The 144179-nt window shown below is 27.7% G+C and overlaps 5 protein-coding genes across 7 annotated transcripts in view; 2 read left to right on the top strand and 3 right to left on the bottom strand.

Annotated features, from left to right (window-relative positions):
* LOC101238117 (Na(+)/H(+) exchanger beta) overlaps nucleotides 1–13178 on the bottom strand; it is a 101182-nt gene extending 88004 nt beyond the window's left edge. For 2 of the 3 annotated variants that reach the window (XM_065791823.1, XM_065791824.1), the window contains exons 1-2: nucleotides 13038–13145; nucleotides 343–538 (exon numbers count right to left, since the gene is read on the bottom strand). In XM_065791823.1, coding sequence (XP_065647895.1) covers nucleotides 343–538; nucleotides 13038–13058 — 217 coding nt within the window. In that variant the 5' untranslated portion in view covers nucleotides 13059–13145. Of the gene's footprint in view, nucleotides 1–342; nucleotides 539–13037 lie in introns of all 3 variants that reach the window. The other variant, XM_065791825.1, reaches the window with a different exon arrangement.
* Nucleotides 13179–38401: 25223 nt separating this feature from the next.
* Nucleotides 38402–39744, top strand: LOC136076595 (uncharacterized). Its single transcript, XM_065789898.1, has one exon. It carries the CDS (start codon nucleotides 38425–38427, stop codon nucleotides 39058–39060), a length of 636 nt encoding a protein of 211 aa, XP_065645970.1. The 5' UTR covers nucleotides 38402–38424; the 3' UTR covers nucleotides 39061–39744.
* Nucleotides 39745–41834: 2090 nt separating this feature from the next.
* Nucleotides 41835–42973, top strand: LOC136076264 (uncharacterized). Its single transcript, XM_065789738.1, has 2 exons — nucleotides 41835–42420; nucleotides 42505–42973. The coding sequence occupies exons 1-2, from the start codon at nucleotides 41835–41837 to the stop codon at nucleotides 42570–42572; spliced, it is 654 nt and encodes a 217-aa protein (XP_065645810.1). The 3' UTR covers nucleotides 42573–42973.
* A 9256-nt stretch (nucleotides 42974–52229) lies between these two features.
* LOC100200850 (uncharacterized) lies at nucleotides 52230–117863 on the bottom strand. The gene is made up of 10 exons (XM_065791821.1): nucleotides 117365–117863; nucleotides 100704–100901; nucleotides 88882–89076; nucleotides 82771–82935; nucleotides 78281–78531; nucleotides 77930–78190; nucleotides 72794–73268; nucleotides 68602–68936; nucleotides 64666–64818; nucleotides 52230–52700 (listed from the first exon to the last, which is right to left on the bottom strand). The coding sequence occupies exons 1-10, from the start codon at nucleotides 117618–117620 to the stop codon at nucleotides 52560–52562; spliced, it is 2430 nt and encodes an 809-aa protein (XP_065647893.1). The 5' UTR covers nucleotides 117621–117863; the 3' UTR covers nucleotides 52230–52559.
* Nucleotides 117864–127665: 9802 nt separating this feature from the next.
* LOC136076263 (uncharacterized) lies at nucleotides 127666–128646 on the bottom strand. The gene has a single exon (XM_065789737.1). The coding sequence runs from the start codon at nucleotides 128644–128646 to the stop codon at nucleotides 127666–127668; it is 981 nt and encodes a 326-aa protein (XP_065645809.1).
* Nucleotides 128647–144179: the final 15533 nt, after the last annotated feature.

The following is a 144179-nucleotide window of genomic DNA, read 5'->3' as shown; positions in this document are numbered from 1 at the left end:
TAATTGTGATACTAATTCAAACATTTTTTGACGAAAGAATTATGTAACAAATAAAAAAAGATATAAAAAAGAAAAAGCTTTTTATGAGTATCGCCTTTAACAATTTTCATGATCGCGCTCGCCGACGTTATCTCGAGCGCACAAAATCACGCCCGATGAAAACATATTCTAATTTTACGAGCGCGATATAACATGCTTGACAATTTTCTTCATCACAAGCCATGATGTATATACATGTATATTCATGTATATACATGTATAAATGTGTGTAATTTTTAAATCTTCTTTATAAATGTAATAACTGTTTTTTTGGTACAAATATAAGTAGGAATAAAAACTTACAAACTTTAGCAATGCTAGCTAACATTACCCAAATGCATATTGTTAACGGTTTTTTTAAATGGCAATATTCAAATTTGAAGATTACAATACCAGAAGATTGGGTACCATTGGTTACATTTTTCTCATTAGAACAATTACAACAAACCATTGGTAAAAATGCAAAAATTAACAAAACCCATCTTAGCATTATTAATGACTAATAAAATAAAAAGATTAATCAATGATTATATATATATATATATATATATATATATATATATATATATATATATATATATATATATATATATATATATATATATATATATATATATATATATATATATATATATATATATATATATATATATGTATATGTATATATATATACATACATATATACATATGCATATATATATACAAATATTTATATATATTATGTGCATATTATATATGCATAAAATATATATACAGTATATATTTATATCTGATATATATGCATATCATATATATATGAGTGTGTGTATATATATATATATATATATATATATATATATATATATATATTTATATATAAATATATATATATATAAATAAATAAATAAATATATATATATATATATATACATATATATATATATATATATATATATATATATATATATATATATATATATATATATATATATATATATATATATATATATATCAGTGGTGTACACTGGAATTTTAGATGTTTGAGTTTTGACAATTACAAGCATTGTGCTTGTAAGTGCATTGTGCTTGTTAAGTGGAGCTTGGGAACAAAAAAACCCTTATTTTGGGTCCACCCAGCCCTTAATGTGGGAGCAATGAGTTTATAAATATTTTCTTTACTATTTTTATCTAAATTTATATTCATCAACAATTTTCAAATTTCATGCAAAAATCTCTTATTTTTAAAAAATTATGATCATATAAAGTTTTATGTAATCCTAGATCCATTAAAATCTCAGTAGCTGTAATTTTCTTTTTTTAACCTTCATAAGTGGATTTTTCATTTATGTCCCTTGAATAATCAACAACCTCTTCTTCAAAATGATTCAATACCGCAAAAACGGAATGGAAACTAGATGACATCGTTCTAGTATGTTAAGTTTAACCAATTTTTAGCAGCTGAATATTAATTAATTATGTGCATGATTGTAACTCTCTGCTTTTTTGTGGGAAGCATAATACACAAACACAGTGGACCAGAGAGACCGCCAGGTTTTATGTCGTGTCAATTGAATCAAACCGTTTTTATTCAAGAGTATTTTTAGTTTATATGTAGAAAAAAGGGTTTTTGAAATTAAAATAAAGTGCTAAGGGCCAAAAATGGGCCAAAACAGGGTGTTAAGATAGTTTCCACCTACCCATTTTTTCAATTGATTATGATTGAAAATATTATACTGATTAGAAATCATATAAAAACATAGGTCTGAAAGTTACTAAAAAGTGGTCTTTTTTACATTAGAAGTTAAAAATATTTGAATTAAAATATAAAAAACCAACTTCTTTTTAAAAATTCCTTTTTGCGCCTTTAAAAATTTAACAGAAATGAAGTAACTATTTACGGTGTCTGAAAAAACTGGTTTTTATTATCATCAATTGCTAAAAAATGTTTGAATAATTATTATATAGAAGAAATTTAGAAGCTGATATTTTTTAAATGATGAAAATAACACTAAATTATAAAAATATAAAATAAATGATAATTTTTATTTATAAACAAATGTTAACTAAAAATAACAAATTAGGCAACATTAAAAGTATAATTCTTTCGCATAGCAAATAAAATCCAGGGTGCACGATTATATAAAGAAATTTATATAATCGCAAATATATATATATATATATATATATATATATATATATATATATATATATATATATATAAATATATATATATTTATATATATATATATATATATATAATAGATCTAATGGTTGTCAGAGAAATCTCTACCTACTAAAGGCTGGAAAACCTCATCAAGGTTTATGGGGAGAAAAGATTGCTAAAGTATGTAAATATTAAACAAATCTCTAAAACTGATATATATATATATAAATATATATATATATATATATATATATATATATATATATATATATATATATATATATATATATATATATATATATATATATATATATATATATTCATATATTTATATTTATATATATTTATATCATTAATTAATAGCTTTTAAATTTGATTCAAGATTGAATGGAGGATGATGACAAGAACAGCTTCATCTTCAATAATTCATACCAAAGAAGTTCCTAATATATTAAACTCAAATGTGTCTTCCAAATTATGTAGTAGATGTTTTTCAACTGTTGCACAAGGATATTTACACAACTGCTCTTCTTTATCTGCAGTAGAGAACCTGATCTTATTAGCATTAAGTCTAGGAAATTTGCAAGCAGAGCAATTTGCATCTGGTATAATAAAAGCAAAAATGAAGACTGACAAAATTGCAAATGGGGAACAATTTATTTTGTCTTCTGGCGGAAACCCATTGACGATTACAGTTGGATGTCCTGATAACAAAGCAAAGAGAAGGTGCATATATACTGTTGAGTACATATTTATCAATTGAGAAAATATTATTATTTTTTTCATTTATATATAGGTCAGTAAAACAAGTATCTCTTCAGATGATTAAGGAACTTCAAATAGTGTTAGAACTTTCCCTGAATAAAACAGGAGTATTGATATCTACTCTTTGAAAAGGAATGGGAAGTAAGTCAGCAGTAGAAAACAACATTTTTGGAAAAATGAGTGACCTAGAAGAGTCTTTATCTCATTTTTATCAAGTAGAAAAGGTAGCACTAATATATTTTTTAGTATTAAAAATTAATTATATCGTTTAAAATTTTTTTTTTACTTATTGTTATTTTTCAGGTCAACTTTCTGATGGTACTACTATAAAAGACCTTGTTTTTGTTCAAAACACATCTAGTTTTATTCTAGATTTAATAAATCAACGTAGTCTTGATCCCCAATCAGCTTTTGTTTGTATTTCTATGGATGGAGGAGGTGGTTTCATGAAGGTCATTGTAAATGTTTTTGATGTTAATGAAAATACTACTTCAAATTTATACTTAAGTAGTGGTGTACAACGCTGTCAAATCCTCTCCATAGTTGAAGATGTGCAAGAATCAAACTTCAATTTAAGAATAATTTTAGAGAAACTAAATTTACAAGATGTTAAGTTTTCAGCAGCTTTTGATTTGAAATGTGCTAATGCAGTTTTTGGAATTTCAAGCCATGCAGGAAAAAAAGCTTGTCTTTGGTGTGAAGGAGACTCAAGTGAAGTTTGTGGTAAACTGCGAACGCTTGGAAGCCTTGACTATTGGTATCAAAGATACACTGTAGAAAATAGTTCAAGGAAATCCAATATGAAACATTTTATGAATGTGATATATCCAAGAATTCTCTACCTCGATGAAGATCCAGAAACACTAATCCAACATTTAGTACCTCCACCTGAATTACATATCCTGATAGGAATAGTAACTACACTGGGATGTTTATTAATGGATCTTTGGCCAGGATTTGATAATTTTTTGAAAAATAATGGTGTACTACAGAAAGGATATCAAGGTAGAGGTTGGGATGGGAATAATTCAAACCAGATACTAAAGTATGTTGATGAGTTGGAAAAAGTTGTTTTGTATGAATATCCTGGTCTTGTGCCAATTGTTCAGTGTTTAAAAGATTTTAAGGTTGTAAAAGATTCTTGTTTCGGTAGAACACTTGAGCTTGAGTATCAGCAGGCCATTCTAAAATTTAAGAACTCCTTTTTATCTGCTCAAGAAATTGCTGACATACTTGGGAAAAAACTTTCAATTAGTTGGAAAGTACATATACTCTTATGTCATGTGCAACCTTTTGTTGAATACCACAATTGTGGCTTATCTAAGTTTGCTGAACAATGCGGAGAATCAATTCATTCAAACCAACATGGAACAGGTTCAAGCGAAAAGTTGCAAACAAAGAATATGGCGAAAGACTCCTCTCTTCTGTGATTGACTTTAATGGAAGAAGAGTTAGTTATGTTTAGTTGGTTTATGTTCCATATATCAGTAATATTTGTAAATATTAGTCGTTTTATTGTTTTAAATTTTATTCAATTTATCTAAATAAATTAAAGAAAAAAGATTGATAAATAAAAAATAAACTAAAAAAGTAAAAGAGTTTTATACTTTTTATTAGATCCTGGGGGCGCTGTATCTGACTAATGAAATATAATAATTTTTAAATAATTTTGCAAATATAAACTTCTAAACTAAATGCAGGGAGAAAAAAAAATTAAAATTGAAAAAAATCTTAAATGGGTTTGGGGCCCCTCAATCTTCCCTTTTGCCCCATTTGGGACCCTTAGCACTTGGTTTAGATTTTAAAAACAACTTTTTCTATTATTATAAAATAAATACTCTTAAATAAAAAAAGTTTTGTTTAATTGACACGACATAAAACCTGGCGGTCTCTCTGGTCCACTGTGCAAAGTAAAGCTTATCAAGAAATTATTTGAATTTAATAATATTTAAAATCTCACTAATAGTATCCTGTATTGATAATCCTAGTTTTGATTAGCACAATGTTAAACTATAAAAAATTGAAACTTTTCAGTGATTAATTTGAAAATGCCACTTTAGCACCCTAATATCACTGCTGCGCCATCACATGCTACAAAAACTAAATAATTCTTCAAATGTTTTTCCATCATCCAATAAGACTGAAGACATTCGAGTAAAGCATAAAACAATTTTTAAGCCGTAATGCTTTCAAGTTCCATTAAATCCAAAAATAAATTGATTGGTGAATTCATTCCACTGCCCTTTACACAGCACCAAATGTACACTACCAGTGTTGATTTTTAATTTGAAATGGTTGACTTAATGACCATTAATGAAATCTTACTCTTTGATTTTACAAAATCGTACCCTTTGATTTAATGAGATAATTTACCCTTCATTTAGTTACCTATGATTGACAATGTTAATGCATAGTTTGTAAAATTACAACCCATTACAAATCCATTAAATTCTTGAAGATCAATTATTTTATTTCAAAGTTATTAAAGGACTGCCCAGTGAGAAATGAGCTAGTGACTAGCTTTATAGCAGTTTTCAAGCAATTTTGTTTTACTTATTTTATTTTCCTAATGTCTTTAGCATCTTTAATAATTCGATTTTTAGTGTTAAGTCTATTATAATTATGAGAATAATTGAACTTTAAGCATTGCAATTTTGTAGCAATGTGGCACTAGCTACATATCATAGCTTTGTAGCTAGCTACAAAATATCTACAAATCTATAGCTGGTTGATAGCTACATATCAAAATTTATAGACAGCCATTTATTACAATATGACAGTAACTACAATAGCTAGTGGGTCTTTAGCTTATTAAGCTAGTAGATCTTGTAGCCAAATCGCTGCCTTTATTTTTACAAATATCAATAGCTTTTTGCTAACTTAAAAAAGCTCGCTGTCTTTATCGTTAGTATTATAGATAGCTATTCGCTAGCCGATTTGGGAACTTTATATGGAGTTCAAAATATGTTTGCTCAATATATATATATATATATATATATATATATATATATATATATATATATATATAAAATATAATTCAGAAAGATGATGTTACAAGACAGGAAAACCTGAAAACGAAAAATTATCATTACCAACCTTGAGCAAAAAAAGAAAAACAAAGTCTATTATTAAAAAAAGTTAAGTAACAAATCTGGTTTAAAGATACGTTTATTTTTGGATAAAAAAATGTTTTTATGTTGGATTTGTTTGTTAGCTTCTCCAATTGGTTCCAGAGTATTAGACCACAATAGAAAACGGAGAATCTCGTAAATTTTGATTTATGGAAAAATTCATTTAAAGATAGTTTGGATGAGTTTTTTATGCTTCTATAATAATTTTAATAACACAAGATATTATGGGATTAACATGCAGACAAAATATTGTTACCTCCTAAAAACCTATATTATTAAAAAAGCAGTCTGTTTGATTTAAAAGCAGTATTAAGTTTGTTGTTTCCTTGTGCCCTTAAAAAACTAAAATAATAATTTCTTTGTCTTAAATTCTTTGTAATAAATACTAGTAACCATTAAGCAACCACAAGCAAGCATAAGGTGAAACCATCTAAATTCAAGAGAGATGGGTACTAGTTCTTATTGTTAAAAATCCATAACTTACTGCAATACTTTATATAAAGAATTTGATACAACTGTAAAAAATCCCTAGTATGGCTTGTTTATGTGAATTAGTTAAAACTAGATAAACTGGATCAAAGTATTCAATACCAAATAAAGGAAAGTTTATAAATTTTGTTATAACTTGAAAAGGTTAGCTATGATTATAACTATGATTTTTCAGAATGTTATATACATTATAACTTTAATAAGTTACAAAATAATAAAGCTTACAAATCATTTACTTATAAAAGTATCAAAGCCAGTGCACAGTGGGTCAAGGTGTGCCAAAATTTAAAAAAATTTTTGTTTAACGTAGGATTAATGGTAATAGTTGTTTTCCATACTTATCAAGCTTTAAAAAAATGATATTTTTTAGTCACTAGCTTTTATATTAAATTTTATATGGCCTGTTGAAGTTTATTTTTTTTTTGCCAGATTTGTAAGTTTTAAATAAAAATTAATAAAATATATGTGTTGCTACACAGAAACTGTCAACTATTAATTGAATTTATTTTATTATTATTAAAATTATTTAATTAAAATTATTTGCGCTATAATTTTTTTATATATTGATAGATTGATACTCTTTGAAACAAAATAACTTCCCTGCAAATTTTTTGCTTGTAAGTAAGAAATTTTATTTAATTTTTAAGATGATGTGTTTTTACAGGTTTTTTTAGTGTAAATTTTTGCTTACTTTATTTAATTAAAAAACCTCCAATATCCTCCAGTCTGAAAATGCATTAAAATCTTTACTAAGTATATATATTATAATTTAAAGTTAGTTTTAGCTTCAACAAAGTACCACCTTGCCCACAAATAACTTTTAGATAGCAGATTATAACTAAAATTTTGCCCGCGACAAACAAATCACGAAATTTTTTAATTAGTTAATTTTTAATTAATCACTTCGCTTTTTAATTAAAAATAAAACACATCATCTTTAAACTTTTAGGCATAAATATACTGTCATTTAAATGATTTCTAATGAATGTATTTTAGAATTTATAGGTTAAAATGAAATACATTGATATATATACCTACATGCTAGAAAATAAATTAAAAATCTCTGACCATGGTGTTTTAAAGGATGTTATCAATGGTATGAATCTGGTAAACCCTAACCCTAAGCTGTAAACATTGCTAATTCATATAAGAAAGAGATGGCAGGACTTAAAAGGTAACCGTATTTGTTTCAAAAAAAAGTATAAAGAGTGGCTACAGACAGAGATTGATGTTTTTACTGATATTCCTGTGAAACAAGATACATATGGCAGGCCTTCAATTGAGAATTTTGATGACTGTTCACTTTGAACAAAGTACAGGCGTAACTCTCTACAACATGGGCATTCATCGAATGAACTACTTTTTGCAGCAAAAATTTCTCTTAAAAAAGAAAATAAACTTGATGAGGTACATGCAGTAAAGAGAATTTTTGACAATAGTAACAAAATATCTCAACAACTCTCTGGCAATGAGGCTCTAGCTTTACTTTTAGATACAAATATGACCAAAGATGGATATCAACTACATCGAAATGCTCCTTTGAGAAAAAACTGTGAACTTTATCCTTCATATCACATAATAAAGGCAGCAAAATTATCTTGCTATCCAACTGAAATAGAAATAGATGATTTTTTTGCTAAAAACTCAATGCAGAGATTTTAGCTAAAAATTATATTTGTATATTACGGATACCATCTAAAGATGGTATCCGTAATATACAAATAGAAGAGTCATTGTTTTTAACTTGCATAGTACCACTTGACTTGAGCTCATTTGCTGGTGGAAAAAAGACAACTTTGTGGCGAAACCTAAAACCATCATCAACTCTGTATTGTCGCCCTTTGCGTTTTCAGTTTGAAAAAGAGTCTAAAGATATTATAATCTCTGAAGAAGCTCAACTAAAAGAAGAAATAAGGAATTTAAATTGTACAAAAATTATATTAAACAATGGAAAAGTACTTCAAGTAAAGCATGTGATTGAAATAACAATGATTGATGGAAAAGTACACACAGCTTTATATGAGGCCACTAACTCAAGTCAGTGTTGCTCTATCTGTGGATGCTCACCAAAAGAGATGAACAACATTGATGCCAGCATAGTAAGATATTACCAGGCAAAAGGCTTGCAGTATGGTTTATCTACACTGCATTGCTTGATTCGATGTTTTAAATGTTTTCTGCATATTGGTTACAAGTTGCCTATCAAAAAGTGGCAAGCAAGAACAGCAGAAGACAAAGCACAAGTTGCTGAAACAAAGTCTCACATCCAACAAGCTTTTCTTCAACAGATGGGCCTTGTTGTTGATCAACCAAAGTCTGGAGGATCTGGTACATCTAATGATGGCAACACTTTTCGACAAGCATTTACTGATGCCATTTCTTTTGCAAATATAACAGGTGTCAATAAGGACCTAATTTTAAAATTGCACATTATTTTGTCAAGCATATCAAGTGGCTATGAAATAAATACTGAAAAGTTTACCATGATGTGTACAGAAACTGCAAAGTTGTTTGTGAAAACATGTGGTTGCCTTAAAGTTGTAAATTGTGTTTGAATGAGTTGATAAGACATGAAAGTATTTTTTTCATAAGATTGTGTACCTATTAAAAACAGTAAAATGAAATTTTTTAATGTTTATTCTGTGGATTGTGTTTGAATTGAGTTGATAAGATGTGAAATAATGCATTTTTTTTATTTTTATTTTTTGCTGTATTTATAATTATTAAGAAAAAAAATATTAATAAAATCACTTTTTTAGTCACAAATATGTTTAGAAGCTCTAAGTATGTTATATCAAAGTATGTTATATCAAATTTAATAATATTTAATAAAAAAATAATTTTGGCACAAAAATGGGCATTCTGACCCACTGTGCAGTGTCAAGAAGAACTTTCACTTTGGTCCCTACTTTTGGTTGTCAACTTTTAAATTAAAAAGTTAAAAAAAGTTAAAAGAAGAGTTAAAAGAGTTAAAGCTAAGTTAAAGTTAAGTTAAAGTTAAAGTTAAGTTAAAGTTAAAGTTAAAGAGTTAAAAGAAGTGCAAGTAATTTTAACTTAAAGCATTGAAGTTAATGACAGCTAATGTAATAAAACTTGTGACTTGTATACATTCTTTAACAAATCATTACAATTGTTTTAATGCCTCTGGATGGCTTTAATAGTAAAATATAATTTTCATCTCCACAAGAATTAAAAAAAACTCACTAAACTTAATAAATTTATAAGCCTCAGTAAGTTTTACTAAAGCTCATAGTTATAAGCCCTAATAAAGTTTAATGATCTATACCCAACATCATACCGTCAACGGGGGTGACTATGAACAGCGGGGTGACTATGAACATCAGTACCAAGTTAACTAAAAGGTGAAACAACACACACAATAGATCTAAATTGTGTGTTATTGTGATCCAGTTGCATTAAATATAATATTTGGAACCTAACTTTAGGCTGCGCAAAATATTTTCCTTTTTCGGCTTTTCTTTATCACATATCAACAGCATGAGTTACATTGTTCGGGTAGTTTGTTGACTTATCAAGCTATATCTTAAGAAGCGCTTATCAAAACACTATAAAAGTTGCTACACATCAAGTTCAGGTACATATTGTTCTAATGAATTCATAATTGAGGGTGTAGTTTGTCTGTAAATGATTATTTGCTCATTTAAAAATAGCATTTTTTTATCAAGAACTCGAGTTTTTTTTTTATTAATTTAAGGAATTATGCCTCGAAATTACAAAAGAAAGGAAAATAGCCAAGGTTACAAACAAATTACACTCAAAAAGACTTACAAGCAGCAGTAAATAAAGTGAAAAACCACGGGAAAACCATCAGGAAAGCAGCCAAAGCTTATAACATTCCGCTAGGAACTCTCCATAAAAACTTGGAAATCAAGTTCCAAAAAAGCATGGTGGACAAACCAGACTTGACAGTTCTACAGAAAATTTAATTGTTCAAACAATTACTTATATGACAGATTGCGCCTCTTGATTCTTTGGACATTCGACTTTTAGTTAAATGTTATTGTGATAAAAAGAAAATAACAGACTTTATATTTAAAAATAATATGCCTGGTGTAGATTGGGTTCAGTCTTTCATGAAAAGGCATTGTCTGACGAAAAGGGTTGCTGACAATGTAAAGCATAGTAGGGCTTTAGTCAATGAAGAAACCCTTAACCGTTATTTTAACAACTTATACCAAGAATTAAAGGATATACCTCCAGAAAACATATATAACTATGACGAGACCAATAACAGATAATCCAGGGTCCAAAGCTGTTATTGTTCGTCGTGGACATGGACACTGCGTTGAAAACAAACAGGAACATTCAAAGCAATCAATATAAAGCAAAAAATCTCTACCAGGGTTGGACTCATGGTGGACCACCTAGAACTGTATACGATATCACCACTAATGGGTGGTTTGAAGCCACGATTCAACATGACATCAAGTTTGTAACAATGCCACCTAATACAACCCATCTCTGCCAACCACTAGATGTTGCTGTATTTAAAGGGTTAAAGCAGTCATGGAGGACAGTACTTTCAAAGTGGAGAATAGAAAGTTGTATTAAAGGGGCTATTTCAAAAGAACACATGTATACTCTTTTAAACAAGTTAGTAAACACCTTGAAACCAGAAGCTTTAATTTCTGGGTTTTGAGCAATAGGAATCTACCCTATGAACAAAACAGAGGTGATAAAACGACTTCCAGGAAAAAATAAAGACTCTGGTGGTAAAGACACTGTAATGGTTCTGAACGAATCCGTTTTAGAGATTCTGAAAAACAATCTAGGCTTAGGTACAAATCCAGTTGTAATACAAAAAACACACAGCTCAAAGGTTGAACCAGGAAAAAGAGTTCTTTGTTTAGATGAGTCAATGCCATCAAGTTCAACAGAGCAAAACAACAAAGATAGTGATTGGTACTGTGCTCTCTGTAACAAAAAATGGGTGGAGTTAAGCGACGACGTATGGATTCAATGCGACAAATGCAGCAAACCTTATCACCTTCAGTGTTGTGGCCTTTTCTATGAAAAAGATCAATATTATAAGCTTGATATTGAAAAAATTGACTTTATATGCAGCTTGTGTGAGCCATGTAAGAACTTCGAGGATAATGATAGTTGATGGTCTGTTTTTTTTAAGGCAGCTTTGTAAATATTGTTGTAAATAGTAATGTGCTGAAAATACTAGATTTTAAACTTAGTATGTAATTTTTTTCAAATGAATTGATTTGAAATAAAAGACTCTGCAACATATTAAAATACACTTTCTGTTATCTGTTTGATCTTTAACAGTATCCCCCCCCCCTAGCCTTACAACATGTTAGTCTATCCAAAATCTAAGAAATAAAAACATTATGTTGTGTTCAAAGTAACTCTGAATCGGATGTTCATTCTCACCCCGTTTTAAAAATACAAATATGCTTGTACAAAATAAGAAAATTAAGGTATTTACTTTATAATGTTTATCAGGCCTAGAACCAATTTTGGAAGCTAGATAGTATAATGTTCTGTTAAAAAAAAAAATTAGCTGTTAGACTAACTGTATTGTTATATGATGCATAAATGTTTAAAAAGCCTTCATAGTCACCCCAGTTGCCGGTATCTTATGGATATGGTGTCAAACATGGATCTTAAGCATTCTTTGATGGAAATATGAGGTTAGCTACTGTGAAAACATAAATTTATTCTTTACTAAGTTCTAATGCAGGAATTGGTTGAAAATTGATGCCTTATTCACTTAGAACCCACAAGATCTGCAAAAACGTATCAATATATTGACCTGATAAACTTTTACATAAAGTTAACTGATGTCACTTAATAAACTTTTAAGCATAACAAATAAATTTTCCAGTATTTTAATAAAAACTAACATTTGTTAGCAATATAGCCTAACGAAAAAGAAAATTTAACAAGAGCATTTAATTCATTTTTTGATTGATTGTTTTATAGAAGTAAAAGTTCTAAGCCACAACTATTAATGCCTGTTGCAAAACTAAAATTATTGTGGTTAATGTTTGCTGAATAGATTATACTTTTTTAAATGTGAAGGTCAGTTTTATTCAGTAAACAACCTAAATGTACAATTATGAAGAAAAAAAAAAAAAAGAATAGTAATAAAACAAGATCAATTCTTATTACGACTCTTGCGATTATCAGTGAAAAAGGCAAGGTTTTGAAATGCTATAACAAAACCTCGCTTAAATAAAGAACTTAATTTTTTTTTATGTGTTAATTTTTATAAAAATTAGCACATTAATTTTTATTGAAAGTAGCACATTAAGAACGGAATTTAGAAAATAACATATATTAATATGCTAATTTTAATTTCTATCCAGAAAGTAAAAAATTTCAAAGCCTCGCTTTTTTCAGTGATGCATAGAAAATAATGGTTTAAAAAAAGATCTTATTTCAGTGACATTTCATTTATCGCGAAACTAAATTTTAAAAACACTAATAAAATTTACCTGTTTTCTGTTACTCGACATAGAGAGTAAAAAATTATTTTATCACATGAAAAATAAAAAATGATTTAAATATATATTATTTTCAGTATTTAAGTTAAAATATTATTAAATAGTAACATCACGTAATAATACCATACAAATATTATGTTTATGTACATAGATTATATATTATTACATTAAATTTGCCTTACTGATTCACGTTTTTGAATTTAGAAACAGCAAATTATAAAATTTGGACTCACTTAACAATGCTCAAACGAGTTGCTTGGGTACTGGCAAACCTTTATAAAACCGAGTAAAAACCATAGATATTTTTTATTTTTATTTTATATATCTATTTATATTTTAATTTATATAGCAATGGTAAAAATATAGTCATAAGAATATCTTTCTTATAATTATGGTAAAATTCTTGTTCATCTTATCTATCGGTATCGTAAACACAGATTTACGATATTGAAATCGATATCGTAAACACAGGTTTACCTGAATTGTGTTTCATAAATTTTAAACAATATGTTGCTTATTTAAAATTACTTATTTGTGTTTTTAGCGCAATCTTTTGGTTTAACTATAAATATTTTTGGTGTAGATTCGTGCTTTTCTATAAGTTAAACAATTTGCACGATTTAAATAATTTGAAAATCCATATTTTTATATATTGAAAACTAAGAGAAAATTTAAAATGAATTTCAAGCTGGAGAGTTAGTCGAACAAATCAGTTATGTACATTTTTCAATGACGGATCCAGGGGCGAGAGATGGGGGTATGCACCCCTTCCCCCACCAGAATCTGAAAGTCCTAAAATATCTCAGAAATGGGAGACCTTTTTTATTTTAGGAGATACAAAAAGGGATTTAGGAGATAAAAAAAAAAAAATACTTCAACACCCCTCTCCCCTATTAATTAATTCCTGGATCCATCACTGGCACTTTTGAAACTCAATTATTGAAGCTTCAATCAAAATACTACAAACTACTGCTACATAAAGTCATATTATATAACAAAAGTTAGATATCCACAACATTAAGTAGTATAATAAATAACAGATATACATATTAATAGAACAAAAACATAACAAATATTTAAATAGAACAAAGCCTTGTTAAGGAAATGTTATATAAACTCCTAATAAATGTTTGTATAACCTCTTTTTCTAATGAGGCTTTGTTCTATTCAAATATTTGTTATATTTTTGTTTTCCTCAAGATAAGAGTCTTATTTATATATTCTATGCCGTTTCGAATTGTATAACATTGATTGGTTTTATATTTTTTTATTAATTTTTATATTATTCTTGTTATCTATGTAGTTCCTGTTATTTTTGAAACCTCTGTCCAAATTTGTTGATTTATCTTGATGAACAATAATTGCCATAAATTTCTTTCCATCAACTTCTTAGCCACTCGAAAACACAGATGTGGAACTCTTTATTTGGTAACTTTGTTACTATTTTTTATTTTCTCATAAAAACTTTTCCATTACATGAACAAATGTATTCTGAGAACAGTTTAATAAAAAACAATTAATAATTTAAAAATTTTATGAGGTCAAAAAAAAAGTTACTTTATAGAAATAAGAAAAAAATACTTATCAGGATTACTTAAGTATAACTATCACTTATTAGAGAATATTCATATCGTTTTTAAATTAGATGACGTTAATAGTTATTATGTTATAAATTAGCTTGACTATCGTTGTTCGAGTAGTAACAAAGAACTTTTATTTAACTTTCTAATTAAGTTATAAATATGTCCCGCATAAGTGCTAATGGAGCCTCAAAGAGAAAGACAGACAACTCTTGACCACTGTGTTCGAAACAATCGAGGGAGCTTCTGGTATTAGCTGCTTCATATGGGTTACAAATAAAAAGCTTGGCTAATTTAAAGACTATTCCAGAAGTTTGGCACATTCTTAGCTACTATCATCATTTAGTTGACACACCCTGCACCACCATAAAAAGTTGTTATACAAATAATAGTGAAGGATTTGGAGCAGCTCTGTAACATGAAATTTAGCTTACCGTCAGTAACTAGAGCTGGCATCACCAAAAAACTAAATAAACTTGTGGTTAAATATAAAAAATGTTTAAAGAGAAAATTAACTATGGATTTTATTATGCCGTTTAATATTCTTGACAAAATAAGAAAAATGAAGAGCAAAGAACAGTTATTATATAATCATCAAATGGCTGATAGAAAGAGCTGTGTATTCACCAGTCAAAAAATTATTTAGCATCCTGCTAATAGGCAGTTGATAATAAAAAATCTGGATCTTGATTTTCTAGAGCAATTATATACAGAATCAAGCTCTCAAAATGATGATGACTCTGATGGTTTGAGCCTTTACTCGAACCACCCAAAAGGAAACTTAAATCAAAAGTAAGTAATAATACTTCTCAAAATAATTTTTTTTTTTTTTTTTGTAAATATATTTACTTTGTTTTTAATTAAAGGTAATGTCAGTTGCTGTGATGTTAGTTATTTCCATGATGATGTTCCCATTCCACATGCTATTTTTAGAGCTGGTGAAAGTTTTCAAGTCATAACTCTTTTTAAACTTAAGGCAGCTTTGTCAATTAAGACATCCTTTATTTTACATTTTGATGGGAAAGCTGTGGCACCATATGATTACGGCATTAAGAAAGAGGAACGTATGGTCATTGTCCTTCAGTCGGAGGGACCAATTTTCTGGTACCTTGGCCTTAAAATACTACATAATAGTGGAACTTCGAAAAGTCTAGCAGCTATGATAAAGGAAATGCTGTTAAAGTATAATGTTGTCGATAAAATATTCCTTATCATATGCGACACCTGCTCTGTCAATTTTGGTTCGTAAAGTTAATACTATTTTTTATTTACAAATATGTATGATGCAGTAAATAATTAAATTTTGTTTTAAGTAGAACTTATGATGGTTCTGGTGGAATAATAGACATTTTACGAACTGAGCTATTTAACAGACATGTTCCCTATTATGGGTGTAAGGCTTACATTTGAGACCTTGTTTTAAAAAAATGGTAATTTTCTATTTACCAACACCATCAAAATCACCTATTCTAACTGATTTAAGGTTTATAAAGAAACTAAAAGATAAGTACCCACTATTAAAAGAATTATATAATGTCGTGTATAAAACGCCTCATCTTCTTCTTACTGTTAAAATTTGGAGAGATAATTATAGACTATTAGCTTGGTTTGTTTTATTAAACTTTTTCTTTTTTAACATCAATGATATGTATGCATTATATTATATATATTATCTATGTATTTTTATCTTCTGGTTATGCATTCCTTCAGGCATTACTCTGACAGAAAAGAATATTTACTATACTATAGTAGAAATATTTACTATATATATAGTAAATATTTCTACTATAGTATAAACAGGCGTTACTATACAGATAACTAAACTCTAAACACTTAAATGTTAAATGTCAAATTGCTTAGCACTTTCGCTATTTATTTCATTTTAACGATTTTTGTTAAAGCAATCTTTTTGGGTGGTGTTTTCACGTTGATAGAATATATTAAGAAGTAGTGCTGTTTATTGAATAGATATGTACTAGCATATCAGGCTGGATTATGACCATGGTCGGGTTCATACTTGCTCAACAAGCAACATTGGTAAGGAAAGGAGGCGTGAACATCATAGCTATATGCTCTTCCGCGGTGGTCTGTGATTAAACCATACTTTCGGGAGCACCTTATTAACAAAAAAAAATCTTGGGTTCATTTTTTTGTCTTGGTTCTCAATCCATACAAGACGATATTTTCGAGACAAGATCTCAAAGGAAACCGAGAAAAAACTGAGATTTTTCAAAAAACTATAAAGATATAGAAATAGCGTGAAATTTTATGTTTTATGATTTTTTATTATTTGCTATGAAAGATAAATTTTCTACATTTATCAAACTAACTTTCTTAAAGACTTATTCAAAGTTGCAGTTGTTATTTTCTACCGCCTCTTACTACAACGGCTGCTTGAAATTAAAATTTTTTGCTCACATTGAATCAATGCTGGCTTAATTAATTGTAACGCATCTTTTAATTGACAACTTTTCTGATTTGAATCAAGTTGCAACGCAGCTGTTGAATTCTTCGGCTGTCTAATTATTAGGATCGTTGGATCGGATTTGTTTTCTCAAATTAGGTTTTCTTTGTTAAATCAACAAGCCCTAAAAAGTCATGTGTATAATTTTTATAAAAAAAAACATGAAGATGGAAAACACGTTGTTTGGAACCATTTCAAGATGGAGGGCTACTCAAAAGCTACAATTTATAGATATATGAACAGTTACGATCAAAATAAACCATTGGGTCGCAAAGCTGGAAGTGGAAGAAGGCATATTCTTAATATACAAAACAACCGCATCAAATTAAGGAAAATGTTTAACAATCGAAGAGGTGTGTCACTTTCAAAGGCTTCTAGAAGACTTGGTTGTAGCAAAAGCACCATCTTAAAATGCTTTAAAAAGCCTATCTTTGTTATAAAAAAAAAAAAAGACCAAGCAGAACTGCTGAACAGAGGCTTTGGGGTCGCCGAAAATGTAGTCGACTTTATTCAAAATATTGCAACCATGAATTTGTTATTGATGATGAGTCATACTTTACTTTGTTGAATAGCACACTGGCTGGTAATAATACATACTATTCAAATGATCAAAAATTGACACCAGACATTGTTAAGTATTATGATGTTGCAAAATTTGAAAAAAAATTCTTGTATGGATGGCAATCTCCCCTCGAGGGGTCACATCTATTTACATTGTTCCTTCTGGCCAAGCGGTAAACCAAGAAATCTATTTAAAAGAGAGTTTACAAAAGTGCTTGCAACCTTTTATTAATAAATATTATCGAGACACCAAGTATATATTTTTGCCCAATTTAGCAACATCTCACTATGCTTATTCGGTAACAAAATGGTTAAAAACCCAAAGATACCATTTGTTCAAAAAAAAGACAATCCAGCAAACTTACCAGAAGCTTGTGCTATAGAGGATTTTTGGGCAATGCTTAAGCGGGTTGTGTACAAGAATGGATGGTCTACAAATAATATATCAAACCTTAGGCGTCGGATTCGTTATTGTGCCAGTAGACTTGACCTAAATGCTGTACAAAAGCTGGTACAAGGTTCCAATACCAGACTTGATCAAATTTGAAGGTATGGAGTCTTGTGATAAATTTATTTTTATTTTCCTATTCTGCATATTTAATTCTAAGAACATAGTAAAAAAAATTTTTTATCGTGTTTATTTAAGTTTTTATTCAAGTTTAAAGCCTGTCTCAAATTTTATGGAACAGGTGTTACGTATTAATACGTTTAAAAGATACGTATTTAAAACATCTTTCCATACATAAAAAGTCCTACAATACTTATTAATACAGGGTTCGTAGCGAACTTGGAAAACATGGAAAATTGGTTTATTTTGGCAATAGTCAGGGAATTATTAACTTTTAATTAGATAGTCAGGGAATTTTGATAGAGAAAGTGACTTATTCTATAATTATGGTGTTTAGTCAGGGTAATTTTGATAATAGGGTATTTTGATAGAGTGACTTATTTTTAAATTATGATGTTTTTTCTCTTGCTGATACCATACAGTTAACTCAGGAATCGATCACTTTTATTGTAATTATTTTATAACATATCCAATATAGCCGATGGCTTTTTTAAATGCTATTCCGTGTTAGAAATAGTCAGGGAAAATTGACTAATTTTTAAAAAAAGTCAGGGAATTTTATATGAAAAATTGTCTACGAACCCTGTCACACGTTTAAAAGATGCGTATTTAAAACATCTTTCCAGCCGCTAAAAATACCGTAAATTATACAAAATGCGCACAAGTACGAATTAAAGATTTACAATTTTGTTTGGGCTGTTACATTTAAATAAGTAGAAAACACTTAACTTTGTAGATTACACTTTACATTAGGCATCGACCTAATTGATTTTTTCAATATGTAAAATAATCTATTATCAGGCCCGTACCATGAACATTTTTATAGCACTTAAAGAAACTTTAAGTGTTTTACGTTATATTTTTAGCAAGGAATCAGTGCTGTGGTCCGAGACCCTCCAAAACCTGTCATAAGGACCCCAAAATCTTTAAAATTTTTCCATTAAGTATAACTAAAAAAAAAAAGCTTCCTAAATTTACAAAAGGACCCCAAAGTTTGCGAATGGATCCCTAAATTCACTGGGCCTTCCCAATTTGGGGTGAGGGGAGCCTGGCCACAGCTCTGCAAACAATTTTTTTTTATTTTTTGCGTTTTATTTGTAACTTAATTAAACTGTTATGTGTTGAGTTTATTATAAAATAACATTAACCTAAATATCCCTCATGCTAAATAAAAACATAATTGTTTAGTTTTACAATATATACAGTATATATGTATATGTTGTACAATTAATAAATATCACGTTAAATACTTATAATCTTAATTTTAAAATTTAATAGAGTAAATATCTAATTTTTTTATTATTAATTATTTAGTGGTTTGTTTATTAAAAAGGTCAAGAAAACATGACATGACATTAATTTGAAGAACAGTTGACGTTAATTTAGAGGACAATTGATTTTAAATACTGACACTTTGTCAGTCTAAAGCCTGTCGAATTTTGTTTTACATTGCTATAAGTATGTACCAAATGAACTTCAAAATATTTCAATAAGTAAACATTATGAAGAGTATATATTTTTTAAATATATTTATTTAAAGCAATATAATTTGCAATAATTTGCAATAAAAATTCATCTGTAGATAAAATCAATATTTTTTTTATAGTTAGATGTGGTAACGTTAGCTGTTTTTTCTGATGCAAATCCAACGTTGATCAAATGTTTTTCGCGATGATATCAATAAAAGAGTTAGTACCGACGCAACTAAAAACAGTCTGCACAGGTACATCGGTCCAACGTATGCAAAACCATCACAAAGCTTTATTGTTTTTACGATCTAAACCCAACGTTCATCTAATGTAAATAACCCAGCGTTGATTCAATATATATGGATTAAATAATCCAATATATATAACCCAACATTAATTCCATGTATGTGGATGAACCTAATGTTGCGAGTGCAAAACTATAACAACTTACCAAACTTAAACAAAGTCGTTAGTAAATATTAAAATATCAAACCACAAGCAAAACAAATATGATTAATGTCTGTTAATTAAGTAATTGACACTGTGAATGAAACACGTTACAAAGCTTCTTCATTTTTTAAGACTTTTAGATTCTGGATGGTGTGATTCAATGGTGTGCATCTATCCCTCCACCAGAAGCTGAAAGTACAAAAAATCTTATATCCTCTTGTAGTTTCTGAGTAAGGTTTCTTAAGGTATATGCATTTTTTTTTTTTGAAATTTAGTTTATGTATATAGGGAAGACCGGGGCGCCAGTTGGTTCGGTTTTTACTCTATGAACTCTGTAGACCTAACAAGACATTTTTTTGAAAATATTAAAGTGTAGTCTTAAAGAATATGAATTAGGGTAACTTATAAAATTTGCATTCATTTACGAAAAAAATTCTTGGAGCCTTTCCAGGCCCTCAAAAAAAAAAAAAAATTTGCGCCAACTTACCCCACCACTGGGTAAGTTGGCGCAAACTATAAAAATGATTATTGATGCACTATTAAGAGCAAAATTACTAGAAATTTTTTTACTAATAATTTTCGCAACAATTTTATCCCAAAATTTAATATTACTTTTACCTGGTACCAAATATTAGTCCGTATAAAAGCCAAAACAGTAGCCCACTTTTTGTCTGTGAAAAAAAAAAACTAATAACAATTTTTTTTTAATTTTTCTGTAAAAATAAATTTTTTTCAATATTAGTAAAAATTTTAAAAAATAATAATAATTTTATAAAATATATATTTTTTCCATAGTAAATGCTATGAGCCAACTGACCCCGTGAAAATTTTCGCCAACTTACCCCCAAAGCTTTTTTTCAATAAACAGTCTATAGATCCTGAGAAACGGCAACTTTGAAAAAAAGGCTGGCTGTATATAGTAAACCAATTGTGACTGGAACTTTTACAACAATTTATTTTTCATACGACTAACTATTTTCTTTGTAAAGTATAAAGGAAGCGATGTTCTAAAAGTTACGCTTTTGTCCAAAAAACGCATAAATCTCTCATGCGCATACGCGAATCCTAACAATACTACTGTGAATGAAGAAATGGTCAATAAGGAAGTTTCTGTGTAATTTTTGTCACTTTCTGAAGAAAGATTCTGAAGATAAACGCAGTTCGTCAACTTACCACTGCGGCCAACTAGTCGCGGTCTCCCCTACATATATTTAATTATATTTAAAATATTACACTAAACCAACTTAAAATACAACGTTGTGTAAACTTTAAATTTTTGTTGTTGGCAAAGTCGCTTTTGTAACCAAAATGTTGTTTTGTAACCAAACTTTTCAATTTGTAACCAAACGTTTGCCACCGATGTTGTGCCAACGTTAGACGCAACATTGTTCTGACGTTTTACCAATGTATGTGTGCTAACTGGGTATTGTGTTCGACTTTTACAGTGACGGAACCAGAGGGTGGGGGAAAGGGGGTGATGAGGGCATGCATCTTGCTCCACCAGGATCCGAAAGTCCTAAAAAATCTTAGAAATGGAGGAGTTTTTTTATTTTTTTTTAGGAGACGCAAATATGATACAAAATACAAAAATATTTCAACATCCCCCGCCCCCTCTTCTTTCTTTCAGCAAAAATTAATGTTTATACAACAAAAATCAAATTTATTAAAATTTGATAATTTCTATAAATTTGATTTTTTATCTGCATAAGTGTAAGTATACGTCTTTTTTTAATTTATTTTGAAAGATGCATCAAACCATTCTAAACTGAATGTTTTTAATTAGTTTGAATAAATTGCTTTTAAACGCTCGCATATCTGTTGGTGACAATGTGGTGTGTTGATGCCATATCATTTAAAAGTGTTATTATTATCATCATTAACTTCATTCATACAATTAACTAGTTATTCATGTAAAAAATATTGTTTGACTAATTATTCATGTACAAAAAATGTTGTATGTAAACCACCATAAAGTTTACAGTTTTACGGAAAAATTCAATATAAGCATTAGTTAAAATACATTAAACTTAGGTTTTTAAACCATTTAAAATCCTTCAATGCAACCAGATTCAAAAACAATCTAGAAGTTTTCAAAGAACTCTGGAAACATAAAGATGCAGGAAACATGCCTTTAACCAAATGGAACATAATTAAAAGTTATGAATAATACTTATTACTTTTGATCATGAATCACTACTTAACAAAAAAAAATTGAATTGGTTTCTGCATGTAGACAGAGAGAAAAATTTCTGCTTTCACACTTTTATAACAGTGATTAGAAAATCTTGGGTCCTTTTAGAAAATCAAATTTGTATTTTTATAATTGGTTTTATTTTATATTTTTGAATAATATGGCTGAATGACTGTCAATTGGCACGAAACTCTAAGCTTCATTACTAAAAAAAATTATATTTGTCATTTAAATATTTAAATATGTTTAGTAAACTCCTGGTTATTTGAACCTCCTAGGGGAATAAGAATTTACTTTGAATAACCGAAATTTCGAATAACTGAAAACCCACTTTAAAGTGACTTATTTCAATCAATTTTTTTTTTCAATTTTTTTTTTAGGTACCTCAAGAGGTCATAATGTCCTTGTAACGGAGCACTAAGGAAAACCATTTAACTAAAATGTTCACGCCTCTTTCTTTACCGATGGCGGAAAAGATGCATGCATTAAACACCACTCGCATTAAATTCTGTAACCCTTGCTTATGAGGCAAGCACGCTAAATATTGCACTACACCTGCTAAATTTCAATTTTAAGAAAAATAAATAGTAAAATGGAAATATCATAAATAAATTTTCCTTCTGTAAATTGTTTACCAGTTTGATGAAAAGTTTTGTCAAAAGCTATTGATAAAATAAACAAAACTTGTCAGCGCTGTAAATATCCCTCAGTTCATACCATGCGAGAACTATGGGTAAATGCTCCACTTTCTGTCATTTCTGCTTCTATCTTACTTTCATTTCCTTGTGCACAAATTTTCCTCGCCAGAAATAATTCAAAAAACAACATCATGTCTACTTTTCCACCGATCTAGTCACTCTTCTAAACATGACGGAATTTAAGGCTTGACTTAAAATCCGTTATGTTGAGGTCTTTTGCTCTGACTTTACCAGACTCATATTTACTGATTATGTCTTCTTTATGCTCAATCCAGTAAATTAAAGTGTTTTGAGAAACACTAAACTTTTCGACTACATTCTTTTCAGTTTGGTTTTTTTCTAAATCTTTAAGAGCAATATATTTTTCTATGATTGTCGATACTGTTTACTTTTGCGTAGACGCCATGTTGATATTTTCACGACGCTACGTTTAAAGTCTGATTTTTTAAATATTTTTGATAAGGTTTTTTTACACGTATATGCATATATTTTGATCGCGTTCGATAAAGTTATCGCTCGAAATGTAATGCAATGGTATCTTAAGCAGAAGAAAAACTTTGAATAACTGACAGGGTGATTGTCAAGAGGAAAAAAATCACATTGAAAAATCAAAATTTCGAATAACTGCAGGTTCAAATAGGTAATTTGCATGAGTTTGGCAAAGAAAATTCACGGGGTATAAAAATTGCTTCAAATAAGAGGGAAATTCGAACAAGTGTCAGTTCAAACAACCTTGAGTTATCTGTATATGTATATGTATATGTATGTATATATATATATATATATATATATATATATATATATATATATATATATATATATATATATATATATATATATATATATATATATATATATATATATATATATATATATATATATATGTATATATATATGTATATATATGTATATATATATATGTATATATATATATATGTATATATATATGTATATATATATATATATATATATATATATATATATATATATATATATATATATATATATATATATATATATATATATATATATATATATATCTGTAAATGAAAGCAAAATAAAGATTTTTTTCCGTTTATTTTCTAATAACGTTTTTAATAATTGTATTTCGAAATAAATATTCATACACTATGAACAATTCATAATACTGAATAAATATGATTAGTATATTATGTGAAAAAATATTATTTTAGTCATTTGTGGACTTTTGTTTTCTAATGCCTAAAATAATATCGTGTTAAGAAATCGTGTTACCTCAGATTTTGCAGCAAATACAATATTGGACATATTTTAGCATAATATTTAACAGTCCAATACTGCATTTATTGTAAAATTTAAGTTAATCACGTATACCTTTATAAAAAAGGTCTGGCAAAGATTATATATATATATATATATATATATATATATATATATATATATATATATATATATATATATATATATATATATATATATATATATATATATATATATATATATATATATATATATACATATATATATATATATATATATATATATATATATGTATATGTATATATATATATATATATATATATATATATATATATATATATATATATATATATATATATATATATATATATATATATATATATATATATATATAGGGGCTATTCTAGACTATTTTTGACAGCGTTGAACTTATTTGGGCGCAGCCTAAATTTTATAATATATGTTACATATTTTACAAATATGGACAAGGCTTTTTAAAGAAGATTACAATGATCTCATCTTTAGAAGCGTTTTACAAGATAGAGAGTACATAAAATTATATAGAAACGTCTTTTTACAAAAATATATTATAAACATATATACATTTATATACATATATATATATATATATATATATATATATATATATATATATATATATATATATATATATATATATATATATATATATATATATATATATATATATATATATATATATATATATATATATATATATATATATACAGTATCAGACAAAACGAGTGCAACTAAATATTGCTAATTTAGTTTCTTTTTATAAAAGTGCTGCATTTTTTCAATTTAGAGAAATAACTATGTAACTGTTTAGAGACAATGTTCTTCAAGTTTTATTCATCACAAAGCTCATTATTTGTACACGAAAATTAATAAGTTAATCAAAAGTATTAAAAAAGTTGATTTCCTTCTGGACAAAACAAGTGCAACTCGACAAAATGTTGACCAAGCTGCATTTCGCTATCAATATTTCGTAGCGAATCCTTTGTTGTCGATCACAGCCTTGCATCTTCGAGGCATAGATTCGATCAGGTGATCAATGAAACTTTTTGGAATCGCTGCCCAGACCTTTTGGATTTATTGAAACAGTTGATCCTTATTACGAACACCGTCACGATTAATTCTGCGGTTGACGATCTCCCACAGGTTTTCGATAGGGTTGAGATCCGGAGATTGAGGCGGCCAATCCATCACCGATAGGTGGTTGTCTTGAAACCACTGCTTGACTACTTTTGCAGTGTGTTTCGGATCGTTGTCTTGCTGAATTTTATTGGCATATTCCATTCAGCATGAGGAAACATAAAATCTTTCAGGATATTTTTATACATGAAACGGTCCATTATTCCATCGTTTCGATGTATTGGACCTAGACCGTTAGCAGAAAAACACACTCAGACCATTACATTGCCTCCACCGTGCGTCACGGTCTTATGGCAGTAACGTAAATTGAGGCGTTTTCCGGCCGGTCGACGTACACGGCAAATGCCATCGCTCCCAATGATGTTGATCTTCGATTCATCACTGAACAGGACAGTTCGCCATTTCTGAACATTCCAGTCAATATGAGATGTAGCAAACAAGAGTCTTTTCATCTGGTTTTTTAGTGAAATCAGCGGTTTCTTTGCAGGGCGAGAAAACAATCCGGCTTCAACAGCACGTCGTCTGATTGTTCGGTCCGATACAGGCAGCTCGTACAAAAATAATTATGCTTTTGTACCTCGACTGATGATATCCAGGGATCCTTCTTGACGGATCTGACGATCATAGAATCCTCTCTAGAAGTGGTGGAACCGGTCTTCCACCTTTGTTATCTGCTGCCAACTTCCCCGTAAAACGATATTTGGAACATAGTCTTGATACGGTCCATTTTTTCACGCGATATTTATCGCAAATACTTTTTTGTGACATTCTACTTACGTTATCGTTAATAATTTTCTTTCTTAGTTCCAATCAAAGACTGTCGGGAGCCATTTTTGCACTAGAAGTCATAAAAACAATAAAAATAAATAATCACGCTTCTCAAGGCTTACCGTGTTACATTTACCTTGTGATGATACAATAATGCTCTGTGGAACACAACGTCTTGGTTGGATGTGGACTGTATTGATGTAATGAAACACTTGTTGTATTTCACTTCTTGTATTGATGTTCTTCGATAAAACACTTTGATAAAACTCACTTCGATAAACTGTCTTGATAATACTGACTGATTGACTTCCATATACTGACTGAATTACATGTCGATTTACATGTCTCTTATATAGTAAAATGAATCTGTGTGAACCTGTTCTGGAAGATTCTAGATGCTTCTTTACAATGTTTCTGGAAGCTTCTGGATGCGTCTGGATGCTTCTGAATGTTTCTGGATATTTCTGGATGCTACTAGATGCTTCCAGATGTTTCTTCTGGAAACTTCTGGAAGTTTCTGCATGCTTCTGGAAACTTCTGGATACTTCCTTTAATTATTAAAAAACTTCCGTGACGTTGACACGGACCAGACTTAAGAAAATGAAACAAAAGCAAAAAAGTTGGACTTATTTTGTCCGCTGCAAAATGGCACTTGTCAACGAAATTCTGCCTGTGTGCTGTCACCTGTCAGCTGATTGCTCATGTTATGGCATGCTATGACTACAGACTCCTGAACTGTTTGCTGCGGTAGTATAGTTCGTTTCGTTTTTAAGACATGTAAAATTAGGAACACTTTTTAGCATTTTTCGATGTTGGTTGCAAATGTTTTGTCCAATACTGTATATATATATATATATATATATATATATATATATATATATATATATATATATATATATATATATATATATATATATATATATATATATATGTATATATATATATATATATATATATATATATATATATATATATATATATATATATATATATATATATATATATATATATATATATATATATATATATATATATATATATATATATATATATATATATATATATATATATATATATATATATATACATATATATATATATATATATAATGTTAGTAGGCAACTCCACTGTTACTTACGGGACATTTTGATTTTTGTAGAGTCACATTTTTAGATACATATTTTTTGTTTTAACAGATATGATGTTTATATATTGATCAGATGTTTATATATAAATCATGTCAAAATCATTTATTTGTTTTCCTGTATATTGAAATTCTGTTCAATTAATATAAATTTAGGATTTATAGTTGATTATATGCTGTGTTACTTATGGGACGCAAATAAGCATTGCATTAAACCTGTTGTTTTCAGTTGAATATTTCTAGCCAAATATTTAACCTACATAAACTGGCTACTTAAGTTAAATTAAGTAGTTTATTATTCTGCATAAAATTATTCAAAAAGGTTGTTTTAGCTTGTTGTGGAATCGAAGGATAAAAGAAAATAAGTGAATGATTAATTTTTAACTTTTTATTAACTAAAACAATAAGAAATATTAATATAACAAATATAACGTTCAATTTCATCACATTCTCCCCGACAACTTTAAGTTTTAAGTAATCAATTGTTCAAAGATCTAACTGATTCGGAGCCATGCACTTTCAAGTTGATCGTCTTTTACAGTGAAATATCATTTTCAACCTTATTGGACATGGCAAGATAAGACTCACTGGATATTGTAGGAAGATCAAATGACACAGTCTCATCTGGTTTTTGCAACTGGTGTGCAGCCTCATCTGGTTCTTGTAACAGGTGTACAGTAGATTGTTCCGATGAGCTGAGATTTGCTTTTTCCAAGTTAACTGTAGGTAAGACTTAAGTTTGAAACTGGTGTGCAGTCTTATCTGGTTCTTGTAACAGGTGTGCAGTTGCACACCTGTTACAAGAACCAGTATTCGACAGTTGCTAATAACAGATTTCAAAACATTTACTGAGAATGATAGTTTGCAAGAAGCAATCATTCTGGTAACACCAGGGTAGCATAACGAATTGTGTTAAGACAAAATAGTAAACAAGCTCATTGCTGAAGAGTACATACAGCTAAAAGTATAAGGTGCAATATTGTAATCTTTTTCGGTAAACATGTCAAAGTTGTAACAAAAAAGCTGTAAACATGTTCGGTAAACATGTCAAAGTTGTAACAAAGACGCCTTTGATATATTTTATCATTTGCTTCTTTTGTTTCCACAAAAGAAGCAAACTTTTTTTTTTGAGGAGTTGTGACTGTTAGGAATAGCAGCAGATGTGGTGAGAATTTCTGTATTGTCATTAGAAACAGGTGCTGTAAGAGTAGGTTTTTGGTAAACTGAGGATAGATAACACAGGTCAACAAAAATAATTTTTTTTCTGGTGCCGAGCAAACAATTTGTTTTTTGTATAGCATTTCTCATTTTGATTTCAAATATGCAACTCTTTTTTTACCATCACGTCAAGTTGTAAAGATATTTAGGTTCAAATCTTAAGTATTTAGGGTAAAGTCCCTAATATTGTCGAAAAAAAAGTTATTCAAAAGTATGTCAACATGGGTCTCAAAAGAAGCGTATATTCATAGAGATTTTAAACAACCTTAATTAGATAAGATAGTATATATAAAAATTATATCTACATATATATATAATATATATATATATATACATACACATAATATATAATTATATATATATATATATGTATATATATATATTTATATATATTTATATATATTATATATATAATTATATGTATATATTATATATATAACTATATGTGTGTGTATATATATATATATATATATATATGTATATATATATATATATATATATATATATATATATATATATATATATATATATATATATATATATAATTATATATGTATTATATATATTAATTATATGTATATATCATATATAATTATATGTATATATATATATATATATATATATATATATATATATATATATATATATATATATATATATATATATATATATATATATAGTTTTAACTATATAAACTCTATAATCTCTAACATTATTAGGAAAAGAGAAAGGTTCACTGAAATTCTCGCAATATTATTATTTTTATTTATGCAACAATAAACAAACTTGTCAAAAATGAACAGTTACAAAATAATTTTATTCAACACAACACACATTAAAATAAACTACATTCGCAGTTTTGTAGAACATATTATAAGCTAAATAGTTCAAAACGCGTATAAAAAGGGGTTAATTTATTACGATGGGGGTTAGAAATATTGAACCCCCGGTTAATCCATTTCGCCATATTTAAAAATAATTTAACTACCGCGGTTAATTTATTTCGAAATAGATTAACCGGGGAGTTAAAATGTTTTAACCGTGAGTTAATTTTTTGGGGAGTTATTTCATTTCGCGTCACCCACATGGCTTTAATAAATTTTCAATAAAATATTTTTTCTGAAAAATACTAGGTGAAGAATAAAAGCTCATATACATCCTCATATATACATATACACATACACAAATACATATACAAACATACTTACACACATACATATATGTGACCCATCTGACCAAAACCAGTCACATGTATAAAATTTTAAGTTTTGAGTGTGATACATATTTAAAAAGGTATAATATTCTGCTTTAAAATGATGCAAAAATTATTGCTTTAGCTTGACCCTAGCCAAAGTTATGAGCAAAAATGTAACATCTATATTAAAATTTTAAAACTGAAAAAAACGCGTTTAAAGGTTTGATGTCATATAAAATAGAAAACTCCTTAGCAACCATGCATGGATTTTATTCTAATTTGGCACACATCTACTGTGATACATTTGCAACAAGTCCTGAAAAAGTTATTACTGTAGCTTGATTACTTTTTAAATTATAACACTTTTACTACATCGAGAAAATTAAACTATTATCAATTTTTTAATTTTTAGATTTTTAAATCTATTGACAATATTTAAAGCAAAAAAAATACCTAAATGTTGTTTATGAAAAATTTCATGTTTAAAAGCATAACAGAGTAAGAAGTGAAGAGTTAAAACAAACATTAAAAGTTTAAAACAAAAATGAAAAAAACAGTTAAAAGTCTAAACCACGCTCTCGTGCACCACGACCCCGACCTCGACCTCTAGGTCGCGTCTCTTTGACAGTTTTTTATGAATAGATAAATTAAATAAATATAATTTTTTTCATTCTCGTCCGTAAAGATCTCTGGAGTAACTTGAGCATGTTCAGGCCAGTTCAAAATCATTTTTTTTCATACCAACTTCATCCTTCTCATTATCAGAGTCAGAAATTTCGGATTCAAAGTCTGCCATGGCAACTTCATCATCAGAGCTGTTAAGTTCGTCATCTATTCGATCTGTCCAGAGATATTCTTCCCAAATTGAATTCAGCTTGTCTGTGTCAGACTTTGACGAATTTAGCATCTTAGCTATTGCTATACTATTGTTCGCCATTTTATTTTTTTATTAAAATAATTAAAATAAAACTGAAAGAATATTATTATTTATTTACTACTGGCTGTACTGCTACACGACCAACAATAACGAAACACGGTCGTTGCGCATGCGCTGAGCTATTTAATATCACTACTGAGCATGCGCGATGGCCAGATTATAAGTTGTTGTCCAATAGAATTGATCAAAACATAATGGAAACCACGTGATAGCAACGCTTGCCAAGTTTGTTTACACGTGGTGGCTTGTAAAAATTGTTCCGATAGGTCAAATTTCAAATGAGACAAAGAAACACGTGTACACTATTGAATAGCTAAAGAGGTCAGCTTTCTAACCATACCAAAATGTCAAGGTTATTATTGCGCTAGGCAGTCATGTTTATTACTGAAAGTGGACCAATTTAATGAGTAATCACAGAAATTTTAAGACAATAGCCTCACAAAAATCACTAAATTAACCATCAAAAAATTATTTTTTATTAAAAGTTAAGTTTGAATAGCAAAGAAAAGTTAATTATGTAAACAATTATGCAAAAAAATAAATAATGATAAAAATTGAATTTTTGAGATGTTTTGATGGTTTTCTCAATATAACATAACGCGACATCCGACTGGTTTTGGTCAGATGCGTCACATATAAACATACTTACATATGTATCAGAAGTTAAGGAGATGCAATTTCATTTGTCGTTTAAAAGAGGAAGTGCTTTTCAAATCTTTTATATTGTTATTTTTTAATTGATTCCATAATGACAGACCTTGGTTAATAATTGAGAATTTTGACACTTGCGATTTTACTCTTCTCAATTGATAGTTATGATTGCTATTTGACCGAAGATTGTATTTTTGTGAAAACGCCGATGTAAAAATATCAGATAATACTTTTGGCAGCAAGTTATTCTTATATTTATACATAAATATTAATATTTAAAGCGAATTAAGTTTTGATATATTTAACACATTCATGTATTTCACTACAGGGGAAGGGTTTTCTAATCTTTTTAAATAGTTAACTGCTTTACATGCGTTGTTTTGTAGGCTCTGTAATCTTATTAATTTAGTTTTGTGTGTGTTAGTCCAAACAATATTAGCGTAGGAGAGATGACAATGAACAAGACTGAAGTAAAGCATTTTGCGTGATTTATAATCAAGAAAGGCCCTAGATTTATACGATACACTTTTTTTTTGCTTCAATAAGACTAATTTGTTTTTTCCATGATAGGTTCTCATCAAATATTACTCCCAAAAACCTTGTATATTTTACTCGATTTATTTCATTTTCATTAATTGACAGTTTTGGCAACTTTACCGGAAGATTGGTTGATTGTCTTACTTTATGGAAAAGAGTAAAACTTGTTTTTTCACAATTTAATGATAACTTATTAGCTACAAACTATTGGTTAAAGCTTTCCAGTTCAGTGTTCATTGTTTCGAACAATATTTTTACATCAGAATTGTTGTAGAATAAATTTGTATCATCTGCATACATAATTGACGATATTATATGAGAGGCTTTATTCATATTATTAACATATATTACAAATAATTAACGTCCCAAGATCGATCCCTGTGGGACTCCGCAATCAATATCAAGAGCTCCTGACTCCTCCAGGACAACAAACTGTTTTCTATTGAAAAGATAATTTTTAATCCACTTATATGTTAGGCCTTTAATGCCGTAATGCTTTAACTTTTAAAGCAAAATGTGATCAATAGTATCGAATGCCTAAGAGAGATCGATAAATATTCCAAGTACTTGTTCCCCTTTATCAAAGCACATAGATATTTAATTGGAAAGTTCAATAATAGCGTGCTCAGTAGAGCAGTATCTCTGAAATCCAAATTGATTTTTGTATAAAAGCGTGTATAATGTCATGTAATCATAAATTCTATTAAAAATTACCCTTTCAAAAATTTTTGAAAAGACAGGGAGTAGTGATATAGGACGGTAGTTAGAAACAGAAGAACAATCACCATTTTTAAAAACTGGGTGAATTTTGGCTACCTTTAATTTATCAGGAAATATACTATTCTCAAATGAAAATGCTATTAAATAAAATAATGGTTTACTTATACTATCCATAACATAGATAGCTACATTACTAGTAATGTCGTCATATCCACATGACTTGTTACGCTTTAGTTCAAATAGTGCTTTGTTAAATTCGTGTTTATTTATTTTTTCATTAGATATACTAGTCGCGGGTTTCTCTCCCAAGTATTCATCAAACACTTTAGTCGACTGAACAATATTAGATGCAAGAGAGGTGCCTACATTAACAAAATATTTGTTAAATTCTTGACATATATTTTTTCACTTGTTATAGTTTTGTTGTTAATAATTACTTTTTTTGGTAAGCAAGAGAGTTTCTTTTTCTCTCTGTTGATTATTATGGTAATTATTATTTCACTGCAAGTGAATTATTATTTATATGGTGAATATTATTTCACTGCAAGATGTATCCCTGACATCTTGCTCTGAATCCGAAAAATTGTCCTCGACATCTATGGCTTCTTTCACAATTGCGACACCCGAAGAAATTGTAAGTATTCGGAATGAAAAAACTTAGCAACCTTGAAAACGATGCCTAAAAAGCAAAATAGCTATACTCACCAGTTCACCATATAAAACGGAACTGCAAAAGTGCATGGTTCTAAAAACTTAAAAAAAAAAAGCTCAAACAGTTGCCAAGACTGCACAAACAAAAAATGCTACAACTACAAAAATTGTAAGTACTTCGCAGGCTCGTAGCAACCGGGGGTCAGCAGGGGCATTTGCCCCCAATAAAAAAAATCAAAAAGTAATCTGAGCTGTGACAATTGTAAAAAAAAATGTACCATGATAAGTGTACCCCCAACGAGGTTTAATGAGGGTGTGGTTGTGCCTCACAATGGGGGTACATCTGTTTTTTTTACTAAGTGTAATTTATGTGTAATAAAATTTTAAAAACCACTTAATTTTTTTCTTAATTGCAGCAATTTAAAGCTTTATAATGTGGTTAATGAAATAAACTTTTAAAAAAATACGTTTCGTTTTTATTTTCATATAACATGTTTCCAATCATTACGGGGGTGGTTATGCCCCCTCTTCTCCTATTCTTCTCCTTCCTACTATTCAAACAAAATAAATTTGTTACTTTTTGTAAATGCAATGCATTCTCTTGATAACTACATTTTCTTTTTAAAAAAATCAATTATTGCAGATATAGCATTTTAAATTAACAAAGAAATTCTTTTCTTTTAAAAATACTAAGGGGAATCTTATTTTGTTAAAAATGATGAAAAACAATTTTCAAACTAATGAGTTTGTTAATGACAAAGAATCTGATTTAGATATAAATTACTCGAGTGAAGCAGGTGTTTTGGTAAACAATTGTTCTTACAGTGGTTTTCAAAAATATAAAGTCATTTAGATTTTTTAAAACATGGTTAAAAAATTTTCAAGCTTTTTAAGATTTTTTTTTTAATAATAATTTTGAATAACTGGCATAACTAAAATAAGTAAAAAAATAAAAATAAAAAATATCATTTTGGTATTAAAATCAATCAAAAAAGAGAATCAGGTCAAAAACTATAATAAAAGAAAATATGAAAAAGTATTTAGATTACCCTTTTTCATATTTTTACTCAATTCAGTATTTTGCATGACTATCACCTCCATTTACGCAGACTCCAATACGTTTTGGCATGTGTTTAATCTATGCCAAAATAATTAAAGTTATTTTAGAATTTCGCTTCAAATTTTATCCAGTGCAGGTTTCAATAGCGCAACGCTTCATACATTCTCTATAATTATTTTACAATTTCTCGTCATCCGTGACCGAATACTTTTAACGGAGTTCAAATTTTAGGATCTTCCCTTACCCTTTAATAAGTAAGCTTTAATCACAAGAATTGAGTTTTGACGGCCTTCGAACTCTTGGTGAATTTTTTACATCATCTGAAAGTTTATAGGTTTTCAGCGTTTTCGGACATGGCAAAGTAAAGTACCACATAATCCTGCTAATTCCCGTTGGCTTTTATGTTATTTTTAGATAGACTGACCATTAGCCATTGCTGGTTAGTAATTATAGGGGTTGCTGTTATTTACCATTAAATTTTTCAGAAAGGATAAATTGAACCATTAAGTGTTATACATCATTAAAAAGATAATCGAATAATTAACTCTGACGTTAAAATGTTTTTTTTTTAACTACTCATTGATTACAAATTCCGCGGTGCGTTATGAAAAGACCCTTAGGTCTTTATAGGGCACCAAAAACAAAACTAAAAAACGAGCAAAATAAAAAGTTAGGAGATAATTAAACAACCGTAAAATAAACCTAAGTGATCTAATATTTTTAAAAGCCTCTTTATTTTTATGTTATATTATAATAAACTAAAAGAATTTCTTTAGTGAGATCACTTAAATGTGATACATTTTAACTTACGAAGCTTAAAAAAGAAATTTCAGTTTTAGCAACAAAATTGAGGAAACATTATATACTTTTTACTTTTCATGTGCGTTTGTAGTATCTCTGGTGATTATAAATCTTGATCTTGATTTTCCTGATGAACCTACTGATGGTGAAATACAGTGTTGAAGTAATCAAAAATTAGATAAGTGTTTTTACTATATATATATATATATCTATATATATATATATATATATATATATATATATATATATATATATATATATATATATATATATATATATCTATATTTAAACAACTTTAAAAAGTATTCTACAGTAAAGTATTCTAAAGTGTATATATATATATATATATATAAATATATATATATATATATATGTATATATATATATATATGTATATATATATATATATATATATATATATATATATATATATATATATATATATATATATATATATATATATATATTTAAACAACTTTAAAAAGTATTCTACAGTAAAGTATTCTAAAGTATATATATATATATATTTTTTAGCTCGTTGGTCTGAAAAAATTTGTCCATTACTCGTTGAAATATTGGAACCGCGTTCGTACAACTAAAAGATAATCGTTTAAGCTCATAAAGTCTACCATTAGCTTTAAATGCATAAAATTTGCTGTGTTCAGGCCGTATCTTTATATAATGGTGGGCGGATTTGAGATCTATGTTACTAAAAATTTTATTCGCTGCTATTTCAAATAACATGTCGTCAACAAGTGGTAATGGATCTAATCTAGTAGCGTGTGTAAATTAATTTTGTTTGAATATTTAATTATTAAGCGATTTTAATGACCTGAAAATACCACAAAACGTTGAGCACGCTAAGGGCTACGGCTCACTTAAATTATATTTTGTTTGAGCATGCGGGAAATTTTTTCTGTTAAAAATGGAACGTTTTTGGTCCGCCGTGATTTTGTTGCAATAGGTTTAATTTTATCGATATCTACTCCAGATATTAAGGCATAAGTGTTAGATTTCATACTATTTGTAGCAAAGCGAAATTTAAGCGGTTTATTTCCTTCAAAGCTGATAGTTATAGAAGATTTTTGAGTCAGTAATTTCGACAATTACAGGTGCTACTAGTTTTTCAACTACAAAAAATTTTTTTTTTTTCGCCAGTCATTAGTAATGAACCTCGGAAAATTCCTTTAACTTTGATTGTGGAATGATCCGCCAGTGACACCTGTGAGGTGCACCAAGAGTTGTAGGGAAGTTTTCATTATATAAGAAGTTCAGAGGTTATGAATATTTTGTCTGAGCTGGTATCCAATAATGCCTAAGTTTTATTTTATGTTGGCGACAATCAATCCATCTGGTGAGTTAATTAAGGCTATAGCCGAAGAGAGTACTGTACACTCGTGCTCATCATCCACGCATTTTTTATTAACCACAGTAGTCTTAGTGTAATTTTTCTTCTCTGTTTTTGACAGATAGACGCTTGCCTAGTGACCCTTTTTTTTTGTCAATTTGTGCAGGTAGAGTTACGTAATAGGCATTTTGTTTTTCGGTGTAACTTACCACCACACCAAAAGCAAAAGGTTTTGGCAATTGTGTGATTTTTTGTAGCTACAAAACTCGGTAGTACAATTGTAGCACTCGTTGTTGCCGTTGTTAGATTGAGAGCATCTTTAGCGGCCAGTAAAATAGTAAGGGTTGTTTTGTAAAGTACATCTAGATTCTCTTCTGAAGACATACTAACAAATTTTTATGTTAGTTGGCAGTAAGGGACGGTGTTAGACACTTTCTAGCAAACAGCTTGAGGTTAGTCATGAAGTTTTAAACTGATTCTTCCTCGGTCATAAGACTTCAAGTTTATTTTCTTCTTTATATATATATATATATATATATATATATATATATATATATATATATATATATATATATATATATATATATATATATATATATATATATATATATATATATATATATATATATATATATATATATATATATATATATATATATATATATATATATATATATATATATATATATATATCCATCATTCCGCCCCCCCCCCCTCCCTCCTTACCAGAAACTAAAAGTCCTAAAATATCTTACGATGCACAGTGGGCCAGGTGGTGGACAAAACCTCAAAAATTAAAGTTTATTATTTCAAAAATCATATTATAAAACATAATCGCAATACTCTACTGACTAATTAAAACATTGGTTTGAGTTTAATAGTAGCGACTTTACGACATCAAAACGACAACTGCAACCGCAACGTCCAAACACAAAAAATTGCTAATGCGCATGTGTAAGCTTAGGGTAAGTCCCAATTCGCGTTTCAAAGTTCTAGGCCGGACGTTAAAATTAAAGTTTCAGCGTTGTGATGAAAACGTGAAATGATTATGAAAACGTTAACATTTTTTCGCAAACTAAGATTTTTTGTTTTTGTTTTTTGTGGTGAATTTTATATCGATATAAGCTGATATATCAGCTGTGTGTGTGCAATTCAATGGTAAAAGGTTCGGAGTATTAAGCGATGTTTGCGTGGTTATTGATTAAAGTTGTTTTTAATTGATAATAATTGTTAATATGCTTATATAAACATATTAATAATAATTATCAATTAAAAACAATTAAAATCAATAACCAATAATTATTGATTATCAATAATAACCAAATAAATATATGGCTATTATTAATTTAGTAACTGGTAATGTATATTAATATTATAATTTACATTTTTGAGGTTTATGTTTCTATATAAATTATTACTAGAAAATGTGCAAAGATGAGTTAAATTTAGTGAACTAGAAAAGACATTGTATTAGATTTTTATGTTTCTTGCAAGAGTATTTAGTGCTCAGTTTGAGTGTTCAGTTTTTATTAAACAGAGCAGTAATAAATAAATTAATGAAAAATACTTATCAAGCTAAACATAACACACAGTTTATCTTTGTTATGGAATCGTCATGTGGAACAATAACATCACCCTCAAGGTAATATTTTATTTATAAAAATAGTTATAAAATGTGGCTACATAAATCTGTTATCTCCAGGGTCATCTAAATTGATTTCCCCTAAAGACAAGATTTATATAAACTAATGAGTAATATAATTATAATATAATTAATATAATATAATTCTAATGATTTAAATTTGTATAAGTATGACTTTTTAATCATTTAAATCTGTTCTATCAAAAATTAATCAATCTATTAAATAAATCAATCTATTAAAATAATAATTAAATTTAAAAAAACACTTTTATATTCTAGTTCGATGGACTCAACTACACGATTGTTGTTAATGGAGGTTTTGACCTTCGAGCCATGGCAATTTAAACGTGGTTCAAAAGAAAGAGGCGATTCATGGGAAAAAATATCCAACTCTCTTAATGGATTACCTGAGCCTTATTTTAAAGTTACTGGAAGGTCAACTCGAGACCATGTAAACCTTTTAATTGAAAAGTTTAAAAAAAAAGATGCAGAAGAAAATAAAGCAAGTGGAATTACATGTGACTTAACAGACTATGATGTGGCTATTGCTAATGTCTATGAGAGATTTCAGCAATCTGAAAGTAATTTTAAAGATCTCTTAGTCCAAAATAATGCAAAGGTTGATGCAGATAATTTGCAAGCAATAGAAATGCGAAAGCGGTCATTAGAGACATGTAGTGAAAGTGAAAAGCGAAACGGACGACAAGAAACTAATAAAAAGTCCAGAAATAATGGCAATGAAACAATTTCTTATTTAAAAGAGAAAAGTGAAATGGAAATAAATATTAGAAAAGAGGAACTTGAAGTCAAAAGAATAGAAGTTGAAGCACAAGGAAAAACAATGCAACAGATGATGCAGCAACAAAATAACATGATGCAAGCTATGATGCAACAGCAAGCATCTTTTTTAGAAATTTTAAGCAAATTTTTACCTGAAAAAAAATAAAGCAATTTTATATTCTGTCTTATATTTCATTTAAAAAAGTATTTATTAAATTATAAAAGTTAAATAAAATATTCTGAAAGGGATGGTGCTTGACAATCAAAATATGTTGTTGTTGTTGAACCATATAGGCAAACGCGTGCATTATGCATTAACGCACATACCAAATACATTTTAGAAACTGGACTAAGTCCCACTTTAAGATTCTTTTTAAAGTCTAAAAATTTAAAATAGTTTACAATATCTCCAAATATCCACTCAACAGCAACACGAACTTTACTCATATTTTTGTTCCAAATAAGCTGTTCAGGGGATATGTTAGCTCCTTTAAATCCACATTGTAAATGAACTCTATGGGGGTATGCAGGGTCTCCGTAAACACACAAAGGCTCTCTATTGCTGTTAAAAGAATTTACTGCTAATTTATTTAGTAAATTCGAATCAGCGAGCATGCCACTATCATGTCTTTTCCCTTCCACAGGACCATATAAATTTGCAATTAAGCCATTGGGTGCAACTACTGATTGGAACTTTATTCCGTGACATCTTTTATGTCCATTATAAAAAATTCTTTGGTGCTTTCTAGGACGACTTATTTGTCTTAAAGTTCCATCTATAAACCCCCAGCAGTTTTTAAGAGGAGCCCCTTTAGCATGAATAGCAGCAGCATAAATTTCAAGATGCAGAGTGTCTAATCATCCCTGATTTACGTTGGTAAGTAAATGGCCCCATTGTGTAAACAATAAATTCATGATATGATTTGAAATCATACACAATTGCGGTACTGGTCTTGCAAATCGCGGAAACATATCTTGATACCTGCAGGGATACGCAAAACGTTTTAAAAAAATACAAAAGGCTTCGTCAGCTGAAATGGTGACACCATTGTAACACGTTATTTTTGCGGGAATATTAAGGATATTGATCAACTCGTATATATCTTTTGATAAAAATCGAAATTCGCTTTTGGTTTCATCCTCTGATATGTCGTCTAAATTAAATCTTGGATAACTATGATAAGGCAAAGTTAAGTTACCTGATTTGTTAACATCGTAAAGTAATAATAGCTCTTCGTCGTTTATTATCTTATTAGAATGAGAAATGAGTAACTGATTGCGAACCTGAGATAATTTTGACATGTTAATTTAAAAAAATAATTTAAACTTCGTTCTTTTATTGAAATTTACATCGAATAGGTTTCTTACTTAAAAATTATAAATATAACTGTACAAAAAATCATGCAGAAAAATATACAGAACTATACAAAGGCTTTTCGTACCGCAACGTTTTCATAGTAACTTTCGTAACGATATTTTACGAAAAACGGCTACGTGAACGACAACTTTAAAAAACATAGTTTCCCGGTTCTCGTTGCGGTTGGCGTTTTGATTTCGTAAAGTCGCTAGTATCTTTCAAAACCACAAAAATCAATTGCGGTTCCATGTATAATAATTTTATTTATTTTTTTAAAAAAGCGCGAGTTTTTTTTATTTTTGTGTATATCTTTACAGTAACTTTAAAAAAAATACGTGTATGCGCAATTAGTTTATTTATTTTAACTATTAAATTGTATAGCTTTATGAAAAAAATAAATAGAAAAAATCATTGTTTATAAAATATTTGTAAACTGGCTTTATTATAACAAGGTAAGTTTATAACATTTAATACTTTTTTTTCGTACAAAAAGTGTCAAATAAGTTAAGGAACCTACGAGAACCTATATCGAGTGCTTGAGCTAGTAAATGCTACATGTCTATAACCTATTAGAACTGTATACATCGCCCATTATTTCCCATTTTGAGTTTATTTGATACTTTAAAAATACTAGTTTCAAATCGTATTATTCGCTTGAAATCGAAATACTTATTTAAAACGTCATGTTTTTTATTCAACTAAACAATAACAGATGTTATTTTTATCCAATACAATTCAATGCACATTGTACTGTTTGAATAATACTTTTTTTGTTTTTTACTTTAGTTATAATATGAAAATTGGTGAGATTCACACACTTATAAGACAAAACAAACTACTTCCTAATGATAAATCATTTTTTTCATCAGTATTAACTCTCCTATCTTCAGTAGATATTACACTAAACGATTGTGAGTGTAAAAACTTTATAAAAGTATATCGTAAAAAGTGGATAGCTGCAAATAATGATGCAAATTACTTTGAAAAAAGCAATGAAAAATGGTTAGCTCAAGATTTTCAGTTTACGTACATTACGCTAAATTCTACAGTTAATGACGTTGGAAGACCTTGTTGCTCTTTTAAAAACTCATGCAACAAAACAAAAAAGAGAAAGCTTAACAATGTTATTAACAGTTTATCTGGCTCTGAATTACTTCATGCAACAAAATTAAAATTTAGAAATTAGTTTAAGTACGAGACTGCTAGAAAAATTGCCGAAATTTCAGATGAAAAACCAGTTAAAAATCTTATGAAGTACACACCGGATGAAGGTCTAGCATTGGTTGTTGATGGTGGTTTATCAAAGTTAACATACCAGCTTTTACGAAATGGCGCAGAAGAAAAAGGCTGCCACATTTATCCTTTATATAATGATATACGGTTTTCAAAATCTAAATGTTATCCCAAAAACGTTTATGCAGATGAGTATGCCGTAAACATACCGCTAAAAGACCTTCTTATGCACACTCTTGAAAGACTGTGTGACGTACAAGCTCCTGTGCTAATTACAATGTTAGAAGAACTAACTAACTAGCCATAATGAAAACATTAAACGAAATCTAAAAAATGAAGAGTGCTTATTTATGACTTGCATAGTATCATTAGAACTCAGCGGATTTTATAATAATAAAAACGTAGTAGTGTGGAGAAACGAAAAGCCGTCATCAACTGCATATTGTCGACCCGTTAGATTTTCTTTTCAAAAGGAAACTAAGAATGTTGTGGAAGAAGAAAAAAAAACTATTGATTCCGAAATTGAGAACTGCGATGTTATTAACATTACTTTTGCTGGGAAAAAATTAGCTGTAAAATGTTTTATTGAGCTGACCATGGTAGATGGTAAAATTCAAACAATTTTATCAACTATGACAAACTCGACACAGTGTTGTCCAGTTTGTGGTTTATCTCCAAAAAACATGAATAACTTGGAGAAAGTTATGAATTTAGACACCAATAATTTAGAGTTTAAATATGGTTTATCTAGTTTACACGCTTGGATAAACTTTTTTGAACTAATACTTCATGTTGGATATAAAAAGGAAACCGGAAAATGGCAGGCTAGAGCCGTAGCTGATAAATTAGCGGTAGAGCAAGTAAAGTGCCGAATTCAGACCGATTTTATGAACCAATTAGGATTGGTTGTGGATTTTCCGAAAAGTGGAGGTTCGGGTAAGTCAAATTTTGTATTATATAAAATATATTATATATCCATATAATATATTAAATATAAGATATAATTTTCTAATTTTTAAGGTACTAGTAACGACGGAAATACTTCCCGCAGAGCTTTTGCCAACTATAAATTAACCGCCGAGATATGAAAAGTTGATGAAACTCTTATATATTATTTTTATATTATTTTAGTCACTTTGTCATCAGGATATGAAATAGATACTATAAAGTTTAAAGTTTTTTGCATAACCGCTCTAAAACTTTATATATCCAATTATTCATGGTACTATATGTCACAATCTGTCCACAAAATTTTGGTTCATGGTCATGCTATAATTGAAAGACAATTTCTACCAATCGGAGTAATGTCTGAAGATGCCCTTGAGGCGCGAAATAAAGACTTCAAGAACTTTCGGGAACATTTTAGCAGAAAGACTTCAAGAAAAGATACAAACCAAGATTTGATTAATAGGCTTCTTGTATCCAGTGATCCCGTTATAACATCTCTTAGAAAACTAAAGTTAAATAACAATCAAAGTTTGCATAAATTTCCCAGTGAAGTTCTAGAGTTGTTGAAAGAATCAGCTCCGTAATTGAATGATTTGTAATATATAAATTAGTACAAGCTTTGTTTTCTTTTTCCTACAAGTAGCCTTTTTTCTATATAGTATAAAAAAACTTAAGATAATGTTATTCAGAATTTGGGGTAATAGATTTAAAAATTAAAAAATGTAATTCGTTAGACTAGAATTTTACTAATTACTACCATAATTAATCTATAGAATTTATATTTCATCATAAAATATAATTAAAACCTCATAAGCATTTTATGAGAACTCAAATATAAAAAATTACAAACCCGCGTTTTTTAAAGTTTTATCTATTATTTTCAGTATATTCAATAATTTAACTAAAATTTATAGTAAAAGCGAATATTTTTATTATAATGTGTTTATTTAGACATTTAAAGGACTTTAGTAAAAAAAAAAATTATCAAAATGATTTTGTCCACCATAAGTATCCGGTAATATCCGGCCCACTGTGCGATGGGAGAACTTTTTTTTTTTTAGGAGACATAAATGTGATACAAAATGTAATAATATTTCAACACCTCCCTCCCAACCAAAAATTCTTGGATGCGTCACTGGTAACTGACTGACTGGTAATTTAAAAATAATATGCGAGAGTCTTTCATAAAAATAATATGCAAGAGTCTCTCATGAAAATATATCGTTTGACATAACCATGAGCGAGATCTCGTTCTCGTTTCTCGTGAGAAATGGGACTTCTCGTGAGAAACGAGAAATAGAAAATTCTCGCGAGAAGTAGAACAAAACTTAAATATTATATTATTTTCCAAATTAAAAGTTATTATAATTTACAAAATGCTTAATAATTTGTTTTTTTAATTAATTAATATTTTGACTCCGTAATTTTAATAAATCTGATTAAAAATTTAATTTGTTTTTGACAAAAACAAATTAAATTTTTAATTAGATTTTTTAACAAGATTTTTTTTTTTAATCTAATTAAAAAATTTTAATTAGATTTTAAATATTTTTAATTAGATTTTAAATACAAAAACTTTTTGTATAAAATGGTGCACTTTCGACTTAATTTCATTAGTTTACTAATGGAATTCAGCTTGACACATATTGTTCATATTGAAAAGAAATATTCTTGCCTCATTTCAACGATCAAAAATGTCACCAAGAAAAAACAAAATCTGGAGATATTTTCAAAAAACAAGTGACAGTGCTGAATGCAAGGCGTGCAAAAAGTCTTTGAAAACAAAAGATGGAAACACAAGCTTCATCGAGCGGACTTCATCGTCACCTCGAAATAAAAACACAGCCAAGATTACGTTGAGTAATCAGTGCATCACAGTGGAAATCAATCGAGGAAGCAATAGAAATTTTGGCACCACTTAAAGAAGCTACAGAAACGTGATCAGCTGAGTCTATTCCAACAATTAACACTGTCGCCGATTCTCTTTGTTTAATCCATGACAAAATTGATCAATTTAGACGGATTCGAAAATTGATCAATTCGAGACGGATGGAAAAAATGGCTACGGTGTCTTGTATGCAAAAAACTTGAAAAGCTGCATTGAGAAAAGATTTCTTCTTTGTCACACTGGAAACTTATTGAGTGCTGCAGCAAACTACTTAGATCCTGCTTTAAAGGGACTTCACTTAAAGCTCTTCAAAAAATTTCAAACAACAAAAGAATGGTTAGCCTCACAGGTTAAGGATAATGTTGAGTGCCAACCTGTTGCCAGAGTCCTTTCAGCAGATTTGTCCCCTAATTCAAAACTGAAGAGCAAGTTAAACGTCAGACTTGAAACACAAGAGCCAACATCTGAACTGAATACTATTTTGAGCAAAATGTGCCAGTATGAATATCTCCCTGATGTCAAAAAAAGACTTTCCGATTCTTGATTGGTGGAAATTGCATTCAAATACATTGCCAGAACTCTTTTCATAAGCTAGACAAATTTTAGCTATTCCAGCAAGTGCAACTAAATCAGAGAGAGTTTTTAACTTAGGTGGAAATGTCGTCCGATCATCCAGACACAACTTACACCCAGAAAAGTAGAGCAAATCATCTTAATCAGAGAAAACATTGTCTTGTTGGAAAAGTTTGGCAAAAAAATCCTAAATTATTATTTGAAAAAGTTGTTTACATTTGACAAATGTCATTTGTGTCTACTTGTCAAAACCATGTTTACATTTTTTTTTTACTTCGATTTTAATAAATTTATTTTCAAAAAATGTTAAATTTCTCGTCTCGTCTTGTTCTCGGTCTCGCGAGAAGTACTAACTTCTCGTCTCGGTCTCGTCTCGGTTTGAAAAAACCTAGTCTCGCTCATAGTTAGTTTGACAAAAGGATTGCTGACGATGTAAAGTATAGTAGGGCTGTAGTTAACAAAGAAATACTTGACAGTTATTTTATTTTTTGTTCTATTTCATGTAAATATTGTTATATATGTAAGTATGTTGATAAAACTAGGTTATGAACTTTTATGTACATTGTTTCAGATAAACCGATTTGAAATAAATAGTTCTACACATCTGCCAAAATTGAAAGTATTAATGCTTAATTAACTGCAGAAACAATTTTGTTTGATTTTTCCATGTGATATTAAAAAAAATAAAAACACCAAAGAAAAGTGTAACTTTTATTTGTTTTATTTTAACATCATATTTATATATATATTTAATATCAAATAGTAAAAGACTTTGTGATTTTTTATAGAACAGAACCTATTTATTATAATTAACTAAACATTTATTTAATAACTATGAACATGAACGCATATTCACTGGAATCAACTTTTTATAACTTACTAAGAAAAATTCAATCAACAGATTATTAAAAGTACCCCAAACACCATAAACACCCATAATAATCCTAATATTAAAAAACACCCATAATAATCCTAATATTAAAAAAGTTTAGTTTCAAATCTTGGCGGTTTTCTGCGACAAGACCTTCTTTGAGTTTCCGTATTTTTTATTTTCATTGATATACTTATTTGTATTTTTCTTTTTTTATATATATATTGTATGAAGATAAACAATAAATATAAAATAAAGAACAAAAAATTAAAAAAAAATCAATTAATAGATTATTTGACTTGAACTTACTCTATATCATGAAAAAGTGTCGTGATATCACTTGGTAAAAAAAGACTTGTGTTATCGACAAACATTACCGCCATTAAGTTTGAGTCTTTATGAACCAAGCTTATATAAAATTGAGCATTTAAAAAAACTTTAAAAATGGTTTTGCAGTTTCACCTGTTGGTTTGCGGTTAGTCCAGATTCAATTACACTAAATTTGGAGATGGAGGTGCAATGTACAATAGATTTAAAAGTGTTGACAGACACAACACAAGTCATTTAAAATAAGCTGCTGTTAAGTAAGCTATCTCTTAAAATTGAGTTAAATGTTTCATCTGTTAAAAAGCAAATTTAAAAATTGGCAGTGTAATTAAAAAATAAAAGGTTCAAACCCCCACTGCTGGGCAAATTTTGCGACATCGGTCGAGAAGGAGGCGTGAACTTCCAGTTAAATGCTCATCCGCGTTGCTCTGAAACAAGACCGTAAGGACTTCTAGGGGCATTTAAAATTAAAAAAAAAAAAGTTATGAAATAATGCGGGCTTAACTCCTATGACTATTTTAAAACTCTAATTTGTAAATTGAAATCTTAATATTAACAAAGAGATTATTTGCTAATTACTCTTTATATTGTTATATTTATATATATTCGTATATGACACTAACAATATGAGCTAGGTTTCTTTCAGAACCTCAAAAAATAAAAAACATATTTAAACATACATATACGGGAGATTTAATATGCTAAATAAATATAATACATTGTAATTTTAATATACACTGAAGAAACAATCACCGCGAAAAGTACTGAAGTTATAACTACCGTCACAGGTACTGAAGATATAATCACGTTGAGTATCTACTTACAGTATAATATTTGCATAATTATTAGGTCCGTAACCAACCAAAAGGCATTAAGAAGCCGAAATAAAAGCAAATAGTACACTTGATTTTAGTAATTAGGCCGAGAAGCAATTAGGACCCAAACCTCATTACAGGTGAATAAAAGCTTTTAAGAAGCTCATTTTTACTCCTATGCCCAGGAAACTCACCGTTTATTAACCAAATTAAAAAAAAATTATGAGTTTTTAATTTTATAGTTGTGCTTTGACTGCACATGCAGCCTATGTAATTTTATACAGAGTATACTATGGAAATCAAGAAAAATACTAAAATCTCATTAACGAAAAAACGCGTTAAGTATTGGCGCGAAAGGAATCGCTAAGTAAAGAGCGTAATGGAATTACAAAACGGTGCAAAGAAATTTTCAAACGGCACGAAGGAATTATCAAAAGACTATTCGCGAAACGTAAAATTATGTACCGAGAAAATACTATAATGAGAAATAATTGGGTAACAAAACTAATAGTAAAAAAGTATCAAGAACAATGAAGACATGTTTGTAGAACCAAACAGATATTGTCGATGTTATTAACTCGATTTTGGATAATGCAAGCAAAAGAAAAAATCCGTGACTGAAAAATTTAATACCAAAGCTCAAAAAGATAAATAGCTAAAAATAGGAATCAAATTATGGCACTATTACCAAAAATTAGGATGAAAATGCCTTTACATGCGTTTTCAAGAACAGCTGTTAACTTTGATGGTCCGTTCATTACGGTAAAAGGGAGAGGTATGTGAACAACAAAGCGATATTTATATTTATTCACTTGCTTTAAATCACGAGCCGTACATTTAGAAATGGCATTTGAATTTATTAAAGATTCTTTTTTGAACGCATTTTATTGGATAGCCAATCTTGAACTTTAAGAACTTGTAGATCTCTTGAATTTAGACAAAGTAAAACAGTCAACAGCTAATAAAGGTGTTAAATGGAATTTTAACTCCGCGATGGGGCCACATTATATATATATATATAGGGGTGACCACGCTTTTTTTCGGCGAGTATAATTAAATACAAAGAATTTATAATTACAAAAGAATCTATAATTGCTAAAACATTTAATGAGTTGTTTGTCAATGCAGGTTTAAATTTAGCATCAAAATTAAAACACAGTGAGTTCAACAACGAGAAATACTTGACTCCTAGCAAATCAATAATGCAAAAAGCTGAGTTAACTGAAAAAGAATTATTAAATGCTGTGTGATCATTAAAATTAAACAAAGCACAAGGATTTGATAATGTTAGCAGTAATGTTATAATTAAATGTATTTTCTATATTAAAAATTTTTTTTTGCATATATCTAATCTTTCGTTTAAAAAAGGAATCTTTCCATAAAAACTAAAAATTGCAAGAGTAACACCAGTTTTTAAATCTGGATATAGTAATATTTCTAACTATAGACCTAAATCTGGATATAGTAATATTTCTAACTATAGACCTATTTCCCTTCTTTCTTGCTTCTCAAAACTACTAGAACGCATTATGTATAATAAATTATACTCATTTTTAGAAAAAAATAATATTCTTGATAACAAACAATTTGGCTTCAAAACAGGGCACTCAACTGATCATGCAATTCTTCATCTCATTCGGATTATATTTCAAGGTTTTGACAAAAACAAGTTCACTTTAGGTGTTTTCATAGATTTTGTTAAGGCGTTTGACACTGTTGATCATAGTATATTAATTAACAAATTAGAAAACTACGGAATCAAAAGTATAAACATAGCTTGGTTTAAAAGCTGCTTATCTAATAGAAAACAATATATTTCATTGGGCAATGAAAAAACTTACAATATGACAATTACTTGCAGCGTTCCTCAAGGATCTATATTAGGACCACTTTTATTTTTAATTTATATTAGTGATTTTAGCAAAGCTTCTAATATTCTAGATTTGCTGACACAGATTTATTTTATTCTCATAGTGATACATTATTTAAAACGGTCAACTTGTGCTTCTAAAACTAACCGAATGGTTAAGTATTAATAAACTTTCAATTAATTTAACTAAAACTAAATATACTATTTTTCATCGCCTCCATATAAAAGATAAAATCTCTCTTGCACTTCCAAAACTTGTTATTGGAGAATATATCGTAAAAAGAGAATGTTCAATGAAATTTATAGGTGTAATTTTAGATGAAAACATAAATTGGAAAGACCACATAACCATGATTGAAAACAAAATTTCTAAAATAATAGGATTACTCCATAAAGCAAAACCATACTTAGATCAATCATGCTTGAAATACATATATTACTCTTTTATTCATTAGCAATCGCTCCAGCAGATTCAGAAAATTGATTCTTAAATAAACTAAAGAGAATCGATTCTTAATTGTATTAAAGATTGATTTTCAGTTGTTTCACTAACGCCTATTTTCAACAACCCTTTTTTTTTTTTAATTTTTGTTAGTATTACAAAGCATCAAGTTCTATCGATCGTGAGTTATGATCAACGTTATCGATCGTGAGTTGTGATCAACGTTATCAATAACGTCAGTGCATCTGAAATAACTTATGATTAATTTTAGTTTGCTAAACTTTTGTTCATTCAATGACACGAACTCAGCTGCAGAAGCCGTAAGGGCCGTGGCTTTCACGACCCCTGGTGCTACAGAAGCCATAAGGGTCATGGCTTTCACAGTTGAATAGCTACATCATTTGAAAATGATTATCTATAAAAAAATGCATTTGTCAAGTAATAATAAAAAGATTTAAAAAAAAACAACAAGTTTAGGACCACGCAGATTTTATGTCTAAAAGCCAGGAATGATGTACTATGGGTGCTGTTAACATTAATCCTAACATTTTGTTTACAGTTTTTCGCGCATTTCTGATACTTTAAAAGTTCTTTAAGTAAGTTAGACAAATAAATTATTAATGCCTTTTTAATTTAATAAATTAAATGTAACTTTACAGCAATGAATCAAAACTAAAAACCCCGAAAAAATTCCATCACAACCACTTATTATAGATGCATCGAAACCCGGAAGGAATAATTTTATAATTTTTTTGTGATTTATATAAAGAACTTGGTACTTAACAGTTCTTTAATAAAATAAACAATGGTTCAATAGTCGAACTACACTTGAGGATCAATACCTAATCGAAGCGCTTACTTTAATGCGCTTATTAATACATTGTCAGGTTGATTTGTTGCATTACACTTTTTCAAGTGCTCAGAACTTAAGTATCTAAATACTTTTTGAATTCTGATCTGTAAAACGAATTAAAATTAAATATCAACTGAGAATATAGATTAAAATCAATATTTTTTTGGCAATAGTCTTTTTCTATGAACTCTTTTAAAATTGGATTCAGGATCAATGCCTAACTGAAGCGCATGTTTTATTGCACTAAATTATCCATTAGTAGGTTGTCAAAATTGACAACCTGCTAATTGACTGTAAAAAATCTCGATAAAGCATCAACTATGTCTTTAAGTTTATTTTCATTTTGTACACGATATTTTTCATAAAATACAAAGATACCAAGCATTCAAATATTAGCATTTTTTTTTGAGAATCTTAACGCTTAAGTTCTAGCATTTTTATCTAAATATCGATCAGCTGACGTTTCTACAGCGGTATTTATAGTTGATACAAATCAAACCCAAACAGATTTAATTAATTAGGCTTTAGCTATTCATCTTACTTTAGATAGATTACAGAGTTGTAAAAAATTTATAATCAATAATAAACTTTTTTTAAATGTTTAAACCTCTATTCTATGGGCTTGGCATGGTATAAATAAAATTAAGTGATTAAGAAGATCAGATCATTTTTGTTGAGTACCATTTACTTTGCCAGAAATACTACTGTATATTTTATATCATACATACATATCATATATATTTTTATAATCATCGTCAAGTATGCTATTACATACTTGCAATTATGTATCATTGTAACTTTTAACAAAATAAATCTGCACTTTAGTAAAATTGTTCAGAAAATATTCCCAACGCACCCTCCTATTTCCGGCCCTGATATTAGGTAATGCGTATATAAATGACAAAGAATTGATGACAGCATTCACTGGAGCAGAAGCCATGATTAATTCAAGACTTTTAACATACCAAACGGTTGATGCTGATGACGATTTTTCATTGACAGCAAATTATTTTTTGCAGTCAAGTAGGCGGAAAATTTGCACCAGAAAGCGTTGACATTGAATATTTTGACTTTAAGAAATGTTGGCGTAAAATTCAACAACTTGTGCGTCATTTTTGAAAGAGATAGCTTTGGGAATGGCTTTCAATCTTAAATTCAAGAAAAAAACTGGTTCCACGAGAAAAGCGATATTCAAGTTGAATATGTCGCTTTAGTTGTATCACCAGATACACCACGTGGAAAATGGCCCCTAGGTAGAGTTTTAAAGACCCTGCAGCTGATGGCTTTACTCGTGCTGTAAAAAAGAAAGTCGGACATAGTGAAATCAAGCGACCGATATCTCGTATATTTTTGGTGGAATGCGACAGTATTAACTGAGTGAAGCAGCAGCTAAAAGGGGACGAAGATTAACGTTAATGCTCGATGAGCCGCGGCCCATCGAATAGGAGAATGGCGTGAAGGAATCACCATGTAAAGAGCGCAAAGGAATTACCAAACGGCGCGAAGAAATTATCAAAAGTTTATTTGCAAAATCTACTATTTAAAATTCTAGAAAACTCTTTAAAAACAGTTTTTAAGGGACGCAATACGAGCAAGAGAAAGAGTTTAAAAGTAAGCTTTAAACAAAGAAAACATTGAAATCTTAAAAGACTTGAAACTATTATTTTCTTTTGGAGGTAAGAATAACTTTCTGAGGCTCGGAAAATAACCTTATAACTATTACTTTCGCTTGGTTCTATAGATTCCAGTTAATGGAGATCATTATCTATATCTATATATATATATATATATATATATATATATATATATATATATATATATATATATATATATATATATATATATATATATATATATATATATATATATATATATATATATATATATATATTATGTTGAATATCATGTAAAACAAGATTTATGTTAAAACACGTTTAAAAAATAAATATAAAAGTATAAAATAAAATTAGTAGACGGTACGAAATAATATAATAAAATTAGTAGACAGTACGAAAAGTATAATTAATAAAAGTTCATTCATAGCAATACTACTGCAATATTATTTAAATAAGCATTAATTTGCCGAAATTAAAACTATTCTATAAAACAATAAACAAGCAAGCCGTATAATTATAAATGTTAATAAGGAAACCATAAATGCTAATAAGGAAACCAATCTATTAAGAGAAATTAGTGTTTAATATTCATTTATAAATCGTACATAGACTAAAACATTTCACGTATTTAAAATTTTTCAAGAACCATTTTACACTTATTGATCATAAAATAAAGGAGAGAAAACTTACGTCACCATCTTAAATTTTTAAAAATTTAATGTGACTAAACTTTTTAACAAACATAAAAACATAAACACGTTAATAAATAATTTAAATAAATATAAAATTGTTTATATGTTTATTCTCAATAAACATATAAACAATTTATATGTATATTCAAAAATTAAAAAGAAAGTTGAATTAAAATTAAATTACGAATTAATAAACTGTTTCATTAAATCACGAGTTTTTTTATGTGCTTTTGTTAAAGGCAACGAATGGAAATCTTCAACTTCTCTAATTTTATTGTTTATTGCATTTTTTTTCCCGAGATATTTCTTTGACTTTTCAACCTGAAAAATATTTATAAACACACTTTTATAAATCCTTAAAATCAAATAAAAAGCTATTTCATAAAGACCTTTTTTAATTATAACTGTTCCTTTTAATTGAGGAGTATAAAAGAAATATCTTGATACTCAAAACCTAAACTGTTAAATTATATATTATAAATGAAATAATTTAATATAAATGAAATATAATAACATTGAATGAATTAATATAAAACAATAAAATCATCTTGTAATCGAGGAAACAGACTTTTAAAAAACAAAAACAGATTCTTAAATTTTAATCTTTTAGCTAAAAGATTAAAATTCAATTTTTATTTTTTAGATTTTTAAGAAAAAAGCATCATCAACTGTTTCTTCGAAATTTCTTTCGTCATCAACTTCTTCGAATTTAAAAGTAAAACAAAAAGAACCGTTTAGAAATATATAAGCCACCAGGTATATAAGTCACCAGGTCATTAATCTAAAACTTCAGTTAAACATTAACAAAATAGAACAAGATCAACCTTAAAATCAATCTCTTCAAAAATTTAAATGTCAGATATCTCCTTAATAATTAAAATGCCAGAAGTCTCCTCAATAATTAATTATTTTTTTTAATTATTCACCTCGACTAGGCCGAGAAGGCCACTACAGTCGCGGATGCTACTTTTTTGATTATAACCCTCTCTCAACTCTATAACTCCAAAACACGAACCTCGACGGACAAAGCCGCTGCGCGGAGAAACAAGTTGAGCGGGGTACTACCAGGGACGTGGTGAGTTCTCTACCACTACACCACTACCGCAATTAATCTAAAACTCAGATTGTAAAGTTTATAATCCATATAAAAATACAAATAAAAGTCAGGAATTCAAAAAAGACATTTCTTTTCTTTTCTTTAATGAACTAAATTAAGAACTGAACCTGAAACGATGAAAGATGAAATTCAAAGTTTATTTATAAGTTAAAGGTGACTTCCAAAAATGTCCTATTTTGTCAATTTGAGAAATTGTGGTTTCCAAGATACATAATGTAAAGAGTACTAAAAAAATTTTTTTTAATTATAAAGTTTCAAAATTAAAGTATTTAGTAAAATTAAGAAATTTCATTTAAAAAAATAGTTTACAAAGCTCAAAAAACATACACTTCCTTTAGTGTAGTTTCAAAAAATTGCATTCAGTTGTAGTAGATAGTTGCTTTCAGAACAAACTTGTTGCAAAAATGCATCAAAATAAGGATGGTTTACCTATTGTTAACCAAGAATATGCAAAGAAATATAAAGAATATGCAAAGAAATATAAAGGATATGCAAAGAAATATAAAGGATATGCAAAGAAATATAAAGAATATGCAAAGAAATATAAAGGATATGCAAAGAAATATAAAGGATATGCAAAGAAATGTGAAGGATATGCAAAGAAATATAAAGGATATGCAAAGAAATGTGAAGGAATGTGCAAAGAATTTTGAAGGATTTTGCAAAGAATTGTAAAAGATTATGCAAAAAAAAGAAATTACATAAAAAAGAAAAAAACTTAAGCTCAACATGATAATTTTTGTGATTCATAAAGACAATTTATGGCAACTCCGTGGCGACTGTCTTCCATTGAAAAAAAAGCCGGTCATAACAAAAAATAGAGACAAAGTTTACACTCTTTCAGTTCATAAAAACCTATGTAATTTATATTTCAATAAATATAAATGACAAATTATAACCTAAGAAAATGTAGAGAGCAAGATGAAGAAAATAAAAATTTCCTGCAGGAAAAATAATAGGACATTGAAAAAGTTTGGACAAAAATTTCATTTATCCTTAATCGCAGAAACATCGTAGTTGTTTTTAATTCCTTCAAACTCAAAACACGTAAGACTTTTACAGTGTTTAAGTAGACCAAAAAATCAATATTAATGTTTGGATTAGGTTTGGAGATTAATGGAGATTAAGGTGTAGAGATGAATGGAGATTAAGGTGTGGAAATTAATGGAGAGTAAGGTGTGGAAATAAAGCAACGAGATCAAAGTAGCTCATTAGACATCTTCATAGAATATTTTAAAATTTTTTAATGCGTTTAGATAGAAATATAACAAGTTATAAAAAAAGCATAGAAAAAGAAGTGAAATGAAGCAGAAATGTGAACAGTTTTTTCAATTTATTTACTGGAAGCTAGATATAAACTTACATAGAAGTTATATGAGAAAAAACTTGTATACTTTTATATGCTTCTATATATAAAGCTCTGTACCTCAAATTTTTCAATTGGTATTTTCAATAGTTTTACGTAATTTTAGGTGGAGAAGGTTTTCCTAGCTAATTTTCTTGTATAATTTTTTTTTTGTTAATTAGGGGCCAAAAGATGAAAAAATCATAGCTTGTTAACATTTTACAGTTTGTTAACACAAACTCTTTGAGCAAAAATACTTTCAGAACTGTTGCATTGTGGTTAACATTAATTGTGTTTAGTATTACTAATTATAATAAGTCTATTAAGATGTGAAATATTTTGATCTCATTCGTTTATTAATCCACACCTAATCCATAATCCTGGCAGATTTCGGATTAGATGTGTAGATAAAAAGGTGCTCCAAGAAGTCCGTGCAGTCTTATCACAGAGCTCTGTGAAGAGAATATGACTAAAAAGTTCATGCTTTCATACTTACATATAAAGTGAATATGGCCAAAATTGACATCAAATCTGCAATCAAAGCTGACATCAAAGTTGGCATCAAACCTTGTACCTCTCAATTGTAAAGCAAGTGGTCTAAAGCAAGTGGTCTAAAAATTGTGTCAAGAATACTAACCATGACACTTTGACATGAAAATAATTTTTGCTAATAAATGTAAAAATTTAAAAATTTTCTCAACCTAAAAATAACTTTTGTTAACAAATAGAGTGTGAAGTATAAATCCTACCATCTAACAAAATTGATAAACTTGGATTATCAAAACTGAAATGGAATCTGTATTACATAAAAAAAGCAGTTAATATGCAATGAAAATATCTTTTTTGGAATTTTACTTGGATATTCTTTAGAGTGCAACAAAGAAAAAAAAAGAAAAAAAAAAAGAGTATCAAGTAGCTTAAATATTTCATCAGCTCTTCAATATTGCTTTTTATGTCTTCATAGAAAAAAAACAAAACAATGCAATGCGAAAACACTGTGCAAAACTTATAGCCAGCCATTTCCACTCAAAACATTTATAGAAAAATCTTTTAATTGACCCAATAAAAGTTTTATTATAAATGTTTTGTTCATATTAAAAAAATAATTTTTTTTTGTTCATATTACAATTATTATAACAGTTTTATGTTAATACTATTTGTTTCATTTAATTGACATTAAGTTAAGTTCTACTATTAAAAAATAAAGCTATTTTTTACATGACATAAACTTGAGTTACCATAGTTACTACTAAATGCTGTTTTTTAAAATTCTTATTACATAGTAACATTCATCCTCTTTAGATCTCCCTAAGTTACATAGTAACATTTATCCTCTTTAGGGGTCGTCAATAAAATACGTACGCCAAAATTTTTGAAATTTGACACCTGTTGCCATGGGTACTTTTATGTCCCCACCCCCCTTAATGCGTACTTTTAAGTCCTCAACCCCCTTAATGCGTACTTTTAAGTCCCTTGGATACTATAAACACCCCAAAGTCCTTTGTTTGCGGCACAGGATCCCAAAGCAGCAAATTTTATGGCCTTTTGCTAATTTAAGAAGCTTTTTATTTTAGCAAAACCTAGCAGTAAAATTTGGGAAATTTTGAGACCCTGAGGACACATTTTTTTAAGGGGATCTCCAACCCATTAGCCACGGCACTGCTAAAACCTGTTTTTTGTTGACTCAAAAAATAGGTTGCCTGAAATACCTCTTACTCAGGGCCAGTATATAAGGGGTGCCATGTGTGCATGGGCGCCTGCAGGATTTTTTGATGTTCTAGATAGGTCACTTTCTCACATTGTGCAAAGTCCAAACTTAAGTATGTTTATACCTATGTCAAATGAGAAGGCCTTACAAAAAATTGGGATGGCGGAAGCCTGGGAACAAAAAAAGCCCTAAATTCCTTTCTCTCCCCCTCCTGCCCAAACGTCTAAAAATCCTGCAGGCACCATCCTCTTTAGATCTCCTTAAGTTACATAGTAACATTCATCCTCTTTAGATCTCCTTAAGTTACATAGTAACATTCATCCTCTTTAGATCTCCTTAAGTTAAAATTGGGTATTGTGAGATGTGGGCCCTCTGTTTGATCTGCATTATACTGAAAAAGCATTAAAAGATATATCTAAAATGAAAAAAATAAATAATTATATGACAAAAGAGAAAACATTACATATTAACACTACAAATCAATTTACCTGTTGTTTTTCAAGAGCATTGTTAAAAGTAGTTGAATTCTTAAAGAATTTTTGATTGAGGATTTCTTAAAGGATATTTTGCTAAAACTGTTTTACTTATTGTTTATCTGTAAACCGGCTAATTTGCAGAATTAAAATAATTATTGATTCAATAATTAGAATACAATTAACTTTCAATATTTTAAATGCCAACCCATAAAAGTATTGATGAAAAGCTTGTTTTTTATATTGGCTGAAATTTTGATTTTATTAAGTTTGGCACTCAATCTAGAGTTGCAAGACATCTGGCAACTCTAGATTATTTCGATGGTTTTCTTAAAATCTTTTAAGCTTTTTTTAAATTTACTTAACTGAATGACCACTTTCTACGTATCAAAACAACATTTCAAAAATTACTATAGCGAAGGATTTTATAATTTAGTCTGAAACAAGTAAAAGAGTTAAAAAAACTTACTGGGTAAAAAAATGAAAATATGAAAAATATGAAAATATGAAAATAAACATGAAAGTTTTTTTAATTTTAATAGCAAAGTAAAAAAAAAAAACTCAATTAAATTTATTTGCTTAAATTTAACTACTCTCTAAGGAGTGTTAAAATCTCAACGCAAATCAATTGTCACGTCTACCCTCAAAAAAGAAAACAAAGTCAAGACTTACTACTACTAGCTGGTGTCTCTCACCTTTACCGAGTAAGGTGACGGAGAGAATTATCTTAGATTGGATTATGAAACATTGGTCACTGATCAAATTCTCAACATGAATTATAATATAATATGCACACAAAAAACATAAAAGTATATATGTACACATTGGGTTGTAACATTAACAACGGTGTTAATGCATTTTGACAAAGTCGTTTACAAAATCTGTTTATAAAGAAATTATTATTTAATTTTTTTACAATATGAAAAAGTAGCTTAAATATAAAAATTAGGACCTTACCTTTTTTTTTTTTTTTTTTTTTTTTTTTTTAGATTATTCACCTCCCCAAGGCCCGAGGGGGGCCACTACAGTCGAGGAGGATACTCAATTTTTTTTTTTTTTTTTTTTTTTAATATTTTTATTTTTATTTTTTTTTAGTCATTATTCGTGGTGCAACCCTCTCTCGACTCTTTAACTCCGAAACACGAACCTTGCCGAGCAAGGCCGCTGCGCGGAGAAACTAAGTTGAGCGCGGTACTTCCAGGGACGTGGTGGGAGTCGAACTCCGAACCTCATTTAGAAATTTGTAATCATTAAAAATGATATTTTACTTTGTTATTAAATTTATAATATTTACTACAAAAATGAAATAAAATACAAAAAATATAAAAGTTCTTTTGAAAAATTAAAAAAGCAATCCAAAAAAAATTTGTTACTTAATAAAACATTTGGAAATGCAAGGAAAACATGGAATGTAATTAAAGAAATAACAGGAGTGGAAATTGTGATAAGTGATAATCTTCCAAAAAGATTGCAAAGAGATGATAATAGAGGAGATGCTTTTTGTTAATAAAGAAATTGCTGAAACATTTAATAGCTTTTTTATAAATATAGGAAAAAAGCCTGCCGGTGCAATTCCTGAGGAAATAACCCTATTGTTGATAATTCGTAAAACTTTTTTACTTACTGAAAAGAATTCTTATTTAATGGAAATAAATATATTTTTTTATTTTTTTGATATTTAAATGTTTATACAATTTTTTTATTTTATTTTTATAAAATTTATTTTGTTTCATATTGTCACGATCATTTCGCAATTGCTTTACTAATTTTTTCATGTTATAAGAAATAAAAAAAAAATGAAAAATAAAAATCGCCATTCATCCTCTTTAGATCTCCTTAAGTTACATAGTAACATTCATCCTCTTTAGATCTCCTTAAGTTACATAGTAACATTCATCCTTTTTAGATCTCCTTAAGTTAGATAGTAACATTCATCCTCTTTAGATCTCCTTAAGTTACATAGTAACATTCATCCTCTTTAGATCTCCTTAAGTTACAGAAAACGAAGAAGAGTAATTTTAATACTACAACTGGTAAGAAAGTATTCAATAATCTTAATGATGTTACCTGTTACATCATAAGAAGAGAGCTTATAAAAAAGACCAGCATGCTAAACTTTATTACAGGCTTTAGAAATGTTGAGAGAGATAGCCTTAGCCTCTCCACATTTATTTAATGCATGATAAAACCTATAAGTTATTATTGTTAACAAATCAGTAGTAAAACAAGAAGATCTAAATCCATATTGATGATCAGAAAGTAAGTTATTAGATTCAAGATAAAAGATTTAGTGTTTGTTAATTAAGAGAATTTTCTATTATTTTATTTATTCTATGCTTTAAATTTTAAATGCTTAGAAATAAGGAACTAGATATAAGTAAATACTAGCTACTAAAAAAAAACTTTTAAGTAAAGATAAAGGATGATATGTTTCAAAACTGGCACAATTTTGACATTACAATGCAACTTTTTGGACAATATTATTCAATTAAAAAAAAAAATGAACCATTATCAGCAATCAGGCTGAAGGACAATATAACTGCAACTAAACAAATATTTCTACGTATATGGGGGTGTTTAAAACATCTATAAAAAAAGCAGTACTTGTTTTTATTTAAAAAAAATTTTTCAGAAAAGAAATAAACTTTGATCTTAAATCTTATAAAGTCAAGCTTTTTTGTTTGAATTTTAATAGACTCTTATATTTACTTTCTAACTACAAGTTTTGTTTTCAGTAATGATTATCTATGATTAATTTCATTTATGACGTTAAATAAAACTTTCATTTTTAATGGACCAAGACCAAGGGTTCTTATTTTTGATTAAAAGGTGGTTATCAACAATAATTTAAAAAAAAGTTGATTTTACCTTAGGTAGTCAACCTTAAAATCTTAAAATAGATGGTCCTGAAACTGATTTGCTTATGGTGAAATCATTTTAGGTTTTAAAAAGTTTTTTTTGTCTATTTAATTTAGGATTTTGGTTTTAGTAATTCTATTACTATTTTCATTTTTGTAAAAATGAGAGTTTGCAATAAACTCTAGAACTTCCATGGAATATTATACAAACAAACATATACAAACTTCCATGCGACATTATCAAAATAAGATAAATTTGCATAATTAACAATAATTACAGGTATTTTGAATCTATATACTTAATTAACAAAAATATATTTTTTCTTCTTCGCACCCATAAAAAATAAACAGCATAAAGAAAAAGAAAAATTATCAGTGAAAAAAATAATGATGAAAATCTAAAAAAAAAAAAAGGTCTATACCATAGATCATAGAAAAAGGTCTATACCATAGATCATACCTATGGTCAATATCTATTATCTATGGTCTATATCTATTATCTATGGTCTAAAGGCCTTGTTATAAAATTTTGTTATGTGACGGAAAAGTGTAATGCAAGTAAATGTAACTTTATTCAATAAACGTATTTACATCATTAAAATTTAAATTACATCAGTTGAATATTTTAAAGTACCACATTGTAATTAAATTTAATTTGAAACCTCGTTAAAATTCATTTAAAGTATTTGTATTTATAAAATATTAATGAAATATATCTAGATTAAACAATATTATTATAAAAAAATTTGAAAAACATTAATGTTGTTTCAAAAAAAAAAAAATTTCTTATTTAAAAACTTACACCATTTATTTCTTAAAACATTCATTATAAAATACACAAAACATTATTGTCTTATGTTTGCTTTCTCACAATTTAGTTTTTTTTTTTTTTTTGAGGGGGCAATTGTTTATGGGTGAATTTCTTAACAATCAAAAAAAAAAAAGATTAATTTTTTTTAACATTTTAATTTTAACAAAATTTTTGCATAAACTAGTTAACAATTGAAATTCATTTTTTGATCAATCTAAAAAACTTGGAAATGGATAATGGATAAACTTTTAATGGAAAAACTTTTTGCTCAAAAACAATTTTAAAACTAAAAAAATCATCTTTTCATAAAATTGTTAAGTGACCTGTTATATGAACCCACAATGTATATTATTTGATTTTGAGGCCCTTTTTTTAATTTTACAAATAAAAAAAAATACAAAATATAATCATAAAAAATAAACTATAAACAAGAAAATATGACATATGGGTCGCCCAGAAATTAAAATTGTGGGTTAGGCAGAGGCGTGGTGGCCCCAGAGGCTAAGCGGGATTCCCGCATGGGCTTTTCACTATTTCATCTAAATATGGGCCTTTTGGCAAATTTTAATTTTTTCTGCATTTTAAAGAAATTCCACAATCATTAAAAATATTTATGTTAGCACAAATTAAATTTTATTAATCACTTGATTTAAAGTCTTCAACTTTGAGCACAATTATATTAGTATTTTGCATAATAAAAATATTGCAAACAAAGTAGATGTTTTGAGGCGTATTATGATATTTTTTTCATGAGAACAGCAATACAATTACTATATGGTAATGGTATTGCGTTTTAATTCATTTAAGAAAAATGATTTAGTGTTAAGTTTTAAATTAAGTTTTATATAAATAAGGATCGAACTCTTGTTTTGCATTTTTGTAACGTTTCAAAACAGATTTAAACTTCTTTAATAATAAATAAAGTTTTTTATATTTATATTATTGTATGTAAAAAAAGAAATCACTCCGTAATATCCTGTCCTCAGACAGATTAAAAAAATGATAATGAACTGCTAAATAAAACTACATTATAAAAACTTTTATGTTCAAACTAAGTCAATAACGGCACCATTTTTAGAGCGGCATTTTAGCTGTTGTGAGTTTATGCGAAAATGTTAAAAAAAGTTAGAACACCGAATTAAACAAAAGCATAAACTAAAAAGAATTTTCTTATTTTTCAAGATTTTCAATATTTATTTTAGAAAAAAAATTATATAAAATTTAAAAAAATTTATATTATAATATACTAAAATATATATCATTATATAGTAATACAGGCCTTGTTACGAGATTTCGCAGCGTAGGGAAAACGCGTAACGCATTTCAAAGTAACTCAACTCAGCAAATATATTTTGCATTGTTAGAAGTTATATTGCGTCACTTCAGGTACCGCTTTGTATTTAAAGTTATTTTAATAACGCGTTAAAAATCATACAAACAGTTTTTTTTTCTCACTATAACAAAAGTTACAAATGAAATCTAAGTTCTTATTTAAAAAATCATTCTTATCATTTTTTTCAAATATGAACTAAATTTTATTTTGAAAAAAATATTTTTTTCATGAAACGTAAAATAATGTTTGTTTTTTTTCTTATAATTTTACAGTTGGTTTTTGGTTATTTTATTAACTGTTAATAAATTTTTTCTTATTTTAATTTGTAAATTCTTTTTAAAAATGTTTTTAAACAATAAAGAGTTTTTTTTTTGTTATTTATCAGTTACCAATAACATATTCGTGATCGTAATTTATTTTCATAAATTAAACGAACGTCATTAAAACTTTACGTTATTGAATTAACAGTAAACAAAATATCTTATTAATTATTTACATCAAAATAAATCGCGCATTTTTTAAACAATTATGACTAAAAATAATTTTATATTTAAAAGGAATTATATATTTAATTCCTTAAAATACAACTCAAAACACCTTATTTTTTTTAACTAATTTTTTAACTAATGTTCTTCAAACAATAAAATACTAATCGTATTTGCTTGCGGTAAAGTTGTGTTTTAAGAAAATCAAAACAAAAACGTGGTCGCTGCACCGTGTTGTTACCATTTTTTATTTTGATGTATTAAACAATATTATTAATTACAAATATTATTAATTATATTACTTATATTAATTATATATAATATATTAATTATATTATACTTATATTAATTATATATAAAAATATAACAATATTATTAATTACAAATAGTATTATCTCAACTTATTGGTTTATATTAATGATTTATTAGAATAAGGTCAGTTATTATATATATATATATATATATATATATATATATATATATATATATATATATATATATATATATATATATATATTCGTATGGGCCTTTACATCAAGCATATATGGTAAAATCCCGCATATATAGGCCTTTTAATAAAAATCCCGCACGGGCTTTTTAGAGCCACCACGCCCCTGGGGTTAGGCGTTTGTAAAGCTAAACAGCTCGTATAAAGTTTACTAAAAAAATTCTCTTATATAATATTTAATATATAAAATAATACTTCTACAAGCCTAATTATAATTTATCCTGCAAATGCATTTATATACAGTTGATACAGTTATAAGTGCATTAAGTAGTTTTGTAACTTTCATAATAGAATGAAAAAAAAATTATTGATTTGAAACTGTATATAAATAAACAAAATAGTTTTATGTAAAACGAACATTTTAAAATAACTTGAATTTTATTAAAATTTATTAGAAAGAACTTTCTTTTTTTCAACATAGTTCAGAAACTTTAGAGCAAAAAAAAAAAAAGAAAAAGTAAACAAAGCATTTTAAATTTTTTTAAAAATTTAATTAAATAAAATAAATTTTAATTAGTTTTAAGTTTTTTAAAAACAGAAAGTAGAAAAAAATTTATTTAAGTTTGTTTTTTTATCTAAAAAAATCTAAATGTTTTTTTGCATAAACTATTTTCAAAGATTTTAATCAAATTGAAAAAAGATTGGTTTAGTTGAAAAAAGTTTTGGCGTAACGTAAATGGCTTAAAGTGTGAAAATCCATTTTGCACATAAAATTCGAATAGTGTAACGCTTCTTAACAAGGTCTGTGGTCTATATCTAGTATCTATTAAATGGTCTGTATCAAAAATAATATTAGATCATAGAAATATTATTATAAATATTATAACAATCAAATTTGATGATTTTGTAATCAAGCATTCTTGTAATACTTTTTCTGGTTATAACTTGTTCAAATAAATAATAGAATGAACGAAAAAAATTACTTGCTCATGTTTTTTTGTTTTTTTTTGTTATTCACCTCCTCAAGGCCAAGAAGGCCACTACAGATGAGGAGGCTACTTAATAGTGGTTATAACCCTCTCTCAATTCTATAACTCCGAAACAAGAACCTTGACGAACAAGGCCGCTGCGCGGAGAAACAAATTGAGCACGGTACTACCAGGGATGTGGTGGGGATTAAACTCGGAACCTCTCGCCTATGAAGCGAGCGCTTTACCACTACACCACTACCGCATAAAATGTTAAATGAATAGAGATGATTTCATTTATGCACAAATATTATAATTTTATTTTTACTGCACTCACCTCCCCAAGATTGTGTGGGCTTACTACAGTTGAGAAAGTTACTCAACTTCAAAATACATATCTTGAAAAACAAATCTTGAAAAACAAAAGGCAAATGTGCAAGTCAGAATTCCTAGTTAACAAATTGCTCTACAACTTTAGTTTAATCATAAACTCATAAAACATTGTTTACATAAATATTGTTACAAATTGTTCGCTATTTGACCACTTTAAGTTTAGAAAGTTAAATATATCTTATTTTAATGCAAATTTCAATAAATTGTTGCATTAAAAAAAAATATTAAGTACTCTTACTTTATGGTAATAACTATTCTAATTGATGTTATTAATTTTACTTTGTTTAACTAAATCAACATCTATAGTTTGATAAAAGATTTGTATAAAAAAAATTGAATAAAAATACCTGTTGATTAAAAAATTCTAGCTTTTTGTTGCTTGTTTTCGAATCGTCTTCAATACGCTCTAAAGTCTTTAACATTTCAAGCATTTTTCGACTTGCCTCTAATAGAACAGTTTGTGAAGAAGTAGCTTTTGGGTTTCGATTTTTTTTAACACGCTGAAAGATAAAATTTTATTAAAAGCTGCATTTTTAATTGTGTAACAAAATAAAATACCAAATCTAAAAAAATTTCCTTAATGTGATTTTTTCAAGTAGATTTAAGAATTAAAGCGAATTTATGGCAAGTTTTAAATATGTTTTTAGATTTTTAAAAATAAAATTTACAACATGTTGAACAACAGCCGTTTATTATAAAATTTATAATAAATTTATGTTATTTATTATTAATTCATGTATTAACCAATCAAAAACAAAAATATTAATTATGGCACCACTTAGCATTCAAAAAGATATTATTAAAGGCACTTTTGTTAACAAGGAATGCATTAGATTTGTTGACTCAGCAAAAAGTTTAGGTGTGATACTTGACAATGAGTTGTCTTTAAAAACACAAATAAATAGGATTGTTAAAAACTATCTACAATATATTGAGCAAAATATCCAAAATAAAACAATTCTTATTGCACAAAGATTTGTGCACCATAGTATGTTCTCTAATATTTGCACAGCTAGGTTATTGCAACTTCCTCTTCTTTGGAATTAAAAAGACACTGTTAAAAAAACTGCAGTCTGTTCAAAATTATGCAGCAAGACTAATATTTAAAACTAGAATAGAAAATCATGTAAGAGATCAGGAATTTAACAACTTGCATTGGCTAAAAATTAGTGAAAGAATCTATTTCAAGTTCCTTTTAATAATGCACAAATCTATTATTCTGGAAGCACCAGCGTCATTATGCAATTTAATTCACTACTTATGTCAGAAGGAACACTAAAATTAAAGGAAACAAAATGCAGTAATCGTTTTGGTAATTGAGCATTATCCCACTAGGGTCCAAAACTTTGGAATATACTTCCAAATATCATCTATGAAAAAAAAAACACAACTATTTATAAGAAAAAAATCTTATTTAATCTTAAAATCTTATTTAATGGTGAATCGTGAACAACTCCACCAGAAAACTCTTGAATGGTAAAAACTTTTGAATATTAATATTAAAAATTTAATGGATAAAGTTGGCAAAACATTTGAGTAAATGTTTTGCCAACTTTATCCATTATTCTGGCAAAACACAGTAGCTGTGGTTATGCATTTATGTATGTGTTTATTTAATATTCTATTATTGTTCTAATTGTTAAAATGATCATTATTATGGTTGTTATTGCACTTTTTTATTTTTTGAAAATAATTTTTTTCAAACAAAGCTGCAAATACCTAAAATTTAAGCTGGGAGTTACTAGAGAATAAAGAATGGCCTTAAAGAGAAAGAAAACATGATTTTCAGTTTAAGCATCTTCAAAAGACCATGATAGCATTTGTAAAAAGAAAAAATGAGATGCAACCTTAGAAAGATGGGACAGCGGCTCAAACTTGGCAGATAAAGCAGATCCAACTACATTAAATATGTTTTTTTACCAAGAAGAGAAAAGGGATCAATAGAAGAACCCAAATATGACAAAAGTATTCTAAACAGAGATGATTCCATACAGGGACAACAAGATGATTCCATACAAAGATAATTCTATACAGGGACAAAAAGATGATTCCATACAAAGATGACTCCATACTAAGATGATTCCATACAGGGACAACAAGATGATTTCATACAAAGATGATTCCATACAGAGACAACAAGATTATTTCATACAAAGATGACTCCATACAAAGATGATTCCATACAGGAACAACAAAATGATTCCATATGATTGCAAAGGTAGATGCAACCTTCGCAACCAATTGCATATGTGATTTCCATAAAAGGGCAGTTGTGAATGATAATCCAAGAAGCCATTAATAAAATTAATAAAACATCAATATAGATGAGAAACAATACAGGACTAAGTAAAGAATCTTGTGGTACCCCAGAAGTTATTAAAAATAAGAAAAAGTGGCCACTAAACTAATCTTCAAGTAAAATAATGTTGTTATCAAAAGTTGTTAGCAAAATAATTTGCTGGATTATATAGAGACTAATAAGAAGTGAAAAGTAATTGTTCAAAGTAGTAAGATGAAGGGCATTTTAGAAATGACTATAAAGGGTTTTCTAATAATGATATATTAGATAAATGTAAGAATTTCAAAGTAAAACGAAATTATATTATGATTTAAAATGCAGCTGTTGTTTCAATTATAAATAAAGTTTCAAATACTGCTACAGCAATTGCATCAGGGTTTTTAAAAGGTATGGTGGTGACTTAAATATTGTCAACAATAAAAAAAAGTTTTTTTTTATTGCTGGACAAATACAAAGCACATAGAGCCAGAGATAAAGTTATGTCAGAACATTAGATAAATGAAAAGAATAGAATTGAGTTTGAAAATCATTCTTGTATTCTCTTTGATGGAAGAAGCGACAAAACCAATGCATTGACATTTAATGAAGAAATCAAAAATTTTTATCCTATAATTAAAAAGAAAAATACTTATACCAACGAATATGACCATGGTACTGATCATGGTCATATGACCATGACATTTGAATATGGTAAAAATTTTCATCATTTAACTAAAGAAGAAGTATGTAAAAAATTATACCTATATGATTTAATATATTTTTTAAGGTATTTTCATATGTATATATTCTATATATATATATGAAGATACCTTGAAAATATTTGTTAAAATATGATTTTAATTTAGTAAATTTTAATTATTTAAAAATTACTATGTTGATCATTAGTTAATAATTTAAAAAATTTGTTTGTTGCAACCAAGGTAAGAATAATTTTATCACCTTGTCAAATTACAAAATTTGTTTGCACTGATAGCCATTATGTTATTGCTATTTTGTGTAATAGCTAAATGTCTTTGCAATTAATGTCTTTTCTTTCAGATTTTGACTATTTTTAACAATGCTCTAGAAAAAAAATCAGCAACAGGCAAATTGATTTATAGTGTTAATACTTTTTGTTTTTCTGTTTTTACTTCTTTTATCATAAATTATCATAATAATCATAATTTTTTTCACTTTAGATTAATCTTATAATCCTTTTTCAGAATACAGCAGAACAAATAGAGGGTCCACATCCCATAAGGCATATAGGGTGTGGGGCCAAATTTAGGGCAAAGGCTCCTCTCTTTTTCAGTGTGGCTCTTATAGAAAGTGAAATATGAGGAGGGAACAGTGGGAAAATAATATGCTTCATCTATATTTAGTATTTTTGTAGTTGGTTAATCTACTAGTTGTTAATTGATGATGCAGATGTAATTAATTTTTTTTGTAAAACATATATATATATATATATTTTATATATTTTGTTCTATTGTTTTGTGTGTGTGTGTGTGTGTGTGTGTGTGTGTGTGTGTGTGTGTGTGTGTGTGTGTGTGTGTGTGTGTGTGTGTGTGTGTGTGTGTGTGTATATATATATATATATATATATATATACAACCCTCGGAATTTGGAAAAATGATGTTGGCATTAAATTGCTGACCTTAAACTGTTATGGGTTGGCATCAGGCCGGCAAAAAATATTTGACACAAAGGGGTTACATTAAAATTAAAAATGAGGTTGTCAATGTTTTGCTGACATCAAACAGTTTTATGTGGGCAGTTAGGTCGGCACCGCTGAATGCTAACCTAACTCTGAGAGTTGTATATATATATAGTAATTGTAAATAATAAAAAGTTGTTTTATTTAATGATGTTTTGTTTTAAAAAAAATATATAATTTATAAAATAATATACATTGTTATATATAAATTGTTAGCCAATACCTTTGTTAGGAATTAAATTGTAAACAATAATATTTTAACTTAAAAACCAAAAAATATGAACTGACCATAGGAGCACAAAACTTGTTGATATAAATTTCAAATTTTTCTTCCAGATGTGGTACAAGCCAGTCATATGTTGCATACTCAACAGCTGAAGTTAAAGACACTTTAGCAGCAGCTCTATCAGTAACTCTACCAAATGCTTCACCCAATAATCCAATATATAAATTTAAACTGATAATACTGACAAGAACAAAATGAGTACTTATGGCAAGTCGTGCATATAACTGATTGACTGAAGCGAGGGTGTTAAAATCATAACCACCCACAAACAAAAGAAGAAAAAGTTGATACAGCAGGTCATTGAACTTTCCATATTCGTTATCTCCATTATTAACATCTACAAAGTATTATTGCCATTATTAATATCACTAAGTATTATGTAAATATCATTTTTATTATTAATATCTAAAATGATGAAAGTTAATTTAAAAAATTAAATACATCAAACCAAAAGAAAGATGGAAAAATTGATATCTATAGTAAAACAAAAATTGATATCTATAGTAAAACAAAGAATCTTAACAAAAAAAGTAATAACAATAAAACAAAAAACAATAAAGAAATAAAAAAGAAAGAAATATAAGAAAGATGAAATAAAAGATGTAAAAAATATAAGAAAATTTTTAATTTCAATTTGTTAGAACTAAATCTGTCTATACTATTTATAATGTCTTATAATGAACTATACGCAAGTATACGCAAACATAAACCATCTTCCTTTTTATCTCTATTAGTATAACAGTAGCTAGATGGAAAAAATCAGTAAAATGGAAAAATATCATTTTTTTTTCCCTTCTTTTATTTGAAAATTGATTATTTATTTATTTAAAAAAGTAACATTGTTGATGCCAACTTTACTAGACCTCCCTCTCTCTTGCTTGTTAGCAATAGTCAAAAAATTTCAGACCCCCACTCGAGCCTATTTTGCTGACACAATTAATGGACAGCCTCTTTTTGTTATAAAAATATATTTTTTATAACATTTTTCTTCATATTTTTATTCATCTACTTAGAAAAATGATTAATTACAGCAATATAACCATATTTAAACCTAGCCCAACCTAACCCTGACTCAAACTCTGAACTTGACTTTGACCCTAACCAAACCCTCAGTCGATGTAGCAGCACTCTTACTGGCACCAGGCTATAAAATAGTTAATGTATGTAGTTTTCACTCTGTATAGAAGTTATTAATGGGAACATTTTTTTTACAAAAAAAGCTTAACGGGTAGACAATAATGTCCCAGATATTGCTAATGTCCCTGTAAATATCCATTTTTTTGTAAAATCTGTCACTGTAAATAATACTATATGCATATATATATCAGAGGTGTACTCTCGTGGTCGCCCATAGATACCAAGCAACTGAATTTTGTGAAGGGTGAATAAAAATACTCCTTTGATAAAATAAAGTTAGTGAAAGATTTTGATTGGCAATTCTAGTTTAATTATTTTTTTAAATTTAAGAATTCTATCGAAAGAAAAGTAGTCTAAAATTATAACAAAACAATATTTTGAAAGCCACACTGTGGCTTTCCATGACACTGTGACATTGTGCCACAGTTTGTTTTCCACCTTTTCTAATCTTTTTAATCAGAACATAAGAAAATTTTCTTATGTTCTGATTATTAAAATGAGTTTAATAAAATACTTCCTAAATAAAAACTAAAAAGTTTTATCAATTAAACAAAAATACTGTTTTATTTTATATTTTTACAAATTTTATTTAAGGATTTAGAGATAATAGAACTAAAATTAGAGTAATAGAACTAAATTTGCAACAACAACAAAAAAAATACTTTGACAGGCCCTGTTAAGAAGCGCTATGCAGCTTGCATTTACTGTATGTCGAAAGCGTTCAGTCAGGCAAAAACCTTTTTTTTTGGAATATTTATATTATCTTTTATAGTACAGGCATTTTAAGAAAAAAAGTAGGCCTACCTAGAACAAATTGCAACAAAAAGTCTGTCAGCATTTTTTGTCTACTCTTAGTATCCTGAATGACATATAAAAAGTCCTAAGCAATCCTTGTGGGGGAAAAGGAATAAAAACACAAATTAAACAAAAAGACTGTCATTTTTGATTTTGTCATACTTATCACTTTTTCCAAAAAGTATAGTGATACTTTTTTTTTTTTTGCTTTTGCAGTATGTAACAGTTTTCTGATGCTTTTTTGCTTCAAAACACTTTGACTTGTACTTTTGAGTAAAAGCTTACTTTAAAAAATGATACAAAAGTTATATTTATTTTAAATCCCATACTGATGTAAGCATGACATAAACAATATTTGCAGATATTTTTATAAAAGTAATATGGATAGTACAAATGCATTATTTAGGTTAAACAGCAAGTCAAATGATGTTAACTTCTTCATCTGAATCATCAAAGTTCATTTTAGATACATTTGCACATGTATCTCAAATGAACTTTGTTGATTGGACGATATGAACACATATCGTCCAATCAGTCTTCTTTCTGTTATTAGCAAGGTTTTTGAGTCTTTGATCAACAAATTTCTTATATCCAACTTGAGTCAGTTAATTAATACTGTTTTCGATCCTCTTGCTTTAGGGCTGATCAGGCAGGTGATCTTGAATCAGATCTCACTTCTGTAACAGATTGGGGCTTACAGTAGCTTGTGTAATATTAGGAGATTTTGCTGGAAATTATCAATATGTTGTCTAGGATGAAGCTCTAAGTTATCACTGTAGCAAAAAGTATTTAGGTAATGCAGAAAAACATTTCGTAATTATATATCATTGCTATTATTTTTACAATGGTATCTAAAAGAAATTCAATATTTGCAGAACAAACCTAAAACAATATTTTAACACAATTTTATTTTAGGTTTGAATATATTATAATATTTACAAAACTAATAACAAAATTAATGCTACTTACTCTAAGTAGCGTTAGCGTTAGTCTTAGTATTTAATTGACAGTCAAGGTACCCATTCTGGGTACATTGACTGGCAAGAATTCATTCTGGGAGGTCAAGACAGCAACTTTGATTATTTCGAGTGGTTGTTAACTGCACTTTTTTTTGTATGCTGGTAGTAGTAGACTAAAACCTTCTGATGCCATCCCATAATGCAATGTATGTTTGACAAATGAAGGTATAGTCTGATTAAAGTTAATGAACCTGAAAAATCTTATTCTGCAACAATAGTTATACACTTAGTATAAACAATACAGTATAGTAAATATAATACTTTAGACAATAGCTATGATCACTCTGCAATAGCATTGAAAAAAAAGAGAGAAGCTTAGAATAAATAACAGAAAGTTAAAACGCTTAAATTAAAAATTTAAAAAGCAAATGTAAAAAAAGAAAACCATTTAAAAAACAGAGAAAAGCTTTTGAAAAACAGAGAAAAGTTTTTAAAAAACATAGGCACCAATGTTTCCCTATGAATGGCAACATTTATCTTAATAATTTGTTAAAACTTTATTTTTGATTCCACTTTTTACACCTTTAAAATAAATAAAAACATTATTTAACTGTTAACATCAGTTAAAACTGACATTAAACAGATTAATAACTTATTAAAAACTAAATAATTATTTTAAAAATAATAAACAAAATGTTACTTAATATTCTCTAACTATAAATTCTTTGAATCCTTTTAAATTCTTTTCCTTTTCAATTCCTTTTAAATCTTTTTGAATCCTTTTAAATTCTTCAATTCATCAATCAAATCAAATCAGAAATCAAATATCTTATTTATACTGATTATACTAATTATATAAAAAAGTTTATTTTTATTAAATTTTTTATCAAATTCAAATCATGTAATAAATGAGTAACAATCAAGTTATTGAAAAACTGCATCTCTTCTAAAAATTTCTATCTATTCTACTAAGCGACATTTAGCCTGTACATTTAGGCTACAAAACAAAAAAATTTAATATAACATATTTTTTAATTAGTGGTAAATTATAGAATTTAAATTTTTTAAAAATCCCAGCAAAAATTTCTAAATTTTTTGTTAAGAGGAAGCCTAGTAAGCACAAGACATGTTTATCACATAAAAAACATACACAATACATTTTTTACACCTGCTAAACCCGATTTGTACTTACTGAGAGGACATCCCCTGGATAGTCCACAGATAACTAAATTAGTCTTATAGTTAGTGGTAAAATAAAGTTACCTAAGCAATGATTGCTGAATTTAAAAAAAATAATTCTCACCATTTCTTCCGAAAATTACCCAGAACATTACAGCAAATGGTATATAGAACTCAGTATACAAAAAACAAAAACGAGCAGCTGCAATTGCCATTTCCCCAAGCATGTCAATGAATGGACCTAGGAATTGCAAAGATCTTAATGCTCTGTTCAATCGTAACCAAGTTACAAGAATAAATACTGATGAGAAATACATTCTCATGTTTAAAATGAAAGTTTTTGTTGGACTGCAATACCAATATACAGTAAAGATCATTTGAACGGTTGACATGAGCAAACAAAAAGCTTCAATTAAATTCCATCCACTTGTAAAAAATTTAGATGAGCGTAGTTTTAAAGTGTCTAAATTGCTTTTAAGCAATGTTCCCTCTACAGGCCAAGCAGGATGACAAAATTGAATATCAAGCTGAAGTTCGAATAACTTTGCTTGCTTATATTTCTCATTCAATTTCAAGGAAATAGAATATTCCATATATAACTAAAAATGAAAGAAAAAAAGTTGAAAAATTAGTAAAATAAATAATAATAAAACAAAAAATTGCCTAAAAATTTTCAAAACAATTTCCTTAACAATTGTCGTGGTTATATTTGGTGGTTATTTATATTTTTATTATTTTGAGATAAATAGCTATAAAAATCATCTTTTAAATTAATATTTATTACAAATTTTATTTATCTTAGATTCTTACAGTTATTGAATGCTAATAGAAAACAATATTACTAACATATATGTTTGTCTGGCTAGGGGTTAGAACTGTAAGTGTCTGACTATGAGGAAACACCTGATAGTTACCAAGTAAGATAGTAAGTATAAATTTCCACTTTTATTTGTAAGCACAGTTACAATTTTTTGAAGTTTAACTGTGCCTGGCAAGGAGTCACCATCATGATAAGTGTCTAACAATAGATGGCATGATTTTTAAAGCTACTCTGAAAAAAAAAGGAAGAAAATTACGCTTTATAATTTGAGAAATTTTAACAGGTGTCTTAGACACCTTCAATTAACCTTTATAACAGAAAAATTCTATTGTGCATTTAATGGGAGTGGTGAAGGAATGGCTAAAACTCTTGACATATCAAAGATTCAGTTAAATCTGACATGGTGGTGTTCCTCATTCTCAGCTAACAGCTTGCAGTGGGTGGTGAATTTTAACTCAAACAAAGCTTAGTTGTTTGCTGCTATTATTTAATTTTTGCTGATATACCTTTGTTGATTTATGGCAACACTCTTATTAAGTCCTCTACTAAACCACTTCTTGGATTATTATTTACTACTGACCTCTCATGGAACTCATATATACAATCAATTGCAAAGTTAGCACCTGTAAAAGTTGCCCAATTTTATCATGTTTTTCATTTTCCTTCTTCTGAACCTATAATTCTCAACATCTAAAAATTTCTTGGAAAACTGTTGTCATATTTGATTTGATTTTTCTAATAAGGTCCTCTCACTTTTAGACAAGTTTAAAAATACATATAAATAAACATAATTATAAAAATACGTTATAAAAGTTGTTTGACTACTCTCTAGCTGCTATGCTTGGGTCTCTGTGTTATTTTTGGCTCTCTTTTTTTTCTATTTATCTTTATCTCTTTTTTTTTCATTATCACTTTTTTTTATATTTCTTTTCACTTTGTTTTTATTTCTCTTTTTTTCTGTAAATACTAACATAGCCACATTTCAAGTGAGCTATCATTACATATTCCATCAAGGCCAATATTCCAATGTTTTTTCTCTTTTAGACAAGTAAAAAAATGAATTGTAAACATAGTTGGACCTGCTCTTGCAACCAACTTCCAGCCATTATCACATTGTTGTAATGTTGCTTCTCTATCTCTCTTCTACAAATACTATAATCGGCACTGTTTTAAAGAGCTAGCATCTCTTATGCCATCTACTAAAATTCATTCTCGTGTTACTCACCATTCAATTAAGTCTCATCCTTTTACAGTGGCTGTTCCTAAGAGCTACAAAAATTCTTATTTGCCTAGCCTTTTTCCTCGAACATCAGTCCTTTGGAATTTGCTTCCTTTATCTTGTTTTCCTGATTTATACAATTTGCAATCTTTTAAATCATCTGTTAATTGTTATCTTGCTCTATAAATTTCATCTTTTCTCTTCCAGTAACTTCTAACTCTAATTGTGGTTGCTTGCAGCCTTGTTGGAAGTGAAGATGTTTAAAAAAACCCCCTCAATCTTGCATGATTTGTCATTTAGCTAAGTTGTATCCTTTTCCTATAACTGTTACTTCATGCTAAAATCTTCAACTTACTTAGTTTTTTTCCTTTAACATCAGTGCTTTGGAACTCTTTTTGTTTGTTTTCCTGACTCACTTAAGTTTTACTTAAATTAAGGTTCATTATAGATTTTGAGACCCAATCCTCAAGCTGTCACAATGATTATACTGAAAATGAGCTGCTTGTTTTAAGCAATTAATATGAATATTTATAAAAAGCCAAAATTAATAATCACAAAATTGATAGTTTTTAATATAAAATTATTACAAATATGGCTAAATTCAATTTTTACGGAACCACGCTATCACAGATTTTAACGATTTTAGTTGTGCTTACATTCGTATAAAAAACTTAAAATTTTAACATCTAACTCCTAATTGTTTCCAAAAATATCATTATTCTGTATCTTTTTTTGGCTGCCTTTTTTTTTTAGCAGCACCACCACCATTACCATTCATTATTTAACTGTGTCAAGCAATTAGCTTTAAACTATGCAGTGTTTGTTCAATAACGATGTAATTTGTAACTAACTATTTTTTAGGGTTGAAAAATCAAAAATGGTGACCAAAGTTTAAAATGTTTTTACAATGCTTAATAGCAAAAAAATTGTCTAGTTATGAGTTTTTAAATAATAATTATTTTAATGTTACTCAATGTTTTCAGAACTAAATAATAAAATAACAACATGAAAAAAAAACTGCAAAGAAATTTCTTACAAACAAAAAAAGTGTAACAGAATATATTAAGAAAGTTTCAGTCCTAATGATGTAAAAAAAGATAATTAGTCATTCTTGGAAAAAAGAAAAGGTATTAATAAATAACTAAGAAAAATTTAAAAAAATTTATTGCAAAAAAAACAAAAACATTTCATACCTTAAGATCTCATTTATAAAGATAACAATCATTTAAAGATAATGGACCATGAGAACTGCTGAACTGAGAACTGGCTTGCAGATGAATTAATGAAGAAAAAGAAAATGAACTTACAATAAAATTTTTTTTGAAAGAAATTCTTAAATCTTATTTGATCTCTATTAACTTAGGTATGCTTAAAATGAGTTAATCTCTGTCAAGTCAATTAAACTCTGTAAAGTCAATTAAACTCTATAAAGAGAAATTATTACAAGATCAACAAACAGTAAAATCAGTTATTCCAAACGATTTAAATATAGAGAAGGCAAACTTTCTCAAAAAATCTAAAGAAGTTTAACACAAAACAAATAGCAGGGTTCAAATTACTAACAAATACCAGGGTTCTAATTTTAGGAAGTTTAAATCACAACCAAAAAATCAGCATAACGCTGATTCCAATATTTTGGTTTTAATAAGTATATTTAAAAAAATGTTATAAAAAATATAGTACACATAAGTTACATAGAACACATTAATTATATAGTATAAATATCACACGTGTTGCTAAAAACAAAAAAATGTATCCCTCTCCAACATATAAGTATTTAAAAAAATAAAATATGAAATGAGTATATTTTACTTTGATTTGTGTTAACATTATAATTCATGTTGAGTTATGTAAATAATAATATGAGTTAAAATTTATATAGTAAACTTTGATGCTGTTATTTACATTGAGTTTTTTCTTGGTGGAGTTTTTTTGTGTTCACCTCCTTAAAGCTGTGGGGACAACTACAGTTAAGAAGATAAAGAATATCATGCTTGAGGAAACAAGCTCAGTGTGGTACTACCAGGAATAAGTGAAAACTAAACTCGGTAATGCTTACAAAGCAAACTCTCTACCACTACACCACAAAATAAAAGGCAAAAATCTTTAAATTTTTTAGTTGAAACATGTTGGTTTAGACACTAGTTTGGTTGCTTAGACTAGTTTCATTGTTTTTTAATATTTAACATATAAAAAACCATAATTCAGCCTTTTAAGTGTCACTTAAATTTATCACTAATCTTAAATATTTTGTACATACCACTTATTTCTTTTAAAAAAATTTTTTTCAATTACAAAATCAAAAATTATTCTTAATAAAAAACAAAGAATTAAAATGATATTTATATTATCTCATTATCATTGAGATAAAATAATCTTGAAAAAAAAAAAAAAAAAAGACATGAAAAATCTGGAAAACATGGCAAATATGAAATATATAGAAAACATGAAACACACAGAAAAATTGAATAAATTTAAAACTTTTGAGAAATGTTATCAGTCAACAAAAGTTTTTTTCTAATATTTAAAATTAAAAATTAAATATAAGTTGCTTTATTTTTTATTTTTATTACTCACATCCCAAGGGCAAGAAGCTAGTACAGTCAAGGAGCCGCTACAGTTAAGGAGGCTACTTTAAGTGTGGTTATAACCTTCACAAACAACTTGATGCACATAGAAATATGTTGAGTGCAGTACTAGCAAAGGTGGGGATCAAACTCAAAACTTTCCCTTTATGAGGCAAGCGCTCTACCACAACACCACTAACACATTAATTACCAAAATTTGTTCATATAATAATAATAAAATAAAAATAATATAAATAAAGTCAACAAAAAGTTTTATACAATTTGTATAAAAAACAGCTTAGCTATTTATTATACATTAGTTTTTAATTTTTTTTAATTTTTTTTAATTTTCTTCTACTATTTTTATTTTTGATAAATGCTTTAAAAATTAAGTGAAATTTTTGATGTCTCGTTTAATCAAGAAACTAAGTAACAAATCTTATTTTCATGTCTCGTTTAATCAAGAAACTAAGTAACAAATCTTATTTTTATGTCTCATTTAATCACAAAACTAAGTAATAAATCTAATTTTCATGTTTCATTTAATCACAAAACTAAGTAACAAATCATTTTTTCTTTTTAATCCTATTAGTATTTTTATTTACTGAAAAATTTTTTTTTTATCAAATTTAACAATTAAGATCTTCAACTTACTTTATACATGAAAAAGAAAGTCATCAAATAAGAAAGAACGGCAACAACAATAACTGCATTAAATTTTCCCAAATTTTCATTTCGTACCATATTATTTCGAGGTAACTGGAGAGTAGCAGTAAATGTCCACATTATAGTAAAAAGCAGGTAAAGAAATATGTTTAAATAGACATAAAAATTTGAAAACTTTCCTTTAACTTCTAACAATTTTAAAGTAACAGGATGAGTTATCAGTGAAAGATCTTGTTGACCAATTAAAATCTATGTAAATTTAAAAACTAAAATATAAGTTAAAAGTTTATAAACAAATTATTAATGTTTATTCATCAAATAAAAAAAAAATAAAAATACTTCCAAAAATGTGGGAGGATTAAATTTAAGCCCTCGATCAGCACTAAGAAGTCTCCACCGACGTTTTCCTAAGCAACTAATATAGTAATACTCCACTAACCCATCCTTTGCCAGAAATTGATCTAATGCTTGTCTACCAACAAAAGATGGCAATCTCTCAACAATTAAATCTATTACAGCAGTACCAGTTGTGCAGTATGAAGCAACAGGAAGTTCCAGATCAAGAAAATGTAAACACATGTTTTCAAGACCTGTAAAAAATGTTTAAAAAAATGTGTTTGAAAAACGTTTTAAAAAGTAAGATTTTTTGGTTGTTTTAAAATTTAACTCAAAAAATTCACACTTTCAATATTTATTTAAGTCATTGCCTTAATTAAATATAAAACCATAAACCCTTTATACATAAATACACCTTGCCTAAGTTCAAACCATCAGTCAATCTATGAACTGAAGATACAACAAATATTTAATTCCAATAAAATATTTAACAACAAAACAACAGCAAGTTATTTAATCTTTTTTATAATACAACAACAACATAAAAATAATAATATTAATAATAATAATAATATAAATATACATACATATATATTTTTTCTGCTGACCTGATGCTGACTCACACAGATTAACATCAGCAAATTATTGCAGACCTTATTTTTTCTAATTACGAGGGCTGTATATATATATATATATTCTAATGAATAGGACAATTTTTTTAATTTTTTTAAAATCATTTATTTTATAAATACATGTTTCGACTATATCATAGCCATCATCAGTTAAAGTATATTAAAATGGTTAAATCAAAAATAGTAAAATTAAGTTGAATTAATAGAGACCTTATAATAAAAAATACAATAAGAAATAAATCTTCATAAACATTTCTTACTATATCTTACAATATTACAAGTTTATACACCAATATTCCACTACAAGAAACAATAGATATTGCCATCAATAGCATTATAAATACTAAAGTTAATCTTAAAATTAGTAAAATTAATTTAAAAAAACTCTTCAGTTTTGCAACATCTCAAACTCATTTTCTCTTCAAAGGACAAATTTATGACCAAACTGATGGTGTTGCTATGGGTTCTCCCTTAGCATCTGTAATTGCTAATCTTTTCATAGGAAATTTTGAAGATAAATGGCTCAAATCATATAACAGAGAAAAACCAGCTTTTTATAAACGGTATGTAGATGACATTTTTGCTGTTTTCACTTCCGAAAATCACGCCGATTTATTTTTGGAGTATATCAATAATAAACATAACTCTATTACTTTTACAATGGAAAAAGAAATTCAATCAAAAATATCATTTTTGGACCTAACTCTAAATAAAACAAACAATTCCTCAGTTACCACTGTTTTTCATAAGAAAACTTTCTCGAGACTCTACGCAAACTTTTTTAGTTTTACTTCATTTTCATACAAAGTTAGTCTGGTTAAATGTTTAATCGATAAAGCATATAAAACAAACAACACTAGTCTCGATCTTAGTCATGATATTAACGATCTTTTTAAAGTTCTCAAACCTAACTTGTACCCGTCTTGGTTGATTAAGAAAATCCATAGCTCTTATATTAACAACACCAATAACGACATTTCATTGCGTTCGGAAAACCTACAAAATTATCAATATTTTAAACTTCCTTATATTGGAAAAATATCTGATTTAACTAAACAAAGACTAAACACAATCATTAAAAGATATTGTAAATCAGTCACCGTAAGATTGGGTTTTACTTCATTTAAAATTTCAAAAAAAAATTTTCTGCAAAAGATCCTTTTCCTACAGACTTTAATTCATTTGTTGTCTGTAAATTTGAATGCACAGGCTGTAAATCCTGTTATATTAGCAAAACTACTCGCCATTTAAAGACACGAATAATCAAGCACCAAAAAATAGATAAAAACTCACTCATTTATAAACATTCATTCAAGTAAAAGCAGTGTTAATAGTTTTAATCATGCTAATTTTTTAATTTTGGATTCGACCTCCAACAAATTTATGTTAAAACTCAAAAAAAAAACATTTACATAATGGGAAAAACCCACTATTAATAAACAAATGAACCATGTAAAAATGACAATTTCAATCTAGTTCCTTTAAACATTAGCGGTTCTTTTATCTTTTTTAAACATTTGTTACATTATTTAATTGCTTTTTTATTGTATTTTTTATTATAAAGTCTCATTAATTCAACTTAATTTTACTATTTTGATTTAACCATTTTAATATACTTTAACTGATGATGGCTATGATATAGTCAAAACATGTAATTATAAAATAAATGATTTAAAAAAAAAATCAAAAAAACTGTCTAATTTATTAGAATATATATATATATATATATATATATATATATATATATATATATATATATATATATATATATATATATATATATATAATGCGTTTTTTAGCTGACTACAAAGACTTCTGGGTCGGCACTACAATAATGTTTAAAGTCAGCATTTTTAAAACTTAAGTATGAAAAATTTATAAGGACCGAGTTGACCTAAATCCACAAAAGTAATTGTATATTTACATACCTATTGTATACAAGATTCAAATATATAATTGCCTCTAAAGATAAGCTTTTGATGCAGTTTTTATTTTTAATTTAGTTCAACTCCTCAAGGCTAAAAAAGCGAAAAAGAAGACTAATACAGTTGATGAGGCTATTTAATTTTTATTTACTTATTTTTTAACTTGCAACTCTCTCTCAACTTTAAACTCTGAAACACAAACCTTGTTCAACAAGGTTACTTATTATTAAAGAAGGTAAATCTTGTTAACATGGGTGCTGTGCAGAGAAACATTATGAGTGCCGTTCTTCCAAAAAATTAAGATGGATTTAAAGCTAGAACCAAGGGTTTTGCCACTAATCTATATACTCCCTCTGATAACATCACATTAAGATTTTCCACAACTGGTTTGAAAAAGTTTTTTATGCTTTAAAGTGATTTGTCAAAGTCATTTTGATACATACTTAAGTTTTTAAACTTTTTTGTTTGCTTTTGGATTGACTAGAACAACCATCTAAAAATTTTTCTTTTTTTTCTTTTTTTGCATTTCAGTTTACAACATGTTTATCAGAGTTTACAACATGTTTTACCAAGTTGTTTTGCATCATCAGAGATAATGCAAAACAACTTGGGCATCAATAAACTGTTAGTATTATAAAGATGGTTATAATAAAACTGTTAAACTGTAGTATAATATAATTATATATAATTAGTATAATTTTATTTTAAATTTAGTTTTTAATTACCATAGTATTTGTGCACTCATTCTAGTTAAAACTTTTTTTAAAAATTCAGTTTGATTGTCAATATTTTATTTTTACTGTAAATATTTAATTTTCTTTGCTGCAAATATTTAATTTTTTATTTCAAATAAAATAATGAGAAGCAAAATTTTGCAACATGCTGCAAATAATTTCAACAAAAATGTTTAAATCTATTACAGCAGTACCAGTTGTGCAGTCTTTTAAATATTTTCCTTGATTGCAATATTTTGACAAAACCTTTGCACATTCCAGATGTTGAGCAATAGTATAACTTCTTTTTTATTGTTAGTTTTTATTTTGTATTTCATCAGTTAAATTACTGTTTCAAAATTATTAGAAATTTATTTTAAAGTTAACTCTGTAGTTCCTTCTTTGAAAAACTTTATTGGAGTCGAGTATGTCATTTGCCATTATAAGTTGTTTGCTTTATGTCTGAGTTCTTTTTAATTCACATTTTTGAGATGACCTTTATTTTTGTATGCTGCTTAATTGGTAAAAAGCCATACATTGCAAGTTATGATTTGCATTTTATATATCAGGTTCTTCTCCACTTAGAGTAAAAAAAAGCAGACTAAGAGGGATCAATTTATTGAAATTAATTACTTCTTTTTAACATAAAATGCAAGTAAATAAACTTAAGAACACAAATATCATGAGATAAATGTGTTAATGTCATAATAATAAAACATTTTAAAAATAAGTTTATATACCTTTTTGCATGGTTGTTTCATTTAATATTATTTTTTCATTTTCAGATATGCATAAAAAAACTCACATCTTCAGCATTAACTAAAGCACAAAAACATATTTGCCTTCTATGGGCCAAGGACCACCAGACTTCAAAAAAGAATAGCAAAAAACTGTGTTCCAATGAAAAAAATTAAATTTTGATGATCCTGATGGCTTCAATTAATGCTTGCATGACATTTGAAAAGAAAAAAATATTTTCAAAAAGAAGAGTTATGGAAGGCTGAGGAGCAAAGAAAAGAAAATCAAAAAAAAAGAAAATTTAAGGAAACAACTTTTATTGCCTTTAATAATTTCTTTAAATAATATATATTACTATTTACAAAAAAGTCAAAGTTTCCTCTATTAACCTTATCTTCTTTTCTACTTCTCTTTCATCTATATTTCTACCCTCCTCTTTTCTCTCTACTCTCCTTGATTTTTATTTATTTTTTAAACATTCTTACCTCTTTCTGCTGCAAGATAAAAAGGGCATCTACTTCTTTCATCTTTTTCCAAAGGATTTGCACCATGTTTTACCAACATATCAAAAGCCTCAATAGATCCTGACTTGGCTGCAAAATGTATTGGCATTTGTCCTTCCCCTTTATTTGTTTTATGAAAAATGTTTGCTAAATTAAAGATAAACAAAAACTTAATCAGCAAGAAAAAATAAGAAAACAAAATTTTCAGTCTAAAACATAATTACAAAGTTACAGTAGTTACTAAAATTAAATTCAAAACAAAAAAAAGTGAAAGACAAAGTGCACACTATACTGATTCTGTTTTAGCATGTTTCACAAATATCTTTTTCAATACCAGATCACAAATAAGCAGCTCCAGGATCCCGGAATTTTAACAAGATATAATATAATATCTATTTAATACTAACTTCAATTAAAAAAATACATTTTTAACAAACATATAATTATTGAATGAAGGCATTTTATATTGCTGGAAGAAAAACATAAGAAAGTAATGTTAGAAACAAGTAAATTCATTTGTTTTATGTGCTTTGAAATGACTTCAGGAAGCACAATGCATTTAAACAAAAACATGCCCAATCAGCCTCAACACTTATCGATTTCATAGCCAACAAAAATGAATAAGTTCTTTCTAAATAATAACCACATGTACTGCCATTTTATAATAGTGTCATTTGATTTTGTATTTTTGTACATCATTTCTAACTGGTTGCCTCAGTGATTGTCCTTCTTTAATAATCCAATCAAGTTCCTCCTCAGTACTCAAAGGATTACTTACATTAGGTACCATTTTACATTCTTTAGTAATATAGAGTGTCAAATCAGGCTCAACCGATGCTTGCGCTAAACAGGACTTAATCTTTTGAGCAACTTTACTAAAGGCTTTTGACATTGGTAATTGGTAAAATGAAGAAAAACCTGTAATTATTTATTCCTTGACTTGAAAGGAGTTTTAACCATTTTGCAGGTATTACAGACGTACATTAATATCTGTTTGGCATTCAGGCATACAAACCATTATAGCCGCACGCATTTTTTTGTTAATGTTATTGCCAGCATTTTTTAAATCGGTAAATATAAAACTAATATCATTGTCTGTCATAAACGTATTAGAATCCTGCCAACAAAGAGCTTCAATTCAAGCTTGTATGAAAACTAGAGATGCAATAATTTTTAACAATATTGTTGCTTTATCATGTGACAGAGCTATGGAAATATCTTGGACTGGGTAAATGTAAGTTAATGTTTTTTTGTATACATTTTTTTACTTGGTAAAAATTTTCATGCATTAACACAAGGCTGCTCCACCTTGTCTTGCAGCTCATTATAAAAGACATTTGTTTTCCATATTCAGCCTTTATATATTTTTGTGAGATGTAGTTGTTGGTAGGTAGTTGTCTAAACATTATTACTGTTTTTTGTACCTATTTAATGACTGCCCCATGATGAACTTCAGTAAGTTCACTTTGAGGCCTTGCAGTCCAGTAAATCTTTCTCAATTTTCTTTCCCTTAGACAAATCACTGTCAGAAACTGATTTTCAAATTATAAGCTGAGACTAAAACATAACTGTTAATTAGCAACCAGCATTCTTCAAACTTTTTCATAATACTAATTCCATCAACATTATAGCCACAATGCCGTTGTGTCGTGAGTTTTTTTGGCTGGCATTAAACCTGTTATTTGCACTTAAACTCCAGAACTGAAAAGTTGGTCCATCATTAATAATATAAGAATAATTTCAAAGTGATGTCTACCTCCTACCTCAAATTCTATTTTCTTATGCACTTTGTTTATAGAATTATATCTAATCAAATACTTTTGCTGTAGTCTACCATATGATTAAGAATTATGTTTACTCATATTGACAAATTTCCGAATCCTATGACAGTAAGGGAGGTAGCTAAATCTTTTAAAGAAAAAATGACATTAAATGAAAACTTGTCAGATGTTATTAGGCAGGCAAGTGTAGCAGAAAGTATTTTATCTCCCCTTTCCAAAATCAATAAGTAATCTGAAAGTGGTTTAGATTCTTTTCGTGACAGCTCCAGGTCAGGTTCAGGATAATCACGACCACCCTGCTTCTTGTATCAGGTAATTCCATATCAAAACAACAAGTCGAAATAACCCACCATCTCAGAAATACTTGAGTATTGGCACAAATGCATTTAATAGCGTCATTAGGAATAATCAAAAATAATTTGGAGCCAATTTTATTATTTTAAGAGTTATGGATCTATGAAGTTTAAGGTTTTTTACATTTTTTTATTCTCCGCACTCTTAGCAATGTCTATTGCAACACTAAAATGTTAAAGTATACACAGTTACATTAACCATACGTTTACAAAATTTAATAGGTATAGAAACTTTTGAAGAAAGAAATCAAAAATCATTACTTAAAGTTATTAGATCTTATATTTTATTAAAAACTTTGAAATGCAAACTGGGTTTGTAACAAAAAATTTTCAGTAAACATGTGCAGTTTAAGATCAATTGCAGAAAAGGTATTGATCTAATCATTTTAAATCTTTACAATAATAGTTTATATATAAATACCTATAAGAGACAATTATTTCACTGTTTTTTAATGCATATATCTATTTTATTATAGTTTTATTTTTATTCTATTTTATTTTAGTTTTATATATTATATATTATATTATATTATATATATATATATATATTTTATTATAGTTTTATTTACCGTTTTAGTTATTATCTCCATACAGAAATTATATCCAAAATAATTTCTCACAAAAAAATAATAATTTCTCACATAAGTATTATTATTAATCCTCAAATGTTAGAACCAATTGCTGTGTTAGATGTTAAAACCAATTATAGCTATGATTAAACTTATTAAGTTAAAAATAAAAATGAATTTCTGGTTTCTTGTTTGATTAATCAAATGAAGCAATTGGTTCTAAATTTTGAGTTTTGATTATAATACTCACACGAGAAATTTTTATTTTTTCAATGCTGGTTTTAGAAAAATAAAATACTGAAATTAAATATTTTTATAATGACTGGAACATCACAATGCTTAGTTGGATTGATTTTAAAATCAAATTGTCACAAGTTAACGTTTACGAACCACATTGGAATAAACTTTTTTCACTATTTAGCTCCAGATGAGCAAAGTTTAGTTGCGCTGAGGTCTGTTTCTCCTGTTTTGATTATTACTTATGTTTTCATCATTGCAAGTTCTATCTTAAGAAGTTCCCTGTGCTTTAGAATAAATGCTGTGATCCACTGTTAGTTCACAAAAGTGCAAAGGTTAGTAAAGCTTGATATAAAGTTTTTTATAAATGATACTTTGTCATAATTTTAAGTTCTATATGTTTGTTAATACTAAGCACATTTTCTTTTATTGAGTTATATTTTTTAATTCACACTCTTAAAAAAGTTCCGGTAAAATTTGCATGAACTGTTCAGACTATTTTTTATGCCTAAAACTTCAGGGGAAATAACTGAAAGTTTGATCATTGCGTTCTGATGATATTTTTTGCCTGAGCAGTTCAGGATTAATTTAGATCAACAGTTACTGTTGATATAAATTGATCCTGAATTTTAGACAAAATGCTCAAACCTCTAAAAACCTGAACTTTTAATATTAATTTTTTGCTTTTTAAAAGAATGTGCTTGGTAATGCTAAAAAATTTTAACACTCAAGAGTTAATTAATCATTTGATTTCAAAAGGAATTTCTGTGGAAACAACAGCTAAATTGTCGAGAAAGTATTTACTACATAAATTTAATATTTAAAGGTGATGATATTGACAGAGATGCATTTTTGCAAATGAACTCTGTTTTGTTTCATTGTATTAGAATAAAAATGGGTCAAGCAATAAAGCTTCAGTCCCTCATTGCAGTACAAAAGGTGAACTTAATATTATTATTTACTTTTTTTTAGGATGTCAATGTGTTGTTACCTTTGCCCTAAAGATTTTTTAACTGTTGTTTGTTACATAAATCACTTGAAAAATGTTCATCTTTTATTTGAGCCTTGTCAACTTCGGTGTAATGTCGGTGGTTGCATCTGGTTGTTTACTACATATAATATGCTAAGAAAACATATTAATAAAGATCATACCAGTTTTGAATGAAGAATTCAAAGAATTAATGTGCTTTAAAATTTAAAATTGAGTTTATTTATGGACATGCATGTCATGGATGTTGCGGTTTTACACCTAAGTGAAAATACCTCTTATTTTTTTACTACCTCCTAGTTAAAATACCTGTTATTAAAATTTAAAAATTTTTAATTGAACTTATTACATATGCACATTAGTTTTACACACAACTCTTACTTTCTGGTTGTGCCTAAACATAAATACCTATCAATCTTCTGTCTCAATATACTTTTAATCAAAAATAAAGATTAAATTTTTTTGATGAGTCAAAAAACGGCTCAGTTTTTTTTTTTTTTGTAAAGATATTTATATATACTTTAAGAATATGAAGATTGGAAATATATAGATCATAACCTTTTCATATATAGATCATAACCTTTTCAGTAATTCTTCTCCAAGTAAACATGTTTACTTTTAAATTTTATTAAAAACACTGACTAACTTTTATTGATATATTATTAAATATAAAAAATTATTATTTCATAGTATAATTTTATGGTTTATCATCTTATAATATGTGGAAAATTTCAAACTATGAAATAATATAGTTAAGGTAAAAACGTATGTATCGACATTTACTTGTTACTAAGGACGTTGCTAGGGGAGCATGATAAGTAAAAATATTACTAAGTTTTAAATTTCAAACAAGCGTAACTTCTAAAATATTCCGATTTGTTTAAAACAACTTTATGGAATTGTTTTTAACATAGTTCTTCTTCTTCATCTTCGTAGTTATCTTTGTTGCAAAAATTAAGTCTTTTAGAGATAGTGGGTTATTTTTTTGAATTTTTGTTATTGTTTTAACACGGAATTACCCTATCATGTAACACAGTACAACCAACCCCATGCCCTGATGCCTTTTAGGATTTGCTTTTTGGAGACAAAAGCTAGGAGAAATAAACTCCAACTTGAAAATCCCCTGCCTTAGGGCTCTTGATAAACTTAAATCATGCCAAAAGTAACTCAAAATATTTAACATAAAAAACCATCTCTACCACCTAAACTAATATATCTTATATAATATATAAAAATATTTGTGGTCTGCTAAGCAACCTTTTATCAGTTGAATCTTACCTTTCTTTAATTCTCTCTATTTAATAAACTATTTTGCGAAAATAATATATCTATAATATCTATAAGAAAATAAATTTCTCTATTTAATAAGCTATTCTAAACTATTTAATAAATGTTTTACTGAATCTTGTTTTCCTGTCTGCTGAAAAATAGCATATGTGGTTTCAATTTTTAAAAAAACATTAGTGAACATTTTGACCTCTTGTGAGTCTTTGATCAAAAATCAACATCTTATCTTGAATCAAATAACTTACTGTCAGACATTCAATATGGTTTTCTATCTTCTTGCTCTACAACTGATTTGCTAACTGCTGTGACTGAAATATTTTATTGTGCACTAGATGGAGACTTTGAGCGAGAGCTATTGCTCTTGATATATCTAAGGCTTTCGACAAAGGGATACTGATCTTCTTCATAAGCTTGCTACATGGTGTATCTGGGAAAGTTTTTGAGATTATCAAATGTTTTCTTTCTAACTGCTTTTTTAAGTTATCCTCGAAGGCCAACACTCTTCTTTATTTCCAGTAACTTCTGGGGTACCTCATGGTTCTATCTTTTTAAAACTTTTATTTGTCTAGTTTTTTTCCCCTCACTTCAACCCTTTGGAACTCTCCTCCAACTTCATATTTTCCTGACTCATATAACCTACAACTTTTAAAGTTTTCTGTCAACCATTTCTCTTATCTGCTCTCTATCTTAATAGTGGGGAGTTACTAGAAAACAAAGAATATTGTTAAAGAGCAGGGAAATGGTTGACAGAAAACTTGAAAAGTTTGCTTGCAGCCTTGTTGGGAGTCAAACTGATTTAAAAAAAAAAATTGATGCTATGATGTTTAGTGTGCCCTAAGGTGCTAATAATATTAAAAAACATATATATATATATAAACCTCCATTGCGAATAAGCCATTCCACCATTTTACAATGATTTGAACTAGCTGCAACAAACAATGGTGTACGCCCCCAATTATCAGGAGTGTCAATGTTAGCCCCTTTACTTTTTAGATAAACTCCCACATCAGTGTTCCACTCACGTGCTACCTCATGCATTAATGATTGTCCATACTTGTCCAGAGCATTTACATCTAAAAAAAAATAATTTTAATTAAAAAAAGTAAGAGTATCAAGAATTAGTAGTCAAATATCAAGAATAATTTTTAATAATGTGAATAAAAATTTAACTGAAAAATACTTTTTAGAAAACATGTAATTGAAAAGGTATTTTCTGGCTTTTCAGAAAATCTATAATTGAAAGGTATTTATCAGTATATCAGTTTATTAAAAAATTTATGAAATTGGTTAAATTAATATTGCATTAATATGCTGTAAATGTTTAACATTAAATATAAAAAATAGAAAAAAATACAATATTTAAAAAATTTTGTTTAAAAAAATTTGACAACTACAAATAAAGAACACAACTGCTAAGCTAGTGATGTCCTGATTAATTGGCATCGTCTTGATCAGCCACTTTTTGCACAATCGGAATCAGTATCAGCCTTTTTTTAATAATTTACCGATTTTCCAACAGATGACTTTAATTTTTTTATCCTGCATTTCGATAATAATTAAATAATAAATAAACTAAACTTTATGCATTATTTATAATTTTTTGAGAAATTGTTTATTTTGACTTTGATTTCGGGCAAATTTGTTTATTATTAAGATGTGTTTATATGCTTTAATTTAACAGCTGAATGTACTTATACTTTTATTACCGTAATGTTTTTTTTAGAATAATTTCATTTGTGTTGCTCTATTGTTATACTTAAAAGTAACCTAGTTAAACAATGTTATTTATGTGTTCAAGTATAGCCTTCTTTGTTTCTATATGATTGTTATTTAGATATCTAAATTACTAATAAATTAGTAAAGAACTCTAAGTAAACTCCTTATCTAAGTACCATTTTATTTTAAAATTGAAATAAAAAGCAAATTTATTTTTTGAAAGTTTTCTTTTCATAGTAAAAAAAACAACTAAAAAATGCATATTTTTTAAAAAATGTATGGTTTTTCTAATAACTTTTAATATAATGGTTTGGCTCTGATTTGGGTCCAAGTATTTGTTTACCAGTACTGATTCCATGAAAAAATTTACATGATTTAAAGTTGTATGGTTTTATAGTTTTAAAACTTTAATAAATAGTTAATTTATCGGTATCGGAAATGGCCTTTTCCCATCCTCAACATCAGTATCAGCCACAAATATGCTAAGTTGTAACTTTTTAAATACACTCAAAACTATAATGTTTGGACTTTTTTCAACTTTTTTAACCCTAATTTTTAGCTAAAAAAAAAAGTAACCATGCAGCAGTATACCCTCCGGTTTTTTCCCAGTCACCCTGCAGGCAACTAAAACAGTTTTTATTTCTCATTTGAGTCGTCTACTATGATAGTCAGTAGTCTGGTGTAATAGTTTTTTTGGTATTTTTTCATGGGTGTAAATAATGAAAAAAAAAGTTTAAACACCATGCTACTAAAATAAGTTTAATAAGAAACAGTTTAATTAAAAGTAAATTAATTTATTAATTAGATTAATTGAAGGTTGTAATTTTTGCTGTAGTCAGCAATCTATTTAGTATCGATTGTTTTTGTCAATCTTACTAAAGATTTTATTACATGAAGCAAAGAAGTTGAAAGTCAAATCCGCAAAGAAACATTTTATAAATAAAAAATACTCTATTATTCTCTCTCCATCTTCAATAAAATTTAATTTAGTTGAATGTTTAAAACATTATGTTTTCAATATTTTAAACATTTTTCATTATACAAAGACTTGTGCATTATTAACTGCATTCTAATAATAATTTTTCATGCGCATCTTAATTTTTTTTTGTTGTTAATTTTGTTTGATAAAGTTAAAATAAAAATTTATTTTTTAATGAAAAACAAAAGAGATAATGTTTTTAATGATTCAAATGCTTTAAAAAAAACGTGTTTTAAAATGCAACAACAACGTATAAAAAACTACATTTAAGACAACGTATAAAAACACTGCATTTGCACTTCGAAATATTGAATCTCGTATTGACTTCTGTTTAATAAATTTGGTAAACTGTATATTACACCATAGTGTACTCATTTTTTTAACAAAGTAAATACTACTTTAAATGCTTTTTAAAGTTTTCTTTTAAATAATTGCAAGGAATAAAATCTTCATAGATCAAAATATGGTTTTATTAATAAATATTAACAAACACACTTTTGTAAGTAACAAACTGTCTGGTCATCCTGTCAGACTACTGACAGGCATTTTTTTAAATGCGGTAGTGGTGTAGTGGTAAGAGCGCTCGCTTTGTAAGCGAGAGGTTCGGAGTTCGACTCCCACCACGTTCCTGGAAGTACCGCGCTCAACTTAGTTTCTCCGTGCAGCGGCCTTGCTCGGTAAGGTTCGTGTTTCGGAGTTTAAGAGTTGAGAGAGGGTTGCACCACGAATAACAACTAAAAAATAAAATAAATAAATAAATAAAAACACAAAAAAAATGAGTAGCCTCCTCGACTGTAGTGGCCCCCCTCGGGCCTTGGGGAGGTGAATAATCTAAAGAAAGAAAGAAAGAAAAATATTTCAGTCGCCCTTGAAGAAAACAATTTGTCTTATGCCACCAGATGACCATAAGAGTACACCCCTGCAATGTATATTTAAAAAAAAGGAAAGAAATGTACAATGAAAATCCCCACAAAAAGAGATATCGGCACAAAAGAAATGTGCTGTGTAAAACTTTAAAAGAAAGAAAAAAAAGATAATGTATTAATGTTAAAAATAATTTATCTTGTCAAGACTGGATGGTTTCTTTTCTAAAAATGAACAAAACTGACTTGGCACAAAAAAAAAGAAAAGAAAAGTAAGAAGCAGAGCTAGTTTATCACCATTTGACAATTTACAAGTCTCAAGAGATGTTTTATGAATCAATACCATAAATTACAATGAAACAATTTTAGCAGATGAAAAAAATTATAACAAAGTATTCAGAACACATCATGAACTATCTAATGCTTTAATTACTAATACTTTCATGTGGATAATCATTGTGTGGGCAGAGAGTAACTCATTTAATACCATATCTTGTAATGATATGGGTATAATGATATAAAAATAATGTTTAATATTAATAATGATATAAATACAACAATATGGTTTCTCTGCATCAGAACTGCTTAATTCTTTCTTTAATTCTAATTAGAACTTCTTTGTTGCAAATTCTGAACACTTGTTGTATAAATTTGTTCTATAAAATATATAATTTCATAAACTCATTTAAATTCTGATTCATTAGTAAACTTTAATCTTTTAAGAATATCATCTACCACCTCTACTCATAATTTTTGATTGGAATGGATTTTCAAGTCTGCATTTTTATTTCTTGATTTTGATTTTTCAGTTCCAATTTTTAAAGTTGAAAGTTTTTTAAAGAGTAATTATAACTTGAAAGTCTCAGCGGCCAATGCTGGATGCTTGCAGTGGTCTTGAACAGCTAGGATTTTCCTTCAGCTAAAACCTAATAAGGATTTGTGAAACCTAATAAGGATTTGTGATTTGTCACTAAAGTAAAAAAATCATCCATACTGATGTTGATTTTTTTAAAAAATGATATTAAAAATGGAAAATGCTTTTTTTTCATTTTGAGAAAATTTTTAGCAGAAAATAATGTTGTGGTTATAAAACTTGTAAGTAAGTGGTCTTATACTACTATCAAGCATAATAGCAAGCACTGCTTTAAATCACAGATAGCAAGCTTACATTAGCCTAATGTAAGCTTTACCATTGGCAAATTTATTCTGTTGGGTCAACATTTAGACAATGTTTTTTTCGAAATAATATTTGAACTCTCTAAATCGATTTTTTGCGATAATTGTTGAATGTTGAGCCAACATTTGGCCAATGTAGTATTTGACCGAATATTTTGCTATATAAATCTGTTCTTATACTAATGTTCCAATTAGAAAATATTTGGCCAATGTAGTTGTTGGTGTATTTCCTTGGTATACTTTTAAAACTTGTTGCATAACATTTTTAGAAAATAGTATTGTTTTACAAAATTGAGAGGTTTTGATATTATTTTTCCATTTATTTAAGTCATAAAAAGAAATAAAATAGGCTATATTTTTTATACTTCTAAGATTCTTAGAAAGTTACCTTATAAGAAGTCAACTTCACGAGGTTCTTGTGACTTAATTTTTTTTTTTTAATAATAAAGTATAATTTGATATTTAACATACTTATACCCTTTTACTACAATCTATATTATCAATGAAGTATAATTTAACATTTAACTGTGCGTATAACATTTTACCACAATCTATTATATTATCTAATATTATTTAATATATAATATTTAATTTTCAATATTTAAATACAATCTTTACTATCAATGTAATAATAAAAGCAATGACCAAATTATTTCTATGTAAACGACTTAGTATGTTAAAACTTTGTATTTATAACTGACCATTGCAATAAGTATAAAAAAGCTGTTACACCTATAAATTATTACACCTATAAATTAGTAAGCTGGGATGACCCACTTGAGTGTTTTCAGACTTGAAGAAAAATTACAAATAACATTTTAGTTCCTAAGATAGTAGAAGTAAGATTTTTTTCTTATAATAAAATTTTTACTGTGTGACATTTAAAATGTCTACTTTATTGAATAAATCAAACATTTGAAATGTCATAAAGTATTGAACTAAAATTTTTTTTTACTCAATTTATATATAATGGTTTAATTTATAATTAAGGTATTACTAATACCTGCAAATTGAACATCACTAGTGCCATTAAATACAAAATTTTTGACTGCTTCAGTGGCACTCTAGTAGTTATAAGCTAAAGATTTTACATTTTGAATATGTTTCTTGTTTTTGTTTTTATTTTTTTCTTTGTTCATGAAACCCCATCACAGTGGGACAAAATCAAGTTTTTTGTGCCAAAATTATTTTCGTAGTTTTTTTTATTAGAATAGCTATATTTATATATAAAATGCATAAATAAAGTAATAAACATGTAATTATATAATATAAAAAAAATATTAAAAAAATTAATTATTTTGGTGAAAAATACGAAATATTTTTAATGGACAAACTTTTATCAGTGTAAACATTAAAAATATTACTATTCGATGCATGTATTTGTCATAAAATAACTTTTTTAGATTTATATTTATAAAACTTATATATTATAACAGTAATGAAAATTTTTGTAGGAATTCTTTGTGTACAAAACATCTTTTTTACATGTTCAGTATTTCTCATCAACTGACCATTAACCGAAGACCAATTTTTTGTTATAACTTTTTTTATTGCAAAAAGTTGCAAAATATTTATGATGCATGGCTACTTACATACATTTAGCATGAGATTTACATAGTCAAATGTTTGGAGGATATTGGAGGATAGTTTATCAGATACCTAATAGTAAAGGTTAGTAGCAAAAAAATATCGAAAACTGCCTGTTTTCGGATGCATAAAAACTAATGATTACATTTATGTTAAATTGTTTTTAAAAGCCTGAGCAAAAAAAAGATTCTTAATTAAAATAATATAGTTTAAAATGAAAGTCAATAAAGTTAATTTAAAACAGTAGCGTAAGAAAGTTTATAAATGGAACACATGCCAAATTAACGTGTAAATAACCGCATAAAATTACGCTTAAATCAATATTTAATGTTTTTTTAACTAGATATTTCCTCCAATGAACATGTCTACACCATTATGACAAATTTTCACAGTGCATGTTACTAGAATCTAAATTCTACTTATGTACATACATCAACTATATTTTAGTTCGCTGCCACAAAGCTACATTGACTAAGGGTTTTGTGTGAGGCAGCAGTATTTTATATAAATATTCTTTGATTTTTCTTCTTTTTTCTGAAAACGTTGTATGCAGAATGCTTTGTTGTCTAAATACGCTATAGTATATATATATATATATATATATATATATATATATATATATATATATACATATATATATATATATATATATATATATATATATATATATATATATATATATATATATATATATATATATATATATATATATATAGAGAGAGAGAGAGAGAGAGAGAGAGAGAGAGAGTTGCAAAAAAACATTTTTTACCTTTAGTGTTTTTTTGAGTAAAAAAAATGTATTTTTTTGGGTATTTAGGTGTTTTTTTTTAGTTTTTTAGTGTTATTTTGCTTTTTTATAACAATTTAGTTTGCATAAATTTTGGAATAGTTTTCCTCTACTCTAGTATATATTTAGGACATCACCATTAAAAGCTCAATTGGATGTATAAACACTCATTTAACATTTTTTAATAACTTTTAATAATTTAATAATTTTTAATAGTTAAATTAGCTTCAAGTTAGTTATATATCCAGGCATTCTGTATGGAAATGTTTATTTTTTGCTTTGTTGTACTAACAAATATGATACTCTTATCATATATAAAGACTATTCTTATCCTATAAGAAAGTTACCATGTTAATTTTGATAATATAACAGTATATATAATATATATATATATATATATATATATATATATATATATATATATATATATATATATATATATATATACATATATAAATTTGCATGATATTATATACTAATATATAAATATATTAGTATATAATGCCATGCAAATTTAATATCAGCCTTCAAATGCTAAAAAAAAAATCTATCGAGATTGTTTACTTATTTGAGCATTTGTATATTGTGTAGTAATTTAGTCTTACATTGTTTGTTTGTTATATTTGTCAAAAAATTATATATTGTTAGTAGGCCCTTATAAAAAAAAAACCTTATACTGAACTTAATTTCAAGAAAAATTTGAAAATTTTGAACTATTATTGTTTACGGAGTTTCCCAGACCACCTTCACCTGATGATTTGTAATTTATTTATTTGTAATTTATTTTTTATCTTCATTTTTATTCTAATTACATAATTTATTTATCAGACATTTTCATATAGTACTATATCAGAAGACTTGCAAAATTCTTTAATATGCTTTGTTTTTCAATTTATATGTATGAAGCTTTTAACAAAGTTTGGCAAGGGGATCTTCTCCATTAGCTTATTTTAAATCGTGTATCTGGGATTATCAAATTATTTCTTTCTAACCGCTTTATTAAAATCATCCTCGAAGGCCTACAGTCTTACTTATTTCCAGTAACTTCTGGGGTAACTCAAGATTCTATTCTTGGTCCTGTTTTGTTTCTTATCTAAATTATTGATCTTCCCGACAACCCTACATCAAAAGTGGCTTTTTTGGCTGATGACTCAAGTTTTTATTCCTGTCTTAACAAAAAGTCTTCTCATTATGATCACTTAGAAGCGGCAGCCAATCTTGAATCTGATCTCACTTCTGTAACAGGTTAGGGCTCATAAATTTTGGCTTATAAATTTAAACTCAAACAAAACTCTATTTTTATATTAGTTATTTACTGCAAACAACCATTCTCTACCTCTACAAACCTCTTATTTGTCCCTGTATGGACAAATAAGAAGTTTGTAGAGGTAGAGAATAGAATCAAGGGTAAGAAAATGACAATCATGATAAAGGGATGCTAATTTAGCAATTGATTGTATATTTTGTTTATATGAAAGGTCAGTAGTAAACAATAATCCAAGAAGATGTAAAAAAGAGGACTCAGTGAGAGTCCTCTTTTTTACATCTTCTTGGATTGTTGGATTATTTTTACATCAGCCCAAATATGACAACTGTATGTTGTAATATTTGGGCTGGTTCTTCTAATGATGCTCTTTTTCTTCTAAACAAGGTCCAAAAACACATTGTAAACATAGTTGGAACTGGTCTATCTTCTAAGCTTGAGCCTCTTTCCCATTATCATAAAGTTGCACTGTCGTAAAGTCGCTGCTCAAAAGAGTTATTATCTCTAGTTCCATCAACAAAAACTCATTTTTGCTTGACTCGTCATTCAGCTAATTCTTATTCATTAATTGTTAAATCTAACTAAATATAATAAGTGTAAATAAACAATGTTTATTGTGTCAATATACACTAAAACCAATAAAGATAAAATTGAGGAAGATAAAATTATCTGAGAAGTTTTTATACAGGACTGCTTCAACCATGTTAACCTTTAAGCATATCAAAATAAAAATAATTTCAGTATTAATTGTCCTATTTAAATCAGAAATTAAAATATGAACTAAGATATTGCCATTAAAGTTAAATTTAGTAGCTTAAAAAATAATTTTTTTAATATTTCCCCACAAAAAAAAAAAAAAAAAGGGGCCCCTGTGTCTCTCTCTCTATATATATACATATATATATATATATATATATATATATATATATATATATATATATATATATATATATATATATATATATATATATATATATATGTATGTATGTATATGTATGCATATATATTCCGTCTTTCTGGGGAAGAGAGCCATTAATCTTGGTTTTAATAACTTTTAATTGATTTTATTGGATGTCATTCTTATTTTGTGTGCATACTAAAGTTAACAATTTTAAACTTATACGTTACCTTTAGTTATAACTTAACTATTAATGAGATGATTAATAGATTTTTATAGCAACGCAAGATTGAACTTAGTTAGCAGAAGGCAAAACTTCGGCTCTGAAGACAAAAAAGGAAGACATCAAAAATGACAAGCCAAAAAAAACTGAACAAAAAAAAAATTGTGTATATCTTGGTGTAGATGATTCTTCAGATAATTTTAGCAATGATATATCCTCAATTTCAGATAATAATAATACAAAAAATATTAATAAACTTTGTGATTGACCTGTACCTCTAAACTCTTTGCAGAAGTTTAATATTTGCTTTGAGAAATTTAATGAACAAAATTTAGTAAATTACACAGGTCAACAAAAAAAAAATTTTTTTCTGGTGCCGAGCAAACAATTTGTTTTTTGTATAGCATTTCTCATTTTGATTTCAAATATGCAACTCTTTTTTTACCATCACGTCAAGTTGTAAAGATATTTAGGTTAAAATCTTAAGTATTTAGGGTAAAGTCCCTATTTGAATAACTTTTTTTTTGACTATTGTCGAAAAAAAAGTTATTCAAAAGTATGTCAACCTGGGTCTCAAAAGAAGCGTATTTTCATAGAGGTTTTAGAAAACATAAACATTTTTCCTCAAAATGTATTGACAAAAAAAATTATGTGAAAAAATGCTAAAGACTCTTTAAAAAAATTTCAACAGAATGTTATTCAGCAGTAATACAAAAACTACTTATTTTTATTACAAATGAACATTTTTAAAATCTCTATGAAAATACGCTTCTTTTGAGACCCAAAAGTTGACATACTTTTGAATAACTTTTTTTTCGACAATATTAGGGACTTTACCCTAAATACTTAAGATTTGAACCTAAATATCTTTACAACTTGACATGATGGTAAAAAAAGAGTTGCATATTTGAAATCAAAATGAGAAATGCCATACAAAAGACAAATTATCTGCTCGGCACCAGAAAAAAAATTTTTTTGTTGACCTGTGTTAGTTATATTTCAAAAGTCTATATTATGATAATTATTTAATTATTTAACTTTTAAGATTTTAGGCAAATTTGATTTTTGTTTCTGTTGTAAAAGGGTTGTCATTTTTTTGGTACAGCAGAGAAGCAGACATGTTAATTAATGATTTGCCTGACAGAGTATTGTCCCACTAAAAATAGGAAAGAATTTAAGTATGTAATTTAAAAATATAAAAAAAACACGTTATTAATTATAAAAAAAAAAGAGTATTTAAGCAATTAAAAGACAAGAAAATGCTTAAGCATATGGTTATATATTTTTATGATCTGTTAATGCATTTTGTATGATATTTTTATACAAACTATTTACTTTAAACTAAATTTTTGAAGGTTTTTAGTTGATGAGATTTTATATTAATTTAAGTCTAACCAAAAGAAGCTTTAATTATTTCCAGGTGGTGCAGAATAATTATTTGGACAAACTGGAAGTAAAGAAAAGAAGATTGCATTTACTAAGTTTTTAAAAATGGCTTAGCTTTAAAATTAAACTATGCAAAGAGAGGACAAAAACTGGTATAACAAAAATGTTGATTGCATCTGTTGTAATTAGTAAGTGGTTTAGAAAAGTTATTTTTTCAGTTTCAATTGTGCATTAGACAATTACTTTCAATTAGTTATGTTTCTTTGGTGCATAATTAAACAAACAACTAATTTTTTTGCAAAGTTGTGAAGTCAAATAAGTGTTTTAAAGGCAAAGATTCCGAATTAGAGGATTTAATTAAAGCATGGCTTAGGCAGGTATGTGATAGAAATTTTTTTTTTTTTTGAAGAAAATAGAAGAAGAAAAGCTGATAGTCATGGGCACCAAACATCATCAGCTAAACAATTCAATAACAAGTAGCTTAGCCAATATTGAAACTATTCTATAAATTTTATAGAGAACTTTTTATTCAAAACTTATTGTGATGGTTTTTGGTTTATGTTTAGAGTTTGCAATATGTATATTTTTTTATTTTTCTATAATTCACCTCCCAAAGGTCGAGAAGGCCACTACAGATGAGGAGGCTACTTGTGATTATAACCCTCTCTCAACTCTATAACTCCAAAACACGAACCTTGACGAACAAGGCCGCTGCGCGGAGAAACAAGTTAAGCGCAGTACTACCAGGGACGTGGTGGGAATCATTATGTCATAATGCATTAATTAATTCAAAAAGCATAGTACGAACATTTAAACATTTTGCTTTTCCATGGTTTGTGAAATTTACTTTACTTCTAGTTTATTAAAACAAAATCCAACAGATTATATTACATTAGTATACAAAAAGATAGCAAAGGAAAACTATGAGAATGCTGGTCTTAGACACAATGTAAGAATCCCATATGAGCTATTTATGTTTCAGTTTTCTTTGATCTTTTGAGACAAAAAATTTTAAATCAAACTGTTAAAGTTTATTCTTTGCAATAGTTTTGAACTTTAATTAAAATTAAATAATTAATTATAAAAAATAAGCAACAAATTATAATTAAAATTCTGCATTAATTAAATTATTTATGGATGTATAAGTAAAAGTTCAACCAAATAAAATATTTAAAGAAAAAACCTTTTTTTTTATTAATTAAAATAAATTATTTTCAAAATTGTAATTAGATGTCTTACATTTATATTTTGATGCAAGTAGTTATGATTGATTCAAAATTTGTTTGTATACAATATTTTTAAAATACAATAAGTTTTTCATTAAAATTCAAGTAGTAAGCAAAGTAAATTTTCAAAACTTTATTAATGACAAAGCTATGAAAACAATAATGTGACCAACATCCTCCTTTTTACGTAGGAGAGCGCAGCGCCAAACGCAATTAAAATTTTAATTTTTACAGTGCTCTCTTACAAAAATAGAAGGATGTTGGTCACCTTACAATAAGCATGATTTAATGGAATATACTTGATTATTCAAATATTTTTTTAATGGCATAACTTTTATGATATAATGGCATTTATTTGATTATTCAAGTATTTTCAAAATGGCATAATTTTTATCATATAATTATATATATTTGATTATTCAAATATTATTATTTAAAGAACTTTTTGAGTGTACTAAGCTCTGCAGATGACTAACTTAATGTGATGTTATCTGCAATGTTTCATGTGCAACTAAATCTCTATTTACTAAAACTAAATAATAATAGCATTAATAAAAATAGTAACAACAATGATAATGTTATTTTAAAGCTTTACCTGCTTGTTTAAGTACATGATCTACAAACTTATAATCAAAATATGCATCCTCATCCTCTTTAAAGGAAAGATTTTTAAAGTATATTATAAGAGCAAAGTCTGCTTCTTCTTTAGAATTGAATTCAACAGCATATTGTTTAAGTTCTTCTAAGGGAAAATTTGAAGCAGCATTGGTATTAGTATTTATTTCTTCATATTCTGAAAATGAATAAAATAAACAAAAAATTTAAGAACAAAAACACAAATATAATTCACTATTACTTTAGTTTTTAATTTTCTTTTTTTACTTAATTTTTTTCTTATGACATTAAAATATGTTATTATTAAATAAAACCAGATTTTATAATTAATTTATTACAATTATTATTAGAGAATGCTCAAGACCCTCATTTTACAACATTATACAGTAGGGTATATCATACTTGAGCCAAAAATTAAATTTTCAGAATTTTGACTAGCACGCTTGGATTCCTATGTATTTGGGTACGGGGAATTCAAATATAATAATATTTTTGCAAAATATTGATGTCTAGCTACCGGGAAACTGGTTTTAAAATTTTTTTAAAAAAATAGTCTTTTATAACTAAAGCTTAATTTTTAAATGTTTTTCGTCAATTAATAATAAAAATTAAAATTATAATAGGTAAAAAATAAACCATTTGTTACAAAACACACAATTATCATTTAGCTTCCAGGACTCTTGAGCCAGAATGCATGGCTAGGGCTTCCGCCCCCCTCCCTTCTATCAATATTAGATAGTTTTATTATGATTATAAGATCAAGATATATTACAATTAGTATATATACATTTATACAAACACTGGTAGGAGATAGAGTAGGTAGAGTAGGAGCAAGGGGCTTAGTTGCAAAAGCCCCCTCCCCTTACACTTACTCAAAATACTAATTCAAATTATAAATCTGGCTGCCTTAATTTTTGTTTTAGCTCCCCAAAATTCTTATAAAATCAACATTAAAACCAAGTAAGTAAATTTAGTAATTCTTTCAATATTTTCTACTTTGGAAAACAGTTTACCTACTGCTCCACTCCATTTTTTATCTGAAGAAGTTGGTCCATCAAGTTTTTCCATAATATGACGGAATAGAAGCTCCTTAATGTGAAGCCAGCAAAAAGGTCTAAAAAGTTTTCGATTGAGGAGTTCTTCCACAAAATAAAGCACTCCACCTTTCCATCCAGACATTTCATTTGTAGTATCACTGCCAATTACTTGGAGATTAAGATCTTTACCTCATTTTATTAACCAGTCAAATAATCTAATTGCACATTGCTTGGCTGGTTTAGACATTTCTGACTTGTTTTGGTGTATAATGAGTAAGGTACCTCTAGGCTCTTCTGTCACAGTTATATGATTTTCTTTAAAAGTTAGTTTTCTGAAGGTGCCTGTGGTTTTATCATGGATAAGAACTAAAGTTTTATCTTTTCTACCATCAACAAAAATTCCAGTAATTATATTTCTTTCACAGTCGAAATTTTCTTCTACTCTGGAATACTTCTTAGCACACTCTTTGGCACAAAAAACTTTCATACTATCACATAAGAGATTTTTTTTATCTTCAACAAGTTTCTCTGCCTTCATAATATCTTTCAGTAGACCATTAATGATAGCAGCAGTAGCAGTCGATGATACACCAAATCTGATAGAGGCAACGGCAGCATTACTAATATCAAGGTAGTTTCGTTTGACATATCTTTCTTGATTTTTAATTGTTGAGTCCTCTTCGCTATCACTGACTTTATCGCTATCACTGACTATCACATCATTGGAATTATTATTAATTTCTATTGTAACACCCGTACTTTCATCATCAAATCTAACATCGGTTGGATAAATAGAGACTGATGATTCTAACTTATACTTTGAAGCTTCTTTACGTTGTCGCATGAGTCTTGCTTGATCAGTTGACTTGCGTAAGCGTTTTAGCCTAAGTTTGGCAGTCTCTTTAAGATCAAGACCAAATTCTTGCATTCATGAAACACTGCCTTGTTTTTCTCGCTGGGTTTTTATCCAAATAAGTCTTTTTTAGGAATTCTTAAATTTAAGTCACATTTGCAAAAGCAATGAGCACCGTCATCACAAGATTCGTTGCAAGGGGCATCATTATCACTGCAGTAAACGATTCTGCATTTGCAAAAAGCAATATCTAAAAGTTTATCAAGTTTAGGTTCCCAGCGTTTTTTGTTTGCCTTTTGAGATTTGAGTCGAGCTATCTTAGAGAATGCAGACCAACTTCTATTAATTCTTAGTGCTATTACTTTAGTTCCACAAACTATGGGTTCTTTAAATTCTGTGTTGGAAATAAGCCACCGTTCTGCAACTTCAATTGCAACATTAGAAAAAATTTCTTGGATTGATATGTTACGCGGATTTTTTTCACAGACTAGTATTCTGTTTCGCTGCAGATCTAGACATCGCTGCAAACAATCACGTAATGTTGAAAATTCAGTTTGGAGAAACTTTTTAGGACCTCCAAGATACTCACTTAGTTTTGTGTTAATCGATTTTCTGGTTTTGTTGCTAACTGATAATGCCATTTTTCTTTTTTTAATATATTATGAATCTGGAAGATATAAATACAGCAAGTATAGCAAATAATTTGAAATGAAATCTAAAATGGTAATTATAATATTTTCAAAGTATATTTGAATATTAACTGATACTTATACACAAAATGATATAGTTAAAAACTCAAAGCATATTATAAAAATTAAGCATAAGGTTAAACAATATTTTAAATAATTATTATGTACATTTATAACATAAACAGTCATCATTTAGTAGAAAAAACACAATATTTTTGAAAATTAAAAACGTTTTCCCGGTAGCTAGACTTGTTTTTTCACCAAAATAAATTATACCATTCAACTCAGGGTTTATGAATACATAGGAAAAGTGACATACTGAATGAAAATTAAAACATGCAAAAGTATGATAGACCCTATTATACAGGTTCCTGATGTTTTTTAAAATATTTTTAAAATATATGTTTATATATTTTAAAAATATTTTTTTTTTTAATTTTAAAAATTAAGTTGCTCATATTTTCATTTTTTGTTTTGGTTTTTTATACAACTTTTTTTGTTTAATAAAAATGATTATTAAACTAAAAATTTAACTCTTTTAAGACCAAAACAAAAATATAATTACTGTTTATATTAATTTTCATCATTGCATGTCAATTAATGATTTTAATCAGGATTTTTTGCAAGCCAATTATGATTTTAATCAGGATTTCCATTATTTATAGAAAAACTTTCTAAGGAAAACAAAAAATGTCATACTAATGGGGGATTTCAAAATTAATAACTTAATTATTACAATTCATCCAGATTCCTAAATTCATACAGATAAAACTCTCATTAAAAAAAACAACAGAAAATATACATAGAAAATTTTTACAAAATTACAAAATTTTTAAAGTTTATAACTTTTTTAAAAGATTAACTAGTATCATAGAATTCAAAGATAATGATGATCCAAATCAGTCAACCTTTAGATGAAACCTCCTACTAATAAACGAACTCAAGGAATTGTGATATCCATAAAAATAAAGGATAAAATATAATGACCTCTTTGTTGAAAAGATTTAATAACCTGCAATATGCTTGTGGTTATTAACTAACTATTTATGCTTGTGACTTGTCTTTTAATTTTTACAAAAAGACTTTGACATAGAGTAAGAAGCATACTATATACAGGGTGTGCCAGAAAAAGTGGTATGATTTATTTTTTGAAACTACAACACTTACAAAAAAGTGAATAACAGTAAGAAACATAATTGTGAGTACTCAATATTATACGAATAATTACAGTATCCAGAATGTTTAAGTGAAAAATTGTTCGAAACACCCTCCTTGCTGCTTGATGCATTTTTGCAGTCTTGCATGCCATTGATCAATTCCTTTTGCAATAGTATCTTGTCTCACACAATCTGAACAATATAAAATTTGTTCACGCAAATGAGTTTCATCCCTTATTTCCTCTCCCTTGTACACTTTTTCCTGCAGTATTTTCCAAATCAAATAGTCTAACAGGTTAAGGTCAGGCAAGTTTAAGGGCCATTTATCTGGTGAAATAAGAGAAGGAACTTTACTCCTCAAAAATGTTATTGCGCTTCTTGCACGATGTGATGGAGAAGAATCTTGTTGAAAAGTGTAGCGGTGATTACCAAAAAATCGCTCGCAGTCAGGTAATGAACATTGCTGAAGAATTATTCTTCAGCACCGAAATTGATGCTCAATATTACCAAAATACTATTCTTCAAGAATAGTATTTTGGTAATATTGAGCATCAATTTCGGTGCCTGGTTCAACAAAATGAATTAATCCTTTATGGTGCTTAGTGACACCGATACCGACCATAATACTTTTTGAGAAATGACTCCATGGATTGCAAAGATTTTCACTAGGCACATCGCATTTTTTGTCTACTTCACAATACACTCTGTTATTTTGAGTATTTTTTGGAGTTTCCACAATAAAAATCCTTTCATCTGTGAAGAAAATGTTCTGAACTTGACAAATAGGAAATCTATCTAATAAAATTTGGCAACATACTATACAGTAGCGTGCAAAAGTTTAGAAACACCTACTTTTTTTCAGTTTTTAACGCATAATTTTTCACAAACTTTCTCAAATAACCTGAAATTTTTACCGAATGTGCTATATATTATAACAATTCAAAATTTATTTCACAAAATTTTTAAAACTCACCGGTCAATTAATTTTTATTGTTTCTTTGAAAAGGCTTCCGTGCAAAAGTTTAGAAACAGTATAACAACCCGCAATTATATCAGGTTTTTGAAAAGAAAAGCATTATAAAAGATCAAATTTTTTCTAAAATTTATTATTTGAATTAACTTTGAGAAATTATTTGTGAAGTTTTATAATTTAATTACGTAGTGATATTTTAAAAGCATGGAAAAGGCTAAGGAAGTTTCAGATAAAATAAAGAAATTAATTATAAAAGCTGTCGAGAAAAAAATGATATACAAAAGGATTTCTGAACTTTACAATGTTTCTAAACCAGGAATATGTCACATTATGAAAAGATTTCGTCAGCGCAAAACTATTGAAAGTAAGCCTCGCTCTGGAAGACCTAAAGTTCCAACTGAAAAGGCTGATAGATTATTAGTAAGGTTTTGCAAGAATAATCCTCGCATGACTGCTGTCGAACTTAATTCAATTATGCATCAGTTTCATGGCACAAACTGTAGCGTTGATACAACTAAACGTCGATTACGACAAAATAATCTGTATGGCCGAGAAAATTAAGAACCAGAATAAAATTTGCGAGAGATCATCTCAGTTGGACAATTAATGATTGGTCAAAAGTCCTTTTCTCCGATGAATCAAAGTTTATGCTATTCAGTAGTGACGGAATTAGATATGTCAAACGTCCAATAGGAGACAGATTCAATCCAAAATATCAATTACCTACTGTTAAACATGGAGGAGGAAATGTTATGGTTTGGGGGTGTTTTAGTCGTGACAACCTGGGTCTCATTCATCACATAAAAGGTATTATGGACCAGAGAGTTTATTTAGACATAATGAAGAACATTATGCTGCCCCATGCAAAGGACAAAATGAATCGCAATCTTTCAACAAGATAATGACCAAAAGAATTGTGCCAGATCTGTTAAGGAATATTTTCTATAAAAAAAAATCAACGTTCTTGAATGGCCTTCACAGAGCCCAGATCTCAATCCCATTGAGCATCTTTGGGTGTACATTGACATGCAATTAATTGATAGAAAACCAACCAACAAAGACAATTTATTTAGTTTGATTAAAGAATGTTGGTATAATATTCCTCAGGATGTTCTTATTAATTTAGTTGATTCGATGCCTCGTCGCTGTGATGCTGTTTTAAAGGCAAATGGATATGCCACCAAATGCTAACTTTTTTATTGAAACCTTGAGAGTTTTTTTTTTTTATTAAAGTTTTATAAGTTTTAGTAAATATTTCAGCTTTATAGAAATAAATAATAATCCAAATTCAGCTGTTTCTAAACTTTTGCACGGAAGCCTTTTCAAAAAAACAATAAAAATTAATTGACCAGTGAGTTTTAAAAATTTTGTGAAATGGATTTTGAATTGTTATAATATAGAGCACATTCGGTAAAAATTTCAGGTTAATTGAGAAAGTTTGTAAAAAGTTATGCGTTAAAAACTGAAAAAAAGTAGGTGTTTCTAAAATTTTGCACGCTACTGTACGTCGTTCTTTTTGAACATCAGTCACCTTCTGAACACATTGTTTTTTGAACACCTTTAAATTCAAAAATTTAACAACTCTACGAACAGATGAATGTGATATTCCAGTTCTCCGTGTTATCATCCTTGGCGATAAATGTTTCCTAGGTGAACCAACAGGACTAACTATCAAACGGCTTATAGTGCCTCTGCTTTCTGGTGTATTAACAGTTGGGCGCCTCCCACTACCGATTCGTCTATCGGCAACACCTGTCTGTCGAATATGTTGTAATACACGATTTACTGATTAAATACTCCAATTTTTATTTGCAAAAAATTTACAAATCCGAATTGCACCCCAGTGCTTTTCATGATAAATAGCATTAATTGCAACCAATCTTGTTTGCTTATTCGCATGTTATTCTGAAATGCAATGAAACATTCAAATATAACATTAATCTTAAATACAATACCATTATTACCATAGCATGAACACCTATACGATGCTACACTGTGTGTAACACTAATATCTAGCAAAAAAGAACAAAAAACAACAATTCTAACATTTTTGCAATTTAAAAAAACTTCTAAAAACACCGAACCACTTTTTCTGGCACACTCTGTAGTTTTTATAAATTGGTTTGAACCTTATTTAAAACTATAAATGAAAAAATCTCAGCAACTTAATTTGTCAATTCAGAAATTTCTCAAGGCTTTAACTAAGCTTATGCTCTTCTAGGTATACATTGATGAATTAAACACATTCCCTAATGTGTCTACCTATCATATTGCTAATAAAACTAACTTCCTTATAATTAAAGATACTGTTAACAAAGCTCAAAATAAAAAAAACAAGGTCATATTCTTCATTCTTTAACTGGCTAATGAAATCTCACTTAATGCAAAAAAATAAAATTAAAATCTTTTAAACCCAAAATCAAAAATTAGGCAAATAATACAATTCTTTATTAATGACCTAAAGCATTGTGCCAGATCTGTTAAGGAATATTTTCAATAAAAAAAAGTCAACGTTCTTGAATGGCCTTCACAGAGCCCAGATCTTAATCGCATTGAGCATCTTTGGGTGTACATTGACAGGCAATTAGTTGGTAGAAAACCAACCAACAAAGACAATTTATTTGGTTTGATTAAAGAATGTTGGTATAATATTCCCCAGGATGTTCTTATTAATTTAGTTGATTGATGCCTCGTCGCTGTGATGCTGTTTTAAAGAAAAATGGATATGCCACCAAATGCTAACTTTTTTATTGAAACTATTTTATTAAAAAATTGTAAATTTTAAAAGTTTTAGTAAATATTTCAGCTTTATAGAAATAAATCATAATTCAGAGAGAGACTTAAATCCTCCATATTTCCATAAAACCAGTATGTTACCTAAGAGTTATATTGGATGAAAATCTAATGTAACTCCTAGGTACTGATCCTTCAAATACATAAAAATTCAATCCTTTTAAACCCCACGACTCTTATTTACAGACGAAATGAGGCTAATCTATTGGACCAATTGAAATGTAGTGAACACTCCCACCTCCTTAAATTCTTGTCATGGAAAAATATGTTTGTTGAACACAATCGAATAATAAAATAAATCCAAAACTCTACATTATAAAATTAAACATAGTTAACTTAACAACAACTCATAAAATGGCATCAATACAATATCTAACAATATTTATCTATACCAAAGTTGTTAGGCTTTACTTGAAGACCTTAAATAATAGAAAAAGTTAGAGTTGTCAATCCTACTCAGCAACTAATAAAATATCTTGAACAAATAAACTCACCAGATTTTAATTAAAAAGAGTTTTTATTAAAAAAAAAAAAAAACTGCACACAATGGAACAGTATTCAAAAACTAAAATTATATTTCACAAGTATTTCTGTGTTCAGGTCCTGTTGAGTGTATCTTTTCTCAGAATGGATTAATAACGCGCCGAATGATATGCATTAACTGTCACTATATAGCCTGTAAGTCTTTATTACATTTAAGAAACATCGAAGTTTCAAGAAACAAATAAGACTTATGAGATCTACAAGGGTACCTTTGAGCTCTAGCTCAAACTTATGAAATCGACTTACGAGCTACACTCGAATGAAAAACGAGCTACACTCGAATGAAAAACGAGCTACACTCGAATGAAAAACGAGCTACACTCGAATGAAAAACGAGCTACACTCGAATGAAAAACGAGCTACACTCGAATGAAAAACGAGCTACACTCGAATACAATGTAAAGAAAATAGAACAACAAAAAGTTAATTTTTCAAAAACTACTGTTTAAAAGTAAAAACATTATATTTCTTTTTTTGTGAAGGACAATGCAAACAGCATAATTATAATGTTATCTAATTCAAAGCAGGGAACTATATAATAATAATAATCTCTTGGACAATGGACAATTATTATCAAAACTGCAGGCACCAAGTGCTACAACAACAACAACAATAACAATATATTTACCAGTAAATATTATACAAAAGTGTTAAACAACATAATACCGACTGGAAGGTTTACTCTCATATAGCCTAAGTAAAGCAAGGAGAGCGACCTTACAAACAATACAAATTCATAAAGGACAATGACAAGAAAGTAAACAAGTTTCAAAAAATAAATACAAATAAAATAAAAAAGAATAAATGAAAATAAACACAAGGAAAAGCATAGAATAGAATAGAATATATATACATATATGAATATACCACTATAATACTAATAGATAACTATTGTCTCTAATTAAGTGAATTTAAGAAAAAGAATTTAAGTTTTTCTTTTAGACTTTTTTTATTTAGTTCACAGAAATAAAGAATATTTAGCTTACTTAATAAGAAATTCCAGTCACTAATTGCTGAGTTTTTAAAAGAATGTCTACCATAAATGTCTTTTAAAAGAATGTCTACCATATTTGTATGAAAAGCTTCAACACATAATTCGCCTCTTTGAGACATCCTAGTAGATTGGGTATGAGCATGTACTAATGGACTAAACCATTCTGTAAAGATAGTAGGCATCTTATTATTAATGCAACTGTGAATAAAAAGACAGCTTTCAATTTTTATGTAGTTAGAAAAATTTATAAATTAGAGTTCCTTCACAATAGAATGAATCTATTGTGTGGGAGTTATGAAGTAAAACATTTATTATTCGTATAGCTTTTTTCTGAATAACAGAGATGATTCTTGATAGAAGAGCTTTGTCCCCAAGATAAACAACCATAAGTGAGGTGTAAACTAAATAAGGCAAAATATATAGATTTTAATGTTTTTTGTCAACAAGATGTCTAAGTTTAGACAGAATTGCATTGGAGCTATTTAATTTTACTGTTAAGTGATTAATATGATCATTCCAGGTTAAACTTTCATCAATCTTTATTCCAAGATAGTTAACACATTTTAGGGGGAAAATTTTTTTATCATTTAATTTTATTTTAAATTGACGACGAGGATCTTTTAACCTTGGTTTGAAAATAATCAACTCAGTTTTACTTGTATTTAAAGAAATTTTGTTGGCATTTAACCAGTAACAGAGCTTTTTTAGATCATAGTTGACATAAATATTAATTTTAATGATTGACTTATTTAGATACAGCTGATTTGCGTCATCAGCGAATTGTTGGACTCACTGGATAAATCATTTATATAGATTAAAAATAATCATGGACCCAGCAGACCCTTGAGGCACACCAATATTTACATCACAAATATTAGAGTTCAATCCGTTGCATGACATAAATTGTTTTCTATTTGTAAGGAAAGCTTCGAACCTGGAATTTGAAACTCCTCTTATACTATAGTAAGCGAGTTTTTTTAATAGAATTTTAATATTCACAGTATCAATGGCTTTTTGAAGCTCTATAAAGATACCACAATTAAAAATTCCTTTATCAAGAGCACTTCTAATATTTTCAATCATACTTAATAGGACAAATGATGTAAAATAATTTGTTCTGAAACCAAATTGTAAATTACACAAAATGTTAGAGTTGTTAAGGAAATTGTAAACCTGATTAAATATAAACCTTTCTAAAATTTTATCAATATTTGAGAGCAGGGATATTGGTCTATAGTTAGATACTAATAACTTTGAATCTTTTTTAAAAAAAGGAACAATTTTTGCAATCTTTAAAATATCAGTAAAGACTCCCTTAGAGAATGAAATATTGAAAATATTTGATAAAATAATTGAAATTTCATTTCTAAGTAGTTTTAAGATAATTATTGGAACACTATTAGGACCAGATGACATACATGCATCTAGAGATTCAATAACTTTTATTATTTCACTACTACTGTAGGCTTAGTAAAAAAGGAACTCGGTGAAGGGTTTGATAGGTAATCAGTAAAGTGATTCTTAGATAAAGGATTGTTTGATTGGATGTCTAAGCCAACATTGGAAATATAGTTGTTAAAAGCATCACAAATATCAATGGGATTAGTTAGAGTATTGTTGTTTTGGAGAGTTATTGTTGGTGAAACTTGTGAAGTAGACCTAAGTTTGATAATATTAGCAATACCTTCCCATGTTGCTTTCATATTAAATATATTTTTTTTAATTGTTGTTATAGTATTTTTTTTACTTTTTTTAATTATTAATTGAAGTGTATTACGGTACTTTTCGTAATCATTATAAAATACAGTTTATTATCAGAATCCTTTGATTGTATATATTTTTTTAAAAAGCTTATTTTTGTATTTAATAGAGAGTTTTAGATCATCAGAGCCATGGTTTTGTTTTGAATTTTGTATCCATTTCAGTTAATTTTCTAAAAGGAGCATTAATATTGAGCAATTTATTCATAGTTTTAATAGTTTTAAGAAGCAAACTATTACAGTCATTATCACAAGACTCATCGGCAACCTTATCATTAAAATCTTTTTGAAAATCAGATAAAAACGATGCCTCATTAGATGCTTTCCAGTTTCTTTTATTAACAGCTGGTTTATTGTTAGATGTTAATTTCAAGATCAGAAATCGAGGGAGGTGATCAGATATAGATGTTGTGAAATTGCCTGCAGGTAATTTAATTTGTTGTTTTAAAAACAATCGGGAATATCTTTGATTAGATAAAGGAAATGGCGTGAATTATATTATCCAATCAGCTACATTCATGACCAGGGCTGGCTAACTTGTTTGTTTTTATATGAAAAAAAAATCGTCTCACCTGAGTGGGATCTCACTGAAATTAAGTAAGATCACAGTTATCTAAGCCGGTTTGTTATGTAAACAAATTTAATCTTTATAAGTAAATATTAGACATGGCGAGATTTCATTTTTTTTTTAAATTTTATTTAGGTGCCCCAAGAAGCAGTGGCGGATACAAAGAGGGGTAAGGGGGTAACTATCCCCCTCCTCCCCTTAAGAAATGTCAAACTTCAAAATATTATTGAAAAATTTGTAAAAGAAAAATAAAAATACAAAAAATTATTCTGTAGCTAACTATTTACTTTTTAAACTAAAACAAAAACAAAAACTAAAGCAAAACGATACGAATAATATAATACGATAATATTTTACGATATAAAACATTTACGATATCGAAGAATAACGGTAAAAGTTTCGAAACATTTTAATGTTATCGTCATCATTTTATTATATAACCAGACAACAATTAAAACCAGTAAAATTACTATCGTTCTATTTTAAAAAATTTTTTAAACTGTTTTTAGAAACTTACGAAAAAAAATAGATTTGGTTTTGATAGAAAATTTTTTTTTAATTAATTTAATTTTAATTTGTAGTATAATTTATATACGCGATACCGTTTTTGGTAGTTAAAATTTCAATTAAAAAGTATTTATTTTTCAACAATTAAAGTTGTAGCACTTTAACTTATATTACACTTATATACACTTCAAGTTGTATTTAAGTGAGATACAAAGAATTTGTGTTTAAATAGTAACTGAATGAATTTCTTATGAATTAGTTTCTTATTTAGAAAACAAAAGTGTGTTTATTACTATTTTAAATTAATAAATGACAAATGATTTTTACTATTTTTAATGAAATGATTTTTATTAGCTGCAATGATCAACAGGGTAAAGAGGACAAGCTCTTTGGAAGACTACTTTGTCAAAAGAATGAAAATCCTACCAATACAGGACCATTGTGGTCTTATCGTTTTGTCTTTATGTTTGATGTCATCGTCCAAACAATTTAATTGTGCATTTATTGGCGGGGCTGAAAATAATCATTATGATGAAACTCAGTCCTTTTTCTCCAGCCCTCGATTTGGTATGGAAGCTGCTAATTTTAAAAGTAAAACCAACGCAGAAATTAATAAAGAAGATTCGATACCCGCGACAAAATATCAAAGTTGTTTGCCTATAGAGATTGGGGCATTTTTAACACGTCAGGTAACTGAAAACGATAAATGCCGAATATTATTCCTGGTCCAAATTACAAATATCCATATTCTGTGCATTTAAAGAAGGGTAAGCATGTTAATTAGTTTTTCTCCGAGAAACATAAATTTCCGTGGATAATGATTTTAGAATGCCTTTATGGAATTTTTTGTAAGTATTGCTTTCTTTTTGGAAAAGTTGGGGGAATATACGGTCAAGAACAATTACTCAAGCTAGTTACTTTAGACAGAGTTAACAGCATCCATGACAAATATACTGAGTTTTATGAAAGGGCTGCCCAACATAAATACTGTTGATGAGAATGTCCAATTAATGAAAGTTTCTTGAGAATTTGAATTTTGGGTGCTAAAATGGAAAGACGCTATCAAAAAGCAACAAGATCTACCTGAATGTGCACTGGAAGCATGCAAGCAATGTGATGTTAATATCATCCCTTTAATTAAATGTATTTTGTTTCGCACCCTTCCTGTTAGCGTTGTTTCGGGAGAATGGATTTTCTCGGTTTGAAAAAGACTTAAAACTTGGTTAAGATCCAATATAGGACAAGAACGATTAAATGGATTAGCAATGATGAATACCCATAGAGATTGCATTATAAACGTCGAAAAGATTATTGATAGTTTTGCGTCTTCGAAAACTAGAAAGCTCAATTTTATATTAGTTTGTTAAATTTATAAAAGTCTTTATTAAAAAAAAGAATATACTAAATATATTATTTTTTCTTTTGTTGCACATTACAGACAGGGCCAGATTTACCTATAGACAGACAAGACTGCAGCCTATGTACCATGATTTTAGCAGGCTAAATTTTCAAATGAGGTATCGTGGAAAAAAAATTGTGGTATTTTGGAGTGTTTAGGGCCCCAAATATTTTTTCTGCCTAGGGCCCTCGAGGATGTAAATCCGTCCCTTATAACAGACTAAATATTTATTTTCAACGTTTGATTTTTTCAAGATATTTATATACAGATACATTCAATATATTTATTAGCAAACTTTTCTAAAAATATTCCAAATAATCAAATAAAAAAGTGGTTTATCTGAAGAAAAAAAAGCAGATTTTTTTTTTGTTAGTTAAATAACCCCCCCCCCATCCACCCTAGGACAATGATCTGGATCCGCCACTGCCAAGAAGTCCTTACGGTCTTATCACAGAGCACTGCGGACAAGAATTTAATTGGAAGTTTATGCCTCCATCCTAACCAATTTCGCAAAACTTGCCCTGAGATGGGGTTTGAACCACGATCCTTTGTTTCTGAAGCAAGTGCGCTACCACTGCGCCACGGCTACTCAGTTTATTTATTATTATTTATTAATTATTATTATCAATATTATTTATTTATTATTCATTTAACTTGGAAGTGTAACTTTCTTTCCTTTACAAATGTCGCTTAATGAGCTGGAGCCGGCGTCGAGTATAGTGCTATGTATATAATTCTTTATTTTTACCTCTATCATTTATTCTCCGAATATATTTGAATTATTTTCAAAATGGTTAGCAGCTTTACCAAATAAAATTCCAAATCCAACTAATAAGTTGATATTTAGATCTTTAGGATAATGCATACTGCATTATTCTAAAGATCTAAATATCAAGTGAGTTTTTTATAAGTTTAATTTCATATTAACTATATCCATTGTTTGTATATTTGTGCATGATGCACATATGTGTGTTAAGTGTGTGTATATGTGTATATATATATATATATATATATATATATATATATATATATATATATATATATATATATATATATATATATATATATATATATATATACATGTAGTACTTTTAAATTATTTTATAGATTCCATCAGATCGTGTGCTTCTTCAATATTATGACAAACAGACACAATATTTCAATATACGTTTTTGAGGATGTCATTTAATAGACTACAGTGAAGATAATCCTACTGAAGTTGCTAAAACTATACTTTGTTTTATGCTCCAGCAGATGTTAGGAAAACTAGATTTTGTTTGTTGTATGGTGCCAATTTTTAAGCTATCTGTTTATTTTTTACAAAGTTTAATTGTTCCAATCACTCAGACAGTAACTAAACTTGGGAATGAAATTTTATGCCTTATTTCAGACAATCTTGCAAAAAACTGTAGTTTCTCTAAAAATTTTACTTAGAAATTATGCCATGGCTAGTCATTATTAATAATTGAAACTTGTTATACTTCATGAGATAGTGCATTTATTTAGATCAAGTATAAATAATTAGCTAACTAAAAAGAATAATAAAATTCATCTCACACTAAATGATCAGTTACCTAAAGGCTACTGGAAAGATTTGGTAAATTTAAATGCCAAAGAAAAAAACAATGTTGAAAAGTTGATAAATCTTATATACAAAGCCATTTTTCCATCAAACACTTGATAATTCAGATCCAAGGTGTTGTATTGCTTGAGGTATTGCCCACATAACACTTACTTAACTAAAAATAATTAGGTTACTATCAACTGAACACCGTTAACTTCAACAATTTTTGTTAGTTAATTAATCAAAAACTACTGAAAGGAACCTTATGTGCTGTTGTCTGATTGTATGGGTGTAAAGTACTGGTTATCATTGTTGACATCGTTTTAATTATTGTTGGGTTAAAACGAGTAAATAAATATTAAATCAAGAAAAGGTTTTCGATTTTTTTTTCAAAATACTTCTTTGCCACTAGTTAAAATTTTAAAATCGATTGGTGTTGCTCAATTAATATATATATATATATATATATATATATATATATATATATATATATATATATATATATATATATATATATATATATATATATATATATATATATATATATGTACATAAACTCGATTTATATCTAAATCAATCATTTACTTCATAAAGGTTAATCTATATAAGTCGCAGAGAAATCTTGCAAGAAATTTAAATGCCGCCAAGCTTTGTTAGGAAAGGAAATTTAAATCTTAAGAGTATAAAGCGTATCATAAAAAGAAAGCTTCGAAGCAATTTATTAATGGAAATTTTTAAGCTTTTTTTTTTCTTTGTTTAAATAGTTGTTCAATAAAGGTATATAAAATTTTAAACTAAGAAAACCTGTTTATAATTTGAAACGATAAAACCAATTGTAAAAAAGACCTTTCACAATTGCTATATCAGCTGTATTTTAAACAGTTAAAAGGGATATATTTTACCAAACAAATTCAAATATATTTAGGCTAAGAGTACACGCAAGCCCCTTGGGTGTATTTACTTCTTCAAGTAATCTCAAATGAACAAATTGGCGTTAAACTGGTACATAAGAAAGCAAACTAGTACCTAAGAAAGCAAACTGGTACCTAAGAAAGCCTAAAAAAGGTCTGGTACCTAAGAAAGCAAACGAGAAGTCCTGAGTAGTTATTAAAAATTTTCTTTCAGTTATAAAAGAAGTTATATTGAAAAGCAAAAAAATAAATTCAGATAAAGAAGTTTTAAAAAGAAAAAAAGTGATTTGCAACTTTGAGAACCTAAGAACTATGAGTCAAAACTTAAAGTAAGTTCCAGGAGATGGTATCAAAAGCAAAACTGTCAAGTACTTGCAAAAGTACTTGGATTCTAAGTGTCGTATGAAAATGATTGAAATAAATAACTCGACTTCATTCAGTATAAAAACTACAAATTAAAATTACAATTTGTTAAACCGTTTTTGATTTTTATTCTAAATTAAATGACGCTGAATTTTGTTGTGTTTTGATTTGCATTTTGAAAGCAATGCTTTTCATAGACAGAAAAATCAACTTTCGAAGAAAGAAGAACCAACAGGAGAGTTATTACATCAGATTCAAAAAAATTTTGTTTTTTGTACATCTTTACGATGTACAAAAAACAAAATTTTTTGAATCTGATGTAATAAGATCTTTACTCATATTAACAATCACAACTTTAGTTATATTTATAATGTCATTTAAGATGACTCGTCTCAGTGGTCGTAACGATTTTTTTACGTTACAAATTAAACAATTTAAATCAAGTTGAAATGTGTACCAAGCTTTTTTCATTCTTACTTTTAAATAACTTAAAAGTAAATGCTTTCACATAAGATTTTTTTAAATATTACCTTGCAACGTAGCTATTTTCACCAACTTTGGTCCTTTTGTTTCAACATTATTGGTTGGGGAAGTTCGCTTTACTGTCGTCTCTTTCAATGTTTTTTCTCGGTAAGGGTTATAATGAAGTTCATCGTTTATACTTTTGTTCAGGTTTAACTTGTCTAACTTTTGTTCTAGTTCTAATGCTTCTTTTTTAAAACTATCTTCAGTGTCATCTTTTTTACTTTCTTCTAATTTTTCAAAGGCCGGATTATTAAAATACATTTTCTAAAAGATATTTGCTATTTCTATTTTTTTCTTTCCACTAAACATAATTTACTTAGATCATAACACATTGGATTGATATCGCTTAAAACACATTGCACTTATATACAAAAAAATTTAAAACTTTATTTGAATTGTGTTATAAATCCAGTACATGTAATCGTTTGTTTAACTAACCATGCTAATATTAAAAGATATAATTAAAAAGAACATCCTTATCGGCTTTGTCAAGTATTAAATTCCTATTCTTAATATTGTTTCAGCGTTTTAACCAGTTTCTTACGTAATTATTTATTAAAATTATTTAAGATTATTATTAGTCTTTTTTATTACCAATTAATTTATAATTTTTTCACCATTATTAATCTCTTCAATATTTATTACCAATTAATTTATAGTTTTTTCACCATTATTAATCTCTTCAATATTTATTACCAATTAATTTATAATTTTTTCACCATTATTAATCTCTTCAATATTTAGACCGTTGTTAGAATTGCTTTGTTGTCACCATTGCAGGCTGGGAAAAAAAAATTGTCGAGTATAAGAAACAAGTATTTTTTCTTAACAAGTAAACTTAAACAAATAACTTAAGTTATTTTAAATAATTTTTCAAGCAATTAAGATTATTTTGAAAGATTTTTGTTTTGTATTTTTTAATATTTTTTTTTTATTATGTAAATTAGAAAGTTTAAAAGTTACAAATATTAAAAGCATAAAAAAAAGCTATTTTTAATAGTTTAAATTAGTAAAAATAAAAATGTATTAAGATAAGTTAAAATAAGTCCCTTAATTAAAAGTTACTTAATAAAAAAATATCTCGAAATCTTTTTAAATTCAGAACAAAAACATATTAACAACAAAGTAAACGATGAAGTTAAAATCTATTTATACAATAATAACTTTAATAATATTATTGTTGTTTCTTTTGTTCTTATTATATTATTAATAATAAATAATATTGTTCTTATTATATTATTCTATTTTTTTTATTATTTTATTTACAAAAACACAGCAGTGATGAAAATACCGTTTTTTTTGCAAGTAACTGATTTATTTTTTTATTTAGTTTTTTATTACGACCAAGGAGACTACTACAATTAAAGATGCTTATTGTTTATAGTTTTTAATTACTCCTATGTTGTTGTAACTCTCTCTATATATTTTAATTTCAAAACGCGAACCTGAACATGACCGCTAAAAACACGAGCCTGAACATGACCGCTGAAAAAACAAACCTGCTAAAAACACAAATCTGAACATGACCGCTGAAAACAAAAGTCTGAACAAGACCGCTGATAACACGAGCCTGAACACGACCGCTAAAAATATGACCGCTGTGCTGAAAAACAAGTGCTTATTACTACGATGTATATTATTATTACTTGTATACCGTAAAACCGTCAAAGCTCGGTCACTTAAGCTGTGAACAGTAGTATAAAAAACGGATTCTGGGCCAAAATTTTTCAGCCATGTTTATAACCATAAACTCATATCATATTTAACTATAAACTTACCTATATTCTCATAAGTCATTTCAATCATTATACTATCTATAAATTCTTAACTCATTTCAACTATTCAACCATACTTTCGAAGCCAAAATCAAAAAAAAATCATCGTTTGGCTTAGAAAGTATGAAACATCTCTACCATATTTCAACATGTATATTATGAGATCTCTTCGACCAGAATGGCATGGTATTAATTATGGTATTATGGTACATGGTATTATATAATTATAATTATAAGGTGAAATCTAAGCATAGCTCATTACTTATAGCATAAGCCATAGGTCATTGATGACTTAAGCATAAATATAATCTACTTCGCATTAGTTCTTTGAACTTAGCTACGCGTAAAAGAAAACATTTCCTATTACAGTAAAACTTCCAGATCGCCCCACTTGTGCATCATCAGAGTTTAATGTTATTACTAATCTTCTTCCATTAGCAACACAAGGCATGGAATCAGTAAAATTTCTGTAAAATGAGATAGTAGTTGTAGAACCAATTATTGAACTTGATTGATACAATAGTCCAGATGATTCATTATTAAATGAGTTAATATTAGCACCGTTCCACGAAGAAAGATAAAAGTCTTCTGAACCAGATGAGGCGTATATACATACACTACCATCAAATCCAGGATATTGTGTGGTCATGTTATTATATGAATCTAATTGTCTAACTATTGGTGTTCACGGATCTATAACATAGTTAGTATTTGTTGGAGAATTGTATGCCTCATACATGCGTACTCTAGATTCCCAGCAATTTCCAGATTTTCCAATTACACGCATTATAATATACTTAAGATAAACACCTTGACCAGCAACGTTTGGAGCATCTAATAATATATATTCTCTACCATAAGTTGTGTTCTTAAATCTAAATGTTACTGAGTATAATTTAATAGATGACAATGATTGAGGTATTGATGGAGTTCTTGTAATATGAGGTTGTATCTAATATGTAACGTCTTGACTAGTTTTATTGTATTATTGAATTACTAGACTAGTAGTAAATAGCATATCAAGTGTAAAGTAACCTCCTAATGCATTAGCTGTATATGCATTACAACCTTGTAAAGAGTTTGCATAAAATGGTCCACCAAGTGGTGCAAATAAAAAATCACAAACTTCAGGAATAGTATGATCTCTAACACTAACTGTAGAAAGAGAGAAATTTCCTACGCAAATTGTATGATCTGCACATATTCTAAGAAATACATTACCTGGAACATTTATATTAGGATCTGTTCCTTTAAGTGCTAACCATACCCAGTGGGCACAGGACGTAAAAAAGACGTCTTTTAAACGTCTTTTGAACGTTTTGGACGTCTTTTAAACGTTCAAAAGACGTCTTATTTAGGTCCTGTGCCCACTGGGTAGTTTTCTGAGTATACCAGGACCATAAGATTGTACAAAAACTATTGTTGCATCAGTACCTGTATTTGGTGGAATAGTCTGTTTTTTTAATCCAAGGCACGTTAAACTTGAATTTGGTATTATTCCTAATTCATTAAGATTAAGTGATTTATTATCAACATAATTTTTTGGAGTAGCATCTTGTGAGTTATTAGGTTCTGCTAAATTTATTAATTTATTAGAATTCATATTAATATTACTAATTGCATTATTTTTTCCATCTTTCCTAATGAACAAGTTATTAGCTGGAGTTGTTTTTAAACCATCTATAGCTACAGATGAAGTTCTATCACGACTGAATATATCAACAGGCATTTTATAAATAAAGAAAAAAAAATTACCATAGATTATTAATAATACTCTGAAAATTATGTCCCTCATCTAGTTTTTTCAAAACATATAAACACAAGTGTCCACAGAATGAGGTATTTCCAAATTGAACTCTTTCACTATTATAAAAAACAGGACTTTTTAAATAATTAACAATTTCAACTGGCGGTGGTAGTCCATAAGAGTCAAAACTTAGTTTCTTATCTCCGTCTTTGTACCAGCAAATCCAGTGAAATCCATGCGTACTTGAATCTCCTGTATTTAATATTCCACATTCTTTTCTTTGTGTATTTTTGGGTAATTCATCTCTTACAAATACACCTCTAAAATGTTTTATTTTTAATTTTTTTGCTGCTTTGATCAATTGAAAATTTGTTAGTGGTTCATTGAATAGAATTATTCCATCAACATTGATAAATTTGTTCATTTTTATAACATAATATATTATAAAAAAGTTTTTATATATAGATTTTAATGTGATTATATCTTGTTGCCTGAGTTTATGCCAACTGCCTGAGTTTATGCCTACTGCCTGAGTTTATGCCTACTGCCTGAGTTTATGCCTACTGCCTGAGTTTATGCCTGCTGCTTTATTTTCTTTTAGTTTGTAGTGTCCATATGCTAATGTGTGTATTCCATCTTCTAAAATAACTCTTTTATCGTCTTCTGCGCTTAACTCTATTTTATTGATCTCTTCTGTGTAAATTTTATGTGAATATGATCTTATTACATTCATTTTCCTAATAAGCTCTCTTTTATTTAATAAACAATCTTTGTAATCTTCATGTGTTATATACTTTTAACAACATTTTTCTTTACTCCTTTACATTTTTTGTTATCTTTTCCGTGTACTTTGTAAGAATACAATTTTGATCTGAGTCCGACAAGTTTTTCAATTTGTGCTCCTCTAGTCTCATCTTTAAACATTCCCATTACTTTCTTATTAAGACCAACTTTAAATCTTAAGTTATTAATTGCTGGGTGCTTTGGGTTAAACTCACTTGTATCAAATTTGCTTTAAATATCTTTAAAAATATCGGAATAAAAGTCTTCTGTTTTAATTTCGTATGCTAAAGAATCTGTATCTGTGAATAATAGCTTTGCTCGATTAGCATATTTTTTCTTTATGTAATCATAATGAAATTCATACATTAGAGTTTTTCTCAAATCTAATATACACATTCCTAAGTAAATTGGTTTAGCATGTTTTAATTTTGTTCTTTTCATATGTAACGGGTGATGCAGAAGTTATCGGACAAAATAAAAACGCCAATAACTTATTTATAAATAAAAAAACAAACTACTATTATATTTTTTTTAAATAAAGCATTTATCTTTTAATAAAAATATATTATTTTTTATATGAAATAACACCACCATCTGCAATTGATCTCAATTTTGACGCCTTTCATATGCGACTGTAAAAAGTTTAAATCAATTTCTTGTAGTTTTAGTTTAATGCGATCAATCAAAACTTGCTCTTCCAAAAATTTTCAATTGGTCGTGCTTGAGGCACATTTGGGGGATTGGATTCTTTATCAACGTAATAGACATATTGGTCCATCCAATTTAGAGAATCTTTAGAATAATGAGAACTTGCTAAATCCGGACAAAATAAATAGTTAAAGTTTCCATGATACTTGTGAATAAATGGAAGAAGTCGTTTTTCTAAACATTCATTAATAATGATGAATTGATCGCTACAGCCTTGGAAGTGCGAAACAATGGCTCGGACATACCACGGTCAGATATGGCTATCCACATTAATAATTTTTTTGGAAATTTCTCTTTTTCTATAAAACGAACACTTTCTGGGCATGTCTTTTTGTTGTTTGTGTAGTATCCAGAATTTCCAGGCATGTTGTCCCCTGCAAAACAAAAGTATTTTTCGTCATCGATGACTAAAAGCGATTTTATGTTATAGAGTTGGTTAACTAGTTTCCTGCTTCTTTTCTTTGCCTTTATTTGTTGTTCTATAGTGTTCTATAGTGTATTTTGGAGTCTTTTCACGTTTTCTATATTTAATATTCATTTTTTTTAACTGACGACAAATTGTCGATTGATTTACACCGAATTTAATACCTATTTTTCCCTGACTGACCCCTTTTCGATTGTTGACAAGTCTCGTTAATTCGGCTTTCTTTTCTCTAGTCCAGGATGTCGGACGACCAGGGTGCTTTCTATCAGAAAACGATTGAACAGTTTCAAGTCTTTTTAGGTTATCATATATTGTACTTCGAGCAAATCCTTCCTTTTTAAAATGATTTACGATTTTTTTTTTTTTTATATTAGGTTTATTTACAAAAAACATTTTTAGTCGCTTTCGAAAAGATTCTCGTTCAGCTGCATTTAACCTCATTTTAAATAATTGTGTTTCAAATAATAAAGTTTATACTTTATAGAACGTTTATGCCTTCGCATAAACGTTCTATAAAGGATTTGTCCGATAACTTCCGCATCACCCGTTATTGCGATTAAGTTTTCATCAAATATTGTTCTACTTTCAAAGTTCGGTTTTATATTAAATTTATAAATATTGTTCAAAGTTCGGATGTTAGTTTAATAGCTCCATTTCTATCTGTAATCTCAACTTTGTTACTAATCTCATATCTCTGTTTTCCACATTCTCCATTGTTTTTCCAAATACTGAATTGTTCATGAGTTTAAAAAAGTCTTTTTCAAAATCATTTGTTGCTTCAGTTCTAAGGTTTGTATTTAGTTCAATGTATTCATTGAGCCATGCTCTTTCTTCAAATTTTATTCCCCTATGAATTTTAGTAATCTTTAATCCTAATTTTTCATATAGTTTTAGATTTTCATAATGTACTATATACTTTTTCTTATTATTCAAGTTGAGCACTAATTTTTCAACTTTATCAATATTTAATCTTTCAGGTGCGAGAGGATAATCATTATGTCCATCATGTAGATGTTCAGGGTAATCTAAATCTACCTCTAGTATACATGGAATTGATTTCCAGTTTTCTATTTCATTTTTGACCATCCATTTAAAACCATATGTTAGAAGTGGTTTACTCATTGCCCATCCATATAAATTATTAACATCTAAATATTGGATGAATGTTAATGGTTTGCTTTGATCATACTCATCGCCCATGTACTTATTATTAGAAGTTCCTAACCTATTGGATATCATACTAATTCCACCTCTTATACCTTTCTTTATCATTAGTATCATATTGCAATCACTTAGCAATTCTAATTTTATTTTTGTTTTCTTCAATGCTGCATCCCAAGCTAATCCTGGTGATGTATAATACCATGCAGGATCTAATTTATAACATTTCATATAAACATCTCTAAAATTTTCAAAGACGTCAGCTAGTAAAAGCACATCTGAAACATTGTACAAGTCATGATAATCTCTAAATGTTTTGACATTAAACTCATTCCATACATTTTGTGCATGTGAGTAATCATCATCAATTATATCGTCATTGTTTAATTTTGAAAAGAATGATTCTTTTGGTGGTAATTGTGTCTCATTAAATCTATTAATAGAATCAATCCAATCATATGGGTATACACCTTTTCGTAGTAATAAATATAATTTTTTATTTGAATATAACTTTCCGATATTTTTACACTGGTCTTTTGATAAATTCTTTGATAAAGCATTTAAACTAGAAAACATAAATCTATAACTATCTAAGAAACGAAGCTCACGTTTAACTTCAAATTTCTTACCTTCTTTAATAAACTCATCAACTTTAATTTCTCTAGAAAAGCTAATTTACTTTTCTTCATTGTTTGGTATGCAACTCAATTTTCCTCCAGATAATTTCTTTATAAATAAGTGAGAATCATAACCAGATAAATTGTGGAATAGTACTGGAAAGAATTTTGGAATTTTATAATTTAAATTACAATTTTGATGAGCAGCACCTCTATATTTTCCAGTAATATGACAGTGATCACGTACTTTATCTTTTCTAAGTTTTTCTCCACAAATGTGACATGATATTGCTGCATTTAAATCATGCTTGTTTTCATTAGTAAATATCATCTTTTTGGGAAATTTAATCCTATTGCAAATTTTTATGGTATCTTCTTGTAAACTATCAACAAAAATTTGTGCAACATCATCAGTTTCACTACTTGCAATAAATGCGGCTGGACTGCTTTGCTAGAGACTTTCATCAAAACATTTAATATAATAACAGAACGAACTTGGAATACGTTTTTGATATTGTTTCGTATAAGATTCATTCGGATTTGGTTCGCAAGTGTCAATTTGTTTTATAAAACTTTCAAAGTCTGCATATACTACAAACGAAACTCTCATTGATTTATCGTGATTAGTAAATTGCATTGTTAAATTTGGTGGTGGAAGTCTGATACGTACTGAATCATGTGTATCAAAATACGATTTATGATTTGATAATAATTCTTCAGAATTAAACCTTAATAAACAATTTCTACAATAGTAATTTTTACAATGATAATTAGATGTTTGAGATGAAAGTAATCTGCTTAAATTTTTTATTAAACAGTAACGATTGGTTTCCCCATTTGAGATTAATAGTAAATCTATTAAATGTTTACGATCATTATTCTTTGATACATTCAAAATATGAACTTCTGAATTTTCATAACCATATACATTGACACTGATATCTGTATTGTTCTTCTCAAATTGTGTAATTTGATTTAAGGATACTGGACATTCTATTTTATCCCAGTTTATTTTTTTAGCTTGATTTTTAAGCTCTTTATCTACTCTTTAAGCTCTTTATCTCTTCTTTCATGATATCTGTTGGATTTAATGCTCTTGCGATACACCACTTAAAACATTTTCTTCATTCTTTATATTAATTATTGCTTTTTTAGTTGCAAAATTTTTATTAAGTCGAATATATGATTTAGCTTTAATAGGATTATAATCAATAATATTGATTATCCATCTTTTCAACAGAAACAAATCTCCAACCTGATCCTGCTTGTTGATATGATGATAAGGATTCTAAAATTTTCTGCTTTGATGTTTCATAAAACTCGTCTAAATCTGTTGTTTCTAATACAACTTGATTATTAGTTCTAAATGGTGCAGATGTGATTATAGTTTCTCCTGTTTTAATATCAGTACGCTCCATTTCACAATAGAGAACTATATAAACCTTTGATTTTCTATTTTCGTTTAGTAATTTAATTGCACTTTTTTTAGCAGAATTAATGAAGGATAAAGCATCATATCCTTTTATTCTTCTAACTGAAAACTGATTTGTTACATTCTTAACAGCTGATTGTAATAATTTAAATTCAATCGGATTTCTAATTCCAAATTTTTGATACAAATTTAAAACTGTAGATTTTAATTCATCAACTTTTTTATTCACAACCTTTTTATTAGGTTCTGGAACATATGATACAATCCAATCTGAAAGAGAACTAATCTTTTTATTTATTTCTTTTCTAATTTGTGTAATAGGTTGAAAAGGTGATGGAGCTAAAATTGTTGATGATATATCTGAAATAGACTCATCAAGTAAATACTTCGTATCCATCTGTTCAACTGATCGCATCGGTGTGTGCGCTAACGCTCTTATGAGATCATCTTTTCTCATTCTATAATAATATTTAATTTTTCGCTCTTTAGCGATTTGTTTTAATTCTTTTACCGTTTTATCATTTTCCATTTTTATATAGCATGATATTTTTTTTATTTTTCATTTTCTTTAAATGATTTTTCAAAAATCTTTTTTCTTTTCAATATTTCATATCTAAAGTTTCATATGAAATTTAAATGCATCCCCATCCTCGTATTCTACAAGAGTAAGTAATACTTCGATTTTTTGCAAACTCATGATCTTTTGTAATTGTCAATGTTCTGTATATAAAAGGTTCAGGTGTTAAAATTTCTGAAGATGTTATATCTGGAACAGCCTCATCTAGTGATCCATCTTCGGATCCGTGCGACGAATATTTTCCATTTTTTATATGACAAGATTTTATTTTTTTAATTTTTCAGAATTTAATATTTCAATCTTATAACCATTATCAATCACGCATTTCAAGATATCTATATCCATGCCCAGTTCCACGCATAGCACTATATAAGGATTTATATACTGTTTCTTCTCCTGTTTCCATGTTTGTTAATTTAATAGTGACTGGTTTTTTCTTAATTGTTCTTAATCTTTCATATTTTGGATCTATTTCTTTTTTCTCTTCTTTTACTGGATGTATTCTAGGTCTTCCAACTGATCTTTTCTCATCAACATCTTTTACTGGATGTATTCTAGGTCTTCCAACTGACATTTTCTCGGTTTCTTCTTTCACTTCAGCCATAATAGACTCTTTATCTACTAACCCATTTTCCATTGCAATCATTATCAATGTAGCGATATTGTCAGATGTTTTTGAAATGTTATTTTCTTCTAATAAACTTTTTAAACTTTTCTTTGTTTAATACATTTTTATTATATAAAAAAAAAAATTTTAAGTAATTTTCAAAAAAATTTAATTTTCAAAATTAATTCTATTACCATCTGCTTTAAGTTCTAATATATTATCAGATATATATAAGAGCATATAATATAAGAGCGTATGCTTGAGTATTTGCTGGTACAGCTGTATTAAATGTTGCTCTAATTTGTACTTGTATAGTTGATAATTTTAATGTTTCTGATTGTTTACTAATATCAAAAACAAAGATTGGGTATAAATCTCTATAGTCAGAAGGACTTATATTGCTGTTTGCATTCAATTCATTCATTCCATAAAATTTTTCTTTAAACACAAATGCTTCTCTATAAATTCTTGAAATTTACTGATTTGGAAATGACAAATTATAATCAACAGGAGGATATCTGTCATTATTATTAAGCATAATGTACATATTTTTCAAGTCACAGTAATCAAATATTGAAGGATTAGCAGTTTGGTCACCTCTCTTACTTGTTTGAAATCCAACAATAATGTATCTTGGATTTTCAAAAGATGTCTTTACGGCCAATTGCCAATTAAATGAAGTAGATTGTTGATTGTTTCTAAAACTTACTGGAATTGTCACTTTTTTTTCAATTTCCCCATAAAGTTTAAACTTTTCTACATTTGCTGGGATCAAATTTGGCATAAACAATGATATTTTATTAAGATTAACTTTTCCTGCAGCTACAGCAGCAAGCCTAAAAACTGCGTCATTATCACTTTGTCTCACATGAGTTATTGTATGTTTAAGCCCATAAATAACTTTGTCGTAATCATCACAGAATCCAAAAATGTGACTTAAAGGTACACAAAATGAAAATGTTCCTTTTGTAGTTGGTTTCTGAATCATGTATGCTTGTTTTGTTGCAAACCCTATGTTATCAGTAAGTACTGCTGTTGATGTATTATCTTTATACCACAATTGATTTAATCCTTGCGCTAATTGAAAGTCATTTGCATAATTAAGAATTCCTAACATTGTAGTTGCTTGACCTGGATGATAAATAGCTTCTATCTCTTGGTTTGATAATTGGTGTGTTATTCGACTAAATAATTGCATAAGACCATTACTTGTAAGCGCCACCGCGCCTGTTTTAGCATAAGCTGTTCCATCAGCTTTAACAAGTTGTCCTTCAAATAAGAGATACGCTTTAGATGGAAGTGTTAACAAATCTTGTTGCTCAATGTTGATTCTTATTTCTCCAGGACTATTTAGATTTGTGCCATTAATTAATTCATATTCATGTTCTTGATATCTTTCAATTCCATTATCTATAATTGACATTTCTGTAAAATTAAATATTCTAGAAGTCGTCATTTTATTTTTTTATATACAATAAAAAAATATTTTTTTGATTGACAATTCTTGAAAAATATATATGAAATATTTATCAAATCTACGCAAGTCGAAGTCCTCGTCCTTGTTTAACCATATCTTCTATTCTTATAGCATTTTTATTTGATACTTTTTTTACTGATCTTATGCAGACCTCATCATCATTTTGTTTATATTTTTTGTTATTTCAGACCCATTATTAATAAGATCATTAGATGCTTCCAAATTTGAAAGTATTTCTTTACTTTTTTCACTAACAACAGGTTGTGAAACTGTTTTTGAAGACGCTTTATTAATTAATTGTTTTTCTTTTACAACTGTAGCATTTCTAGCAGCTTCTATAGCTGATTTTGAAAGTTCTTTTCCTGTTGATTAAGCTGCAGTTATTGCAGTTTTTCCTAAATCAGTAGCAGCCATCTTCTTCAACATAGCTGATGACACTCTTGTTACATTTGACGCTTTTATTCGCTTAAATAAATCTCTTATGCTTTCGAATTTACCACTTCTTCCAACAACATGTTTCTTTATGTATCTCTTATTATTAACAATTAGCATTTTTTTATGTACTTTATATTTTTTTTATACACTGATATATATTATAAATTATTTTGTATTGCTTTATACTGTGAACTATCTATTATACCTTGTCTTAATAATTCATCACAAATTGCAACAGCTTCATTTCTTGCTCCAGTGTTACCTGCACTCCATGCAGCTATATATAAATCAAGCTTTTTAACTAATGCATCAGAGTCGCTAGGAAGAATTATAGTTTGTATTCTTGTTCCTATTCTTCTTCCAACTCCATTTCCTTTTGATTCACGCTTCCTATTTTCTTTTATGTCTCTATTATTTCCCTGTATTTTCCACTACGAGACGACTTTGGTTTGTATGGGTTTTCAGAATTAATTGCATCTGTCTGTATTAATATATTTCGATATTTTTTAAGATCATCTTCACTATATACTCCTTTATTAGGATTAAACTTTACTATCAATTTCCAAAGACCAGGAGTACCATAATATGTTTTATTATCAACAGTTGTACTACTATCATTAATATGTATTGGTTTTTTTTCCAATATAAAATATATCATCTTTAGAATGTATTCCAAATGTAGTATCTGTAGATTTTTTACTATTAGCATACATTCTTAGATAATCTGTTGCAATTTTTCCTAGTCTCATACCTTTATATTCTTCATGAGATGATAAAAGTTTTTTAGTTTCAGTTATCATTATCTCTCTTTTTGCTTCAGGATAAGAATTTGAAAAAGTGAGTGCTAATTTATCAGCTTGATCTTGCAATTTATATATGTTTTCTTTTATCCCATCTTGACTATCAATTAATGGCTTGTACAATTTTTCTAAGTCTAACTGTAAATTAGTTTCACCCATCTTTTCATTCAAATTATTCTGACGTATTCCTTTTTTAATCTCTAAGAAATTTTTTAAAAATATTTTCTCTTTTTTCAATATCTTCAATTTCTAGAAATAACATTTTTCTTTTTTTGTAAATGAATATAAAAAAAACACAACATAAAACGATTTACGTTTTATGTTTTATGTTTTGACGTTTAAATTTTTACTGAATCTGCCTTGGAATATATTAATTGCTTCATCTCTTCCTTGTTTAATTAACGATTCTTTAGTTTGTTCATTAAATAATTCGTTTGAATTTTTTCTAATTTGCTCAAGCGTAGCTTTAAATTTTTCAAGTTCACTAAGTATTAGTTTAAATTCATTGCCATCTATATTTCCATCTACTAAAGCTTTAGAATTATAGTCACTTATTGTATTTAGTTTTGAATAAGCAAGTACATTAATCTTTTCATGCTTTTCTGCTTTTAAATTTAATTTTTATTAACTTGCCCTCCTATTAATGATATAACACCTGCTCCTAATGCCGCACCTTCGCATGCGATAGCTACTGGTGCTGCAATTATTGTTGCTAAAAAGCCAATTCCAATAGTTCCAAGTGTCATAGTGTTTGCTAGTAATGAATTATCAGTTGCTGAAATTATTTTTACAGCTCTACTTTTTACTTAATATATTTCTGTTTTCTCTTTCACTCTCTATTTCTTTTTGAATCTCACTAATTGTGTTTAGGCGATATATATGTGCACTAATATTTTTATTTTCTTCATCAGGTGCATTTGCGAGATTTAGATACATTTTATTGAAATTTGTATCATTTGCATCATTTTGTATATCTGAATAAATATTATTACATAGCCTTTTGCAATTAAACTCCATTTTAATAAGTAAAAATAATTTTTTTTTTAAATTATTTTAAAAATAAATATTTACAATAAATTAACAAAACATCAACTCCTTTTTTAATCAATAGATCAGAATCTCCTTTTTTAATCAATAGATCAGAATCAGAATTATTAACAACATTTAGTACAATATCATCAACAGACTCTGATATTGCAGAGTTTTGTAAACTTAACATTTTTAATTTAAGTTCTTCTTTTAATGAAACTAACGCAACACCTTCATTAACTACTGCACCAAACTTTAAAATAATATATTGATGTGATCGAGATTTTATTGTAATGTCGTGTTGCGCAAATATTTTATATTTATTATTATTTGTTAATACTGAAGGATGCTCCAAATCTTTGTGTACGTTAGAATGAAGAATTGATTTTTGAAGTTCATTTGGTATTTTTCTTATAAATTTATGTACTGGCATTTCTTTTTATAATGATTTCTTAAAAAAATTTTAAGAAATCATAAAAGTATATTCAAAAATGGAATTTTAGCAAATCGTGAATTTGGTCCTAATAATAAACCTGATCCTGTTGATGTATATCCATTTCCATTACGTAAGTACAATCCATCACCAACAGAACCACCTTTACTCCATGGTCTCAAATATAAACCATTTCCTGCAGCAGTCATTTTAATTCCTTTTCCATTCTTTTTCATGTACACAACACCCCTTCCAGCAATTTTATCAACCATAGCTGATCCAGCTGCTTAACCTACTCCTGTTAATAAACCTGTTGTAAGAGCTGGGGCAACGCTTGATAATAAAAATCTTCCAGCTGTACCAAGGAAAGATAATAGTGCTCCAGAAAATCCACCCTCTATTTTAGAATTGTGAATGAGTTGCGCTTTACTTAAATTAATTATTACACCAGTACCATTTTCAAATGCTTTCGTAATTTTATTCAATTGTGTATTTGTTACAGCTAATACATGATCACCATTAAGATCTGAATGAGCTAATTTAATACTAGCTCAATAACCATCTTCATCAATTGCTTTTTTAATTTTTTTCAATTGTCCCTCTGAAATATTTATTTTAATATTGGTATATTTACTCATTTGTAAGTAATGTAATTGTAAGTAAATAATTTTTAAAAAAAATTACTAAAAATTATTTCACTTCTCTTATATGAAATATAATAGTTAATTTTTCTTCTTGTAAATCCAAAAGATTTCCATCTTGATCAAGCAATTTATTTTCCATTCTTGATATTTTTTTTAGTGTTACTGGTACATAAGTTACGTAAATCGGCTCTTTAACAATTTTATATCCAGGCATTACATCTGGAAAAAATGAATATATAACGATACTAGTTGCTCCATTTACATACGATGATTCTATTATATCACTTGTTACTAGTATACTATTAACACTTAATATGTTTATTATATTAGTTGCTATATAGTAGCCTGCTAAATATATTCCACTGTCAAAACCAAAAACAATTCTAACTGAATTTGGTTTTGTAAAATCAACTTTATAACCAGTTGAAATAGTTAAAGATGCTTTTAATGTATTATTATTTGCTCCAATTTTAATATTTGAAACTGTTAAACTTGCATCACCGTTTTCTAACATAATCGACTGGATATAATTATTTATATCATCAATTTCATAACATTCAACTGGAATATTTATATCCTTCCAAGTTGATCCATTATCTGCGCTATATCTAAAATTGTTGTTTGAAGAATTAATATTAGGAAAACTGTAAAATGTCTCTATACTAACTAGAGCCATTTCATATTCTTTTTTATTATCAAACTCGATTGTAGGAGAAAAATTAGTTCTTATTATACTGCTATTTCCGCTCACTAATAAACATGTCATTTTTGTTTTTATATAGATAATATTTAAAAAAAGAATTTTTCATCAATTTGGTATATAAAAACAGTTTAATTCACTTCTATATTTTCCATAATCTTTTTTATAAGATGGATCTATAATAAAAAATCCACGAGGCTCTGACCAAGCTTTATTACATAAATCTTTAAACTCATTGGCATATCACTTGAAACACGATCATTATAAATTTGATTTAAATTCTTTGGATCTTGTTCAAATAAGCAAATAAAATTTGTATTTTCTCTCATAGTTTGCCTAGGTAACATAAAATAATTTTGTGCAAGATTTTGTGCAAGATTCGAAACAATCTACATTACTATGTCTTCCTCTTGAATAATGTTTTTCACACTTATTTTCATTTGTTAATTGTAAATCATCAAATACCATTAAATTATTCTTGTTAATATCAAGATCCTCAGGATTTGTTACGTCATCCGCTGTTTCAAAAAACTTACACTCAATATCTGCTTTATCTTTCAAATTTTTTGAAACTTCTTCAATTATAAGCTCAGGGTTTGAATTTAATTTTTCTATTTGGTCTTGTAGGTTAAGTATTTCAAAAACAATTTCTTTAGGCAACTTTTTTTCAAAATATTGCTTTAATATTTTGTATTCTGGTTGAAAAAGAGATTTTCCAAAAACTTGTAAATTATTATAGTCTAACCAACCAGGCCTTAAAAGTAAATTCAATAATAAAATAGTTTTTCCACAACCCGACTTTCCAACAATAAAGTCTCTTATACTCTTAGGAAACAACTTATTATTATTTCATTATTAGGCCAAACGATGATTTTTTTGATTTTGGCTTAGAAAGTATGGTTAGGACAATAGTTGAAATGAGTTAAGAATTTATAGATAGTATAATGATTAAAATAACTTGAGAATATAGGTAAGTTTATAGTTAAATATGACATGAGTTTATGGTTATAGACATGGCTGAAAAATTTTGGCACAGAACCCGTTTTTTATACTACTTTGAACATTTATTTATCACGCATAAATAAAAAATTTTCAATTTTTTTTCCTGAAGTATACAAAAAATTATAATGATAATTGATATTGGAAAAATAAAAAAATAAAAAGATGAAAACTAATCACAAACGTCACAAATAAGGAAAACTATTTTTTAAATGTTATTTTATTGTAAAATTATGATATAAATTCAGGTAATACCAGTAACTATGGAGGGCGTCGCCCCGGGCTCAAAAAAAAAATCTTTTAGGGCACCAAAAAAAAAAAAAAGAAGTACATAAAAAAAGGCCTTTTTAAATATAAGTAGTAGTATTTTTAATTTTTATTATAATTTGTCAACTATTTTATTACTTTGGCCATTATCACATTTGCTAAGCCACTGGTTAATAAAATTGGAAATATATTTTACATACTTTTTATATATTTTTTCTTAAATGACCGAAGCTACATGGCGAACTTAGGTGATTTTACGGTATATGATTTTACGGTAATTGACTTCATTGCTTTAATAAAATGGCTTCTTTGCAAATGATTTCATAATTCTAACAATTCTACAAGCTTTATTCTTGTTCTCTTTGGAAGAGATAGGTTTGTTGCAACGATTTCGCTTGATTATTTTTTGATAGAAGACAAGTCTTTGCAGCTGCGATTTGGTAAAATTTAACTGATTTGATCTAGAGCAGATGAATAATGGTACTAATATAAATTTCATTGGATAAATTTTTATCATGCTTAGCTAATAATTTTTGACGTTTTGATATTCATTATAAAGCGTTATGTTTATCATTTGCCCTTTATTTTTAAACTTCAGTCCATGATTTCTTAGCCTTGCTTTCTTCAGTTGCTTTTTTTTGTTTTTAGTTGTTTTTTTTACTTAAATTAATTAGAAGCTTGTTGATGTTAAAGTCATGAGCCATGTTTTTTAAGTCTTCAGTAGGTCTCTTTTCAATTATACGAAATTACATTTCGTGGTACAAATTAGACTGTAATTTTTTATATTAATATAATAGTTAAGGTCAGATAGATTTAATAGCTTCAAGTTAGTAAAAAAAAAGTATTTAATTTAGAATTTGCAATGGGTGGAATTTTTTTTTTTGTAAAATAAACTTTGCAACTTGAGTATTTCTGTTTCTTATAAAAAAGAATTTCTTATTTCAAACTCATCAAAATAAATCTGATTGAGAATAAAGACACCGTTAAAAAATGCAGCTTTGCAATTTCTATTAGCGATTTATTTTGGCCGTGTCTAACTAACCTTCTACATCTTATTTTCAGTTGTTAGATATTATTCTTAAATATTAATTCCCCAACAACCAATCAAATTTTCAAGCATGTTCAATTAAGTTCTTAAGCATCCTAGCAATACGAAAAGGCCTTTCCAAAATTAAAAAGAATTATTAATTATTATTAAAAACTTGTTAAGTCCGTGGATGACGAAAGGACTCATTAAGTCGTCAAAACAGAAGCAAAAACTGTACCAAAAATTAAAAAAAAAAGAATTACAAAAGTGAAATAAAATACAAAAAACATAAAAATTCTTTCGAATAGTTAAAAAAACATTCAAAAAAAAAAATATTACTCTTAATTGCTAAATAAAACATTTGGAAATACAAAAAAAACATAGAATGTAATTAAAGAAATAACAGGAGTGGGATGTGTGAAAATTGATATTTTGTTAAATAGATTGAAAAAAGATAATCATAGAGGAAATGCTTTTAAAAATAATGAAATTGCAGAAGTATTTACTGACTTTTACATAAATATCGAGAAAAAAATAGCCAGTAAAATTCCTAAGGGTGAAAAAATTATTTAAATCGTTCTTGAAAAAATCAGATTTCTTCATGGATGAATCGGAGCTTTCGGTTGATGAACTTAAAAGACAACGTTGATTGGAATTTGGTATTGCAGTCACATGACGTTAACAACGCATATGATCTATTTTTAAATCAATTCTGCAAACAATATGATAAAGCATTTCCTGAAAAAAAAAACAACTGTAAAAACCAAAACTGTTTAAACTCCATGGATGTCTAACGGGTTACTAAAATCTTCAAAAAGAAAACAACAGTTATATGATAAGTACTTGAAAAAAAAAACTTATAGAAACGAAGTGACATATAAAAATTATAAAAATATATTTGAAAAAACAAAAAGGAACTCAAAAAATCTTTATTATGCAAAGCTATTATGCAAAGCCACCGGAAACACTAAAAAAACATGGAGTGTAATTAAAGAAATAATAGGAAAAAATATTTATGCGAGAAACATTCTGCCAAAAAAAATAACAATTGATAAAAACACAATTTATGATAAATCAATTATTGCTGAAAAACTAAACAGCTTCTTTACTAATACTGGTCCAAATTTGGCATTAAAAATTCCTATGAATTCAACACCATTTGAATCTTATTTAAAAAGTTACGATAAAGTCATGGATGAACCTAATTTAAAACTAATTAAATTGCAAACCGCCTTTTTTTGCCTTAAAACTAACAAAAGTGCTGGATTTGATAAAATTAACGTTAATGTTGTAAAATCAGTATATAATATAATAGAACCCTCGTTATTTCACATATTTAATCTTTCACTTAAAACAGGTATTGTCCCTGAAAAGCTAAAAATTGCACGAATCACGCCGATATTTAAGTCCGGAGATGACTCAAATATTTCTAATTATAGGCCAATATCTATTTTACCTTGTTTTTCAAAATTACTTGAGAGAATAATGTACAATAGACTTTTTAATCACTTATCAAAAAACGACATGCTGTATTCAAAACAATTTGGTTTCAAAAAAAAAATTCAACGGAGCATGCAGTGATTGAACTAGTAAATCAAATATCAAGTGCATTCAGTAGTAACTACTTTACTTTAGGAGTTTTCATTGATCTGTCAAAAGCTTTCGATACCGTTAATCATAATATACTAATAAAAAAACTTGAACACTATGGTGTAAAAAATAACAATTTACTTTGGTTCAAAAGTTATTTGGCCGATAGAAAACAATTTATAGTTTATGAACAAAAACAAACATTTCCGACTGCCGTAACTTGTGGGGTTCCCCAGGGCTCTATTTTAGGACCACTGTTGTTCCTAGTGTATATTAATGATTTAAATTTAGCAACAGATCCATTAAATTGTATTCTTTTTGCAGATGACTCCAATCTTTTTTACTCCCACAGTGATATTAATACACTATTTGAAACAACAAACGAACAATTATTGAAAGTTAATGAGTGGTTCAAAAGTAATAAACTTTCTCTAAATGTGGATAAAACCAAATTTATTTTGTTCCACAAAGTTAATAAATCAAAAAATATTCCCATCAAATTGCCTAATCTAATAATCAATAACACTAACATTAAAAGAGAAAACTCAGTAAACTTTCTAGGCGTAATCTTAGACGAACATTTACGTTGGAGTTTACATATAAAAAGTATTGAAAATAAAATATCAAAAAATTTAGCAATGATATATAGGGCTAAACCATTTTTAAGCAGTAGTTCTTTGAAAAGTTTATATTTCTCTTTTATTCATTGTTATTTAACTTACTGCAATATTGCATGGGCAAGTACAAACCATACAAAATCAAAAAAATTGTACTGTAAACAAAAACACGCGTGCAGAATAATTTTTGGAGCTAATAGAACACTACCTTGTGAGCCTCTTCTGCGTATACTTGGAGCATTAAATATATATAAAATCAACTTACACCAAGTTTTAATGTTCATGTATAAAACAAATTTAGGATTATCTCCTAAAATATTTCAATCCTATTTTGACAAAATAGTTCATAAATATCCAACAAAATTTTCAAGTAACAACTTTGTTGTCCCAAAGTATAATTCAAAACTAACTTCATATTCAGTTCTTTATCGTGGACCCTACTTGTGGAAAATGTTTCCCAAAATTGTAAATACACATAAAACTAGTATAGAGCAGTTTAAAAATGAATCAAAACAAGCATTCTTACTTATCGATTTTAATATATCCGATTTTAAAAGTTTTTTTTTAATTAAAACTCAAATACATAAAATAATTAATACAAAATTATGCCACTGAGTGTATCAACATTTTTTTTTTTTATTATTATCTTAATTATGGTATTACCTCTATGACGTTTGCTAATTTATTTACGTTATTTCTATGAAGTTGACTACTTTATTTTTGTTATTTCTATGGTGTATATTAATTTATTTACTTTTTATTTTTAAATTTTACTTTAAATTTTTAATTTTTAAATAAATGATAATATCTTATTTATTTTTTCTTATTCTGAAAAATTGATCTTACTCTTTCCTTAAAGTTTTATTCTTTAAGTTTTTCTTTAAATGATAAGGAATTGTTATCTATTTTACTTTTTTACTTTTATTATTTTTTTTTTTATAAATAGTTTGTTAACTATAGATATTTAAATATTACGGTTTTTGTAAATACGTGAGAATAGGGCTCGGTGATAAGGCTAAATTAGTCTTCTTCTTGCCCTGCCAATATTTATTTTTATTTATGTGCTTCGAAACTGTATGTATTATTTAACGGCAAAACAAAAAAAACAAAAACAAAAAACTTCGGCTAGCGATTTGTATGCTAAAAATGAATTAGAGTGCAGGACTGTATGATATTAACCATGATGTTGTAAAAGTAGTCTCAGATATTATAGAGAAACCTCTTTTTACAATTTTTAATCTTTCTCTAAAAGACGGCATTTTTCCTGACAAATTAAAATTAGCAAAAATAATTCCAATATACAAAGGCGGCGATGACTCGATAAAATCTAATTATTTACCAATTTCCATACTTTCCTGTTTTTCTAAAATAATTGAGCGTACTATGCACAACAGACTGTATAACTATCTTGAAAAAAATAACATTCTTTATCATAAAAAATTTGGTTTTCGCATAAACCATTCCACGGAACATGCAATAATTGACCTTGCTAACCAAATTTTAATGGTTTTGAAAACAACAGCTACACACTCGGAGTTTTTCTACATCTATCTAAAGCATTTGATACTGTTAACCACAAGATTCTTATCTATAAACTACGCAGTTATGCAGCAGTTCACTCTAACTTAAAGTGACTACAATGTTATTTAGAAAATTGTAAACAAGGAGTACCATATGGTTTAACATGAACACAATTTGAATCATTAAGTTGCGATGTTCCACCAGAATACTTGGACCATTGTTGTTTTTAATTTATATAAATTCATTGAATACTCATAAATTCTACTTTTAATTTGCCATCTTATAAACTTATTAGTCAAACAAGAGGAAGTGGAAAAAAAGGTGGAGGGTTAGGGCTTTATGTCTCAAAAAAACATGGTTTTAAGGTAAAAAACATACTATTCTTCTCAAACGATAATTATGAAGTTTATGAATATTGGTTCTAATCTCGCTAATAAAATAAGTCCAGCATCTGATTCATTTAAAAACTACCTAAAACCCGCAAATAACGCTATCATGTATGATAATCAATTCAACTATAAAGAATTCGAAGAAGCTTTTTCCTTTTTTTAAAAAAAGAAAGCACCAGGGCTTGATGAAATAACTAGCAATTTAGTTATCTTCAATAAAATCAGTCTAAGCAGACCTCTGATCCATGTACTTAAGCTCTCAATAACATCGAGGATTTTCCCTGATGTACCTAAATTAGCAAAAGTAGTTCCTATTTTTAAATGCAATAAACATTCAGACATAACCAATTATAGACCTATATCAATACTTTCTGTATCTTCAAAACTTTTTGAACGTGTAATTTACAAAAGAAGCTATAATCACAAATTATTTTACACAAATCAGTTTGGATTTCAAAAAAACCTCTCAACAGAGCATGCAATCATAATGAATTAGTCAATCAAATAATTGATGGTTTAAAAAAAAAATTCACTCAAGAAGTATTTATTGACTTATCAAAAGCTTTTGACACAGTTGACCATTGCATCCTATTAGATAAACTAAAGCACTATGGTATAATTAATAAAACTTACAATTGGATTAAAAGTTATCTTATCAATAAAAACAATACGTGTGTAATATACAATCTGGAGTTTTAAATGTTTTATGTGGAGTCCCCCAAGGATCTATCCTTGGTCCACTCCTATTTTTAATTTATATAAATGATTTTTACAATGCATTTGTAAAACTTAATTCAATCATGTTTGCTGATGATACAAATGTATTTCTTACTAACAATGATATCAAGAAATTATACTTAGATATGAATATTGAACTAAATAAAGTATTTAATTGGTTTAGGGCTAACAAACTCTCACTTAACTCAGAGAAAACAAACTATATATTATTCCATAAAAAAGCACAAGAAGAAAACCTTCCTCTTAAGTTGCCTGACCTTATTTTAAATGATAACTTAATTAAAAAACAAGCCAGTATTAGATTCTTAGGAGTTTTTATTAATGAGAATTTATCCTGGCTTCCTCAAATAAGATATATTCAATCTAAAACCACTAATATAATTGGTATGATGTATCGAGTTCGCTCATATATCAATAAACAAATATCATCATACCAATTATATTAGTGGTTTTATATTAATGGTTTTAGATTGAATATATCTTATTTGAGGAAGTTGATCTTTTTTTGATTTACTGATTAGCGCAGCAGTTTTATGCCAATTTTTAATTTAATATCTATATTCTATTGAAATTGTCTTAAGGGGGTCTATGAAAAGATTGCGTATTGTCATTTTCATCTTCTTTGAGCCCCAGTTTGTTTAACTCTTTATTTTATAAAGATCATTGTAAAAAAGAAAAGTTTTTATTTTTTATTGTATATACAAAAACGGTGCTTGTTGTCAAGATTTTTTCCTCTTTGTTCAGGACTATTTGTTCGGACATATTTTTTCTTTCTTGCATATATATGTTGATTATTTATTGTTAAACAGCAAAATAAAATAAAAAAATAAAAATAAATAAAAATAAAGAAATAAAATAAAACGAAATATATTTTGTTTGCTAAACCATCTAAATCTGAAAACTTTCCACTTAAACTACCAGAACTAACAATTAACACTGTTAAAATAAAAAGAGTTTTTTTAATTTTTACAAAATATTTTTTATAAATAATCATAAATATGAAACAAGACACTCAATAAGAAATTACCACATTTCACTAACTTCACTAAAAAAATCTGGCTTCTAAATTACATGTCGGGGACCACTTGTGAAACTCTATTCTTGACAAAAATATGAAAAAAATAAAACCTGTTTATAATTTTAAAAGAACTATAAAAAAACACTCACTAAATTTAAACAAAACATACACTCTTTCATCTTTTTTTTTAAAAAAAAAAAGAAATTTGTGATATATCTTTCTTGTTGCTTTTTAACTGTCTGTTTAAATTTTGTATAAAAAATAAAAACGGATGAATTTAAATCTTGAAAATGTTTTGAACCTTCATAAACTTTAAATCTCTTTTAAATATTTAAATATATATAAATATATATCACGTTTTGTATTGAGTATGTATACGTATATACAACAACTTGTAAATTTTTATATTTACGTTATACGTTATTTTTATATTTAAATTACATTATTAATAATTTTAGACTCACAAGAACAATGTAAAGTAAAGTAAAGCAAACATGTGAAGTAAAGAAAAAACGTGTTTTCACCTAACCATGACATGGTTTTAATGCAATATTAAGTATTAAGTGCAACCATTCGCACCTAACACTTAATACTGCAAAAAAAGTTTAACATGGATCACCCTATATATATATATATATATATATATATATATATATATATATATATATATATATATATATATATATATATATATATATATATATATATATATAACCTTTTTTTGTAAATCTTAATCGGGGTTTTTACAATGATAACATTTAATCTAAAAACATTAAATACAAAAAATTTCAAAACGATATTTAGATCCCCCACAAAACATTGAAAATTAGAATAACGGATTGCGCAAGTGGTGCGCCACATTTTTATCCAGTAATTGCTACATATCCACTATTTGTACATATCCCACAAAAATTTATTATAATAATAATAAATATACAACTAATAACGTTAATAAAATTTTATCTTTTTTGTTTGTTAAAAATTTATTTCGGTTGATTTCTTTGAGTAATATGCTCCTCTAAAGCTTTTTCGATGCTTTTCTACAATTTGACCAAGTTGTTCTCTCTCTTCTGGATCAAAACTAATGCTCTGATGGAACGTTTAACCATTCTTGGGGTCTGTTTAATTTTAACAGATGAAAGAGCAACCATGACTTTTGCCAACTTTTTTCTTCATCGCGCCAAATAAGGAGGTTTCGGTTTAAAAGGAGTGAATACGGAGGTTTCTTGATTATCTTGAGGCAAATAAATATATTTATTTGCCTCAAGATAATTAAGAACGTATGACTTAATGGCTTCCTTACATGCAGTTTTACAATATTAAATTTAAAATGGAATGTAAGTATCGAGATTATAATGTTTGAAAAGTATTGGAATAAGAGTAACTAAACTGAATTATGTTAAGCAACAATGTTAAGCAACAAGTGTTTTGAAACAAATCTTTTGTGCGATAAGTACAATTAATCGTAAATTAATAAGTTTTTGTAGAATATTCGTTAGTGATTAAAAAATAAATTGTGTGAACCCTACTAAAAATATTAGCTGTAAGTGGGTAAAAACGCAGCGCAACACTTGCACAATCCACTACTAGAACTTCCGATGTTTTTGGGATCTAAAAATTGTTCTAAATTCGAAATACTTGGTATTCAGCGTTTTTAGATCAAACGTCATCACTGGTAAAAACCCCCGTTAAAATTTCAAAAAAAAGTTTAAAATGGACCACCTTAATTTTTTTCAGTTTTTAAAGAAAATATTAAACCGAAATTTTGAAAAAGTTTTAGTTTGGAAGTGTTTTTAAAAACAGAAAAAAACAACCACATTTGGTAAACATTTGGAATCAGAATAAATATCCGAATGGAATATAAAAAAGTATGTTATTAGACTCGATGATATTTAAAGTTTTTGATTAAAAAACTCAAAGACCTTGCTAATAACAGAGAAAAGTAGTCTTTTCTCTGGACAATTTTCTATGGAAAGTTGTTAGAGAAGTCAAAATGTTCTTTAGAGTTTTTGAAAATAGAAACCATAGAAAATTGAAACCTATTTTCAAACCAGACGGAAAAAAAGATTCGGTTCAACACTTGTTATCTGTTTGAAGAGTATTGAAGACCACAACAAAATACTTTTGCAAAACCGACAGTAATGTTGTCATGATCACAAGCAGTAAATAAGTTTAGAAGAGAATAACTTTAGCAACGGAAGGTCGGAGTGAAATAGTTGTCTAACATTTCATTAACCGGTTACTCTGGAATGACAAGAAGAGTGTGGCCCTTAGATTCAAGAGTAGAATTTGACGAAAAGTTCTTTGCAAATAGTTCCATCTTATATTAGAAAGATAATAAGATCAGACCCATGCATTAGACTTACCTTTGATATTGGCACTGTAGAAGATTTTTAACTTACCTTAACATACTAATAAAAAAACTTGAATATTATGGAGTAAAAAATAATAATTTACTTTGGTTCAAAAGCTATTTGACCAATTGAAAGCAATTCATCCAATATGAGCAAAAACAAACAACTCCATATGTCCCCCAGGGCTCTATTTTAGAACCCTTAGTATATATAAATGACTTAAATTTAGCAAAACACTTCTTAAATTGTGTTCTTTTTGCAGATGACGCCAATCTTTTTTATTCCCACAGAGATATTAAAACACTTTTTGAAACAGCTAACGAAGAGTTGGTTAAGGTTAATGAATGGTTTATAAGTAATAAACTGTCTCTAAACATGGATAAAACCAAATTTATTTTATTTCATAAAGTAAATAAATTAGAAAATGTTCCCATTAAACTGCCAAATCTAATAATCAATAACGGTAACATTAAAAGAGAAACTTCAATTATTTTTTTAGGCGTAATATTAGATGAACATTTACGTTGGAGTGATCATATAAAAAACATTAAGAAAAAAATATGAAAAAATATTGCCATGATATATAGGGCTAAACCATTGCTAAATAATACATCTTTAAAAAGTTTATATTTTTCTTTCATTCATTGCTATTTGGTTTATTGTAATATTGCATGGGCAAGTACAAATCATACAAAATTTAAAAAGTTGTACAGTAAACAAAAACATGCGTGCAGAATATTATTCGGAGCTGATAAGATAGTACCATGCGAGCCTCTTCTGCGTATACTAGACGCATTAAACGTTTATAAAATCAACTTACTCCAAGTTTTAATGTTCATGTATAAAATAATGATGGGACTATCTCCTAAAATATTTCAGTCCTATTTTGAAAAAGTAGTGCATACATACCCGACAAAATTTTCAAATAATAACTACATTGTTCCTAAATAT

The sequence above is a fragment of the Hydra vulgaris genome, chromosome 02 (assembly GCF_038396675.1).
Source record: "Hydra vulgaris chromosome 02, alternate assembly HydraT2T_AEP".
NCBI classification, from domain to species: Eukaryota; Metazoa; Cnidaria; class Hydrozoa; order Anthoathecata; family Hydridae; genus Hydra; species Hydra vulgaris.
The sequence above is the reverse complement of the archived record's forward strand: the minus strand, read 5'-3'. Positions and strand labels throughout refer to the sequence as shown.

What these genes read in the sequence shown, in the direction of transcription:
- LOC136076595 (XM_065789898.1), top strand. Translation starts at nt 38,425, where the DNA reads ATGGAGGTTTTGACCTTCGAGCCATGGCAATTTAAACGTGGTTCAAAA.
- LOC100200850 (XM_065791821.1), bottom strand. Translation starts at nt 117,620, where the DNA reads ATGTATTTTAATAATCCGGCCTTTGAAAAATTAGAAGAAAGTAAAAAA. An exon ending in TTATCTTGCAGCAGAAAGAG is followed by an intron (nt 78,532 to 82,770) that starts GTAAGAATGTTT and finishes CATTTTTTACAG; the next exon opens with GTCTTGAAAACATGTGTTTA. An exon ending in GGTAATTTTCGGAAGAAATG is followed by an intron (nt 68,937 to 72,793) that starts GTGAGAATTATT and finishes AATACTTTGTAG; the next exon opens with ATGTTAATAATGGAGATAAC.
- LOC136076264 (XM_065789738.1), top strand. Translation starts at nt 41,835, where the DNA reads ATGACTTGCATAGTATCATTAGAACTCAGCGGATTTTATAATAATAAA. An exon ending in TCCGAAAAGTGGAGGTTCGG is followed by an intron (nt 42,421 to 42,504) that starts GTAAGTCAAATT and finishes CTAATTTTTAAG; the next exon opens with GTACTAGTAACGACGGAAAT.
- LOC136076263 (XM_065789737.1), bottom strand. Translation starts at nt 128,646, where the DNA reads ATGACGACTTCTAGAATATTTAATTTTACAGAAATGTCAATTATAGAT.